We start from the raw sequence: 109,395 nt of genomic DNA, 5'->3' as shown, positions 1-109,395 counted from the left end.
AGAAAAAAGTATGTCAGCCGCCGTCTTCACCACATCTTTCAGCCCTTCAATTGCTCCTCCAACTGATCAACGCGTTCGTCCCCCACGCTGTTCTAAACCACCACGAAATCGGGATACCCAACCACACAAAGACAGTCAAAGCCTTCATCTTGTGGCAGATCGGAGATTCGGCCATCTCACAGCAGGATTTTGTATTAATAGCCAGCGCGATACCATCGCCAAGTACAAGTAACATGTAGACCGGGATGCCATGCCTCGGGAACAAAGAGCAGAGGATACCACACGAGACACAGAGGATACTGTAGAATCTCGTGCCCGATCGAACGCCGTCGTTCTCATTGGGGAGAATCGCGGCGCATAATGCGAGCATTGTCGTGAGGAAAGTACCGTGTATCAGCTGCACTTAGTATATCAGCGGTCAAGTGTCGTCAACTGTTTGAGGTTCAACTTACAGTGGAGGCAAACCGAAACCAAAATCTTCTTTGAGGGGGGATACTCGAATTTCTGGAATAAAGGCCTTGACTCATACGATATCCTGCTGTGCCCGTGCCTCGAAGATGTCGGTCGAGACGAGAGTGGTCGAGCTGATTGAGAGTCTCGCCGAGAGCGCGGTACCTCTAGCGAAGTTCCGGGTTCTGCATACGTGACCGAGGGTGCAGGAGGCATCGGAGTTGATGGTCTCAGGCGTTTCTTCTCCTCCATGACTTTAGGGCTATGCTCGCAGACAGAATCGACCCGATCGCCACATGGCGAGTACCAATGGGCGCAGTCGTATTGTCGCGGATCCTCGATGTGCCCGTTGGCCTGAGCAGCAAGGGCTGCCGCTTCAAGGTCGTCAAACTCACTAGGCGCTCCACTTATAATACTGGCATTTATGGCGATCCAGTGGTTGCTGAACCGACGGATGGGTGAGTTCGGTGGAGTGGTGCCTTGGATATACTTCCATGGCCCGATAGGCGCAAGGGCACAGTTCCTCATGAACACCCTCAAGCAAAAGTCCTCGAACCCTGGTGATTCGAGCACACTGGCAAGCACCCATGCCTCTGCGGCGCGAGAGAGCCAAGGTTCCTTCTGGTACACATCTGAATATGGGTTCGGTGGCAAGTTGCGGACTCGCAGCCAGCCAAGGAACATGCAAAACAGGCCGGGTTCCAGGCCATAAGTCGCATAGCCTTGCTTTTCGTTAGAAGAAAACAATCGTTCAAGGTATCCAGAAACGTCGCTCGCTCGCTTCCTGTCTATTTTAAACGAGCAACTGGAAGATTCGCCCGCAACTCGATCAAGACCTCGTCCGATGCCATGGAGGTCGTATCGGCGGGTAGAGACGTGGTAGGTAGGCAAATTATTCCTCAAGCTGAGACAAAGAGGGATGGAAACGACCGGCCACTTGTTGCACCTATCGCGGAAGGGCTTGCGAGGAGATTTGAATGGGTGCCTCGACGCTGCTGGGACTCGAATCGAGTCAAGTGGACAAGGCCGCTCGAGTCGTCCAGGCAAGGCAATTCTCTCTGTGTTACTATCTGTCCCTAATTGCCACTTCTTTGTTGCATTGTTTGATCAGCGTTGAATCTTTTGTGGCCCTTCTTCCTGCTTGCGGTCTCTGAATGGCCTCGAAGGATCCCTTCTGGGACATCGAGGGAACCGTCGACTCACTGGCAACTGCGAGAAGCCTTTCGAGACTCATATCGCTTATTCAATCAACTAGCATAATTCTTTGACCTTGAACAAACTGCATATAGCCTCGGAAGGCGATATCTCGGAGACAAACAGGCATGAAAGTGTAACCTCGCGCGACAGCGTAGAGAGCACAGCATCTTCGGGGGGGTTTCAGACCTCCAGCTCATGCGACACTACATATCTGCAAGCCTCCCAAACTAGAACCCTCTTGGAATACCTTCGTGGCCACTGTTGAGGGGCAGACTATCGCTCTTGGGGTCAGAGTTCATCTCCTCAAAGAATGAGAGCTATAAGATCGAGTAGGCATTGGTGTAGACTCGCCACATATCACATCAAAAATTGCTTTCCGGGCTATTTTATCCTCAAAAACATACCTTGATTCCATTGCTCGCCATGGACGAACTCTCTCGACCGGCCTTAGGCCAACTCGTCCCTATCGGCACAGTCTACGATGCGAAGTCAGACTCTTTTCAGACACATCCGTTTTACGGGACATACCGCTACCTGATGCATTGATGTGCGCGACATTAAATGAGGCCAAGATTACTCACAATGCGAATGGAAAACACGAGGCTCGACTCGAGCCTCTTGGTGTAAGCCACAACACGGCAGCGAGTATCCTATCCGGTGCCCTTCAGACCAAAGGATCTTCCCAATACCTCGAAGCCATGTTCGACTCCCCGGCGTCTCTACACGCTGCTTATCATCATACATTCACCAAAACAATGGAAGTGCTCAACTTGGCGAGAACCAACGCAAAAGAGCACATGAACGTGATGGCTTTGCAAACCCTTCTCGGCACGCACATTGTGACTGGTATCACCTAGGGCATGCGAAACACGCTTGTGATACAGCACGAGCTTTCTGAGGACTCTCAAGCACCCGAAATCGAGCGTGCTTTCTCTCGGGACTTGAGCCAACTCGAAGCTATCACGCGATCCATCGACAAAGGCCCTTTGTCCGATCCTGATACCAGTGAAATGGAGCTTCAATTCAAGTTCTACCTTTACAGCGATGCTGCCAATGAGGTCCTAGAAATGGCCGAGCTTGACGAGATGCGCTACTTCATTTGCCGTCGCCTGGCCGACTTGCCCGGGACGAACCGTGGAAGAGGATGGCTTCTCACCTATACCATGGTTCCGATTGGCAGGCTACAGGAGTTTGTGCATGGATTCAAATCCATCAGTTCTACTTCTAGACTTTTGTCCATCGAAAATTTCTCCGAGTTTATGAGCCTCTTTGACGAATTTGCCAGCCGCAAAGAGAGACTGGGCAAATACTACAAGATCTTGTTGGAGAAGCGATCCTACGTCGATTGGGAGCACATCACACTTGTTAACATGGCGATCCATGCCTCGGACCGATGGAAAGATCCTGTGCAGCAAAGACTGGCTCCGATACTGGAGAGCATTAGGAGCGGTGCCGTACGCCCCCAGAATCTTCACAAGCTCTACAGCATTGTCGAAGCAGAGACCGGGTCCCCGAGGTCTATCTTGCCCATATCCGACCGGGAGACAAAGAAGCTTCGCTTTCTGGCTAAGGCTATCGCTTCAGGGGCTATTTACGTCGGCCACGGCGGGTCGCCTCTTGAGAAGGTCCAGACTCCTCGCAACGACCCAGGGTGCTGCGCTATCCTTCTCAGCACTGCCGCGACTCAGCAGAATCTAACATGGGGTTCCCAGTCTGGTTCATTGACGCGTCTCCTCCAACTATCAAAACAAGACAAGCCTATATATGTCGTCGACTGCGATGCTCCGTTTTGTCGCCTGGCACTAAAGGTGGCTCGTCTGACAAGATATCAGAGTGGTCGCGAGCTCATTGCTAAGTTAACTGAAGAACCCCCAGCCGCTCCTACAGAGGGCTTTTATGAGGGTACTCAAAGCAGCTTTGGTGCCAAAGGAAGCGGCCAGAGCCATGTCACTCCTGTGGCCAGCCTCAGTTGGCAGTTCCCAGATACTCATGACACCGACGACAATGACGATGAGGAGGATTCTGATGATTCTGAAGAGGCTGCTCCCCTCTCTGAATACTGCTTGGCCCGTTACGGGCCGAACCGCTCAAATACTACGCATCGCTCGGACGCAGAAGAGGGCTTCGAGCCGTTGGATCGCCGCTTCGTCAAAACACCCTGCCCTGGAATGCGCTGCGACCACAATACCCCGCGCGAATGGATCTGCTTCCATTGCTCTGAACCTCTCGAGTTCTGCGTGACAGACGAACACATCGAATGTGATTGTGGCCACCATCCCCATACCGCCTACTACTTCAAGTGCAATGGCGAGCTTCACGGACCAGGCTTCGCCAAGCACCCGTTGGACAGGCTGTTGACCATGCTTCGAAACCTCAAGTCTCTCAAGTCTGACTCGATCAACATCTTGATTCTCGGCGAGACAGGTGTCGGAAAGTCTACGTTCAACAGCTTCGTCAACTACCCAAAATACAACACGCTAGACGAAACCATAAAAGCTGGGAAGTTGACGGCAGTCATCCCCTGCTTGTTCTCAACCCAAATCATGAACAGAGACAACCCCAGCAAAGAGATTGAAGAATACGTCATCCGGGCAGGTGACGACGACTCGAGAGAAGATGAAGGAGACGGCACCACAGGACATTCAGCGACCCAACAGACAAACGTATACCCCCATCATCATCGGCACCACCATGTACCGCCTGTTCTAGACACACCGGGGATTGGAGATACCCGGGGAGCCCAATACGACAAGGAAAACATGGTTGATATGATGAAGAATTTGAGCGACTACGACGTCCTCCACGGGATACTCATCCTCCTCAAGTCAAACAGTCCTCGTCTAAATGTTCTGTTCAAGTTTTGCATCAAGGAGCTTCTGACACACCTCCACCGAAGCGCCGTGTCCAACCTCGTCTTTGGATTCACAAACACTCGCATATCGAACTACGCATCCGGCGATGTATATGGTCCTCTGAAGAAGCTTCTCGAGGAACATCCTGACCTTGGCCTCGCCCTCAAGAGGTCAAACATCTACTGCTTCGACTGGGAGAGCTTCCGATTCCTCGCAGCACACTTCAAGTGGGTCCAGCTACCAAACATAGACGACATGCGCAAGAGCTGGGCGCACTCCAAGGAGGAGTCTGAGAGACTCATTGACCACTTCCGATCAACAACTCCACACAACGTCAACAGCACGCTGAGCATGAACGGTGCCCGCCAACAGGTGATCCGGTTGATGAGACCCATGTCGGAAATATCGCATCGTATCTCAATCAGCTCCGCCATGGTAACGCTGAACATGGAGGAGATCAAAGACGTGAGACTCAAAAAAGACCAACTCCTCGGAAAGCTATATCCCAAGGTCCCCCAAGCCAAGATCAGGAGGCTGGCCAAGCCTCGAACGGTCTACAACGCCCCCAAGTGCTGAGAAACCAGAGAAATGGGTAATGGGAAGAAATTGGGCGCATGATCAAACACAATGCGAGCGATATGGGCATTCGCGAAAAAGCCATCAAAAATGCGCAAAGGCTGGTGGATGAGTACCAATATGAGCTGAGGAAAATGCAAGAGGCGAGGGCATGGTTGTGGTGTTCCTCACGAAAAATGCAATGGCGCCCATCAACGACACCACGGTTGAATACCTCGACATGCTAATCCAAGACGAGTTGACCAAAATTGAGGCTGGGAAGAAGGTGGGCTTTCCTGTCGACAAAAGCAAGGAGACACTTGAGGCTCTTCGCGAAGACCGACAAGCGCATCTCGACCTCGTCGAAGCCTTCCAGCAAAATACCTACGAATTCTAAGACTAACACCTCACCGAAAAGGGTATCTAAGACCTCGTCAAGTCTCTCTACAACCTCAAACATTTCGGTAAGGATCTCAAAAGCCTAGAAAGCATAATCACATCATCTCACAAAGCAACGTGCCGTGAGCGACCGTTTCGCGTATCACGGCCTGGACGAAGACAAATCTCCCGTGTTCCTTTTGAGAAGAGAGGCTGGGCGGGGAGGGGGCTGTGGTTGTACATAGTGACAAACATGAGAGCAGACGCAGGAGGGGAGGACAGGGTGGATTGAGAGGTTGGTTACCGAGCCTTTCTCGGAGGTGATGATACAGGCGATTGGCCAAGAGATGGACACACGGATGCATACATAATGGTCTGTCAAAGGGCTCGAAGACGCAAGGGGGCAGATGTGATGCAAGATGCTGAATCTACTTTTGTATACTCTATCAAACTAAAAAGAAAACGTGTGTGACGACAAACATGCAACAGTCCAGCTGTGACTAAAAGAATCTCCAGATGGAGTCGGCGGGCTTGCTGCCCTTGAACCTGCCGTACCACCTCACCGCAGGCCACATGACAAGCATGGCAAACGCCCAGATGCCAAAGTACGCAAACGCATTGTCGATGCCCCTCGTGGAACCAGGGTCCATTTGCGTCGGGATACCTGTATCGTGACCAAACAAGGCGACCATGATGGGGCCTAAGATAAAGATGAAGAACAGGTGGGTGATGTAAAAGAACAGGGCAGCTCTGCCAAAGTCGAGTAGCAACGTGAAGCGCTTAGCCACACTGGTAGGAATTCCACCGAAGAAAGCCAGCAGAAAGAAGTTGCCGGCAAGAGTAAACGCCCAGAAAGCCACATCCGGGGGATACTTGATGATGTAAAAGAAAGACTGCGCCGACGCGAGATACGGGTTACGATCAGGGTGCTTGTCGTGCTCAGGCGCCTGCAAACACCCTTCAGAAAGGTTTCCAAAGCGCAACACCCTCGTGAGCACAAACAAGACCAAGAAGCCCAAGCCGGCAACCAGATTGCAAAGCGCAGCGACACCAGAGTTCCACGTCCTCGTCACATCGATGCGCCCGTACAGCAAGCCCAACACGGCAAACGAGACCCACGCCATGGGGGGAAAGACAGACATGACGCGCTCCGTCTGCGTGATCCAGAACCAGATGCCAAGCAGGGGATTGTGAGACACGGCGGGGCCGTCTGGTCCTTCGCTCGCAGCCACAGAGAGGGGCTGCATCACGTCTGACGCGTGGTCCCTGATTTCGCAGTGTCCGTTTGTCGGAGAAAGCCAGATGTTCCACCAAATAGTAATCAAGCCCAGGACTGCGAGGAGAGCGTTGTGAACGTGCCACGAAACCAATACACCAAACTCGGAGCCGTCCTGCGCTCTATCACGACGAAGCAGAGGCTCGTCGACCTCGTCTTCCTCTGAAACCTTATCCGGAAACACGCGCGTAACGGCCCGCGCGAGCAACGGTTCTGTAGTGTCGATCACCAGCCACAGCATCCCGGCGAGAAAGTAATCGATGGCCAACGAGAACAAGACAAAGTTCATAAACCAGACTCTTCCTCCCGAAACCGCCAACCCGAGCAATACGCCGATGAGCGTCAGCACAGCTGTCCGGACGGCAAAGTACTTTGCGATGCGCAGCGACGACCAGCCCAGTCTTGTACGCGACCGACCGAGATAGACGACTCCAACACCGAGAAGCATAGTAAAGCCGGAAGCGCATAGGTGGGTAAGGGTGCGGACGACGTATGCGACAGGTCTATTCCACTCCTTGATCACGACACCATCCATCTCCGTCTCCCGTCCAGTACCGTGCTGCCATGTATTCAAAGCGAGTGCCATATGGTCGAGAGCCATGGTGAGCATGAGTAAACCTCGCAGCAAGTCAGGAGCAAGCGCTCTCGTGCTTTGTTTCGCAGGTTTAGGTATATCGCGGTCCGTCGCAGGAAAAGACCCGTATCCCGCATCGGGTCGTCGCTCGTCGGGGGGTACATCGCGGCGTGCAGCCGAAGCCGTGGTTTCCTGTGTCATGTCGCAAGAAGTCGTATCAATCGATTCACATGGACATCCACGGGTCGTCGGTGCTTGTCCTGGGATATGGACCAAGATATCTTCGGGTCGCTCGGGCGATCGGCCAGACTGGGCGCCGAGGAGTCCGGAGGATGCGGAGTTCGGAGCATCACTGATATGTTTGCTGAGTAAGAAAGGAGTTGATGGTAAGAATTGATGGAAGGTGATCCACAGATTGCGGACTTAGAGGAGGAAAGCGGACTTTGGTAGGCGAATCGGCGACTTTAGCTGGGGTTGATTACAGAGACTGGTGTAGGAGAGGCGTCATGCATTTGAAGCAGCATTTCAGTCCTCTAGGCTTCTCTATATATAGATATTCGATCTAATCTAGTTAGTTTCGAGAATAGCTTCAAAGCATTCAGTTGACAATTCTATCTTGGTGTATTTCCAACATAGACTTCATGTGAATACTCTTTCTCTTGTACTGGTTGGCCTGCCCCTTGCCATCACCACTTGGTCCGAGCACGCGACACCATCTCCTTTCCTGCTTCTTGTTTCCTCTCACCATCTTCTGTTCTCTCGCCCCCAAATATCCATCACACCGCTAAAGTCAAAGCAGCTATCCGTTAAAAGCTTCATCAAAACCAAGTCCCATCTAGCGTGCTGGGGAACAGATACCCGCGATTCCGATCTGCCGCTTGCCGGGCTTAACTCAACGCCAGCCAACCCAGTCTCACAGGAACCAGCATACACTCGCATGAGAATTCCCACACACACACACAACAGACACAGACTTCAATTGGACGATAAACTAGACTGTACCTTTTAACCCAAGAAGACGGTGACAACAGAGTGACGCCCGTTTGCTCAACATGACTCACCTCCAAGGGCTTTGGTCCAGAACCCAAACCCCTACCCCCGCCATTGCAAGGGAGCGTTACAGATCTTTTGGTGAAAAAAGCAATGTCGCGAATCACTTCCCCAAATTCCAGCCATGCCACCCTCCATACCAGCCTCCATCACATCGCAGGTTGCATCACTAGATTCTGTCACTATTGTCTGTCAGCAAGCGGTGAAAAGTGCAGCAAACGCAGTAGACGAGAAGCAAGAGTCGCAAACTGCAGCGGCTCGGCTACTACGCTCTTCGCCTATGCAGTCGAATCACACTGTTGAGATGCACTCCGTAGATCATCTATGCCAAACAACTGCACTGCACCACAGAATCATCTGTGAAACCACAAACGAAAAGGAGCCAACAGGCAACAAAAGCAACGGCAACCAACAACCAGAACAAGGAAACCCGCTGCACCGGGCTTGTGTGTCAAAGCCCATCCCGCTGCCCAATCCCCATCCCTAGTGGCGTGTGCCTCATATTGCATTTTGCCCAGTCACTTGAGCGATGGCGCTATCGCGTTCCATGTGGAAATTTTATTTTCTTTCACCTGCTGCTGCTGCCAACTCCTATCCTGCAGTTCGCCTCACTTTCTTGATTTCCTGTTCCCCCCTCTTGTTTGACATCATCTGCAGTTTGCCAGACTGCAGCACTGCATTCTTAGACTCTCTCTGTCTCTCCTAAGCTAACCCCTCCATTCAATTCTTTGTTCGGACGGCACTGGCTGGTTCCAGTGAGCTCTACTTGTACTACGTACTTTGGCACCCGCCATGTCCGTCACGTCTCCAAATCCGGTGGACAGCGCGACCTTGCCTCAGACCCCCTCCATCTCATCATCACGTAGCATGCCACAACCTTTTGTATCTACAACGTCCGGAACCAGCAGAGACGCCGTTGACAGCATCGTCTGCGCAGGCTCAACCAGAATGGCTTCCGAAAGCACCAGGAACACACCTGAGCTGCTCCCCACAAAGCCAGCTCTCTCAAAGTCCATCTTGGCTGAGGTCACCAAGGCCCTCGAGGTTGGACATTCCCTCAAGGCCACACACATGTGCGCCCTCTTGGCCACCTACCCAGCACTCAGCAAGGACACGACGATAGTCCATCCCTCTTATTTTGACATGTCACCTCCCTCCACCGACTCAAGGGTCCCTCTCAAACCGCTCCCCTCCAACAAGGTATTTCTGGCGCCCCTTCAGCACTTTGATCCCAACCATTGGTCCGTGGTGAGGATTCAACGAGACGTGGCACATAAAACCATCATGATCCGCCACTATGACCCAATTCCTTCTCCACAGCGCCTCCAGGACGTGGACCGGGTGATGAAGCTCTGGGTAAAACTCCATTACCCTGGCTGGGATGTGAGATTGTCAGGAGTTGTACGTTTTCTCCAGCATCTCGTTGCAACTTAACTAACCCAGCAAAGAGCGGCCCCAAAGCTGCTACCTCGGCCCTTAGTGGTCTTTACGCCGTGCTAGGGACTGATGAGTTTCCGGCCACATGCAGTTTCGCTCCGACTTGGAAGCCCAAGTCACCACAGAGCGCTGTCGTGGCGGCCCTAGAGCGGTATGAGAGGGCCGCTTCGGCTGATAGCGGAGTGAGTATGGATGAGGAGGACCATTCAAAAGCCTCTTCAAGCAGTCAATCTTCAAAGGGCGGTGCCACGAAGAAGGGTATCGGCATTGGCACTGCAAAGCGCAGCAAGGGCTCTCTGGTTCGCAAGCTGGGCAAGGAGAAGAGCCCTGTTTCTACCCCAAAGAAAGCATCGCCTTTGCTATCGGAAAAGAATCTGCCTCCGAAGCCAAAGGTCCCTGGCACCCCCCAGTCCGAGCAGAAGCCACAACTCCCGGACACACCAAAACCGAAAACCCCCAGCACTCCTCTCACCGAACAGAAGTCAACATTCAACAGCCCGAAGCCGAAACTCCCCGTTACTCCCCAGTCTGGGCTGAAGCAGCAGCCTTCCAACGGCTCAAAACTCAACATTCTCACAACTATCAACGACAGCACCAGCACCCTCCCCCCTACACCGTCAGCCAAGAGACCAAGATCTAGTTCTCTCTCAGAGAATCCCTTAGGGATCTCTGAGGCACCTGTCAAGAAGAGATGTACCCCTGAAAACCGGGATACAGGGGGGACCATACAGAGCATCGGTACATTCCTGCAAGGCCTCTCCTTCCCATCACCCGAACAGGCGGCGGCAGACATGGAGGGAAGCGACACAGCCATGATGGCTGTCAAGTCAAAACTACAGGAGGCACTAGAGGAGCAAAAGGCATGCTCTCTGCAGTACGCGGAAAGGTTCGAGACCTATAACCAGCACAAAAAGGACTGGGAAGTCTTCTCGCAGAAGATCGCACAGGACACCAAGAGCCTAGAGAACTGGTTCAAGGACATGCCGGCCATGAACACCATGACATCCGAGCAGTGCGAGCAGATCCAAAAAGCCTTCGAGTCGAACCTGAACCAGCACCGCAATACCCTAAAGGAGAAGCAGGCGAAGATGCAGAGTTCCCAGATACTGCTCAAGTCAGCTGAGGATGTATGGGACGCCAACAAGGCCAAGGTGGCCAAGCTAGAAATCGCATTTACGGAGAAGGAGGCAGAGTACCGGGAGTTTATGAAGCGAAAGGATGTGGCCAAGTTCATCTCGGAGTTTGGGGAGAAGCTTGGTGCTCTCAAGGCCAAGTGGGAGACTTGAGCTGGATGGACATGAGACTAATGAATGTGAGATGAGAAGGACTTGAATGAATGTAGGATACAAAAGGGAGAGCGGTTGATGTACTTGGTGCCCGTTAAAGCTGGCCTTCGAATATTGTTGGATACCCAGGTAGGTAGTTGAATATCAAGACACATTTTCTCTTGAGTTGAAGTGCAAAGATTCCAAACCTAGTCATGCCGTATCAGAGGTAGCGATTGAGACCAGGTTATCAGAAGGTATCCAATCATAAAGGCTTTCTTTCTCCAGGAACTCTCGGGCTGAGATCCAAGGTTGTCAACCTCGATGGTGAGCAGATTTCAGTTTCGTCCACCCCAGTGGACCCTGGTCAACAAGAGTGTCATGTCTTTACTATCAGACAGATGAACAGAGTAACCAGGATCTGTCAGTTCGAAAATCAAAGCGCAAGCCACGTATTTCAATCAACGCTGTCCATCAACATCAACTCAAACCATCGAGGACACCAACCTCGGCCTAGCAAGAGGCAACGGAGACGCACCCTTCGTCATCGCGCATCAGCTGTTTGCAGTCCGGTAACCGGGCCGCCGGGATAGGAAACAGAATGGGGGTCCTGGTCATTGTTTATGGTGCTTCTGCAGCTGCAAGTGCACGAGTGTGGGATTCATGGTGGGATGAAGATGGAGAGGGGAGGAGGGGTATTTCCTCGGTGGCTGTCAAGTATCTCCGAGGACTCGGTGGGGGGCGCCGAGAAGCACCAACGCTCTCACAATTGCCATTATCAATACATATGAGCATCAATTAAATAGCCGACTAATAATCCACCTCATCCAGGGCCTCAATCTCTCAATCGACCTCATCAACCTCGGACATGTCTCGCCAACTGCCGACGTAACCCCGGCCCAACTCCCCGGGTGGTGATGTAACTGCCCGCGATGGACGGCTACGCACGGGCCGGGCTCCGTATCGCAGATCGCTAATCGGCAGAGCCACCGATAAATGACACCCAACCAAATGAAGCTTGTTGGAAAGCCAGGGAGAGAAAAAACCAAGGCAAAGGACGGGACGCGACGATGGGGGCTCAACAAATTAGTCCAGCTTTTGCCCTGAGTAGAATCTCGGTAACTCTCCGCGCCTACTCCGTGGGATCCCGTCCTTTTTCTGGTTCCATCAAAATCTGCACTCACACCCGCCCACGCCCACACACACCACACACAGTGAGGTTATAGCGACAGACCTGCCGGTATTACCGCTCAACAGCCTGTGGGCGACGCGCTCTTTTTTTCACCCTTTGCCAAGCCAGAAAAAGGAACCCTGCAGGAGTGCCTGTGTTCCCGCCTGCCGTTTTTTTACCCCTGGTCGCACTCGCAAGCACGTAGCTGCAACTCAACCAATCCTTGGATGTCGCCAATGATCTCCTCTCGGTTTTCTTCCTCTTCCCTCCTCTCTTCTTCTTCGTTCTCATCCTCTGTTTCTTCTCGTTCAACTTCTCTTTTCCTCTCATCAGCCAGACGCTCTACCCTCTTCTCCCACCCACGCTTCGCATCATCCAAGTCATCCCCTCCACCATCACAGCTCTCCCGGTCCGACTGGCGCAAGATGGCTGAACAGGACATCACCAAGTACCTCCAGCAGAGCCACGACCGGCTGTTCGACAACAACCGGTCCTGGGCAGAGGCCAAGGCCAAGCACAACCCCGACTTCTTCAAGAACCTCTCGGCCGGCCAGGCCCCCGAGTACCTCTGGATCGGATGCGCCGACTCTCGCATCCCCGCCGAGCAGATCTGCGGCCTCGAGCCCGGCGAGGCATTTATCCACCGCAACATCGCCAACCTCGTCTGCAACACTGACCTCAACGCCATGGGTGTCATCAACTACGCCGTCAAGCACCTCGGCGTCAAGCACATCATTGTCTGCGGCCACTACGGCTGCGGCGGTGTCAAGGCCGCCATGACTCCCAAGGACCTCGGTCTTCTGAACCCCTGGCTGCGAAACATCCGCGACGTCTACCGTCTGCACGAGAAGGAGCTCGACGCCATCGAGGATGAGGCGGCCCGCTACGACCGCCTGGTCGAGCTCAACGTGATTGAGCAGTGCCGCAACGTCATCAAGTCAGCCGACGTCCAGCAGTCGTACGCCCAGAACAAGTACCCCATCGTCCACGGCTGGGTCTTTGGCTTCAAGGACGGTCTGCTCAAGGATCTCAAGATTGACTTTGAGGCGGTGCTACATGATATCCAGAAGATTTACAACCTCGTCGATAACAAGTAATGGAAGCGTGGCCTGGTGCTATGAGAGAGAAGCGAGATTCCCATGACTGCCTGACGTACCTGAGTGACTGTGTGAAGTGTTTGAGTGACGACATGAGTAACCATGAGACCACATTAAGTGGTTGCGCGTAGATGAGTATTGCGCTGATCAAGCGTGAGCAAGTGTAGTGAGCACATGTCGTGAGAGTTGTCAGAACGGTGTAACAAGACTAAGACCCCTTCTGCACAAGATTGAAGCCATCCAAGACGTTCATGAAGCTCCCCAGACACGGACCAGCTGTGAACCGTCGACCATTTAAACATGTCGGTAGCGCTTCCTTAAATGCCTGATATGCAGGGATGATTTCCCTCAGCTCCAGCCCTACGAAGCGACCGTTACAGGGACCACGGCTTGGCCTGGGCCCCTACCCCAGATCCTTTCCGCGGTCTGGGCCTTCAAGGTGTGAGCTGGGAGATGCTAGTGGTGGTGGTGTGTGCGCTGCGGACGATATCTCTGGGAGATTTATAGATGAGATCATGGTTCCACTTCTGAGAAATCACTCATCTCACTCAAGAATCATTCTAGACTCCCAAGAGTCGAATTCTTCCGTCTTTATTCCAGCTTTCTACGATGAAATATGGACGAGAACGATTTGTCACGTGATAACCCCCGAAGAACACATCCCCACACATCGTACGATTTTCGCATGGCGGGTCCCCACGATGGATGGACATCCACTTGGCGTGCCTTGCAGACTTGCAAGCAAGGACCGTTGCTCATTGCGCCAAGCGGTGCTTATTTTGAGTGCCGGCAGCTGATCTTCGGCCTTGGTTGATGGGTTCACTCGTGGTATTGTTCAGGTATCTAAACTGACGTCAGTCTTGGAGATCTCTTGGCTGTTTATTGCATGGTTTTGCTACGGCGCCATGTCCATCATCCGAACGAGTGGATTGTGTAAAAGCGACTTGAACGCAACCTCAACTTCTAACTTCTATCAGATTTACAATTCTCAGTATGCCACTAGCAATCTCAAGTTTGATACAGCAATGTCTATTTTCGCATCATCCTGTGTAGAGTTGCTGGTGTCAAGGTTACCCTGGAATAAGAACCCGCCATGCTGGCACTGCATGATCTTTGCCTGGTCGCTGATCGAGCAGACGGACTCACGCTTCCCTTCGCACGCCACCATCTATAAGCTTATTTACCATGGTGTGAGGGGTCTGGTTAGCAATGCGAGATCATTCCAGATCTTGCTCTCGTGGGTTAGGTGAAGATGAAAGCTGGAGACCAGGATGGGTGCATTCAAGTAACCTTGATGGCTCAACGCAGAGCGTGCCTTTGGGCTCAAGGTAATTAGGACTGATGATAGCGCAATAATGTAATCTGGTTTCATCCTGACCTGTCTCAAACGCATCTGATCCTAAAGAACATGACATAGCCTCTTTTTGATCTTGAACATGAGTGAAGTGGACTGTTGGTATGGTACCAATAGTGCCGACTCGCCACCTCTCACTGCTGCCTTGGTCCAAGTCTTTGGCGACCTGCAGGAATTCCTAGGGTTTAAGCGTCCCTCCATAAAAAGGGCCTCTTTTGATGACCCGGGGCTTTGGAAGACCCGGTATTTGACGTGGCTGTCCACAAGGATAAAGTGGTTCCGTGATTGTCTACTGGTGGCGTTGCCCACCTGAGCTGGCGTACCGGATAAGCTGGCACTTCACAAGACAACGACAGCAGGACCAGACAAAATGAGACAGTGAAGTCAAAAGTAATTGAGATTTAACTTTGTTCACATCTAATTGCAACCAATAGTTTAATGTGTTAAAGTTCTCTTCCGCTTATCCTGTTGACGCTCCTCCGTTATCTCGGGCCGCTTTTACCCTACAGCATCCCATCTAGCTGGCTGCCAGTGATGACCACTGTTTGCAGCTCTCCTTCCAACAACAAGCATCACGTGAAACACACGTGATTCGGTCTGGTGGTCTAGTGGTATGATTCTCGCTTAGGGCAAACCCTACAGCTACAGCTTGCGAGAGGTCCCGGGTTCAATCCCCGGCCAGACCCTTTCTTTTGCCGTGTGAAGTAATTTTTTTTTGCAAGATTGGCTGGGATGTGCTGAAGCAGCTTGCTGTTTGTTGTTGCTACTCGTCTTTGCTCACGTGCCGTGCGTTGAGATTTCAGCCGTTTGTGGATCCACTTTGATTGGTCACGTGTGTCCGTGTCATGACATGAAGCGATGCCCCTCGCGCGTCATCTGCGTGGGGCCCGTATCAAGCTGCCGTCGGGACGTTGCAATGCAAACAAAAACATAAACAGGCGCAAGATTAACGCTCCAGGCCGCCTCGATCTTTCCGTCTCGAAGTTGCTTCTTTCTGTGACATCCCGACGTATCACTCCCCTTCCAATTTCTCTCCCCGCCATATACTCCGCCGCTTCATGATGGATACGATTCTGTCTATTTTCTCCCCGCGCAAACGGGCACCCGAGCCGCCCAAGCCGCTTCCGCATCCACGGGAAAGGACATACTCTAGAAAGGACCGTGTTAGGGCCAAACGCGCGTTAGGTCGGATATCAGACTCGGACACTCGCAGCCCGGTATGTTTCACCAGGGCAGAGCTACCCCGGCGCTTGCCTCTTGTTTTGCAGACACTGACTTATTTAAATCGACAGCGCAACCGAACAAGCAATGCTTCCTCCATCACAGCATCGCACGACACGACCGGAGAAATCACTTACCTTCAAGAACAGGAAACGACTGTCAAGATGAACACCCCCGGCACTGACACTCGTTCGCCCATTGAACCCCAACTCTCGCCATCACTGGGATCGTCCCCGAAGGATGATGGGATGAGCCCGCGCTATAAGCGGCTGGTACGAAAGGGCCCCCCTGTACCCGAGAATGAAGACGAGGAAATGGCCGAACCCGAAGACGAAGCGGAACACGACACCGAGGGGGAAGAGCACGACGAAAACGAAGAAGAGGAGGAGGATGACGAGTCTTACTCTTTCAACAAGATCCTTAACCATCGCTGGGTCAAGAACAAGATCCAGCTTCAAATTGAATGGAGTGAACATCCCCAGACCTGGGAGCCTGAGGAGAATATCCATCGGGATGCCCCCGCCGCCCTCTTCGACTACTGGCGCTCCAAGGGCGGACGACCCGACAACCCTAAGAAACCCGGCGTCTACGACATCTTTGCGATCCGAAAGCACTCGAAGGATAAGAAGAAGGTCCTGGTTGAGTGGGTCGGCTATGACGAGAGCGAGCAGACGTGGGAGGATCGAAAGAAGATCGAGAAGGCGGCAAAGGCTCTGGTTGATGATTATTTTGACGGCTTTAAGAAGGGTAGCAAGTGAAAATTGGGCTCGGCAGGCGTTTTTGGCGAGGGTTTGAACGACACGGAACGAAAAGGGATTGAAAATGTTGCAACGCAATGGATGTAATGATCGACGCTTGACGCTGGACGTTGGCTTGGGTTACGCGACACGGACGACGACGAGGCTGTTCTTGGAGTATCTGGAAGAGTTGATGCACTGTATGGGTTACTTGATGGTAGTTTTAATGTGCATATTGTATGTGGCTTTGTCTGTTTTACTTATGGATGCCTGATCACGAAGCCATGCAGCGGAGCTGAAGAATGCTGACCCGATGCGACCGGGAAATCTTGGCTCGAGGTGGAGGCCACATCGTGACCTTAACTTTCTTTGTTTCCATCTCAACTCTATCAACAACTTCTACCAATACATGACATGAACAATTGATAAGCTTCATCTTGACTGATAATTGATCTTATCAATTCTACACCCGCGATGCCCTCATCTTCTTCATCCGGCCTATCCGGCCGCATCATCCCAATAATCATCACCCTCTCAATCCTCTCAATCTTCGCCTTCGACGCCCTCCTCATCCAACTCGATCGCAACGGTTACTCCGCCCTCCTCAATGAAATCCTCGATGACCCCAACCCGCGCTTCCTCCCAGGCTCCGAGCGGCTTCTGCTCAGACACTACACCGGTGTGCCTTGGCTGGACCGCGGATTCGCCCTGTCCAACCTCATCTGGGCGAATGTCGTGGATGGGTCTAGGCCGGAGCTTTCGCTGTTTGCGTTTTGTTTTGGGGCGCAGTTACTTCCTTTCTTTTTGGTTGTTATGATTGAGAGTCAGAGGGTCGTTGGATGGAGTCGTCTCGTCTTCAAGTGAGTAGTATCCTTCCGAGAGGTGAGCCTTTACTGACGTTTGCAGCCCTATCATCTGGGGAATGCTGATGCAAGCATTCGGCTTTGGCTTCATCATGCCTCTATTTGCGGTAGTCCACCTCCTCTGGACATCAAACGTGACCCGCTCTCAAACCGTCTACCTCCGGGATCACACAAGCTTGCACACGGTAGTCCCGGTGTTTCTTCTGGGATACGTGCTACTCTGTGGACTCCTCGCCTTTCCCTTCCCTGACGATAACTTGCGACAATGGCTCAACGTCATTTGGACTTGGTTCCCGTTGCACGTAGTCGTGCTCCAGACGCTCTTTGCTGGTCTTGTCAAGCGGATGAGTATTGGTCAAGACACGTTCACACCCAAAGTTAAGCTTGATAGAGAGGCTCTTTCGTACGCGTACGGTTTTGCCTGGAACGTGGCTGTCATGGGTCAAATGTGCACATACGCCGTGCTCATCGCTGCCAACATGTTCCCCGGCGTCTTTCCTCAAGGCGTCGCGAGAAGCCTCACACTGGAGAGGGTCTTCATTCCCGACGCACCACACACATACACCCCCATGAAGGATACTGGCTCAGCGATGCACAACTTCTTCAACTACGACCTGTACATCGGATCTATTTCCGGTCTCATCTGGGCCGTTCATCTTCTGTTGCAGGTCCGACCAGAGCTTTCGTCGGGAGAGGAGCGGACGAATCTTGCGAGAGGAGTGGCGACGAGCCTTTTGCTTTCTGGCCCTGGAGGAGCGCTTGTTGCGTTGATGCAGCATCGGGATGATGTAGTGCTTATTGCTGAGGCCAAGGCAGACAAGTCTCAGTAAGGGGATGGTGTTTGTGTTGTTGGCGGTATGTAGCAAAAGAGTAAACACCCCTCCGTCCATCAGGAAACATTGGCGTGAATTGAACATCTTTTTGGCTATCTTGACATATCTCAAACACTCTTGAGTAATTTGATTACTTCTTCTCGCCGAGAGGAACATCCATGCCATGACGTCCAACATAGCCCGACACTTCAGCAGGCTTCCATCCATGCTTCTGCAGCAGAGTCTCATCCTTGAGGCGATACACCTCGACCTTGAGAGGACGGCAGCACTTGATCATCTCATCCTCACTGGCCGCTCCGAAGCCCCAGAGCGAGAGATCACCACCGGGGCATGTGCCTGATGCATCTGTTAGTGGACTATACAAATAAACTTGAAACGGGCAACTCACTCAGAGCCATCAAGAGATCCTGCTCAGCGAGGAACTCAATGTGGTCACCAGGCTCAGCTGGCGAAGGGTTCATGAAATACCGTCCCTTCTCATCCAGACCCGTAACCTGGAAGATGTTGATAACATCATGCACATCCTGCTCGTTCAGACCATAAGGAAGAACAGCCCGGGTGAGGTTGGAGTGGCATTGGAAGTTGTACTGTCCGCCGCTCAGAACAGTGTTGATGTAAGGATCACAGCGCGTGCCAAGCAGATCGTGCACACGACCGCCGTGCTCATCCTCGCCGTACCAGTCCAGGCTGTCGGTGAGGATAGTAGCTAAGGGCCGCATGTAGGGGAGGTTGGACCACAGGCGGTCGTAGGTGGAAACGTGCGAGGCGTGAAGCTGCTTGGTGCGGCTAGCCCAGAAACGCTCACGAGGGTTATGAAGGTTCCAAAGGTTCAAGTCGCCTATTATAGGTCAAGTCATCAGCCAAAGTCCAACACATTCACAAACACACTCTCACATCTCCGCATTCAACCCCACACTCGACTCAACTGCATACCAACCTGGGGACCCTCTGGCGTGCTGATCTTGACAATCGATCCCGCCGGGGCCTTCCACGCCCTCCCGGACCGGATAGGCAGAACAAACTCCTCAATCAACTCCCTCGGCGCCTCCCGGATGGCAGTGTATGCATCCTTATCAACGGTGAGCACCGACCCGGGAGAGGGGAGGTAAGCCGGGACGGGCTTCTTGATGGGCTTGCGGTTCTTGAGGCGTTCGGCACCGTTGGAAGACATTTTGAATGATGATGATTCTGACTGAGAAAGATCAGGCTTTGTCTCGTGGTTATAAAGTCTTGAGGTCCTCCACCCCCCCACTTCACCTTTGGCCGTCTGTATCCGATGGCGGAGATGTACCTCCGACCCCGGGGTGGAGAGGACGCTATCGTGGAGGGGTGATTAGCTAACGTGATGGTATCGCGGGTGGTTGACGTGCTTTGGCGGGGTTGTGAGTGAGGTTATCCCCAGGTTTGGGGGGTCAGTCTTTGAGGATGGGAACACGCACATTAAACACGCATTAATAGTGCACCATGGATTTCCTAGCTTGGTATGTCCTCATAGTAATGGTTTCAGCACCCTAGTATATTTACTACACTCTGTCGCGACTATTGTGGTTGCGCTTGTAGGCCGTGGTTATCACGCAATGGTCTTGATGAGTCCAATCAACGTAGTTGCCTATCGGCCGAGTTATTTAAGCTTAATACGCAGTAAATACCCCCAGGGTATCCATTACATGCCCAGTTGAACCACCCCAGTCGCTGTTGTATCAAGTTGTCGGCCCTGGGATCGACACTCAGTCATCTGGAACCCCTTGAACCTACATGCGACAAGCTGCAGATACCCATTATTTTTTGCAATTGCAATGTATCAAATTTCTCTCATCATGCAGGTCCCGTCAATCAAGAGTCTAGAAGGGATAGAACCTCACGAATGAGCGTCCCTCGTGTCGCAAGGGAGACACCACTGACACCCCTCCACATTGCAACATGCGCCCAGCTGGAATGACATTCTCAATTCCAAGACAGGGGCTCATTCCCGACACGAGAATTGGATATCTGTCGATCCAATGGCTTCGTTTCGTGAGGATTCGTGGCTTGTCAACGGGCGCGATTAAAGTCTCCCTTGCGTCGACTGTCAGACGCTTTATACGGCTGGTTTCGCCCCTCTGCCACGCCCCTCTTGTTCAGCAAGCCAATTTTTCTTCAGGCCATGAAACCGACACAATGGTGGTAGTATCTGGCTCACCATGGGCCAGGAGGCTCATCTTTGTCGCCATTTCTCTCAATCTCCTTATGTGGTTGTTTGTCATGCAATCACAAGTCGCAATTCATCGCGATGACCTCGTACAACCGCTCCCTCAAACAGCCGACGAAGCCGTGATCGCAGCAGCGGAAGCAGCAAATGGTCCGACGGCGACCGTTACCGGATCCAAAACGTTTCCGACATTTCATTCCTGGAGCAACTTTCAGGTCGTGACACCAAAGAACCAAAAGACATATCCCTACCGCAAGTTCAAGAGCTCGCCGCATAGCCCGCCTCACATCAGCTGGTCGACCAACGGCAAGCAGCAATCCAAAGGATACGTCTTTATTACACCGCAGTCCAAGGGAAATGAGAAGGGTCTCAAGCAGGAGGCTTCCTTCATCATGAAGACCAACGCCGAGATGATATACGCCCACGAAGAGTCCATCGCTAGTGAGGGCATGGGGGTTCAGGCCCTCGAAGATCAGCAGTATCTGACCATTTGGCGAGGTGTACACAGGAACGGCTATGGATTCGGCGAAGTGGTTCTCCTCGACCATCAATACAAAGAGACAGTCGTTAACCTGGAAGAGAGCATGTCCGCCATATTTGGTCAAAAGTTCCCCGGCAACCTAGACTTTCACGAAATGGAGCTCACATCGAGAGGAACGATTCTCGTCACGGCTTACAACACCACGGCTGCGGACCTAAGATTGATCGGAGGCCCTGTGGACGGCTATGTCGCCGATTCCATGTTCTTTGAGATCGACATCGAGACCAAGGAGATCCTCTTCAGCTGGAGCTCCCTCGAGCATTTTAGAATTGAAGATTCAATGCTTCCCCGCGTTACAACTATGGGAAATGGAGGTCAGAGGAACCCCTACGACTTTTTCCACCTCAATTCGATCCAGCTCGTGGGCCACGACTCTTTCCTCATCAGTAGCCGCCACTTCTGGTCCGTCTACCTGATTTCGCGATCTGATGGACGAGTACTCTGGGAGTTGAAGGGGAACAGCAAGGGAGGAAGCTTTGGAGCTCTGCCGGCTCATGGACGATTCCGCTGGCAGAACCATGTCAGGGCACACAACGCTACCTCAACGGGCATGATGATTAGCATGTTTGACAACCACAACTCGGAAGAAGACAACGGCAAGACACCATCAAGAGGTCTTCTTCTGAAGTTGAGGCTTCCCCCTGATCCGACGGAAAAGCCCACCGTCCTCCGCGTGCTGCAATCCGATAGGGCTCGCTTCTCAACAGACTATGGAAGCTACCAACTGGACCTCAGCAACAACAACCAATTCGTGAGCTACGGCGAAGGCGGTGTAGTCCAAGAGTTCGGCCCCGGCGACGGTACCGACCTCCGCTGGGAAGGCCACTTTGGACACGACGACTCGGTGCAGTCCTACCGAGCCTTCAAGCAGACGTGGCACGGCACGCCCGCGCAGTGGGACCCAGCCCTCGTGGTGGAGAAACCCAACGATGTGGTGATGGGCTACGTGAGCTGGAACGGAGCGACAGACATCGAAGCGTACAACGTGTACACCGTCGAGCCAGGCGTGGCGATGCGCCCCCTCGGGAAAGCAGTAACCTGGGGTTTCGAGACGGGTTTCGACCTACCTGTTGCTTTCAACAAGACGACCTGTCTCATGGTGGCGGCCGTGAGGGGAGGGCAGGAGATTCGGCAGTCTAATGTCGGATGTATAGAGGGGACAAAGTTCAAGTCGACGTTCAAGGTGGTGGAGGACAAGAAGACGTCAAGGACAGGGGGCATGCTTCAAAAGATCCTGGGAGGTCTAGCTTGATATGGCAAGTGTGTCATTTTTCTAGTTTACAGCGAAATGATGGATATTCAACATTTACAATAATTCGTTTCTTTCAACTCGAGGTCAGTTCGCGAGTGCAACGTTGCCGGATAGTATCATCAAATCAGCCACAAAATAGGTCCGCCTATTGCAACGTGATGAGCTGCCATGGGAGCTCGACAACCTCACGTCAGGCTACGGAATTACCAGGCTCCGAAAGTGCCGCGAGCACCTCGTCACACTCCTTGAGGCAAAGGAACTCCTCGAAGAAAAGGGGGGTATCGAGAAGAGGGCCTGCTACAACGGCCCCAAACAGAGAGGCTGCGATAAGGGATACTGCTGGGGGAAGTGTAACCGAGGTGTCAAGGGTGTTTGGTGCTGGTGGACGTCGGAGGATGGTACTGGTTCTTGGATTCAGTGTAAGAGCGATAAGGATTGCAACACGATTTACAACAAGTTCTCGATGACTTGGGGCTGCAGTGTTGAGAACTGCAAGGCCTGTGGATGCGGCTGCTAATGGACTTTCACGACTACACTTGAATTGTCTTTTGTCCAAGCCAGTCTTTCATGGCAGCTCAAGGCTGCTGAATATGATGATGAATAGCCATGAGTGGGCATGTTTAGGGATTAGGGGTGAGATACGAGAATTCTGAAAAAAGTGATGAATAAATGAGAATTAGAGTGTTTAGCTGCCAGCTGATTATGGTTCCACGAGAGATGCCACTTCACACATGATGCCTTCAGAGACTGAAGGAGGATTCAGCCCTGACGTTTTGAGTACACAGTGCCGATTCATACCTAAAAGGCAAAATATTCGTGCTTTGCCTCAAGATTGGCGACCTCGACTGCAACAAGTTCTCTTGCATTGCCTGGTTTGTCTACCTTGCCAGTATTCAAACCCGAACTCGACATAACCCGACCTATACGAATAGTTTCATCAGCACAGATTGGTAATGATCGACACAATTTTCAACCTTGTCACACAACACCAGTCCAATCACCCAAAACAAATCCCCTACCCGTCAGCAAAGCATATACTCGGATCTCGGGTCAGCCTAGCCCCAAGTAAGACGACTGATCGACGTGTCCCGCGGAAGATTATATCCAAGACAGGATTCAACTGCCGTAGCCAATCAGGTAGTCACACAGTAGTTCAGGATCACCTCGCTGGGCAGGGATCCGCAGACCAGCTTGTGCGATCAGCAGAGACATCGTGAGCTTCATCAAGACATTGATGTTGTGGAATGTAAGCGCGGAGGGCGAGTCTGGCCGAGGGGGAGGATGATCAATTTACCTCAAACTACACCGCTTGGAACGATGATGGATGAAATCTATAAAGGGTTGAAGCTTCTCCCTGGAACTGATATTCTTTCACCAACAACACCAAAAAAAAGAAACTTCTCATAAGCCACACTGAACTAGGTCTTTAATACCTCCACCATGAAGTTCTACACCGAGATCACCCTCATCGCTGCCACTGCGGCCACCCTTGCCCAAGCTGCCACGGTCAACGTCTGCAAGGGCCAGGGCAAGACTGAGTGCATCCCTGTTGACGCCCCGGCCTTTATCTGCACAAACCTAGTCTCTGCAGGTAAGAAACGGCTCCCCAAGCTGCAAGCTATGAACTCTAACATAGATCGGTAGACGGACGTCCCTTTATCTCTGGATACTCTGATGGTGCTGTCTGCGACATCTACAGCTCGCCCAACTGCAATGGTATTGGAAACACGGTTGATGGTGCTGGGTGGTCCAAGTTTCCCTTCAATGTTTGGTCTATTGAGTGTTAAGGGGCGACCTTCAAGAGACTATACCTTGCTTGTAGAGGCAGGTTGTGTTGGAGGGACAAGCTTTACGCCGAGCTCTTACATCTACCACAGTTGTTACTTGGAGTTTAAATGAAATCATGAATATTGGGATCCATTGTGAAGGTCATGTCACCGGTTCTTAACTCGTTTTTTGTGAATGAGAAATCCAGGCATTTCATTTCACCTCTTGGCTCATTGCCAGCCCAAGCTCAGCATGGCCAAATTCACTAGAAAGCGCACCACTATTCAGAGCGATAGTTTTAGATTGGGCATAGTGATTGTATCCTAAATGGCTTCGATAACCACTAAACCATGTTGACTTGTTGAAGAAGGCTGGCACTTGTAAAGAGGTCTGAACCGCTTCAACGATTTGCCAAGGGTATTCTTGATCTTGTTCGGTAACTCAAGTCGAGGCCTATGTAAAAATCGAGAGGAATGATATTAGTGTATGTTCCTAGAACTAAGAGGATCAATGGAGAGCATGAAGCATAACCTCGGGTGGTGTCTGAGTTGCTTTCTAGTTCACTGCTCAAGATCCAAGGCCTGCACTTTGGTTTCATGCCGCAAGCAGAAACTTGGAAAGTCATAGAACTGTAATATTTGCACTTCAATTCGCCTTTACTCCGAATACCGGACGTGACTATGAGCCGCGGGTCGTGCTCCTCCTTGCCCCCAACGCCCCTCATGAGTACGAATATACAACGCAAGCCACAGCATTACTTCTGGCAACTGAAACCGAAACCCTTTACAAGAGTGATTATAACCATATAAGGAATAACGGAAGGGTAAATGCCTGACCCGAGAGAGATAGCCTATTGAAAGTCAAACCACCCACCCAAGAACGGATTTCCCTTCCCGGCAAACCCAAGATGAGGCCATCTCACGCAGAATGATCCGTCATAGACGCAAGCGGGATCAAATCCTCTCAAAACGTGGGGAAATGTTGATATGAAAACGGTCGAGTGCAGTGAGACATGCCGCTCGTGTCACGTCGGCAACAAGGAATGTGGATATCAGTGGCGACGGATGTTGCACATGTGCGGAACGGGGTCAACGAGAGCATCGGCAAATAGGAATGGGGCTTTGAGGGTAAGAGTTATTGGGCAGCTGAAAAAACACGAGAAAACTCAAAGAGAGGGGGTTGCGCATACCTCAATCGAATGATTCTTGGCAGAGGGGAGGAAGTTAGGTTTGGTCAAGTCCGGCTAACTCTACTTAAAGAGGCTTCATGCCAGTGTCAAGCGTTCAGCTCCTCATCCACACTCATCCTAGCCATTCAAAACATCCCCGTATTCATCAAAATGCCGTCGTTTACTCAGAATTTGATGGGCGGTTCTCTTGGGACCAAAGGCTCTGACCTCCCATCCGCAGAAGTCAAAGCTGCCATCGACGCATGTGCTTCAGACCTGAGACACATCAGCAAGACCATCCATGACAACCCTGAGCTCGGCTACAAAGAGTTCACAGCCCACAAGGTCATCACAGCCTTTCTCGAGAAACAGGGCTTTGCCGTGACTCGACATGCCTACGGCCTCGAGACCTCCTTCGAGGCCGAGTACGGATCTGGCGGCCGTCTCGTCGTCTTTTGCGCCGAAATCGATGCTCTCCCCGAGATTGGCCATGCGTGCGGCCACAATCTTATCGCGACCTCGTCCATTGCGGGATTCGTCGGCTTGGTCGGCGCGATCAAGGCGTCTCCCATTAAAGGACGCGTCCGCATCCTCGGCACTCCGGCAGAAGAGGGCGGCGCAGGAAAAGTCAAGCTTTTGGAGGCCGGCGCCTTCAACAATGTCGACAGCGCTATCATGATGCACCCGACAGCTGATCATGCCTTTCCCGAAGGCATTAGAGCGCTGGCGGGCGTCAAGTTCATCGCCAGCTTGAAGCTCAAGGTCGAGTTCCGCGGTCACACGGCACACGCTGGTGGAGAGCCTTGGAAGGGACTCAATGCTTTGGATGCAGCTGTCCAGTCGTACAACAACATTTCCATGTTGCGACAGCAAGTGCGGCCAGATGAGCGTATCCACGGAGTGATTGAGGACGGAGGAACTGTGCCAAACGTGATCCCCGAATATTCGAGGGTGAACTATTACATCCGCAGCCCAACCATCAAGGGTGGAAGGGAGCTGCTGGACCGAGTCAAGAATTGCTTTGAAGCAGCGGCCAAAGCAACAGGATGCGAGCTGAACTACATCGAGTAAGATCCCATGTATACCCATGACGAGTATTCTACTAACTTTGAGAGGGCGCCCGCTTACACAGAGCTCCGCATAAACGACACTCTGAGCTACGAGTTTGCCAAGATCATGGGAACTCTCGGCGAAAAAGTGATCCCCAGAAGTGACGAACCCTTCACCTTTTCCACAGACATGGGCAACGTCTCGTTCGCAGTGCCCTCATTCCACGGAGCCTTCGGAATCCCCGCACCCAAGGACGCGATGCCTCACCAGGCCAAGTTTGCCCAAGCGTCTGGAACAGAGGTCGCTGTTGATATAGCCCTGTCTTGCGCCCACGGCATGGCTTTGCTGGGATGGAGGGTGTTGACCGACGATGAGTTCGCGGCGGGGGCTTGGAAGGACTTTAACACTCCGGATTACCCCGACCAGGAGATAAACACGCGGGCGGAGATGAACGCCATGAGGGTCATGTAATGGATATGAGCGGGCGAGCACATACTGGACATTTGGGCCAGAAAGCATTACTGGCTTGGTACAAGACGGGCCTGTAATTCGGGCATGGGATACACGCGGAAGAATGCTTTGCAGACCATGGCTGCCATTGATAGCAAATTGCTTGTCAAGTCTTTAATAAAGTATACATGTCGGAATCAAGAAGTCTCTTGGGTCGCGTGTGTAGTACAGGCTTGAACTTGCGAGCCACCTTTCATGGCCACTTCATCATCAAAACCGCAGGCTCGCATCGCTACTCGAGCTACCAGGGCATTGATGCAGTTACCATAAAGCTGAGGAATAACCATAAACTAGCTCTTTATTGGCCGTTTATCTTGTTCGGCAGGCTTGTTTTGCCTGGCAGCTGCGAACACCTGGTAGCCAGTGTTCACTCATGGGCGAGACTCTTTATTCGAGGCTCTCCTCTGCCTCAATCAAAAACTCTTCACCTTCTCACCAGGCCACCTGCAATCCGGAGGTACGACTTCAACCACCGCATCATCAACACATCCCTCCGAAACCTCCCAACGACGGTCAATATCCACGATGGCTTCCCTTCACCGCGGAAACACCCTAGCCGCCGAGGGTGATCGACCCGCGGAGCAGCCAGAAGGCTCCTCGAAGAATACGATCCAGAGCACTACCATTGATGCAGCCCGGAACATGGAGCTGGTGCTTTTCAAGAAACCTATACTCGACCTCAGCCCGGTCGTCACTCGCAACACCCTGGAGGATGTAAGTTTCCATCGTCATTGCTTCGGTCGCGCCTTGAACTCTACTAACCAGGGTACCTAGTTCGCTGAGCTCATCCCGGGACTCGACCAAGTCCTTTTGGGCCGTTTGAATGAGAGCGAGTCCGTCTTAACCTCCCATACACTCTCTCTGATCTTCCCATCCTCTGACAAGCTTCTAGGGATGCCCAGCCGAACAACCACATCCTCGAGGCCGATGCTCAACACCGTCAAACGACTTGGGCAGACCTCTTCGCCAGTCCCCTTTCACCCTGGTACAACCCCTTCGCCGGTCCCTATGAATCCCGTGACGCGGGCTGCTTTGGCTACTACCCTCATTTGGCCAGCCCAAGCTGGAGTAGCCGTGTTCGCGAGCAGGAGGTTGAGTTCCTGGGCATCAAGGATCTGGAGGCGGCTGCGATATCTGTTCTGGCTAGAGTGGCGCCCCTGATTCGAAAGATCGAGGCAGCCACTAAGCTTGAGGAGGTCGATTGATCGTTCATGAGGAGAGATGTGGACAAGGGCAGGACACCAGAAATGTGTATTTGCCATTGGGGATCACTCTGAGGTCGGATTACTCGGGCTAGTAGTCAAAGTCACATGGCCATTACAGATTCATCAGGTACGCATGTTCGTGATTGTTGTTCTTGGTGGCCTTTGAAGTTGATGGGAATGACAGCGACGAAGGAACGCCGTTGCTCGCCCTTTCCTTTCGGGTGACGCCCATCGCAAGGAACACCTGCCTCAGGGCGAGCAACGGTGCAACAACGAGGACCCTCAGTTCAACTTGACCCTGTGTGACGGACCCAGATTGTTTTCTCTCGTTCATCGCGCTGGTTTTCTAGAGTCTCCATTCACAACTGCATTCCGTGTGCGCTCATAAGCATCATCTCGCGCTCTCCGTGGCATCGAACTCGCTACAATGGTTGTTCAACAACCATCATCTTCCGTAGTATAGTGGTCAGTATGCAAGCTTGTCACGCTTGAGACCCGGGTTCAATTCCCGGCGGGAGAGATCGCCAGCGTCTTCAAGACGCGATTCCTTTTTTCTTTGTAATTTTTTGCACTTGTTGGATTTTGAAATGCTGGTTGAAGATCATTCTCGTGGTGTTCTTGCATGGGAGGTGGTTGTCTGAGCATCGCGGGGTTAGTGAGCACATGCACTAAACTTTAGTGGGTGCTCCCCTGTATTTTGGAACGTGTACCCACGCCCCTTCCCCGGCCGGTCACCTTTCAAGTCCATGTGTTTACTTGCAATTCACAATTCCCATCCATTGGATGCCCGAGATATCGGATAGGATGAATGGCAATGTAGCATCCGAGTGATCACAAAATATCTTCAATGCCGACCATCGTATACTGGGCGCAAAATGGGTAAGACCTCACGGAGGTTGGTCGCCAAACAGGCCGCTGAAGGTGGCAGTGAATCACCAACAAGCGGTTGCACCAACACCAACAGCACTTCATCGAGTCTGCCTCGCCAGTTGAAACAGTACGGCTGCTCAAAGCTGTCTCTAATGGTGTAAACGGTCTGGAAATATGGCCAACCTCATACGCGAGGCATGCGGGAGGCCGTACCGTACAGCTTACTCCCATATATATGAACCCTCATTCCCCTCGGCCAAGGCAACTCTTCAATCTGCCTACTTCCACCTCCCTTTCTACCGCGATTCATTCATTTGAAAAATCAAGCGACGAACTAAGAGAAATTTCCCTCCTTTTGATCACAATGCACGCGATCGACTCCATCTTTTGTTGCCTCGCTGGCCTCGGCGCCTCCGCGCCCATCGAGCCCACCGAGGCGATTACCAACGAAAAGGCAGTCATCACTCAACAACCGGTTCCCTACTCGGACGATGCGGCAGATCAATTCATCAACATCCTCCAAACCCACAAGGGTTCCCGCGATGAGCTCCACCGACGACTGAACGAGGTCGTGTCTGCCAACGGGTGGACTGAGAGCCTCGCCGAAGCGATCCTACAGAAGATGGAGAAGCTAATTAAGGAGGGAGCAAAGATGGCCCAACCCATGGCAGATGCGATCAAGAAGGCGATCGATACCGCTCTGGAGTTTGCAAAAGAGCACCCCGTCTATACTGCCCTCATTGCGGTGGGCACTATCATCGCCATTGGCGTACTGGTCATCTTCGACTTGGCTTGGGTATTGAATGCCCTCGGTTTCGCGGCGAAGGGGCCCCGTCTCGGCATGTTAATCCGAAGCTTATATTTTATTCCCTTCTGACGTTGCACGCAGGCAGCTTTGCGGCCCGTTGGATGAGCCAGATTGGCAATGTGTCCAAGGGTTCCATCTATGCCTTCCTCCAGAGACTGGGAATGGTGTTGAAGTAGACAGAGGTCTTGCTTGATTGGTGCTCGGTGATGACTGCAGAGCTCCGAGGACGGACTATTCGACTCGGGGGCATGTGGGAAATCTGCATCCTTGATCTTGGTTGCATTTGGCGACGGCATGTCTGATTGGCGCTCGGCTGCTATGAGGGAGCTCCGAGGCGAATTCCGGGCATGCGACAGGCACCTGCCTTGATGGCATTGTTCTGTAGGATATTGCTTGTTCTTTTGAGTGCCAGGTTTAGGCAATAAACACTGCCAAGTCATATCACTGATCTGTATCTCAGCTTGATTGACCATGGCCGCATGAGAGAAGGCGCATAGCGAGTTGATTAGACCACTACGAAACAATTGAACTTTGTGAAGTTGTGACAAAAAGTTGCGGATCACGCATGTCCCACGGCACAGCATTTGCAATCATGGGCTCCGGCGATCGGCAAGTCAAAGTTGCAATCATCACGACATTGCCAACTTTACCCCGCCATCTCCCCCACGGTCTCCATCTCCAACAAGCAACGAATGATTCATTTCTCGGCCTTAATCCGATTGTCCGAGGTCCAGATCAGTTCGATCATTTAAATCTCGCCTAACATCTTGATTCTGCGTCTTCTCCATCCTCTGTCAACTCTTATTTGGTCCACCAGATCCAGTGTCATGCCTCTCCCTACAGCAACCATTTACGAGCCGGCGACGGCTGGCTTCACTGGCTATCCTTCACGGAGGAGCGTCGTTCACAGTACACAGGGCATTGTAGCAGCGCCTCAACCGCTGGCAGCCAACTGTGGTCTTGAGGTTCTGCGAGCCGGAGGAAACGCCGCTGTAAGTCGCCCATGCCATGTCTAACCCTGCAATCATGATGCTGATAAAGCCAGGATGCTGCTGTTGCAGTTGGTACGTCGAGGACGGTCACAGCTGGATAATGACTAACCTCAATAGCCGCCGGTCTCAATGTCACCGAGCCCGTCTCTACCGGCATCGGCGGTGACATGTTCCTCCTCTACTACGATGGCGCCACCAAGCAAGTCAAGGCGCTGAACGGTTCCGGCCGATCAGGAGCCAAATACACGCTCGAGAACATCCGAAAGGACCTCAAGATTGCCGACGGCACCATCGGCCAAATCCCTCTTCATGATGTGCTTGCCGCGACTGTTCCTGGCGCTGCGGCTGGATGGTACGACACGGTTGAGAGATTCGGCAGTGGAAAGCTCAACTTGAGCCAGATCCTTGATCCTGCTATTAGACTGGCAGAAAATGGATTTCCTGTGTCTGAAATCGCTTCGCATGCGGCAAGTTTTCTGTCCCGAATTAAGACTCTGCTAACGAGACTAGTGGCGATCCCAAGAGCAGCTATTGCGAGATTCCTCGCCCAACTATGCCGAAATGCTCAAGAAGGATCCCAAGGCTGAGAATGGCGTGAGAGCACCTGGGCCCGGCGAAGTCTTCAAGAACCCAACCCTTGCACAGACATTCAGAACTTTAGCCACAGAGGGCAAGAAAGGTTTCTATACCGGTCGCATCGCCGAGGAAATCGTCAAGGTTGTCCAAGATCTGGGTGGCCGCCTGGAACTCGACGACTTGAAGCACCACCTGGAAACAGGCACCCAAAATACAGAGCCCATATCAGTCAAGTTCCGCGGCCAAGGCCTTACAAGCAAAGACCCCAACGGAGGTGTCGAGCTGTGGGAGCATCCGCCAAACGGCCAGGGCATCGTCGCACTCATGGCCCTGGGCATAATCGAGCAGCTGGAGAAGCAGGGTAAGATTCCTGTCTTCAAGCCTGAGGATTTTAATACGACACCGTATCTGCATGCCATCATTGAGGCTCTTCGGTTGGGCTTCACGGACGCGAGCTGGTATGTCGCGGATCCCGACGTGACAAAGGTGCCGACAGAGGGCTTGATCTCTCCCGAGTACCTCGCCGAACGCGCCAGGATCTTTGATCCTTCGAAAGCCCATGACGGAGTCCAGCCCGGAAACCCGTCATTCATCTCCCCCGCCCTTCAGAGCTGCGATACCGTCTACTTTACAGTCACCGACTCTGCTGGTAACGCCGCCTCCTTCATTAACTCCAATTACGCCGGCTTCGGTACCGCCATCGTCCCCAAGGGATGTGGTTTCACCCTGCAGAACCGCGGAGCCAACTTCTCTCTTGACCCCAAGCATCCTAACAAGCTCGAGCCTCGCAAGCGACCCTATCACACCATCATCCCCGGCATGGCCACCAACCTTAGCGACGGCTCTCTTCACTCTGCCTTCGGAGTTATGGGTGGATTTAATCAGCCTCAAGGCCAGTTGCAAGTGCTTCTGGGACAAACAGTCGCTCAGTTGAACCCTCAACAAGCCCTGGACGCTCCACGAATCTGCATCGGAGCTGGTATGCCAGATGAGGGTAACGTGCTGGACTGGACTGTCCATGTTGAGGAGGGAATACCCGAGGAGACTATTGAGGGGTTGAAGAAGCTGGGTCATAACGTGGTTGTTCTCAAGAACTGGAAGAGAGCCATGTTTGGTCGTGGGCAGATCATCCGGTATACCGTGGATCCTGACGGAACACCAGTGTGGTCTGCTGGCAGTGACCCAAGAGCTGACGGAGGAGCATATCCCCAGTAGAGGTGTTTATGACGGCATTCGAATGATAAGAATAATAAAACAATCTTTCAATAGTGAAGTCCCGGGCGTGCATGACAAGATGCCAACATACAATCCCAAACAACATCCTCCAACTTCATGCTTGTGCCAGCAACGCACCATAACGAATCACATACTGTACCGCCTTCTCAGGAACCTGCCCGAGAATCCCTCTAAAAGATGGAGATGACTCTTGGTATCGCTCTAGCAAGCGCCTCCCGTTTGTCGGGCACATTTAGGATTTCCTGTTGATTACCGACAAAAGCGCCAACCCGTCGAATGATCCGATAACCGTACGACTCACTCTGTAGGGCAAAAGGCAATTCACCAAGATACCAGACCTCGATATTAGGTGTACCATCTCCGAATAATAGATCGGATTCCCCAAAGGGAGGGTCAGTGATCAATGTGGCAAATATACCAGTCACTTCCATGACAGTGGCTGCTTGGAAAGATTTGGGGAATGTGGTTTCCCTAAAAGACACAATTGCCTGATCCCTGTGAGGGGGAGTGGACTTGACTGCGTCGAAATTCCTACTTGCGTCGACAGGGACCTCTTCACTAGTCCAGTCCACTACCCATGATGGTAGCCCTGGCCTCCGGCTGCGTCGGGAAGTGCCCAGTGCCGACAAGACATTAAGGCGATCCTCGAAGAGTATGATATTTTTGGTTGTCTCGGTGAGAACATGGCACAAGGTGTTGCTAGCTGAGTAGTCGGGAGTTATGGCGTACCCGGGGTGAGCAAGGCCAAGAAGGGCGTAAATTCGGTCCCGATCATCAGACGCCTTGAAACCTTGAGAGCGAGCAAGAAGAAACGGGAGGCTATATGCATCATCCCATTCGGCTTTTGTCTTGAGCATGACCCTGACTATTCCTACTGCCTCCGCGGGATTTCTAAAATGCGTCGTGGAGTTTTGTGGTTTCATTATCCTGATGAGACTTTGAAGTACAGTGCGATCGTATTCATGGCCGAGATATCGCTCGAGTGCGAGCTGGGTCATTATCCAAGGGAGATGATAACGCCCAGAAAGAAAGGTTGCCTCAGCCGACACCATAAACTCCTGAAAGACCCAAGCTCTGGTCCACCAAGGACTTTCAATCACCTCTTCCCAGAAGGTGGTCAGGTTATCGCCGGGATTTGCGGTTGGTTTACCCCGAGATTGCCTTCGTGGTCGCTTGCCGTCTCCGTAAAAGGCTTTAATAAACCATTTCATGCCTTTGCCCTGAGTATCGGACGTTGACAGGCAAATGAGAGTCTGCTGTGCACTGTGATAGATGTCCCTCATAAATCCAACCTGATGAGATCTCTCGGAAAGGTCAGCTTGGTTGATGCAGATCTGATCCGCCCACAGCAGAAAGTCTTCATCGCCGGGCTGCGTCGTCCAAAAGTGCCGAGCGCATGCCAACGCGTGGCAGAGGTTGGCAAATACGTTGCACTTGACACCATTGACGAGGATGATCTCTGTATTTCGTGGATCGCCGGCGCAATAAGAGATGGCCAAGTATTTGCCTCGCACTTCGGCAATAGGTGCGCTGGGCAGTAACTCACACTCCACAAATCCACTGCCGGAGTCTGGAAGCACTTTAAGAAGACGAATCTCTCGTTGAGTGGGATCAAGTGTCTTGTATGGAGTTTCCGATAGGAAGCTGCTGTTCTCTGGGGTGCAAAAAATGTCGTGTCCAGGTAGGCTCTCGTCCTTCTGGCGAGGAACCAGGGACTCGCCGTCTTTGCCATCCATAGCTGTCAAAGGACCAGACGTTTTGGTAGCGCAACCGTTAGATTATCAAGGTATGATCTCGAGATCCGTATTTTCGATGCAGAATTCGTGGATGGAGAGGGAAAGATGATCAGAAGAAGGGGGGAAGCGTCGCCAAGAGAGGGAGCCTTGTTCGAGGCTGAGTTCATGTGCCCTCCCAGTCTGTGTTTCGTGGCGCAGGGCACGCAGAAGCTCAACACCATGAGAGCCTGGTGCCCAGAGCCTGGTTTACAGAACCCGGTTCACCCCACGGGCAAGCGGGCAGATGGGTAGGCGGTGTTCTAATGTCAAGGTCTTGTCTTTGCTTCAACTCCAAACAAAAATTGAAGCAAAGAAAACTTGATGCATACTCGTACTTCCACCGATTCCGTGATTGGCTCGCTGCCCCCAAACACCTGTTGATGCAGTATCCAACGGGGCTGTGTGCCTAGATACGCAATCCTGACCGGGATTGTTATCAAGGCATCTGAATCAAAAACTCAGCTCTCATGCATGATAGCGGCGCTGAATCTTCGATGTCATGATCATCGCAGTGAAATAGAGCAAGAGGACCTCCTAACTTGGCTCAGGGTCATCAACAAACCTCGTATTCCGAGGGAGCTGCCTAGCTGCCTGCCTAATAGCTGAGTCTTCGACCAATAAGAGGAACTTCTGTGGCGGAGTTGCGTGGCATTGAAGCAGCCCGCAAGGCAGATTTGGCACAACGACCAACAGCACCTCCACTTATTGGGCGTTTCTGCTCAAGAGCTGAAGCAACTCAACTTTAAGACTACTCACCTGCCTAGAAGCCACAAAATACATATAGTTTCCACAATTACCGAGTGGCTTGTGTTTGGCTATGTGCCATTGGCAATCAATAACACTATTCCACCACGATGACCTCGGCTAACTGTACTTGCCCTCTGGCAGACTATCAGATGACGGTAGCCGATAATGGAAAGCCTACTGACACAATGACTAACATAGCCGAAGGACTTGGACATAGTATCCGAGGCCGCAAGAACGATCATAGGTTCGCTCACATTGTCAAGGCATATCCGTCGCGTTTCACGTCGAGCGCTGGCATCTTGGGACATCAACTCCTGAAGTGGCACAATCGTCTTCACCTACAGGGTCTAGTTGAGATGACACATGAGTTTCTCTGTACGGGTGGGAATGGACCTCTTTTTTGGCCTGATGAAAATGGGAACGGACATGAAGATCCATTGAGGTATTCAGAAGATCGGAATGAGTAGGTCACACCCTGCTGTAACAGCCATATCCATTGCTAACCTCGCAACTTAGAATCTTTGAAGAAATGGTCCGGTTGTTCTTCAAGATCAATCAGAACCAGAGAACCAAGCAAAAACGCGTTTCACGCTCGCGCAGAGCCTCACAGGATCATGGACGAATCCTCAATGCAGGTTCGGTTAACAGGCGGCCTCCGGTTAGAGAGGCGCCTGTCAGAGGGCGAATTCCGCGTCCGACAAAGAGCCCAGATGACTTTAATGTACCTCCCTATGCGACCGCGCGCCTCACTTCCTCAGACTATTTTTGCTAACTATCATGCAGATAAATCCCCAGGATCAGAATAGGACCACAAACAACCCTCGTCGTAGAGTCAGCCACCGGCGAGATCATCGGGGCAACCCTGTATTCAATGTGTACTCCCCCGGTGGTCAGAGTAGTGGCCCTGCAGGTCCATCTCGTCGGGAACAAGAGATTGCTCATGAGCTCGTTGAGAGACCTAGAGACTCAAGAAACGCTGCCATGACCGATGCTCCAACTCAGCCAAACGTAGATATGGATAACACAACTCACAATGGAACAGGCAATGGACCCCCACAGCCGGTGAACATGGACAAAGCATCAGAGGCTCCGAGAGAACCAGAAGACCAAGAGGGTGCAGACCATGACAATAGAGCCTTCTGGCCATCGTCGGGTCAATCGCGAGAAGTACCACAGAGTCGCCAAGGACTATCGCGAGGCCCCTCCGAGCCAGATGCTCAGCCTGTCGAGGAGCCAGCGTCTCCCAGGTCAGAATCCAAGACCAGCCCCATCTTGGCGCCTGCGACACCTGCAGTTATTCACGGTGTCTATATCATTTTCAGTGTCCAGACCTTCCCGTGGCTGAACCAGATATGGAATCCCGACAGGCACTTTTTCCATTACACACTCAAGACCTTGTTTGAAGAACTACCCTGGCAGGGGCCGTTCCACAAGGTGGTTATGTTGCTGGAGTTCCCAGGCGGTGTGATCATTGAAGATGTGCAAAGAGATGACGAGATGAGGTTTAGGGTCGTCTTGGCGCGATTTGAGCAAAAGATTGAGACGTTAAGAATGTGCTATGCGGCCACAGATAGAGACGTTGTTCTGGAGATTTCATTGGAGCCGATCGGCCGTTACCAGGAACCCAGCGAACGAATCCGGGCTCTGCTAGGGGGGTGCAGGCAGTAGGGAGGGTTGCTTTATTAGACAGTATAAACATGATAGTCATTTTTCATAGATTTTATAGATTTCTATTTTATCAGTTAGCTAATTTGCCCACTGAAAGACATTGCCTGAGATCTGGTGTTGGTGAGTAGGTAGTGAGGCTCCAGCTACCCTTGAGCAGCCACTGGAAATAGAGGGATGGATCTGCCGACAAGCTGGTATTCGAAGGGACTCTGTCCCTTGCAAAAGGATGGTGATAAAAGCTTCTTTTCTTAGAATACGCATGAAATGTAGGACCTTAAGACTTGCTGGTCTTTGTGGTGGTGTAGTTGTCCAGTAACAAATTGACCCGCATGATTGAAGGTCTCTTCACAGCTCCGGGGCATGACGTGTAAAAACATGGGCCGAAAGCGACATTGACGTCCCTAAATATTATTGGCGTACCTATGTAGCACTTCTTCGGACCTGCGCTCCGGGTGTTTAGCTTCATCATAGCCCGAGGACTTGATATTGCAGGTAGGTAGGTGAGTAAGTGGGTGAATTGTGTTGAGGAGATCCCAACCCAGCATTTGTCAGCCATTGAACTCAGGAACACCGAATACCAACAGCAAATCCCTTGATCGATGCAGAGATGAACCAGAAAAATTCTATTCTTTTCGCTGTACTTTATTCATCGCCGTACAGAGGTATCTCATGCCCATGTATCCATTACATCTCGTAGGTATTTGTACACTCGGACCCGGTCCAGCTCGGATGCCCTCTTTCGTCTACTCCTTCTTGTCGCCCTCGCCGAGCTCTCCCTCGAGGATCACCTTCTTCTCCTCAAAGAGCTTGGCCAGGTCGCCGTTCTGGTGCATCGAGACGAGAATATCGCAGCCTCCCACAAAGTCCTTCTCGACGTAGAGCTGGGGGATCGTGGGCCAGTCCGAGTACTCCTTGATTCCCTCTCGGAGCTCGGGGTCCTCGAGAACGTTGAAGGCCGCAAACTTTTCGGGGTTGACGCCCTGAAGGCCGAGGATCTGGATCGCGGCGCGGGAGAAGCCGCACTGGGGCATCTCGGGGGTTCCCTTCATGAACAGCACCACCGGCGCCGATGCGACCGCCTTGTCGATGGCTGCCCGGGTTTGGTCCGAGAGCAGGCGCGCCTGGAAGGGAGTGAGGGGGGAGACGGGGGCGCGGAAGAGGGAGGCCGAGGAGCGGACGGCGGCGGGCCGGGCGGCTTGCCGGAGGAGGGACTGAAGTCAAAGGTTAGTGAACCGGAGCGAGAGCGGGGCGAAGCCGGAGGAGACATACCGAGGCGACCGTTCGTGAGAACATGTTGGCAGCTGTGACGGGAAAGTGGTGAGAGGGGAGGATTGGCGGCGCAAAAGTTGATTAGAGGCCGGATGGCGGAGGAACTGGATTAGGTCATGCAAAGAGGATGTTTCGGTGCCGTCCCCGGAGAACGGTGGCGATTCGCCAATCAGAGGGCACGCAATTGGTGATGCCTGTGGCTGATGAGGTGCTCAACTGTGGCTGGTGCTGTGGCGATCTGGTTACTCCACCCGGCCCCGGTATCAGCTGCAATCCGGGAGAGTAGCCGGTCGAGGCACGAGGCTCATGACCAGACACCAAACAAAGCTGAATCGGCTCATGTTATTCATACTTTTTCAAGAACCGGGAATCTTCAGCTGAAATCAGTCACGTTGTCAGGCCATCGGGAAGGCGGTTCCGGAGGGCCAAGTGCGAGAATCGGCGCTGCCCCCGTGATGCTGTAGAGTTCGTCGGATGACGCGGGGTGATGGCGGGGTTAGATAAAGGATGGCATCCTCTCTCGAGAAGCCGGAATGCATTCATAGCCAAGCTTTGGATTCAATTGAATTCCTCAATCATATCATATTTTCTTTATACAATATAACCGAATTGCCTCGAGTGAGCCGACGCAAGCCCTTGACTTGAATGCACTCCACCACACTGCGGCTTTAACCCGTCACATCTCACATCTATCCGGATAGCTTCATAATCACATTACCACCTTAGCTGAATAATCGTCTGCCAAGAAACCTCATCGACCTCGGAAAAAAAATCTCGGATTTCCCCCACGATGCTTCACATCATTCAAAAGGGCCACGACGCCCACCACGATCACCTCATGCGCAACTCTATCGAAACCCTCGAAAAGGCCCGGAATGATGGCAAGCGCCATATCCTCCTCGCAGCCTCCGGATCTGTCGCGACGATAAAGCTCGTCCAGATCATCAAGGGCCTTAAGCCTCAGACGAATATCTCCATCCGCATCATTCTCACGCAATCTGCGACCCAGTTTCTCTCTGGCTTGTCAGTTGAACAGCCCACGGTGGACGAGCTCGCTCACCTGCCCAACGTCGACGCCCTTTACACTGACGCCTCCGAGTGGGCTCAGCCGTGGAAGCGCAACGCCCCAATCTTGCACATTGAGCTGCGACGATGGGCAGACGTTCTTGTGATTGCACCACTGAGCGCAAACACCCTAGCCAAGGTCGTCAACGGCATGTGCGACAACCTTCTGACGAGCGTGATTCGCGCCTGGGACACCACAGGAGCCGTCGATGGCAAGAAGAAGAAGATCTTGGTGGCTCCAGCCATGAACACGTGCATGTGGAACCATCCCATCACGGCGACGCAGATCCGCGTGCTCGAGAAGGACTGGGGCGGCGAGAACGGTTGGTTCGAGGTGTTGCGTCCAGTCTCTAAGAATCTGGCGTGCGGCGATACTGGCAATGGAGCCATGATTCCTTGGGAGGATGTTGTTGAAGCGATTGCGGAGAAGATCAAGGCATAAGGATAAAAAGAAAGCGAAAGGGATTAAATGAGAATTTGTACGAGAATTGATTCGGTTAAGGGTTGATTCATGTCCGATAGTTACTGGAGGTTGGTTTAGGCGTTTGAGGGACATCAAAATGGACATATTGGGTATGCTCTGTGGAAAAGGCCTGGTAGCGTGCTGAAGGATTTAATACATGACCATGATTGGACTCATCACTCACTCACTCACTGAACTGAATGAATGAATGAAACTGACTTTCTATTAACAGGAATCGGCCGTGAATATTTGTCTTGTCGGGTTCAATGGGTGCTTATGGGTGGCAGGTGCGGCCAGTGACAGGCAGGAGCCGCTCCTTCCCAATGAAGTTGCAATAGCACCTGCATCAATTTCGCACGAGACAGATTCAAATCTTTCCATCGGCATTTTCTCTTCACCCACCACGTTGCCCTTTCATCATCGCAAACATTCCTACTGACTTATCTCTCGCTGTCGCCCATCGCCTCTCGTCATCTCGGAAGGGCGACCATGGACTCGTCGTCTCGCCTTTTTCTCAACTCAACCTCCAGTCTTTGGGGGGGCGAAAATGCATGCTCTTCCAGCCTGCGCGCACGCCTTCGTGATGATCACACCCCGGCGACGAGTTCCTCTACGAAGCCGGCGCCGTACCAGGACGTCTACCAGCAAGTCCAAGCATGCCTAGGGAATCATTTGCTGGCCCCAAAGCCCTACAAGAAGACTACACAGACGTCCGACACCAAAGACCCAGCAATCCAACTTCGAGGCTAGTTGCAACTCCGGCTATGGAAGATTGAGAAGGCTGACATCAAGTAGAGGCGTTTGCTCGGATGGGCATGAACCTTCACTCATCTGCAATTGAGCATCTCGTGCAAGCGCATTCCGAAGTGCAGTCCAGGATCACCCGCTTCTCCAATGAAACTGGCGCGACTTTGTCAGAGTGCAATAATCTCTACTCCAACATTGCCTATCCGCTATCGGCAACTTTGTGCCACTCTGATAACCATCCTCGGGCGACAATTGCTGCCCACTTGGCCAACCTGAAGAATGATATCGCCGCGGCGAAAGACGAGATCCTTCGGCTCAGCGACGAATAGGATGCTTGCTGTCGAAGTGAAGCAGAAGCTTGGAGTGCCTTGGAGAAAGAGCTTGAAGACCAAGGTCCGGGGCTTACGGAACTCGATAAAGAAACAGCAAAGATGGCGTATGTGTTCAAGGCGGAGGCAGAAGAGATTGTCAAGACTAAATGTGGACTGTTGGGTGAGATTGAAAAGGTATTACTTCACTCTTCACAAGGTATTGCGCTTGCTAACTTGTCCAGGAGTTTAAAGCTGATATACAGGCCGAGACGTTGAGAATGATGCAGAACTTCTTTGTTGACGAGTAGTATGGTTGTCATGTAACCCGAGCTGTCTTTTGATCTGCGTGGAGAACTTGGAAGAGATGTCATAGACTCACGTATGTATTGCCATCGCTCAGACAGTCAGCTGTGTCTATTTTATTTTATTTCTCATTACGGTCTGCAGCTATGCCGCCTCCGCCTCTTCGTGTCGATGCAATATGCACAGGACCACCCTTGGTCCCTTTTGTATCAAAATATCCGCTAAACGCCGTCCCATGAACTATTCAATGTAAGAATCCTCTGCTCTACGCAAGCACTCGTCTTTTTGAAGCAGGCTTATTGCTTCTCGGGGATGACAACACCCCAGGGGTGCTGGGTGCGGCCGTACATGATGTCACCCAGCCAGCCCTTGATCTTGCTGGTGACCTCTCCAGGCGCACCCTCAGCACCCATGGGGATGTTGATGTCCTTACCACGGTGGTGGATCTGGGAGACGGGGCAGATGAAGTACTGAAAAGGATGTTAGCGATTGACTGGTAAATCATTCAACTGGGTTCAACTTACGGCAGTACCAGCAGCGAAAGCCTCAATGATGCGGCCTTCCGCGTCGGCCTCGATAACCTCGGCGATGTTGTACTTTCGCTCGGTAATCTCGAACTCATCGCCCAATCGCTCGCGGGCCAGCTCGAGGCAGCTTCGTCGAGTAACACCATCGAGGATCAGCTTATCGTCAAGAGGAGCAGTGATGATCTCCTTCTTGCCGTCCTTGCGCTTCCAGATGACAAAGAAGTTGCTGGCACCGGCCTCGGTACACTCGCCCTGAGCACCGTACAGCCAAAGAATCTGGTGGTAGCCGCGAGTTCTGGCATCGGCGGTGGCCAGCAGGGAAGGACCGTAGTTGGCGCCGACCTTGGCGTAGCCGAAGCCACCGACCCAGGCGCGGACCATGTCGTCGGGAGAGGTGTGAAGTCGCATTCCACCGGCGGGAGCGTCCAGGCGGGGCATGAAGGTGACAATGATGTAGAGGAGGGCGGCCTTGGGAGCAGCAACACCGAGCTGAGGAGCGGTGCCAATGACGGTAGGACGGATGTACAGGAAGTTTCCAGGCTGGTCCTTGGGGAGCCACTTGGGACCATCGACGGAAAGAAGGGCGATCATGAGCTTCTCGATCTCGGAGGGCTCGAAGATGGGGAGGGAGATTCGGCCGGCAGACATTCGGAGACGAGCAGCGTTGCGGTCAGGACGGAAGATGCGGAGCTTGCCATCGTAACCGCGGTAGACCTTGAGACCCTCGAAGCACTCGGTAGCGTAGTGCAGGACCGAGGCGGTGGGCATGAGGCTCAGAGGGCCATAGGGCTTGAGCTCGGGAGCAGCCCAGCCGGTGGACTGGTGCCAGGAAGCGAGGACCATGTGGTCGGTGGCGATGGTCTCGTCGCCGGCGTGGGCAGAGGCCTCATCGGGGACGGCGCGGGGGTTCTGGGTGTAGGTGTAGGTGAGCTTGGAGGCGTCGAGGGGCGCCTGGTTGGATTGGCCGTTGGCGATGGCAGGCTGAGCGGCCTCCTTCTTGTGGATGGCGGCAGCCGTCAGGTTGACGTCCTGGGTCTCGACAGCGGAGGGAGCCATGTTGATGATGGTCAATTGGGTGCAATTGGGTTGAGTCGAGGTGTTGTTGGGGTGAAGAAGAGATGATGTTGATGTGACTCAAGTTTACAGCAACAAAGAGGAGGTGGGAGCTACAACAAGCACGTCAAGCAACACGCACTATTAACAATCAAAGCAACAGATGAGTCTGAAGAAGCAAGAAAGAAGAAAAGAAGCAGAGTCAAAATGGGGACTGTAGAGGCAAACTTTATAGAGGGGGCGTTTGCTCCCCTGGACTCATGACTGTGACTCTATTGTCTTCGCTCTCCACCAAAAACCCTTGACTAACGTTAGAGGGAGCGCCGAGAAGGGGGCCAGGTGACCTGTTGCAAAAAAAAGTCCGTCCCCGCCAGCCCGGATAGCCCGTCTCTGCCCGCACCGCTCTCGGCTCCGGCGTAGTGTTTTTTTCTTCTCGATAACACGGGAGTGGCCATGATGAGGTGGTACCTATCGCCTGCATACCGCGTTGCGCGGCTGCCCATGTACCACCCTCCGGGCCAACGTGGGTCCCCGAGTGGGAGGGTGTGGTGAGAGAGCCGCCTTGTTGGGATGGGGTTAGATTGTTCGTTCGGAGGGGCGAATGAATTATGTTTCCGGACTTTTTCTGAGAGTCATTGGCTTGGAGTTTGACAGAAGTTTCTACTCAAAGGGGCGATCTACGTGCCATAGAAGATTGAAAGCCATGGCATGGAAAATTCTTTCCCATTGAAGACTTCTTTCTGTCTCACCTTACCCAGCAATGGTTACAATGTCACCCACGTCCATCTCGATTTCTACAGGGATTCCATGACCGAGGTCGGTTCGGCTCTTGGTGAAAGGGTGCGGAAACAAAAAGCAAGAAAAAGGCAATTGTCAATTCTACCCTTCCATGGGCGCGTCCCCACCGACAGGGCGCTTGCTGCAAAAACTCCACAGGAACTGATAACGAACAACTGACAAGCATAGGGTGAAAATGACCCGGATTGCGTGTTTCTCGCGAGACGGTCACCTGCTTCTTAATCCTGGCTTATCATTTCTGATATGGGGGTCTTGGTCTGACCTTCCTAATCATGGAATCTGATTGTGTATTTTGCATATTGTTGTTGTTTAGTGTGTCACCCCCCTCTCGGCATTAAAACATTCTTTGTTCAAAAGTCGTAGATATCACGGGGGCGGAATTGGCGGCGCCCACCGCGTCTAACCGCCAATTGCCATTTTTTCCCACTACGGCCCCCCGCGCGTCGGTTATGATGAGGTCATTGGTGAGCCGCAGCAAGGGGAAGACAATGGGACAAGCCCGGGTCACATTACATGAACCTGCAGCGGGCTTATCGACGATCGGGGCTGCCGACTAGAGCCGTGCTACTAACGAGTACGTACTCGGCTTTCTCTGAGGAGGGGTTGGGTTGCATGGCAGACATGATCCATGTTCTTATCGTGAGTTGTCATGATGAAGGTGTCGCCGGCTAAATTACCTATGCAAAAGGTGTTTGTATTTACTAACTTGTTTTCTAGGTATTATGGTTAACTGATTACTTTCCTGTCTCTTAGCCTTACCGGGGGCCTGTTGAAGACCGATTTTATTCCATCGTCACCACACCCTTGTCCTCCATCTCGAGACAAGCCATGCCCAGACCGCCAGACCGCCACGTTCCCGCCACTACACACCATCACGCCCTCTCGGCCTCCTTCTGACGCTGCTCCTCCTCGAGAATCTCACGCTCCCGTGCCGCCGCCTCGACTTCGGCCTTCATGCCCTTGGCCCTCTGTCGCGCTTCGTACATGTCGCGGCTCTTCATGATGCGTTGGACAATCTCGCCGGCGTTGACGTGAGCGAATGTGTGGTCGCCGACTTCGCGGTAGATGCCCATGGCTTTGGGCGCCGTGTAGGGGTCGTAGGTGAGAGGAATGAAGGCCGTGGGACCGTGGTACACGGCGTCTGGGAGGCCGCGCGGTAATGAGCAGAGATAGCTCTCCGTGGGCGTAAACGGGGCGCCAAAGACGACGGCGTTGATGTACTGGGAGTTGTCAGGATGTGTAATTCTACGTGGTAAGAGAACTTCAACTGACCTTGCACTGGAGAACGCAGAGACCGCGCTCGAAAATGTTCATGATGGGATAGTTGACTCCCTTCCACTGGTTGATGACCTCGTCATCATGAACACCCACAACGACGTAGGCAGGAGGATAGTCCTCACCCTTGCCCTTGCGCTCATTGACGGCCTGCTCAGAGTACCAGCCCTCCTCTTGCGCGAGCTCCTCCTCCTGGAGAAGCACCTTTCGGAGAAACTCGATGTGGCCGCTGGAGAAGAGGTCGTATCCGCCATCGACGTAAACGACGCGCTGGCCGGGTTTGGGACCGGGCCCCTCGATCAACTGGCTGAAGACACCCTTCTCCTCCTCACCGTCCTCGGCCTTGGCTTCCCTGGAAGCCTTCCATTGCCAGACGTCCACGCCGGGGGCCTTGCCCGATTCGTCAGTGGCGTAGAGCTGCATGCGCTCCAGCATGGCCTTTCCTTCAGCGATACGTTCCTCTTCGGTGCCGTTGCCCTCTTCACCAGCGAGCTTCTTCTCCAGAGACTTGATGAAATGCGTCCTGGTGCACAGCAGCATGCGACCGACGAGGTCGGTGGTGGAGATGCCAGGAGAGCGCTTAACAACCTTGAACCGACCCGCCTCCTTGACGAAACGGTAGCAGTCGTTGCCATCGCTGTCAGAGGTGATGTCGTCGCCGTGGACGACATACTTGCAGCCGTAGTGACTGATGTAGGGGAGTGAGGTGACGTAAGGCGCATGGCCAACAGAGCGCGTTACCCATCGACAGGCGTCTGTGGCAGCGAGACTATGGCGAGTTAGTAGACGTTGAGTGATGAGTCTGCCGCTCGACAGACCGATAGAACATGTAAAAATCACCGTTCTTCGAGGGTCATGACAGTGGGACCCTTATTGGCGAGGATGGCCTCATCCGAGTGGACGCCAGCGTAAAGCTCAGTGCCGAGCTGACGAGCCTGGACGATGGCACCAGCATGGCCTATTCATGTCAGCTAAAGCCCATAACGCGACTGTAGATAGGACCTACCGTGGTGGAAAAAGTCAAAGCAGCCATCGACCCAGATACGACCCTCAAGCAGCTCAGGCGCAGGGTCACCCTCAAGGTGAAGTTCATCGTTGGTGGGGTCAGTGGAGGCCATGACGATCTAAAGACTGTAGAGAGCTGATAGGGAAACTGTGCAGGTTTCACGTGGGGTGAGACTCGAAGAAAGGGAAGATGAAAAGGGGAGGCGGTGATGAGAAAGGGTCCGTCCCCTTTGGAGGTGTGATTCCAAGAAGGACAAGGTACGTAGCCGTTGGGGCGAGAGCTTGGGGAGCTTGGGCGGGACTAACAATTTCGGGATGTGGGGAGGTTGGTGTCTGATTGGTTGGTGCCTGGCTGGTGCGTCTGCCACTTGAAGAGCTTCCCAAGCTATTTTGCTGTCGATTCATGCACATTCAACGGTGCTTGTTTGTTTAGTTTGGTGTTTTCGTTATATATGGATTGCTTTATATGCTAGATTCATTTGAGACGCAGAAATGGACAATCTGGTAGCAAACAATCGCGTTGAATCGCTCAAATCCTTCTATCACATGCTTTCATGACAGCCCCACCATCAGCCAACACGAGCTTGAGACATACGTACGCCATATCCCAATTCAACAAATCCACCAACGACCTCTCAGTCCAAGTCTCTTCCGCCCCGGCCATGATGTCGATTTCTGTCGTAGCCTCCGAGTACCACCTCCGTCGTCTTCGCTGTCTTCTCTCACCGAAGCCCCAGAGTTGACATCTGCGCCGGAGCTCAAGACCCTGGACCATCTCCACTTTGCCCGGCCCTTGCCCGCCACGTTGCCGATCGATTGGCTCCGCTTCTTGCTTCGGATGGAACGTCTTCGGGCCAAGATGCTCCGGGGGTAAACATTAACGGCGCCGGCCACGAGGTTAAGGAACATGAGGGGCATGGATCAAGGACGCGATGACACCTTGGGAAGATGATCCCGATGGGGTTGGAAATACTTAAGTCCAACGTCAGCACCTCAACGACGATCTTGCTCTTCAGTCTCTGCTACTCAGGACCACATCTCGTTTCAACTGAGCCCTCAAAATGAAGCTGTCCATCGTTTCCACCCTCCTGGCCCTGACGCCTGCTACTCTGGCCGACTGGCACTTTGCCAAGAACAAGGAGATCAAGTACACGGCTGTCCCGGAATTCTTCATGCAGGATGACCCGGCCACCGACCCCAAGACGTTTGACTACGTGTGTATCCCCTCGTTCATGGTCTGAGTGACATACTGACGGCTTTTAGGCTCAATGGAACTTTGGCCTCTTGAACCGCACTTATCCCACTGACCCTAAGAACCCTCGCAAGGGTTACAAGACTCAGTGGGAGCGTTTCGCTCAGTATGTCAAGCACCTCAACCGCAATGCCAGCCGTGACAGGGTCCGTTATAAGGTCCTTGTCATGGGGCGTCACGGTGAGGGTTGGCACAACGCCGCTGAGAGCTTCTATGGCACTCCTGCCTGGAACGTAAGTCATCTTCCTGTAATTATCACTGGGTACTCACGCTGACTGGGTATAGTGTTACTGGGGCGAGCAGTCGGGCAATGGCACTGCCGTCTGGGAAGATCCCCTTCTTACCCCCGCAGGCCTCAGCGAAGCCTACAAGGCCAATGCTTACTTCAAGACCCGATTCGAGCATGAGGGTATGCCCTACTTCGAGTCGTACTACACCTCTCCTCTGGCCCGCTGCGTCATTACTGCCCACGAGACCTTCAAGGGTCTGAAGCTCCCCAAGTCCAACCGTTTTGAGCCCATTGTCAAGGAGTGGCTTCGCGAGGGTGTTAGCATCCGCACCTGTGACCACCGCTCCAGCAAGAGCTACATCAAGACCTTGACCCCCAAGATCAAGTTCGAGAAGGGCTTCTCTGAGAAGGACAAGCTTTGGACTGGAAAGACGGGCGAGACTGGTGAGCATCAGCTGGCTCGCAGTAAGGAGGTTCTCGACGATATCTTTACCAGTGATAATGCCGTTTGGATCAGCATTTCCAGCCACTCTGGCGAGATCACCAAGCTTCTTCAGGCCCTCAACCACCAGCCTTTCCGTCTGGCTACCGGTCAAATCATTCCCGTCCTTGTCAAGGCTGAAGTTGTCTACGAGGAGCCTACCTCGACCTACGTCTCTTGGACCACTGAGGCCACATGCAACGCCCCCCCAGTGACGAGTATCGGGGGACAGGGTTGTGTCTGCTCCAGCACTGCCACCTTGGCTTCTACGCCTGCAAAGGCCACCAGCTAGATGGGGACAGTAATGTTGATGGAAAAAGGAAATAGATCTTGATTATATAGCGAGTGCTGACTTGGGTACATAAGAAACAGTACGGATCGCTTGACTTGAGTACATAAGAAATCTTGGCAGAAAATGCCGAATGTCCCCGCGGCTTCTGTGACAATCTTGCCGCTCCCAATGCTTTCTCCCTTCTCTTATGACGCTGCCCCAATACACCTGGCACCGTCTCCTGTCAACGCCAGGAGAGTTCCACCCTTGGGCAGAGCAACTGGATTGGTGTTGGGGCTGCGGATGTTGAACCTCCAGGTGGTTCCAAGAACAGTCTCTTGAGCGTACAGCATGCCGTCGGAAGTTCCCCATACAATATCCCAGATAAGACCGCCGCCTAGAACGCTGAGTATACCCCATGATTTGTGGAGCTCCCATTTCATCGTATCGAGATTGAACTTAATGACATTGGTGGAAAGAATGCCGGTGAAGAGGAGCGAGAACTGCACCGAGTAGAGGTAGTTTCCGCTTCCCGGTACAAACGCCCAGTCGCCCACGCCAGACAAGATGCCCATGTTCGATAGACCAGATGTGATGGTGCTGCCAAAAGTTGCAGATGCGGGATTGACGTCGATTTGGAAATACTTTCTACCTCCCTCGGAGACCCAGAAGCGGCCGACATCGTCGATGTCACCCAGGGTGATGCTCGTGCTGTCGATACGATACGGGAGCACATCCCAATTTCCGTTCTTTGCGACACGCATGAGCCAGGAACCAGGCTGGCCGCCAAGTAGACTACCGAGAAGGATGTCGAGGAGCGGATCGGTGATGACGGCGTAGATGTAATTGTCGAGCTTGTTGAAGCCGATGGCGTTGATGAACCCGCCGTCCGTGCCGATGTAACCAACCGAGCTTCTTGCTCCATTGGCGAAATTAACCATGACGAGTTGGCGGCCGTCGAGGGCGTAACCCATCTTGTCGCAGTCAAAAGTGGGCATGAGCTTGACGGATGAAGTAGTGGATGTGGTGGACGTGGTGGACGTGGAACTTCTGCTTGTAGTAGTTGGCGGTGCCGTGGTTGAGATGCTTGTGCTGCTGGTGCTTGACAAGCTAGAGCTCGTAGTCGAAGAGGGCCTGGTGGATGAGCTGGAGGAGCTGCTCGACGAACTACTGCTAACTGAAGTGCTTGTGGCGCTACTCAAGGTTGAGATTGAGCTGCTAGAGGTTGCAACGGAGCTGCTAGAGGTGGAAGCAGCGGCGCTGCTTGACGAGCTTGTCGCGGCACTGGAAGAGGTGCTTGCGACGGAGCTGCTAGATGTTGAACCGAGAGCAGAGCTACTAGAGGTTGAAGCTGCGGCTGAGCTACTGCTGGTCGCTGAGCTGGCGGACGATGTGCTCTCTTGCGAGCTTGTCGAGGCACTACTGGAAGTGGTGCTGGCCTGAGCTGAGCTTGTTGAGACACTGCTCGTGCTGACAACCGTAGAGGAGCTACTGGCATGCGAAGAGTCTGAAGCGTGGCTAGATGTTGGCTGAGCGGCAGAGGAGCTGGTGGATGCTCCGGAGCTTCCACTAGAAGTAGTTGACGAGCCAGCGGAGGAAGATGCAGAATATGAATGGCTGGAGGACCCGGGTCCTGAGTCGGCGCCGGACGATGAACTCCTGGAGAGGTTCTCGACATCGACAAGGATACCGGATGTGCTCGAAGCATCTCCTGATTGTGAAGTTCCATGTGAAGAGGTGCGAGATGTATGAGAATCATCTCCAGTATGGGATGTGGCACTGCCTGAATGTCCATCGCTGGCGCCGGTCTCCGAAGATAGGCCTGTAGACGAGGCACCAGCCTGAGGTGTGAGAGAGGTCTGATCCCCAGAGTGACTGGTGACTGATGCTCCAGTGTGATGATCTCCAGTGGGAGTCTCAATGATGACAGTGCCATGCTCACCATCCGCAGTTGGGGGGTCATAGATGGTGTGCGAGGTTGAGCGAGTACCAGCTCTGAAGACCGTGACGTTGTGGCCTGGAGTATCCACCAGCGTCGTTTCACCAGCAGAGTTGGTAGCAAGCACGGCAGTAGGAGTCTCAATGATGACTGTTCCTGGCTGGCCTGAAACTGGAGGGATGTAGATGGTGTGTGTAGTTGTCAATGAACCATCTCTGATGATGGTGACATCGTCGTCTGAGGGTGTCCAAGTGGGCTCGCTGGGAGGATCGGTGATGCCAACAACTGGCAACTCGATGATAACAGTGCCGGGCTCATTTGAGGCAGTCGGGGGGATATAGACGGTATGAGTGGTTGAGAGAGTGCCGCCTCGGACAACAGTCACATTAGCGATGCCAGAAGGAGAGTCAGTCGTGGTCTCAGCAAGTCCATCAGTGATGTGAACGGTGGGCGTCTCAATGATGACGGTTCCAGGTTCGTTGGAAGCCGTCGCCGGAATGAAGATTGTATGTGTCGTTGAGTGAGGGCCACCACGGATGATGGTCGAGTTTGCAATCTCGGGAGATATGGTCTCACCAGCTGAATTGGTGACAGGCACCGTTGGTGTCTCGATGATGACGGTTCCCGGTTCGTTGGACCCAGTAGCGGGTTCGTAAACGGTATGTGAAGTTGAGCGAGTTCCAGCTCTGTAGATGGTAACGTTGCCGCCAGCAGAAGAGGGTGCCATCGTGGTGCCATGATGCGCCCCGGCTGAAGAAGAATGAGGCTCTCCTTGTGGTGTGACGATGAAGACGGTTCCTGGATCATTAGATTCACCGGGGACGTAGCTAGTGTAGCCAGCTGTGCCTGAGCCACCGCTGAAGACAGTCACGGTAGGTCTATCAGAGGTGATGCCATCATCGAGGTCAGAGGTGTCAGCCTCAGGACCCGAGGTTGGTGTGACGATAATAACAGTTCCAGGCTCGTCGTCTTCACCAGGGATGTAAGTCGTATGAGCAACCGATCCAGGACCACCCGTAAAGATGGTAACGTTTGGGCTACCAGTCGGCTCATCATCGAGACCATCAGAAGTCTCAGCGTCGGGGTTTGAGGTAGGGGTGACGATGTAGAGTGTTCCAGGCTCGCCCGAGGCTCCTGTGACATATGTAGAATGAGTGGTAGAGCCTGCCCCTCCACTGAAGACGGTGACAGTAGGGCTCTCATCGTTACCTCTGGTCGGAGTGACAATGAAAACGGTTCCAGGCTCTCCTGAGTCGCCTGTCACGTATGTAGTGTGTCCAACTGTACCTGGCCCACCACTATACACCGTGACGGTAGGGCTGTCTGAAGCACCTCCTGTAGGTGTGACGATGTAAAGAGTGCCTGGATCGTCATCCTCACCGGGAACATAGGTAGTATGTGCAGCGGTTCCAGGGCCACCACTATGGACTGTGACAGTATGGCGACCCGAGGAGCTTGCAGTTGGCGTGACAATGAACAGAGTCCCGGGCTCATCAAATTCACCCGGAACGTAGGTTGTGTATGCCACAGTACCAGGTCCGCCACTGTGGACAGTGACAGTATGGCTTCCTGTCGAGGTGCCAGTTCCTGAATGGCTTCCAGTGGGGGTAACGATGTAGAGGGTTCCGGGTTCATCGTCTTCACCTGGCACGTACGTAGTGTATGCCTCAGAACCAGGCCCGCCGCTATGAACAGTGACAGTTTGACGTCCTGAGGAGGTTCCAGTAGGCGTAACAATGTACAGAGTGCCTGGTTCATCGTCTTCGCCTGGAACATAAGTGGTATGCGCGACATAGCCAGAGCCACCGCTGTGAATAGTAACGGTTTGGCGTCCTGAAGAGCTTCCAGTGGGTGTGATTATGTATAAAGTACCGGGCTCATCATCTTCACCTGGCACATATGTAGTGTGTGGTGTAGAAGCAGGCCCACCACTGTGGATAGTGACAGTATGACGTCCCGAAACACTTGCCGTTGGCGTAACGATAAAGACGGTGCCGACCTCGCCGTCAACTCCAGGCACGTATGTGGTGTGGGCAGCCGTGCCAGGTCCACCACTGTAGACAGTAGCGGTTTGGCCGTCTGAATCGCCCCCGGTTGGAGTGACGATGTAGAGAGTGCCGGGTTCACCAGAAGCACCAGGGACGTACGTGGTGTGCCCAACCGAGCCAGGTCCTCCGCTAAAGACGGTGACAGTGGGACTGTCATCGCCAGTGGTCTCGGCTTCAGGACTTGAAGTAGGCGTAACGATGTAAAGTGTGCCGGGCTCGCCATCTTCGCCAGCGACATACGTACTGTGGGCAGTGGAGGCAGGATCCCCAGTATAGACAGTAACGGTAGGGTTGCCTGCGGTAGGAGTCACGATGAAAAGAGTACCAGGCTCACCAGAGGCCCCTGGGACATACGTGGTGTGTGAAGTTGAAGCAGGGCCTCCGCTGAAGACGGTGACGGTGTGGTGGGCAGAGCCTGTGTGGTGATCAGAAGTCTCAGCTTCTGGGCCTGAAGTTGGCGTAACGATATAGAGGGTTCCTGGCTCATCATCTTCTCCAGGAACGTAGGTAGTATGCGCAGTTGAGCCTGGGCCTCCGCTGTATATAGTAACTGTGGGGCTGCCAGGAGCGCCGGTGGGAGTGACGATATACAAGGTTCCGGGCTCATCGTCTTCTCCTGGAACATACGTGGTATGCGCCGTTGACCCTGAGCCACCACTGTATACAGTAGCAGCAGGGCTTCGTGAAGAACCAGTAGGTGTAAAGATGTAGAGAGTCCCTGGCTCGTCGTCTTCGCCGGGAATGTACGTCGTGTGTGCGATTGAGCCTGAACCACCGCTATACACGGTAGCGGCAGGAACTTGTGATGTGCCAGTGGGTGTGACGATATACAAGGTTCCCGGCTCATCATCCTCTCCTGGGACATATGTGGTGTGTGCAGTTGATCCCGATCCGCCACTATAGACCGTAGTGGCGGGGCTTCGAGAAGCACCGGTTGGTGTGACGATGTAGAGAGTGCCTGGCTCGTCATCCTCTCCTGGTACATATGTGGTATGGGCGGTAGACCCTGGCCCACCGCTGTAAACGGTAGCCGTTGCCCTGCCCGCGCCTGTGGTAGGTGTGACAATAAAGACAGTTCCAGGTTCGCCATCTTCTCCTGCCACGTAGGTAATATGGGCAGTTGAGCCCGGTCCGCCGGTGTAAACTGTGGCAGTAGCACGACCCGGGTCTGAAGTGGGAGTGACGATGTAGAGAGTTCCTGGTTCATTATCCTCGCCTGGGACGTAAGTAGTGTGTGCAACTGAGCCGGGACCACCGTTGTAAATGGTAGCGGCAGGGCCTCTGGTAGACGTGACGATGAAGACGGTTCCAGGCTCACCTGAGTCACCGGGGACGTAGGTTGTGTGGGCCACTAAGCCTGAGCCGCCAGTGTAGACCGTGACAGTTGGCTGACTGTCGTCGTCGGCGTCAGAGCTCTCAGATTGAGGGTTGGATGCGGGCGTGACAATGACCACCTTGCCGGGCTCGCCCGATGTCGGTGGGATGTATGTCGTGTGTGTAGTCGAGCCAGGTCCCTCGGTAAAGATGGTGATATTGTGGGCTCCTGTGTGAGTTGCCGATACCGAGTCGTCGACATCCTCAGAAGCTTCGGGACCTGAGGTTGGAGTGACAATGTAAAGGGTTCCTGGCTCACCATCTTCACCTGGAACATAGGTAGTATGTGCTGAAGAGCCGGGGCCGCCACTGTGAACAGTAACGGTGTGCCTTGCAGTATGGCTACCCGCCTCCGTGGCATGATGAGAAGTGTGAGAGCCGGATGTGGGTGTCACAATGATGAGAGTTCCGGGCTCGCCAGACTCGGCTGGAGGGACGTAGGTCGAGTGAGCAGATGACCCAGAGCCACCAGTGTAAACCGTAACGGTCTGGCCTCCAGTGTGGTGTTCGGTGTGAGTTCCAGTATGGGTTCCAGTCACTTCATCATCTTCATCTTCAACACCAGCAGTAGCGCCGGAGGTGGGGGTAACGATGACAAGAGTACCTGGCTCGCCTGAAGCCGCTGGAGAAAGATAAGTGGTGTGCGAAGTTGATCCAGGACCTCCACTGTAGGTGGTAACAGTCTCATCAACTCCATGATGCCCAGAAGTGTGAGCGTGAGAGCCAGTAGTCGGTGTGACGATGTAAAGAGTTCCAGGTTCCCCGGATTCACCTCGAACATACGTGCTATGAGCTGTCGAGCCTGGACCTCCACTGAAAACAGTGACGGTTGGGCTTCCGGAATCATCATCATCATCCGTTGCAGAGGGGCCAAATGTGGGTGTGACAATGAAAAGGGTTCCAGGCTCATTGTTTTCGCCAGGCACGTAGGTGGTGTGCCCAACTGTGCCCGGCCCACCACTGAAGACAGTGACAGTGGAACTTCCGGAGCCATCGTCGTCGTCCGTCTCAGAGGCGCCGGAAGTCGGAGTGACGATGAACAGAGTCCCGGGTTGACCAGAGATGCCTGGGACATAGGTAGTGTGTCCAGATGAGCCTGAACCCCCGCTAACCACGGTGACGGTTTCGGAATCGTCGTCATCTGTAGTAGAGGGACCGGATGTAGGGGTAACGATGAAGAGTGTTCCAGGTTGCCCTGAAACGCCAGCCACATATGTAGTGTGCCCGACTGAGCCTGGCCCGCCACTGAAGACGGTGACTGTAGGGCTGCCAGAGTCTTCATCATCCGTAGCAGAGGCTCCAGAAGTGGGTGTGACCACATAAAGGGTTCCTGGCTGGCCAGAAGCTCCAGCAACATACGTGGAATGCGCCGTTGAGCCTGGACCTCCGCTGTACACGGTAATGGTGGGAGACCCTGAGTCATCGTCATCTGTGGCTGACGGATGAGAGGTAGGAGTGATGATATAGAGGGTGCCTGGCTCATCGTCCTCACCTGGAACGTAGGTGCTGTGCGCTGTTGAGCCGGGTCCGCCGCTATAGATAGTAACCGTAGGAACATCCGAGTCCTCATCATCTGTGGCAGATGCACCCGTGGGAGTGACAATGTATAGTGTTCCGGGCTGATTAGAGATGCCTGGCACGTATGTAGTATGTCCAGTAGAACCTGGGCCTCCACTGAAGACGGTGACGGTAGGAATTCCAGAATCTCCATCGGTTTCGACAGCACCGGAAGTAGGCGTGATGATATATAGAGTGCCCGGTTCACCATCCTCGCCTGCAACATAGGTCGAGTGTGCTGTTGAACCAGGGCCGCCACTGTACACGGTGACAGTTGGGTTTCCTGAGTCATCATCGGTAGCAGACGCGCTAGCAGTGGGGGTGATGATGACCAGAGTTCCTGGTTCTCCAGGAGCAGTCGGGGGGATATAGTTGGTATACCTGGTTGAATCAGGCCCACCAGCGAAGATAGTAACATTACCAGCTCCCGTTGGGCTGACCTCGCCTGCATCGTCGGTCTCAGTGACACCAGAAGTAGGCGTGACGATATAGAGAGTGCCGGGTTGTCCTGAAACTCCCGGGACGAAGGTTGAGTGCGCAGTTGCGCCAGACCCACCGCTGTAGATAGTAACAGTAGGACCGTCAGTCTCATTGGCATCATCGATATCTGTCCCAGTGGCGCCAGCGGTAGGTGTGACTATGTAAAGAGTACCAGGCTCACCCAAAATGCCCGATACGTAAGTGGAGTGCGCTGTAGAGCCAGGGCCACCACTGTAGATAGTCACGGTAGGCCTGCCAGTCTGAGTTTCGGAATCTTCATTATCATCTGCAGTTGTGCCTGCAGTGGGAGTGACGATGTAAAGTGTGCCAGGTTGGCCTGAGACTCCTGCCACATAAGTGGTGTGTCCAGTCGACCCGGGGCCGCCGCTGAAGATAGTAACAGTGGGCTGACCATCAGAGTCGGTCTCGGCATCACCAGTTGGAGTGACGATGTAGACAGTTCCTGGCTCATCATTGATGCCTGGAACATAGGTGGTGTAGCCACTTGAGCCTGAGCCACCACTGTAGACGGTGACTGTAGGGGCGTCATCATCTCCATCATCAGTCTCAGCCTCGGAGCCAGAGGTAGGTGTGACGATGTAAAGAGTTCCTGGCTCGCCTGAAATGCCCGGCACATACGTCGTATGGCCAGTTGTTCCAGGGCCACCACTGTGAACAGTGACGGTATGGGTTCCGGTATGGCTGCTACCAGAGTGAGCATGGGTGCCAGCAGTCGGCGTGACAATGTAGAGTGTTCCGGGCTCGCCAGATTCAGCGGCCGGGACGTAGGTAGTATAGCCACTTGAGCCTGCGCCGCCGCTGTAGATGGTGATAGTCGGGCTGTCGTCTCCATCCCCGGTCTCGGCTTCAGGGTCAGATGTTGGAGTAACGATATAAAGAGTTCCTGGCTCGCCCGAGACACCGGGCACATAAGTCGTATGACCTGTTGATCCGGGGCCGCCACTGCGTATGGTGACGGTTTCGCCTGAACCGGCAGTTGGCGTAACAATATAGAGCGTTCCAGCTTCCCCTGACTCAGCTGCAGGAACGTAGGTGGTATAGCCGCTCGAGCCAGCGCCTCCACTATACACAGTGATGGTAGGGCTATTGTATCCATCGGTCTCAGCTTCGGGACCAGAAGTGGGGGTGACGATGTAAAGAGTGCCCGGTTCGCCCGATACGCCGGGAACAAAGGTAGTGTGGCCACTGGAACCAGGGCCACCGCTGTACACAGTGACGGTTGGTTCATCATCTGCGTCGCCGGTCTCGGCTTCTGGACCAGATGTGGGAGTGATGATATAGAGAGTCCCGTCTTCATCTGTGCCAGTTGGGGCAACATAGGTCGTGCGAGTAGTTGAACCAGAACCGCCACTGTAAATAGTGACAGTTGACCGATCAGTGTGGCTATCAGTATGCCCGGATGTGTGACTGTGAGAGCCGCCAGTAGGAGTGACGATGTAGAGGGTTCCAGCTTCACCCGAGACACCGCGGACATAGGTGCTATGAGCCGTTGAGCCGGTGCCACCACTGTAAACCGTCGCTGTCGGCATGTCGTCTCCATCACCAGTCTCAGCTTCAGGACCCGAAGTTGGCGTAATGATATAGAGAGTGCCGGCCTCGCCTGAGGCTGCGGGAGGGACATAGGTGGTATGGCCTGTCGCGCCTGGACCTCCACTGTAGATGGTCACAGTAGGACTACCTGCCCCATCGTCGGTCTCAGTGGCATCGCCAGCTGGACGCACAATGATAACTGTGCCTGCCTCGTTGGAGGCAGTGGCTGGCAGGTAAGTCGTGTGACCAACAGATCCAGTGCCAGTGCTGTAGACAGTAACATTGGGCCTGATGCTGAAGGAGTTGCTTCCAGTCCTGCCGTCTTCAGGAGAGCCGTCGGTTCCAGTGGCTTCTGAATTATCATCATCATCCGTAGCTGTAGCGCCATCATCACCGTCACCAGGGTCTGCAGTCGGGGTTACAATGACAACTGTGCCCTGCTCATCCGAATTGGCCGGGGGGTAGTAGGTTGTATAAGCAACAGAGCCTGGGCCGCCGCTAATGATGGTGACATGGTGCCTTGTGCTGGCCGACCCGGTGATAGCTTCACCAATCTCATCGTCAGGGTCTGAAGTAGGCGTCACGATAATAACGGTACCAGCCTCATCAGTTGCCGTGGCGGGGATAAAGGAAGTGTGAGCAACCGATCCTGATCCACCGCTGTAGATAGTAACGTTGGGCTTCGCACCGTCCGAGGCAGAAGCACCGCCGCTGGCCAGAGGACCCATAGTCGGTGTCTCAATGACGACAGTACCTGGCTCGGTAGAAGTAGGCGCGATATAGATGGTGTAGAAGGCGAGACGAGAACCAGGCCTGTAAATGGTGACGTTGCCACCGTTTGTCGCCGGGATAGTTGTAGCGCCATGATGAGCTCCGGTAGCTGCGGCTCCAGAAGTGAAGCTTGTAATGCCTGAACTGGCATCATCGTCATCTTCATCTTCGTCATCAGAGCCAACTCCAGAAGAAGTTGCTGTTGACACAGAGTCTTCGGTTTCGCTTGCAGATCCGTCATCGTCTCCAGTGCCAGTTCCTCCAGCAGCTGCGTCGTCGGTAGCGGACTCGTCAGAGCCTCCATCATCCTGGGTTGCGGAGGCATCATCGTCGTTACCACCATCAATGCTAGTCAAGAATCCACTGGGTACCGGAACTTGGGGCGTGATGAAAGTAGTCTCATCATCAGTCACGGATCCGGCACCAGAATCATCTGTCTCGGTTTGGGTAGCTCCTGAATTATCGTCGTCACCATCATCCGAAGGAACACCAGTCGGAACCGGGACCTCAGGCGTGAGGAAAGCAGTGTCGTCGTTGGTTGCAGTTGTAGAACTGCCGTCATCTCCAGAGTCGTCATCACCATCTCCATCACCAGCACCAGCACCAGCTGTGCCTGTGCCAGAAGCATGAGCAGCACCTGAACTGCCCGAATGAGAGGCCCCATGAGAGTCTCCCGAACCACCAGCAGAAGTCCCGTGAGCTGAGTGAGCAGAGCCTGAGCCTGTGTGAGAAGCTTGGTTTCCACCTTCGCCGTCATCATCACCACCATCTTCGTCGCCGTCGCCGTCGCCGCCAGCACCAGTCGCAGAAGCGCCAGCGCCTGCTGCCTGTGTTCCGGACGCGTTGTTGACGTGAGCCGAAACAGTGTGAGATGCGCTATGGGCAGAGCCATAAACACCAGTTCCTGAAGCATGAGCAGAACCAGAGCCACCCGAGCCGGGGTCATTGTTCTCTTCCTCCTCGTCATCATTTCCAGGCTGTTGGCCTTGGCCGCTGGAGGGAGACACTGAGTTGCCACCAGTGTGGGTGCCATGGCCGGCCGATGCGCTGTGAGCTGATCCACCAGCACCTTGAGGAGCACCAGTAGCATTGGCTCCATCAACAGAACCTGACTGATGGCCGGAACCAGTATGCGAAGGTCCAGAAGAGTGATGAGCCGAACCTGAGTGTGCTGCTGCACCAGTGGAAGAGGCGTTGGAGCCATTCCCTCCTTGCTGGGCTCCATCGTCATCGCCCGAACCATCATCAGGGCCGGAGCCACCAGATGGGGAGGCCTGGCTGCCACCCTGTGCTGTGTTTGAAGAGCCATGGGCAGAACCAGAGTAGTGAGCCGAGTTGGAACCACCTGTAGCTGAAGCGCCACCTGCGGATCCTGAGCTCACGGCACCTCCAGCCACTCCGCCCGAGACAGTAGAACTGTGCGAGCCATGCGAGCTGGAGTGAGAGCCGGAAGATCGACCGCCAGCCGATCCAGCGGTGTTCGAAGCATTGGATCCACCTCCAGAGCCAGAGTCATCGTCGCCATCTGAACCATTGTTCTGATTAGGCGTGCCTGTACCAGAAGATCCAGCCCCGGATCTCGATGCCTGAACTCCATCACTTCCTTGGCCTGAAGCAGTGGCAGCAGAACCACTTGCAAATCTAGTGTTAGCCGGAAGTGAAGATGAGAAGCTAGATCCATTAGCAGCTCCTCCATTGCCGGCTGAGGCGGAATTGGAACCACCGGCTCCGCTGTTGCCGTTAGACGCTGCAGTGTTGGGTGAAGATCCAGAGCTAGAAGCAGCTCGGGAACCAGAACTGGATGCAGCACCATTATTGGCCGAGTTTCCAGCAGAGTTGGAGGCTTGGCTGTTTCCTCCAGCGGATGGCTGACTGACACTGGATCCAGCTCTCGAGTTGGTTGAAGCCGATCCGCCTGAAACGGTGGTTACAGCTGAAGGAACGATCTGCTCCACAGGTGTCAAGGTGGCCGAAGGAGCCTGCCCGTTGCCGGGAGTAGACTCTTCATCATCATCAGAGCCGCCACCAGAACCGGATCCGCCGTTAGAACCTTGAGAAGGTCTTGGGGTTCCAGCGACAGAGGCAGCTGTATGAGGCCTAGAGGAATGACTGGAAGCTGAGCCGTGATGCGATGATAAGGTGCCTCCACGAACTGACGCAGAACGATGACTGGATGTACCAGCTCCATCGCCCGAGTCGCTAATTGTCTCGACGATGACTGAAGTACGCGTGACAACTTGACCACCTGACGTGACGGTGTAGCGGGAAGTTGTAGTCTGGAGATGAGGCTGGGGTCGTGTAGCGCCACCATTAGGGGCACGAGTCGAGCTCCTGGATGCTGAAGAGCCGTTGCCAGAGCCGGCCCCAGAACCATTACCTCCAGAAGATCCGTCTCCGTCTCCGTCGCCCCCAGAGTTTCCACCAGAGCTGCCGTTACCACCAGAATTGTTGTTGTTGCCCCCAGATCCGTTGTTTGAGCCATTTCCGCCAGAAGATCCATCGTCGTCACCTCCGGAGTTGCCTCCAGAGTTTCCGTTTCCTCCGGAGTTGTTATTATTGTTGTTACCTCCTGAGTTGCCATTACCGCCCGAGGATCCGTCTCCATCACCTCCAGAGTTGTCGCCGCCGCTCGAGCTACCGTTTCCACCGGAGTTGTTATTGCCCGAGTTGCCGTTGCCTCCGGATGAGTTGCCTCCGGATCCGTTGCTTCCAGAGTTGTGACCACCGGAGTTATTATTGTTGCCTGAATTGTTGCCTGACCCGTTGTTTGAGGGGACTCGAGTTGTAGGGGCAGCACCTCCAGAGCTATTATCGTCATCGGGGTTGAACTTGCCGCCAGGGCTCGGAGATGCAGATACCGAGCTCGATGCATTACCAGACCCGGATCCGGATCCATCACCCCCGGAGGACCCCGAGCCAGAGCCACCATTGTTGTTGGTGCCTCCGGACTGGTTGCCGTTGCCTCCAGATGAACCACTTCCACTGCCGTTGGATGCCGATCCTGAATTGTTGCCACCAGAGGAGCTATTGCCGTTTCCTCCGTTACCAGAAGATCCGTTGTTGCCAGATCCCGAGCCGTTGCCGTTGTTGGATCCGGATCCGCTTCCTCCGGAATTATTGCCGTTCCCTCCGGATGAGCCGTTGTTTCCGGATCCCGATCCACTACCTCCCGATGAACCACCGTTGTCGCTGCCATTGTTTGATCCGGATCCACTGCCACCTGAAGAACCATTGTTTCCCGACCCTGATCCAGAACCTCCCGAAGAGGTGTTACCGTTACCCACGGAGGCGCCGTTGTTGCCGGACCCTGATCCCGATCCATTGCCATCACCCCCAGAGGATCCATTGCCGTTATTATTGGACCCAGAGCCACTCCCACCAGAGGAACCGCTTCCGTTTCCACTAGATCCAGACCCTGATGAGCCCGATCCCGATCCACCTTGCGAGCCACTGCCGCTGTTGTTGGATCCAGACCCACTGCCTCCTGAAGAGCCTGGGCTGGAGTTGTCTCCGCCCTGAGGGGTTCCCGATTGGCCACCACCTGAGGAGCCATTGTTGCCAGAACCAGACCCATTGTTTCCAGATGAACCTGACCCAGAACCATTGCCGTTGTTATCAGATCCAGATCCGTTTCCACCTGATGATCCATTTCCTCCAGAGTCGTTGCCAGATCCACTGCCGCCGGAAGAGCCGCCATTGTTTCCACCGGTGCCACTTCCGTTGTTATTGGACCCCGAACTGTTGCCTCCGGAGTTGTTGTTACCTCCTCCAGATCCGCTATTGCCTGATCCAGATCCTGAGTCATTGCCACCAGAAGAGTTGTTACCTCCTGATGGCCCGGACCCAGACCCAGGCCCGTTGTTTCCGGAGCCGCTGCCTCCATTGTTGCTGCCAGACCCTCCAGATCCTGAACCAGAGTTGGTTTCTTCAGGTCCATCGGGGTTGTGTTTGCCACCTGGCCCGTCGTGACCATAGGTCGAGGAGGGCCTGTTTCCACTTGATCCAGATCCGTTGCCCCCAGAGTTGGAGTTACCTCCTTGTCCAGAGCCAGAGTTGTTATTGCCTGAGCCAGAACTGGAGTTGTTATTCCCTGATCCCGATCCACTATCAGAGTTCCCTGGCCCGCTCGTGTTTCCATTGGTGCCATCTCCAGAGTCATCGTCTTTGGACCCTGAGCCGGAGCCACCATTGTTGGAGCCAGATCCACTACCTCCAGAGTTGCTGTTTCCAGAAGACTGGCCACCAGAGTTGTCTTGTCCAGAGCCACCATTGTTGTTGCTGTTCCCTGACCCAGACTCTCCGGAACCACTGCCATTGTTGGAGTTGGAGCCAGACCCAGATCCAGAACCGGAGCCGGAGTCATCGCCATCCCCAGAGCTACCTCCAGAGTTGCCCCTTGAAGAGCCATCTCCGGAGTCATTGCTCTCAACCTCTTCAGTCGAAGGAGAACCGGAGCCATCCGAGTTATTTGATGAGTCTCCGCCATTCCCTGAGCCGCCGCCAGACTGGTTGCCGCTACCGGAGTGACCATTTCCAGAGTTGTTTTGACCATTGTCGCCTCCAGAACCTCCGTTTCCTCCGGATCCCTGGCTACCTCCATCACTGGAGCTACCATCTCCAGATCCGCTTCCTCCAGAGTTATTAGTTGAAGAGCCACCCCTCTGGCCATCGGAGTCGTCGTAGTTTCCATTGTGCTTGCCGTGGCCATCGCGGAAGTTGGGATCGTCGGGATCATTGCTTCCAGAGCCGCTGCCAGAGTTCGATCCGGAACCTGAACCAGAGCCAGAAGATCCATCGCCGTTGTCGCCGTCTGAGCCATCGGCGCCTGCATTGGCACCAGGATAATTTAAATCGCCAGACTGACCATCTGAATCTTCCTCGCCGTTATATTCTATTCTCCCAGACTCTGAATCTTCGTCATCAGAATCTCCATTGGCGGTGTCAGACTGCTGAGCATCTCCAGACAAGCTTTCCACGGCGCTGTCTTGACCGTCTTGCCCAGTGGCAGAATCGCCTGAGCGTCCTGGCCTGAGAATGAGAACGGTTCCTGGGTTGCCGTTTTCGGGAGGAATCGTGACTGTTTGTCGTGGTCCGTTATCGTCGTTGCTGTCGCCTCCAGCTGCAGCATCGCCGTTTCCGTCGTCGCTAGAGTCGTCGTCCGATCCATCATTGGAACCGTTACCAGACCCATCGCCTGAACTGCCATCACCAAGATCGAGGTCCGTGACAACTCTTGTGATGGTAGTATAAGATACTGATCCATCAGAATCTGAGCCACCTGGTGGAACCGTGGCACCTGGCGGTAGAGTAGCCTTTGGTCCTCCCTGATCGGCGTTGTTAACTCCAGGAGGTGTTTGAATCAAAACAGTGCCGAGCTTGGTACCAGTCGGAGGAATAGTAATTCGAATAGGAGCTGTGGGTGTGACGTCTCCCTCAGCTGGTTCGATAATAGTGACATAACCAGTCGCGTCTTCAGGTTGTAGAGTGATCGTCTGGGCCTCGATGCGTCCCAGAGCTTGGAGAGAAGCCAAAGCTGGTGTTTGAATAAGAACCGTACCGGGACTTTTGCCGCTCGGTTCGATAGTCACGCGGATGACTGTTGAAACTGTTTCATGCGCCTCGATGACGGTGACATAACCACCGATCTTAGCAGGCTCGAGTGTGAGAGGCTCGAGCTTGCCTCTAGTGAGTGTGTTGGAAGGGACGTGGATAATGACTGAACCACGTTGTCCTCCACTGGGTGAGAGAGTAATCCATTGAATGGATGAGAGTTCCGCGTTAGCAAGTGGCTGGAGAACTGTGACATAGCCAGATGTGCCGTGAGGTTCGAGAGTAAGTGGTTGAAGGGTTTCGTAAGCGCCATCGCCTGGGGTTTCGATAATAACCTCGCCAGGGTTACCATCCGTTGGTGGAATAACCCTTGTGATGGCCGATGTAATCGGAACTGATCCCTTATGTGGGCGAAGTGTAATCACGTAAGAACCCCCATCAGATGCTGAAATGACTGTGTTCTCCGGTGATGAAGCACCGCCCGGCTCCTGGACGATGACAATACCTGGTTCATCGCCCTGTGGAGGAACGGTTTGTAGAGTCTTGACTGAGCCCTTGTATGATCGTGTGACGGTGATGTAGTCGGGAATATCGGCAAGGACTGGATAGACAGATACGTACGTATAACAAACACCTGAATACTCATTGTTAATACCAAGAACTAACCTATCATCTTGAACACCAAGGAAAGCGCGGGATGTGCCCGCGAGAGTCGCGAAGAGTAGGTGCCGTAGCACCGTCGTCAAAGAGGACCGCATTGTTGCTGCGGCGTATGCACAACGTGCACACAAAAAGGAGGGATAGAATATTAAACGCGCAAAAATGTAGTGAAGGAGCGATATGAGGCTTCAGGAACGAAGGAGATACCACCAAAGAATTATAAAGCCTGTCGATCCTTTCTCGACCCGCCTCATATCCGGACTCGGGTACCTCAGGGCCCGCAGCGTCCAGGCCTGGGAGAGGGAAGCTGTTCTCGACGATGAACAGTATGCGGAAACTTCACCCGAGGCTACAAAGCCATTGTGCACAAAAAGCACCTGGATTTGGGTTGCTAAGGTGGAAGCCATCATGCCAAAGCGGACGTACCCGTTGTGGATCGATGCCGTTTCCTCTCTGTAAGTGTTGTTTCCACGTTCCTGCATGGAATGAGACAATTTAAACCCCAAAGCGTTTGGCACAAGGTTGGGGAGAGGCGGCCCGGCTGGCCTAGACTCTGGCGCTGGAATGTGGGAGCGCGGGAGAGCTGCCCGTTGACGCGACGACTTGTGCCTTGTTCATATGAATGTACACACAGCAAATGAAAGAGTATAGAGTAACGGGATCTGGAACAGACAGCACAACGCTATGTCGCGGCATGTATGTGTGACAGGGCAACGACGGCACGCACGCTTCGGATAGGGGGCTGCAAGGTCCCGTGGGTGCTTCTGCATAGACGTTGGCAGTGATGTAGTTATGCAGATGATGTGCATAATGTGGCGAGGGTCTGACGGACATGGCAATCATGTATAGCCACTACAAGCCAAGTTTCTGGGGAGCAGCAGATCGTCCAATGGCGGAAATACAGCTCTGGATGCGGAAACAAGAAGACGCCACAGGGGTCTGGACATATTTCTCCAATTATTTCCCTGGATATCGGGAATATTAACAGCCATGGAAGCCTAGTCGAGTCCACCAGCTTGGCCTGTCACTCCGGGCTAGCGGACAGGTCTCACTTGTTGTCTCGACATGGCCATGACTCCCTGGAGCACATAAAAGCACCACATAGTCTGACGTTACACTAGCGGGGATAGCCCACTCCGAACACCAACTCCTTCGTCTACGGATGACATCGCCTAGTAGAAGCTTATCCCAGCTAGCAGGCGTTGCACTACTGGGTTAATGTAGATCACATATCCTCCCAGGCTTGTGATTGGCGCGGACTAGCTCCGTTCAGAGAATACTTGATACTTTGGCAAGACATTCCGGTGTGTGATATCACACAGTCAGGTCCACTGCCTCACTAGATCAGGACCCTGCTCGATGTGATCCGGGGTTACACATGGCAAGCCCCAAGCTCCACTATGGTCCCCGACGAAGATCTGTATGGTCGGGGAGTCAGAAGACTTTGTGGTTGACTGCATTCGTACGCTGGTTACGGTTTTGGCTCATGGAGAGCAAGAGATCGAAACCCTGACGTTGGTGGAGCTGGAGATCCGGCTATCGCATGGAAATATTGAATGATCGCTATAAGCATGGCATGACGGGTTGTATACGTTCTAATGACATCTTTGTGAGACTATCGACGGAGCGAGGTAGTCATAATTTATCTCGTGGCAACAGCGCATGATCTGACCCCCTGAACGAGACACGATGATATCTGTGGCGACCAAAAACGGTCAAGATCACTCATGAAGCCCATGAGTACCGGGTAGTTGTCTCTCGGCTCCGAGGCCGACTGTCGATATGACAGCTCATAAGTGACCATCTCAAAACCTCAGTCCTGAGCTGTCCAGCCAGGAACTCTAGAAAAAAAGACCCCGAGACTCGAAAAGCAAAAAAAAGATCCATTTCCCCTACCGTTTGTGAAAACTGGATTTTCTTTCATCTCCTCCGGCAGGCAACCGAAGCACTGCCAACCAAGTCAATCACTGACGGCATTTTGAAAAAGTCCAAGACATTTCATCTTCAACACAAGCCATTCGCCACCACAGAGTCATATTGATAAGCAAGCCCGTATCCCCTGTTTCAAGAATGCTTCCGGCGCATCACCAGCAACCAGGAGCGTCAAGAAGCCACAGTCTCATTCATCTCTGTGCAACGAGGCTTTTCGGGTCTCTTCTTACACAGCCACTGTACCTTGTTTCATGAATCACTGGCGGTAGCCAGGTCTTCGCTTAATACCAAGGTCGAGACCGCATCTGACACTGGGAGCCAAGACAGATCCGCCACCGCCGCTTTTGAGTTCCGAGACTACCGGATCGGCGCAACTCTTGCCGTATTTACAGTCCTCTTTTCTCAAAAAGGATCAGATACGAGGTCGAGCTGTCTCACCACCCAGCTGCTCAAGGTTCCGCAGCAATGGCCGTTGGTAGGGCCTCTGTCAAATGGTTGAAGCTATCCTTGATTAGAGTAGCGCATTGAGAGCTGTAGAGACGTGACTTCAAAGCTTGTTCAGGAATGCTTGCGTGCTATTATTGGTTACACAAAGTGGTCATGCTGAAGGTGCAAGCAGGCAACGATGAGGAATAGTACGCAAGCGCTGAGCTGAAGACCACTCTCATGATTCCTTGCAAAGTTTTACCTCCGGATCGGCCCTTATCCTTATACGAATCAGAAAAGGAGGCCAGGTTAAAAATCAATGACCATGAGGCGGTTCGGGTACTTGACCTCGTATCTGAACATCAATTGTGTTCCTTGCCCCTTGTACCTGCATATGTCAGGGCACTCCAGATCTGGGCTGTGGACTGTCTCAGCCGCAGCAACAAGACAAATCGTTTGCACGGCGAAAACGGAGTTGACTAGACCTCGGCAATGAGCCAACCCTACAGGCCAACAACATGGCAATGAGACGGCTCTCTCGGTTCACAGGACCAATGGATAAGCCGACGTCGAAAAGAAAAGCTGGCCAAGGCGCAGTGGGATCTCACGCCATCCGCGCCACGACGCGACGTAGATCAAAGCGGCCGACAGGGCCCAAGATAAAGTTCTGCCACGCGCTTGGCCTTGTATGCGGGTGAAGCGGAATCGGGGACGGGAAAGAAAGTTTGGACTAGGGTCTTGCCCCTGAGAGAAGTCATTGATACGCATGTGCCTGAGTGGTCAAGCAAGGGAAGGGCTTAACTCAATCTTGAGGAGGTCAGACTCAGGCTCCCCGGCTGGCAGTGATACCGTTTAATAGCAGCGGCCCTAGTTCAGGGTCAGGTATTGGTGCGTGAGGTTAGGATCCGCATAAGTGGTGGCTTTCGTGCGGTGATCCCATGATGGAATTACAAATCATGTCAACGTTTCCAGGTAACCGAGCTCCCAAAAACATGGCTGGGGAAGAATCCTTGTATGCCATTTTTGCAAAAGGTATCCCTTGGCAATCGACCACGAGAGCCTGTACAGGTAGGTAGGTAAAGAAGAGCAGTGGATCTGTGAATGTGTAGGGTAGCTGGATGTTCACAACTGACCAATGGGGGTATAAGATAAGGCTGTTTGTGACAGGAAGTTTAGTTTAATAATGCGATGGGTCTTAAAGTCTCATCGGATACCTTATATGTAGGTGTCTATGAGTAATCAATGATGTTTTTGGTGAAGAAATAAAGGCCGTCATGTTTGCTGACACTCAAGCCCAAGGGCATTTCACAAGTTGGGGGGTTTTGAAGCCGCAAAGCTTGAGAATGCTATCGATCTACCCTGGTTATAATAATGAAGAAATTATCAGGTTATTAATGCCTCAAACTTCAAGTTGTAAACCACGTTCGATGCTGGGGTGCTGTGGCGATGCCGAAGCATCATGGCAGCCCAGGTGCATGGTGTCCAACTGCGACACTTTTCTCAACCAATCAGAGCCACGCCCGGTTAGCTCAATCGGTAGAGCGTGAGACTCTTAGATACCCTCAGGGTGATGAGTACGCGATCTCAAGGTTGCGGGTTCGACCCCCGCATCGGGCTGTTCCTATAAAAACGATTGATTACGAGCATTGCATGGCTTCTCTTTTTGCTTTTTGGTTCATAGAGGGAGGAGGGCATGGCTTATTTTTAACTCCGATTTTTCTCGCAGTAACTAGTTTGGTCTTCACTTGAAGAGCAGCTGTCACCAAGTAATGAAACGCCTTTTCAGTTCTGTCTGATCGAATTCCTCGTATCTCATTATGGCCCTACTCTGGAAACAATCGCTCAACTTCAGAAATGACCGACCACAAAAACACGCCCGGTCAACTCCTGATTGCGCCTCCATAATCCCAATAAAGCAGAACGATGCCCTGTCCGAATTGCGCTTATCATCAGATTCACGCCCCCAGCCCAGCCGTTTCCCCCGAGACTTTGGGAACCAGCAAGGTCGGACCAAAATCCTGCTCCAGGCCTGTGTCGATGTTCACGCCAAGCCGTTTCTTATCCACTTCCTCCCCCGAAGCCAACTGATACGAACGACGTTCTTGTAAAACTACTGTTAGTGAGAATTCTTTGATTCCTTGATGGACTCGTACCGCAAACACTAAACCTTGGGCCTTGAACCAAAAAAGCGACGAGGCCACGATGAGTGACCAAAAAGATGTTCTTGTATTTGCCAGACGAAGCAAGGGCACTCAGGCGCCGTCGGATTCTCTCAGCTCGGGCTGTCGCTCTTTCAGGACTGTGCGCTGAGTAGTCCCATTGCCTGTGACATGCTGAAAAGTCGAGATGAGGAAATTTCGCGGCAAGTTCTGCTCGTGATATTCCTTTGTTGCAGATTGCGTCATGCGCTTCACGCAGCTCAGGCCAGACTTGAACCTCGACTTTCTTGCCCCCAGAAGAGTCGTTGAAGAGGTGACCAAACACGATATTCATAGTCTGAATGGTTCTGGTCATAGGAGATACCAGGATAAGATCGGGCTTCACGGTCAAGGTTCGTCGCACGGCTTTGGCTTGTTCGCACCCAACCTCTGTCAAAGGAGGATCTCTGTATGGATAGCCTCTCTGGACACTACACAGATTAGCTGCCACGCTTGGTCATGACCGAAAACTGTAACATACTTGTGGCGGCCCTGCCCATGGCGTAGGATGTGAATCGTCGCCATCGCCTTGGTGGTGATGGTGTAGGCAGAAATGAACGCGGCGGCGGCCGAAGGTGTGCAACCTTTGTCTGACGCTCTCCAAGAACTGACACGTGATGGCGCCGCCGCCGTACTACAGATGAACCTTCCGAGTTAGTAAGAAATGGCGCCTTCTTGAGATGGAATTCGTGATTAAAATGCAGCGCATAATTCAACATCAATTTCCAGGGTGATCTGAATCCGTCATCTCAGTAAAAACGCTCCACGAATACGGCCTTGGCCCCTGCATTGTAGATCCCGACAACCCAGAATACATCCCAAGACTTTCTTTGTTTGAACCCAATCTTGGGCCGCAAACGTCAATGCTGTTTGAACTGATGTTGCGATGCTCCTCTCGATCTAGAGACTCGGGAATGGAAAAAACTAATAAGAATGAGGCATAGAAAAGCAGACTGTGCGTTGGAGTTGGCTAACAAAGCGTAATCTGCTTGAGATACGTGTGCCGTCCGGTGATAAGCTAGAGGGCTCACGCCTAGCTTGAGTTTGAATTGTCCGCACATGACCAGGCAGCAGATCCTCCTTCGGCACGATACGAATCAATAATGCCCTGGATCGCGCCGTATGTGCCTGCTACCATGAGGAAGGTGCCCGAGACGATAACGAATACACTCCAGCCCACCATCAGACACCATCGAATAGTAGGCCACTGCTTGCCCTTACTCCAATTATCATAGAGCCACATGCATCCCATGGGCTGGAACGAAAGGAGGGTACCGAAGAGGGCACCAGCCAGTGACACGATACCGCCGAATACTGGGATGGCACTGGCGAGAATGTAGGCGATGAGACTGATCCCTACGGTACAGCCAAGCCATGAAGCCCAATGGATGGCTGAGTTGGATGCAAGGTGTTTGGTTCCTCGAAGCGCTCTAACGAAGATGTATTTTGATGAGACCTGGTGCGATCCAACAGTTAGCTAGGGGTTCCACAAAGGAGTATCAATTCCGTCAAAGTATAACATACGTGTGTGAGGAGACCACCGCTCACAAGCAGACCAGGCAGAGCAATACCATAAGCGACCTTTTTGATCACTGGCCCTGCTGAGCCAAGGGCTGGCGAGGCGATGTAAGACCCGCAATAGTAGTAAACAACGACGGCCACCACCACATACACAATGGTGACAAGAGTCTGACAGACCATCAAGGCACGTGTATACTTCCGTGGATCCTTCATCTCGGCGATGATGGGGAAAAACGCACCGGTGCCGGCGTAGGCGAAGACGATGGCTGCAATAGCCGACACGGCTTCCAAAAAGGTTGGATCGCCGATGAGCTTGTAATCCGACTCCCACACGACGTCGGTTGGGGCATCAGGGGGTTGACCCTGGACACTGACGCTAATGGTGACGATCAAGACTGCATGAACCATGAGAAACGGGCGGGGAACATGCTTTCAGGACTGAAGACCTACCGCCGGTTATGATGCTGAAAACACCAGTGATGGCTACCCATGTGATATTGCCAAGCGTACGGAGGCTGGCGCAAGCGAGGACGAGGACGAAGGTGACGGCGACAAAGACGGCTGTGCAGGCACCGTGATTCGACAAGGCGTTAAATCCAATAGAAAGACTGAGCATGGCCGAGCCGGCAGTCATCACATATTCTGCGTCACTCATCAGCAAAAGTATCCATAAACCAGGTGCGTTGGCATACGGCCCATGAAGGCGGCAGCGAACAACTCCTTGCCGATACGACCAAACAACAGTTGTCCAACATCGTCGACCCCATAGACATCAGGATGGTTGCGCTTAAACACGCCAACCATGTAGTCGGACCAGGTGGTGATGCCGGCAATGACGCAGAGGATGATGACACCGGGGATTAAACCCAGAGTGTCGAGCACTGAAGGTAGAGACAAGACACCCAGGCCGACCTGCGTCTTCATCATCAAACCGACTGTGCCTATCCAACCGACCTGTGGTTTGTCAGACGACCAACAATACAGAGAGTGTCTTCATAGAGTGTGCGCGCACATTTCGATAATTTGGACCTTCATCAGTGATTTCGCCAAACACCGCATCATGCTGGACATTGTTGCTCACGTTGCCAACTTCATGGTCAACGGGCATTGGGGGCTTCTCCTCGGTTGCAGTTATGTCGTCTTGAACGAACGTCATGATGGCTGGTATCTAAGTGTTGTAGGATAGAATGAAAGGCACTGCGGGGAGAAGGCAAGACATCTCATACTTTTATACTACTCTCCTTATATCGTACGTACCCTCGTAGCTTTATCTAGCACGGCGATGCCTTCCCCGTTAGTTACAGGCTAGACGTACCCCAGCTCTAGTCCCTGACCTCCGCTTATCGCTTCTACAAGATCATCGTGACGGCTTCTCCGCAAGACAACATTTAACCCACTGACCTTCTCAAACAAACGATAAGAGGTCCAGTATCACCCGATGTTAAGCATAATCGGTTACTGATAGGGGCCCGAGAAAGGGATATGACCAAAAGGAGGTGGCTGATTTGCCACTCAGATGGTGCGTTCCGGGACTTTGTCACGGATTGAGACGGCATTGATCAAAATAACAGCGATTTATTCACCGTATTTCTACTCTCATGCCATGCCGGGGCCAACAGATGGACCGAGTCATGTTCGGTGCGCGATAAGCAGGGACGGAATTGGCTGCTTATTCAGGTTGACAAGGACAGTTGGGGATAGTTGATCTGCTAACGGCGGAACTACCTTACGCATTCGAATGCCACGGTTGATCAACACGGAATTCATAACTCGAATATCTCCATCTCAACCACTGCCTCGCACTTTGAGAATGTGACTTCCGTTCATGGCCTTCCTTGGACCGGGACACTGTTCCGATGCGTCTGATCAACCCGCAATAAACTTGCAGGCAACCTTCTTGGCTTGGAATGTGAGTAATGGCCAATTCAACATCAACTGGGGTAGAACATCCGAGCCCATGTGTACCATTTTCGTGTAGAATAGTAATATTGGTTCCTTGGAATTACCTATTTCAAATGCCCTAACTGCTGCGTTCTTCCTCACGCCTACCACCGCAACACACAGACTTGCCACTTGTGCTTCCTTCGTTGCCCAGCCATCCAACAGTCATGCGATCAGAAATCGTCCCTCTCCGCCGTTTACAAGCCTTCTTGGACGAAAGCACCGTCCGGCCACCCGCTGGCCGCTTCCTCGTACCCGGAACAGCTGATGCAGACGTCGTCTTCTCCGACACACCCATTAGCTTCATGATGGGCGTGAACGCTGAGGCGGGTGTTGTTATGGACGAGCATCATCCCCTACTCGGAGTTCCTCTTCAGGGAAAGGCGTTTGCGCTGCGCAAGGGACGCGGCTCTTGTGCTTCGAGTGCCGTAATTCTGGAGCTGCTTTACCTGGGAAAGGCCCCAAGTGCCTTGATCTTTCGAGAGATGGACCCTATACTTGTTCTGGGTGTCTTGCTGGCGGGTGCTCTCTACTCTAAGTCCATCCCCGTGGTTCAGATCGAGGACGACGCTGCATGGGAAAAACTATCCAAGACTGAATCTTGCAGAATTACATCCAAGGGCCTGATGATTGGCAACGAGCTAATATCACTCGATCGGCCATACTCTCAGAGTGTGAAGACGAGTCCCGAAGATGAGCGCATGCTACGGGGCGAGGGCTACGACCTAGCAACGCATATGGCTATGGAGTTAATAGTCGAGTTCGCGTCGATCCAGGGCGCGAAGGACCTGACCACTATTTCCCAAGTCCACATCGACGCCTGCTGTCTCGTGGGCCAAACGAGTCTCCTAGTTCCGCAGCGCCTTCTCAAGCTTGGAGGCCGTGTCCGCGTGCCAGCCACCTGCAACTCCCTCGATGTCGACCGGCAGAGATGGAGGGCCCTAGGCACCGATCCTGATATCTCAAAGTTCGCCTCCAAGATTGGAGATGCGTATCTGGCCATGGGCGCTTCCATGAGCTTCACCTGCGCGCCGTACCTACTCGATAGCAAGCCGCAACAGGGCGACCAGATCGCCTGGGGAGAGTCCAACGCCGTTGTTTTCGCCAACAGCGTTCTCGGCGCCCGAGCACAGAAATACCCCGACTATCTAGATGTTTTGATCGCCCTCACAGGACGGGCTCTAGTGATGGGTTGCCACCTAGACAAGGGCCGCCGACCGACCATGTCCTTTCACATCAACACGGATGAGCTCGCTGGCTTTGACGATTCGCTATTTCCTCTTCTCGGCTACCACATAGGGGCGCTGGTGGGCGGCGACATCCCCATCATTTCTGGCCTCGAGAGCAGCAATCCTGGTGTCCCAGACTTGAAGGCATTCAGTGCCGGCTTCGCCACAACTTCGTCAGCGGCTATGTTCCATATCCGAGGCGTGACACCAGAGGCAGACACAGTGGCTGTGCCAAGGGGCATTCCTGAGATGGCTATAGGGAGGAGAGAGCTGGCCAAGACATGGCTACAGCTCCAATCAGCCAAAAACGACACGATCGACATCATCTCATTAGGAAACCCCCATTTCGCACTCGAGGAGTTCCCCCGCATGATCTATCTCATCAAGAACAAGACGAAATTGCCCAACGTGGCCATGGTCATCACCACGAGCCGCTTTGTCTACGAAAAGGCTGAAGAGGCCGGCTACCTGGACATGGTGGCCAAGTTCGGTGCGCAATTCATCACCGATACGTGTTGGTGTATGCTGAAAGAACCCGTGATCCCTCCTAGAGCGCGGAACATCATGACAATTTCGGCGAAATACGCTCATTATGGGCCGGGAGTGTCGGGAAGGGGTGTCGCTTTTGGCAGCTTGGCTGATGCGGTAGAGGCTGCTTGCACCGGGACACGGCCAGTTGCTCCTGCGTGGCTGTTTGGGCTGTGAGGAGTAGGTATTCAGATGTAAACGAATAAAAGAGAGTATAAACGCGGGACTAGCCATCGGCCTCTGTCTCAGCATGTCCAGCCATGCCGGTGAGTCGCTTCCCGATACAGCACGCCTCTTCTAGACCTCCATCATTAAGCGACACCGCATAGCCCCTCGAATGCAGTCTTGGCCCCTGCATCGTAGATCCGATCAACCCATAGAACACTCTCTAAGAATTTCTTTGCCTGAGCCCAGCCTCCAACGTCAAGTGCCGATGTAGTCTTTAGAAGGGCTGTACGATGCCATTCTTGGTCGAACGACTCAAAGATAGACAACCCAGAGATGAACAACGCCCAAAATACAAAACGTACATACTCTGGAGGTGGCGGATACTGCTGAGCCTGCAGTGAGAGACTTAACTTATCCGACAGGTATCGCATATTGCTGCCGATACCAGGTATTTGAAAGAGAAGACCCTTGATGTATGCCAGCATCGACAGCCTCATGAGTTCAGCTAGTGACGTGCTGTCATACTCGAGGTGAAGTAGCCGATTTGGAACAGAAGTGCTCAACGATAAGAAGAGGTCTGGCTTTATCTCGAGCCCAGATTGAGCGCGATTCGCTATTTTGGAGTAGCACTTTAAATCAGCCCAGACGGCGAGCAGCCTTGGATCAAGTGATGGATGGATCGCCTCGAGTTCCTTGTACCATGTGGCACACCCTGCCGGGGCAATTTGTGGTTCCCAAGAGATGTCTTGGGAGAAGAGCCGCGGCTTGCGGTTGGTTCCCATGGCGAGGGCGAGGTCTAGTCTGCCACAAGTTAGTTGGAAGAACCGATGGGTGATTAGCCATGACTTGCCGCTGGGCCTTGTGTTGTACAAGGCTTCCGCGTTGAAGAGATTCGACTCCTCCTCGCAGCTCAAATATCCGGTACAGCCCATCCATGTGCTTCTCGACAGTCTGTAAATCTCCAAACACAGCAGCAGCTGACGCCAGCATTGCCACAATCGCGATGGTGGCCATAGCTACTGCGCCATGTCTGTCATTGAGGCTTTGCTGTAGATGATGAAGAGTCTTGCCAAGGTGAAACTGCGCAATTTTGCCACAGGGTTGCGCCAGAGAAAGGTCCTGAAATGCTTGGGCAGTGAACAGTATTGAATGAATTGTGGCTCGGTGGGTGTGGATATCGGACAGGTCAAAGACCCGGGTTTCAGTCTCGTTGACAAGCTTCATGTCGACAGCATAGATACATGGCTTTGCAGTGGTAAAAGCTTTGGGGTGTCAAAATTTTTTAATACAATCCGAGGAAAGGGCACTCTATACCTCGATGCATGAGATCTAGCATATAAGGCTTCATCTCAAACCCGTACCGGTCCAAAGCAAGCTCTGGTGCAATCTTTCGGGGGATGTGGATGCGATCTCGGTCTGGAATCAACCGCCGGCAGCGCACATCACCAGAAACCTCAGCGGGTCTCGGTTGAGACTGGGCTTCTGCCCTCGCACGTCTATCAGCACGTGTATTTCTACCACGCATCACATGGCTCCTAATGTGTCTGCGCGTACGTGGATCCGGCTTGTCGAGAGAAGTGCTGATGATCCATGGGCCGGGGTTTGGGGCTAGAACAAGGTCAACTTCACTGGCATGCGGAGAAGGGTTTGATACTGACTTGCTTGAGCTCCAACATTGGTAATACCAAGCATTTTGCATGCAATGAGTCTCCAGGGAGGCCAGCTTTGCCGTCTTACTGTTTTCCAAAAAGAGTTTGATCCAACTTCATGGCGCTCTGGCTTTATAGCGACAACACAAGCGTCAGCTCAGATCCGCGCCAAGACCGTACTGATTACTATAATAGGAAATGATCGTCACTTGCCACTTGCGCCCCAGACACGAATAAGCGACTGGCCTGCTGCAATAATTGGCGTGCTACCTGATGGTCTATTTTGTATGCCTCTCCTCCTTCATAACTTGTCATCTGCTCTGCCAGTAGTGCCGCTGATCCAAGACAAAAATGGCAAATTGTAAGAAATCGAAATCGGGGCCATGGTGAACTTGGGTCGCAAGACGCATTTACAAGCTCGAAGTTTTCGGAAAGAAGGAGAATACAGGTAAGAAGGCGAGCCATGGCCACCATTCTGGCTATTATAAGATCGAATTGCTCCTCGACTGGATTTTCTGCCGTTTCATGCTTGTATCTATCAAGTCAACTTTCTTCTCTTCAACCCTGCCACAATGTGTTTCACCAGCAGTTCCATATCGTTCAACCCCGAGAGAGACATTCCATCACTCCATGGAAAAGTCATCCTAGTTACAGGAGGCAACACCGGCCTTGGGAAGCAAGCCGTCGTCGAATTTGCTCGTCACAAACCTCTCCAGATCTGGCTCGCGGCTCGTAACCTTCAGAAGGCCGAAGCCGCGGCCGCCGAGATCAAGCAGCAAGTTCCAGATGCGCCGATTAAGCTCCTAGAGTTGGATCTTGCCAGTTTCGACTCTACCCGCCAAGCGGCACGTTCCTTTCTTGAGCAATCGGATCGCCTCGATATACTCATGCTAAATGCTGGCATCATGGCAGTTCCGCCTGCACTCACCAAGGACGGCTATGAGATTCAGTTTGGTACCAACCACATGGGACATGCATACCTCACGAAGCTCCTACTGTCGGTCTTGGAGAAGACCTCTCTAGCAGAAGTAGAGGCAAGGCCCCGAGTTGTTTGTCTCGCCTCTCATGGTCATGTCTACCTACACAGGGGTGGCTTTGACTTTAGCACGCTTCGCACAACGGGCGAGTCTACGGGGCCACTTCGATGCTACTACCAGAGCAAACTGGCAAACATGCTTTGGGTTCGACAGCTCTCCAAGCGGTACCCTCAACTCACTGTGTCTGCTGTAGACCCTGGTCTTGTGCAGACTGAACTGGCGGTAAAGGCAATAGGCATCAGCTGGATCCTCCGGGTGATCATCAAGATGATGTTGTTGACGCCTGTTGAGAAAGGAGTCAAGAACCAACTTTGGGCTTCAGTGTCAAAGGATGTCAAAAGCGGGGAGTACTATGAGCCCATTGGAAGAGGAGGTTTAGCAACGGATGATGGGAAAGATGATGAACTGGCTGCAAAGCTTTGGACCTGGACTGAGAATGAGCTGGACAGTGTGGGGATGTGAGCTGGATATCTCTGTGTACCTACCTTGATACTGCAGCGAGATTGGCATTGCAAATACTGCCGTTTCTCGCGTGTCTGGCGGCTGTTGTTTACCAAAGGCGGCGCACTCATAAAGTTATTGGGTAGTTGACGATGGTATGATACACGTATTGTCAGGTGACCAGACATACATCATCTAGCACTAGCTAGCCCCACAAGGGGAGAACCAAGCAATTACACACTCACATACGTGCACCGACAATTGGTAGCAGTTGTCGGCAACGCATCCATATAACACCAGTCGGACTAGATTTTTCCTTTGTCTACAAGTCAAACCATCGCCTTTATCATTGCTCGTCCTTTTTCTTCTTTTTTGTTCCTTCATTCCAACGCGCCGTCTCACAGGCGCGCGCGGAGGCCATACAAGCCAGACGCCAATGCCCCCTCGCTTGTCTCGACAGCAGACAATCGAGAGAGCAGCAGAACTCATTGCCTTCCGAGCGACAGACACCAACACGTATAATTGAATAAATAGTTTTAAAATTTTTATTATTCGTATCTCATTAGGCATTACACTAATCCTGTCGTGATCTGTCCTATTACGTGGCAGATTCTCAAAAAAGAAGAAATAGATAATTCAACGCAAATGACGACAAATACAATCGTACATCTCAACAATAACATACTCGTACAAACCCCATAACAGAAAAACATGCTAGATCTTACCCTTGCGCTTTGCAGCTGTCCCTAACCTCTATGTTTGTGCCCTGTATCATTCCCTCGTCTAGTTCGCAGCTGGAGTGACACCAGTTTCAGGATCATCATTCTTCTTGTCTCTCCTGGAAAAGACACCCTTGACCTTGCTCCATTGTTCAAGCAAGAACCTGTAGACAAACACGAATGGCATGCCAACGAAGCCAGCAACGGCAGCAAACCATTCATCAGGGAAGATTCGAATGAGAATAGCCCAGGGAAGACAGAACATGGCAGTGATGACGGAAACACCCCACTGCGTAGCATCAAGTCCATCCGGGATAATCTGGAAAGCCCTTGAGCCCTTGAAGATGATGATAACCTGGAGACCAATCATGAGGAGTGTGATGAGGACAAAGAACTGGTTGCGCTGGACGCCCTGGAAGATGTTGAACTTGTTGTCGAGGCGGCGGTTGTTGAACATGTTGAAGATTTGCATCCAGACAAAGGTGTTGAAGATGACGGTGTCAAGTTCAGTCTTTTGCCTCTCGATGGAGGTGTCGTAGCCAAGGATCTTATCGCCGGCAAAGTAGAGGACAAAGGTGATGGCGAGTTGGTAGATGGCCTGGCCGATGATCATCTTCCACATCTGCACATTGCATGTTAGCATACTGGTACGAGATATTTAGAGGTGTAAACTTACAGTGACGGTTATCAATGGCTTGTCCTTGCCCTGAGGGGGACGATCAAGAATCTCTTCAGTGGGAGGGTCAGTGGCAAGGGCCAAGGCGGCAAAGGTATCCATAATGAGGTTGACCCAAAGGAGTTGAACCGCCTTGAGGACAGACTCCATGTCGGGGTCATAGACGGCGGTAACAAAGGCCAAGAGAACAGCTGTGATGTTGACAGTGATTTGGAACTGCTGCTGTTAGTGCATGTTCCATGGTCAGATGTGAATGACTTACCTGGAGGAACTTCTGGACGGCATCGTTGACAGCTCGTCCCCACTTGAGAGCGGTGATGATTGACGTAAAGTTATCATCCATGAGAATAATTGACGAAGCCTCCTTTGCAACTTCAGTACCAGAAATGCCCATAGAGAAACCGATGTCAGCAGCCTTGAGAGCAGGAGCATCATTGGTGCCATCTCCAGTGACGGCCACGGTCTCACCAAGGTGCTTGAGTCTCATGACAAGAATTCTCTTGTCTTCAGGCGAAGATCGAGCAAGGACTTGAAGATTTGGCAAGATTTTATCCATCTCTTCCTCAGAGAGTCTTCGGAAGTCAGGGCCTTCAATTACCAGTCCGTCAGTATAAATACCACACTCCTTAGCGATGGCCTTGGCAGTCGTGGCGTTATCACCAGTGACCATGCGGACGGTGACTTTAGCAAGTTGAGCCTTGCGCACTGCTTCGGGCACACCGGGACGGACGGGATCTTGAATGCCAACGACACCGAGGAAGACAAGCTCGCTGAGAACAGATGCAAAGTCAACGTGGTTGTTGTCAGTGACTTCGGCGGATGAAGGGGGCCAGCTGGGGTAGTCCTTGTACACGAGACCGATTGTCCGGAGGGACCTCCTCGCATAGATATCGATGGTATCATTCAAGGTCTGACGATCTTCATCGGCGAGAGGCTCTTCTTCGAGGGTGTCAATGTCGGCCTTGGCAGTGCAGTAGGCAAGAAGAATCTCGGAAGCACCCTTGACGAGAAGACGATAACCTCCAGACCGAAGCTTGATAACGGCACCCATACACTTCTTGCTCGAGTCAAAAGGCATCATCTGAACAACCTCCTCATTGGCACGAATATGTGCCAAAGACTCAAGACCGAGATGTTCCTTTGCCAGATCGAGAAGGGCAGTCTCCGTCTTGGATCCGAGGAATACAGTCTGGCCATTCTCTTGACCTTCAAAGGCAGTGGAGTTAATGGCGACACTTTGGATGATGATGTCCTTGGCATCAGACGTGAGCTTCTTTGCCCAGGTGGTGATTGGCGTGTCTTGCTTCTCAGTGTTGGAGAAGTTGGTGTCACCAAATGTACCGGCGACAACAGTCATTCTGTTAGTTGTCTATAATAATGGTTAGCATCAATCCGTATGTCTGTTATCCCTTAAGTACGACTTACCAGAGTACCCGTCTTGTCCGAACAGATAGCAGTCGCATTACCCATAGTCTCACACGCCCGAAGAACTCTCACGAGGTTATTCTCCTTCAACATCTTCGTCGTAGCAAAAGCGAGAGCAAGCGTAACAGCAAGAGGCAGACCCTCCGGCACAGCAACAACAATGATGGTGACAGCAACGATGAGGATATCCATAAACGACGAAGCCTTATCCGTCGCGAGACGGTTATCGCCGGGAAGGTTGGCAACGAAGCGGAACAGGAGGACAAAGAAGAGAAGACCGGCTGCAGTACCTCCGAGGTACGCTATGGAGCTGGCGAGTTTGGAGAGCTTCTTCTGGAGAGGGGTTTCTTCGGTTTCGGTGCGGACCGACATCATGATCTTGCCGTAGCTGCTGTTGACGCCGACCGAGGTGCAAAGGAATGTGCCGACACCTATATTTACTATTAGCAACATAGTGTGTAAGCTACGAGATCGAAACATACCTTCAAGAACCTTAGAACCAGAGATGATGAAAGGATCAAGACCCTTCGATGACCGTCCAGTTTCAAGTGCCTGCATAACAGCCACACCTCCAGTCTTCTTAATAGCATCTGACTCGCCAGTAGCAGAAGACTCATCACACTTAAGATCATGCCCATCAACAAAGACGCCATCCACCGGCACAAGGTCACCAGGTTCAAGGTGAAGGATATCACCAACGAGCACATCGTGGACGTTGATCATAACCACCTTGCCCGAACGAGTAACTTTTACCTCCCTATCCTCCTTCTTAGCATTCAACTTGACAAAGGCTCTCTCCTTTTGCCAATCATTGCCAGCACTAACAAAGGAAACAACAATGATGGCAATGCAGATGGCCACGCCCTCGACCCAATCAACTGGAGTAGGAGCACCCGGTTCATGCTCGACGCCAAATGTTTCGTAAAGTCCCAGCGCAAGAGAGATGACGGCCGCTGCCGTGAGGAGGATGAGAACCTTATCGTTATATGCGTTCCATAATAACCTCCAAAACGGCGTTGCTTTCTTTGCGGGGAGTACGTTGCGATTGTAAACTCGTATACGGTCTCCGAAAGGCTCTTTCGTGGGCTCTTTTGCGGGTGTCGACGGGGATTGCTTCGTAGGGGTGGTTTCTGTGGTTGTTTGCCACCCGGTGGCCTCTTCGAAGGTAACATTCTCCCCCACAGCCGTTTCCTCCGCACTTAATCCAGAAGCAACATCCGTCTGCAGGCCAGCGACTATGCCCCTCAAACCTCCTAACGCGCGAAAGGCATCAAGAGACTTTGGGTTGAGCAGCTTGTTGAGTTGACCGGGCGAAAAGGCAAAGGGGCTGTTGTCGACCATAAAGTCATTTTCGGTTCCTGGATCCGGCCGTAGGGAAACTTCAAAGTGTTCTAGTTCCGCTGTAGAACCACCGGAAGACGACGCTGTAACAAATGGGTCGGAAAGGCTCGACTGGTCCCCTGAGCCTAACCGTGAACGTTTTGCGGTAAGACCAGGGGTGCATGGTTGGATTTTGTCTGTTTGATGAGCCATGGTGATTAAATTTTCGACATGTAAATCGAGCAGAAAGACAGGAATAAGCTTAAAGGGGACAGAGCCAAGAAGGGGAACTGTGCTCGATTTTAAGCTTGGCGAAGTGTGTAGTGAGGCTTAGCCAGAAGCCGCGTGAGTAGTACAAAACGATTGGAATATACGAAACTCCCGAGCAATGAGGCTATGCTGAGAGGAAGTGTATCAAGTCAAACCCCAGCCTGCCTCGTAGGCAGAGAGACGCCTGGGTGTACTCCGTATTTCAAGGCTAACTACACGGACGAGGCAGTAATAGGCTCGGCGAGGTGCATGGTCTTGGGGTGTGTGGCAACCAATCCGCATGCGCCTCTGACAGTCACCTAGACTAGGCGTTTTGCTTGTCGCCCTGACAGGTGTCGATCCAATGCGGGATATATTACTCTGGGTCAAACTCGTCTAGCTGTGCCAAGTTTCCTCCTACTTTAGTCTTGAATTTCTTGACCTGGTTCTGGTCAACTGCCGCGTCTTATACTGCCCAAGACAAGATGCCCTGATGCCTCACTACTAAGCACAGACCTAGATCAAGCATGGGTGCCGTACAGCCAAAACGTCTTAAACGACCTTGTTTCTCAGTTGAGCTTCAACTGATGAATCATGTGAATATCGCGGCACAGCTCCGCGTTTCCCTGAAAGAGCCGACGCGAGTTCGTGAAGAGAAATTTGATGAGGTATTTGATCAGGTCCAATAATCAAAAATCAACTCAAATGCGACGCGTGCGTCGCGCCAAAGGTGGCAGTGCAGCGCCCCTCCAACCCCTTCGAGCAAGTCCATCACCACGAAGAACAAGTACTCTACTAACCTCAAACACGTGAAAGGTCTCAGAAACACAGCCATCCCGCTAAACACATCTTTTCTACAACAGGACATCATCTCCGTATCTGCGGAGGCATCTAGATCTTGAAGTCGCCGAGACGCGCACTCTTGGGATGCCTCCCCGCTGGAAAATTGCCTCCTTGAAGGCGTCACCTTCCTAGATGACGAAAGCCTCAAGGGGGCTGTGTATCTCTAGGTAGTCGTGTCATCGACTCGGTGGCCCAGCGGAGGGCTTCGGCTAGGTGGAACTTGGGCAGGGGATGGTCCTTTCTAAGCTTCGGGGGGAGGCCGCTCGCGTGAGGCAGTGCAAAGCAAAATCAAAGGCCGAAGGGTTTTTGAGCCCGAAGACTGGCTCGGTTCCTGTACTCCAATGTCCCATGGCGGCGAGGCATCGAGATGATGCGCCGAGTTGACAAAAGTGCTGAGAAGGACATGTCAAGGAATGGACTTGGCCTTTGATCCATGGACAAAACATCAAAAGATCCGTCGGAGTTCTCCTTGAAATCCACTCGATGGAGTTTTCATCTCGGTATGACACTCGAATGATCAGATTGGTTGATCCAAGGCCAAGAACCAGGGAAGGTCAGTCTTGGCGACCCACCATGTAATTAAGCTTGTTGGGAATAAGCTTCGCCTTAGTTTTGGTGAGGTCATCAGCGGTCAACATTCCATGTTTTTGTACTCAAGACAATTATCTGCAAGTTCCTTTAGAATTGTGGCAGTGTTGATTTTCGTCGATGCTTCATTTCTCCAAAATGGAAGGTCGTGTTGCTTGGTGGAGTTGGGATTTCCTGCAACACAGCTGCTGTGCCGCCTCCAGCCACCCCGGGATGTCACTGTCTCTGAATCCCATGGGGATTATGTATTGCAAGTACCACTATAAGGCACAATGCCCCGGGGGCTTGTCAAACTGCAGGCGATGATCAATCCATCTGTGCTGATGCATGCGATGTCACGGGAGGTAGATCTGGGTAATGCTTGGAGCTCCTTGCGGTCACGGATCGGGCAAGCAGCAAGATCCGATCTGCTATACTTCGGCATTCTCTGCGTTCAAATTGTTGACAGAACTGCATCTTGATTTGTTTGTCAAATTGCATTTTAGACGGCGGCCTTCGGCTACTCTATTACACCGTTGTATTGGGTTAATCGAGCCGTCAGCCAGCTGTTTATCGAATGCATGTGTCAAAATACCCCAAAGGATTGAACTCCGACTTTAAATGCATCAAGGAACTTGAAAAGGGTAAAAACAGACTTGACGTTCGATTAATTGTGACCAGGGCTCACCTGTGGATGCGTATGGTTGGTGGTTTGGAATTGCCACTTGAAATGGCGAGCTTAAAGTAGGGAACCAAGAGAGCCTCCCTGTAGTAGTTAAGTCCAAAACCACAAAGTTTCATACTATTTATTAATACCTGCATAATAAATAATTAAGATTCGATATATTTTATATGCTTAAATATGGCACCTTTTCGTTTTTGGCTGACCCTCACTGTCGCTATGAGGACGCAAATAAATAACCTTAAGTAATGAATAGCGTTGCCCGAAAATTGGTATTAGGTTTGCCTACTTTGTATAAGTTGATAACTTGCATCCATACTCTTCCTATGCTAAATAGGTAGTAACACGTCAAATTCGTCAGAGCTTTTGACCCTTGGGTTCAGTCGCATACCAGTGTACCTTGAATGACAGTCTTTCAGTCCAATAGCTATAGAAATCTTCATTCGAGCCCAAACTTGACTCATTAGTATTAAGAGTCACAGCAGGTTAAAAGAGGGCAACAACCATACTACCAAATAACACATTGTTAACACGTCGTGGCACATTAGACTACACTGTAAACTGGAAAGCCCAACTTGCTGTCCCGTTGTCGGTTATTAAACAAATGCAGTCACTTTGGAGGTGAGGCCTCACGTGAGATTTATATGGTGGCTGCTGACTGCATCTGTTGCCCACGGCTCAGGTCTTGGATCTCCAACGACATTAGCCATTGTGAGGTCAGGCGGACATGCAGTTGGCTGCCTTAAAATGCATTGGAATTTGTCGCCAGCCTGATTGCAAAACTGAGCCGACCCCTCTCTTGCCCGCTGTCACTACGCCACAACTGAAACAGCCAAGGCGAAATAGAAAGAATCAGTTCACCAAATTCGCATTCAGAAGCTTCGTAGCAAGTTAAGCATGAGATAAATGTCTTATCAGCCCCGATGGGACCACCTGGGTAGCCTAGATGTCTCTATTAGTAGGCAGGTATGGAAATCGTTCGCCCAGCCATCTTTTCCTCACTTCCGGTGCTTGATCGAAGCCGAGCCTGGTCCACGTAGCCGCTGCGAGTCGGAAACCAGGTGTGGTGTTGGCCCAGCCCCTGTCGATGCCAGCTCTGCTATTGGTCCCTGCAGCCAAGAACGAGTTCGCCTTCAAATGTCTCCCTCGAATCTCACCCGTTCTTTGCAATCTTCTCCTTTCATCATAATTTCTCCAACTTGGCCGACCTTATTAAACCGCTTGATCTCTCAGTGAGCTCCCGCTCTTTGCTTTTACTGTGGCAAAGTCCTAGCAAGCAACGCGATGCGTCGAATGCTCTGCTGCGGCATTTCTCGCTCAGGTGGCGAAAGCGACGATAACAACGACCAGCCTGGGCGACCAGTAGGACCCAACCCGGCTGCTTCTCAACAACGACCCAGCGGTAGGCCTGCTCCACCACAAGTCAAACTTTATTTTCGCTCACGCTTAAGGATAGTGTCGAAACCAGTTGACCCCGTGGTATCAAATGCTGCAGCATCGCCTTCCTCTGTTGGCACAAGTCCCACGAACAAGCCCTCAATCGAGAGGCAAGTCAAGTCTAACTTGTGGGACGAAGCGATGGGAAGGCTCTCAGAAGCCGACAAAGCATGGATCAACGGCAACTCCAAACAGTTTCTACACTCATCTGGCCCCGGAGTCCGTATCATCATTGATCTAGTTGATCAAAAGCGTCAACAATGCGAAGCCAGGAGATGGACAGCCGTCAAAGTATTCAGCACTACCATTAATCTCTCTGATCTGGCCAGCACCGCCATCACGTGGCTCAACAAGTTTAAAGAAGTTGGCGACACGATGGTTCAGTACGACCCTGGACATGCAGCCTTGCCATGGGCCGCGACGAGGTTTATCCTTCAATCTGCGGTTTCATACCAAGAGCACATGGCGTTCTCGCTAATCAGCGTTGAGAAAACAACAAGGATCGTTCACAGATGCCAGATCTATGAGCTGCTCTACAACTGCGACACAATCAACGCCCAGGTTGCTGGTGGCCTCGAGAAGGCCTTAGTTGACCTATATGCCTCGCTCCTTCATCTCCTCGCACGAGTGGGAAACTTCCTGTCCAAAGGCACGCCACGGCGCTCCCTACACGCTGTCTTCAGGCCAACTGAGGGATCAGACCTTCTCTCAGATCTCGAAAAGTTCGAGAACGAGGTCACTAAGGAAGTCGCCGTCTGCGAGAACAGGCGAAGCGCCGAGTCGGATTCCAAGACTCGAGAGCAGCTTCAAAAACTGCTATCCTTACTGAAGCTTGAAGAGCCCACTCTCAGAGTCGATGAAAATGTCCAGAAAGTCCTCGAAAGAATGGAACTCAAGGAATTGATAAAAGTGCTGAATTGGATCTCCCCCAGTGAGTACAATCTACACCATGACCTGGTAAGGCAGGCGAGGACCAAGGGCACATGTGACTGGCTTGTCCAGCAATCGAAATTCTACGAGTGGCAGAGCGAGACCTCTTCCATCACATTTTGGCTTCAGGGGTTTGGTAAGTCCTAGCATTTTCGTGCAAGTGAGCTATTCTAACTCTTTTGCAGCGGGCTCAGGCAAGACTTTCATAACGTCGAGAGTCATCGATCTGGTTGCAAAGAATCTTGAAAGCAAGCTGAATCATGAAGGCTTTGCATTCTTCTACTGTAGCCAAACCGAGCCAGGGCGCCGACAAGCCCTCTCGGTCCTCCGGAGCTTCATCAGGCAACTCTCATCACCCAAGTGCATGTCCAGCCACCTCCATCCCAGGCTGAGGCAGCTTTACGTCGACTCTCAGCTGAAGGGTGCGGGATGGACATTCGATCTATGCAAGCAACACCTGATCGATCTTTTTAACTTTTATCCTCATACTACCGTCATTCTGGATGCGCTGGATGAATGCGAGGTTGAGGAGCGAAGATTGTTGCTCAATATCTTCGACTGGGCAACAAAGTCTTCATCTCGACCTGTCAAGATCTTCATCTCTAGCCGCCCAGAAGCCGACATTCGACAACGGCTCATCAGCCTACCCAATCTCGAGATCTCTGCCAAGAACAACAACCACGACATTTCCAGGTTTATCAAAGAGAGCGCCGATAGCCCGGGCCCATGGAGTCCAGTCTTGGAGAAAAATAAGGCCTTGAAGGACGAGATTGTCCAGACGTTGATCAAAAAGAGTGACGGTATGTTCCAGTGGGCGAGGCTTCAGGTCGATCAACTCAGGGTCTTTGAACATGAAAAGGATCTTCGAGACAGGTTAGGAAGACTTCCCAAAGATCTCAAGTCATCATATGACGAGATTTATCAGAGGATCCAAGATCGTCCCGAATACTCGAGAGTTCGGACTCTCAGGGCTCTCAAGTGGGTGACGGCATCAGTCCGCCCTCTCTCTACCGAGGAACTCCTGGCTGCGATACGTTTGGACCCAGACAAGGAGGAGATCGATAAGGCTGGCGAAGTTACAGAAGAGCAACTTCTTGGCTGGTGCGCAAACTTGCTGATTCAGGACCACCGAGAGGATTTTTTTCTCGAAAATTCCACTATCTGGCGGCCTTGCCACCTGTCAGTAGTCGAATATCTCGAGGACCGCTTCACGATGCCCACTGCGCATTTATTTGTTACACTGGCCAATTTGTTTTTTCTGGCTGCCCAACCGGATAGAAGAGATTCTTCGTCCACCCTACAAGATTACACTAACCAGAACTGGATGCGACATGTTCAATTATACGACAAGGACAGCCTTGACTTTACATGCGCCCCACATGACAGAGTCGCTGCCATGTTGAAGAAGTTTCTCGGTTCACCAACGCAAAGCTCTGATGCGTACGTCCGATGGGCCCAGTTCGTTCGGTTTCCTTCCGACATTAATCCTCTATTTACTGTTTGCTCTTTCCCAGTTTTCTACCCCCTACGAGACTGGTGGGAGTCGGGCGACGTGAAATTCGATCACTTGGCATTGAATAATTACGGAGAGAGTCTTTTGACAGTAGCGGCTATGTCAGGCTGTATGCCAATCTGTGATAGTCTCATCAGACGAGGTACCCCGTTGGACCCTAAAAAACACGGCAAACGCTATGGGAGTCCTCTTGTAGCAGCAGCAGCAAAGGGACACGCCCATATTATTAAACTTCTCCTCAAACGAGGTGCCCATGTGGACTTGCTTCTGCAGGACGGCCAATATGGAAGCGCTCTTGCTGCAGCACGCGATGTCAACATATCCCAAATGTTGGTCGACAACGGGGCAGACATTAATCTCATGCTAGAAGCTGGAGGCGACGGCAGCGCTCTTGCTGCAGCCAAGGATAAGGCCATTGCCCAGCTGCTGGTCAACAGAGGAGCAGACGTGAACATGATCCTCAAGGCTGGAAGGTTTGGCAGTGCCCTAGTTTCCGCGGCAGCCTGGCACACTACAGACATGGTTGAATTCCTCATTGACAAGGGTGCAGAGATCAATTTACCATTGTCGCACGGGGAGTCTGGGAGTGCTTTGATTGCCGCCTCATACGAGGAGGAAATGGACAATGCCCAGCTTCTCGTCAAGCATGGAGCGGATGTCAATTACCTCCCGCCCGTTTGTTCTTACGGAAGTGCTCTCATTGCTGCTTCACTCAACTTCGGAAACGACAACCTTCGGTTGCTTCAGTTTCTGATTGACGAAGGAGCAGAAGTGGATTCCATCCCCAAATCGGGCCAGTTCGGAAGCGCTCTTGCTGCTGCTGCTCAATCTCTCAGCGGGGATGAGGAGGGCATAGATTTTTTAATAGAAAACGGGGCAAATGTAAACCTGCTCCTCCCTACTGGACTGTATGGCAGTGCTCTTATAGCAGCGGCCGCGGGAAGCTTCGACACATGCCGGCATCTAGTCAAGAAGGGGGCAAATGTCCACCTTCGTGTCCCGCATGGGTGCTATGGAAGCCCTCTCATTGCGGCCATGCGATCAATGTCGGAAGAACTGGTTGAATTCCTGCTCGGGGAGGGGGTAGAAGTTGACCAGATACCCGACGGGGAGAAGGTTGTCTTTGGAACTGCCCTGATAGCAGGAGCCTACTGGGGATTCGCATCGGGTGTCCAGATGTTGCTGAAAGCTGGAGCTCAAGTGAATCTGCGGTCCGAAGTTGGGAGATTTGGGACTGCTCTCATAGCTGCTCGCGCGGACTTGACACACGAGGGAGGGGTTTTTGAGGATCCCCTGTGGGGGTCGGTGTCGGTGCGGGAGTTGGAGCCAGACCATAGTGAGGAACTACGAGATATAATCAAGCTCTCGGTAGAGGAGCTATTGATAAAGCACGGGGCAACCGAATGAAAAGAGCAAGTACTTCTAATGAACATCGAGGAATTGGTTTGAAGCATCTGTATTCCTCGGCTCTTGTTGAATGCTAGTAAACATACCTTGCTATGCGTAACTTGCCAAAGGGCCTCGCCCCCCTCATACACCAGCTTCCGGAATCCAATCCTTCCCCACATCAACTTTGTTTTCAAACGAGCATCGTAGGACATATGCCCTCGGGAACACGGAGTAATTAATAAAAAGTCTCCGGCGGTCGGCTGAATTCATGCCGACCCTGGCGATGGTCCTAACTTTAAAAGCAATACGGCGCGTACGGCTCGTATCCTTCGCTCACGCCCAACTCAACAATAATCATGGCTACCAGATCTTTAGTAGTCGGTGGAACAGGCAGTATCGGCTACGCTATAGCCTGCCAGCTTGCTACTGCCTCGGCATCCTTAACTGTCATCATCAGCGGCCATACAGAACCAAAGAGTCTACCTCACCTCAACGTCGAGCTCCAGCCGCTAGACGCATCATCCGTGCGCTCAACAAAGCACTATACCGACAATTACAAGTAAGCACAGGAGCAGTAACCTAACTTGCTCAATGACGGGGCGGGCTGAGACGCCTAAGGAATCAATTGCAAGACGGCCCGTCACTACTACGGGAGGCAGTTATTCATCCGAGAATTGAGTCTTGTTTTGAAAGACAATGCAAAAGTTCTCTTTGTGCTGGATAATACGCGTGTGAATCCAAATCAGCTCAAGTGGGACGACTTGACCTCAAATCCAGCTTTACCTTGGCAGCTGTAACCAAACATTGTGTCACCATGACTGATGCCATGGTCCAGGCACATGCCCCTGAACAAAGACAACAAGGTCAAAAACGAAGCCGGTTCACTCACGCCCATCCCGGAATCGTCCAGACCGACACCTACAAAGCACTCTCGTGGTATATACACGGCGTTCCAAAGGCTCTCAGTCAAACTTTTTGGTGTGTCGCTCGAAACGTGTGCCAAGGACCTGCTCAAAGGGGCACAGGGGTGTGTGCAGACGCCGACAAAGCGGACAAGTTCTGGAGCTACATCAACCAAAAGGGCGATGTTGTTCTGAACAAGTCTGTTTGGGGCGAGGAGCAGACTCAGATGGTCAGTGATCACACACGGAAGATTAGCTATAATGCACCAGATGCAAGTAATTAAGAGGATAGTAGTTACTGGAACTAATAGTTGTAAATATTGGTCCGGCCTGTGAGCCAGACTAAGGTGTTTCACAGCCGGCAAGCCTTCTTCGTTGGGAAAATGGTTGGCATTGACTTGCGTGGTATCAAAAGAGACTGGGTGTTCTGTCAACTTTAAAGATTCAAGGATGTTATGAAGAAAATAGGTAAGAGATCACGAACCTAATAACTGAGGTGTCTCATAGAAGCGTAGACTCAAGAATTTCGAAAAATAAGAAAGCAATGACGAGAAAACCAGGCGGAATCAAGCAATGAATATTTGTATCTAGAAAAGTCACGACCACCAGTGCCAGCCTATGCCCATTTCTCAGCTAGCCGTCCAATCGGCCAGCCACTTGCATCCGCCTATACTGAAGAATAGAAATACCCAAAAAAGAAATGACGGTAGATATTTAGGCAAAGACTGGCACATGTGACGACCCGCGGGGAATCCCATGGCAGAAGGGTGACGTCCTATCACGACTATATAGGTATCATCACCACAGAGTCAGTGCACATGTTTCTCTACACAATCAAGGCGACGAAAGATGTCGTTTTCCCAAGAGATAAGGTCTCTTTCACCCTAGATCTCAAGCATGGCAAGCGAAAAGTACTCTTTCATCTCTTCAATCGTCCAGTTTCGCCTTGGGCCTTCGTGGCCTGGGTTTGCCAACCCAAGTAAGAAAGGGCCCCATCCCTCTCTCAACTCACAGGGACCGAGAAGAGTGTTTTTCATAATCTTGCAGAATACCACGAGGGCCTCAGTCCTGTTATCTCCGATGCGAGAGAGACGGAGGAATTGCTCCTCAGGAGCTGTACTCTCCTCAAGCAGGGGCTCACGACCGTAGAAAAAGGTATTGCGGTAGCCATGGAAACTGAAATATGCCTCCAGTCCCTCTCTTTCCCACATTTCGCTGTATCCTCGAATCCTTGAAGCATTGATATTATAAAGTATGATATATGAAATTGCGTAGGAAGCGGCGTAGGAAGCGGCATCGATGGGATCTATGAGCCGGTCTGCGATATGAATTCTTTGCCGCTGTGGAAGAGGGCGGTAAGCTGGCAAAGAGTGATCAAGTTGCTATCCCATCCTTCCAATTCAATCTCTTCTTTGAGGACCTGCTGTATCTTGCTCTTTAGAACATCTGTCGAGGATTCTTGGTACTTCTCGCGAAGGTGCCGAAGTCGGCCAGCCAGCAAAGCCAGCGGAAGCACTGAGTCTGATTGAATCTGGTATTTGAGCCTCTCTGCCACGCCTTGTAGACAACGGGGTCGGTTTCCTCTCAGGCAAGCTAGCATGGTGGGCGAGGCTAAGATGAGGGCTTTGATGTCGATGGCGGAATTGCATCAGTGCATGATTGCGATGCGGAGTTCTGTGGGGAGGCTCTGGAAGTAGTCGTCTCTCGAGATGGTGCCTATTTGTGCCAGTAGTGGTGGAGGTCTCCCAGGGGAAGAGGGCAAGCTCCTTGGTGCAGATATGGCGGCGATAGTAGAGCTCTTGGCGGTGATGTGAAGATGATTGATGGTAGAACGGCGGTTGGTGTTTCAAAGATGGCGTTTACTTTGAGAATTGAAATTTGTATGCGGATGAGGTAAAGATTGTGCTGAGTATCACTTTCAAGAGTTGCGACTCTCGGGACCGAGCTCTGGGAGGAACGCAGACGAGACGAAAAAGAGAAGTAATAGAAACGTGTGTTGATAGACTGATCTTAGAAAAGCCCTTGAGCGGCATGCATTCAATCGGTTGAAAGCCAAAATTCAGGCGACGTGTCTTGATGTTGGGGCAAATAAACTCTGTCATTGTAATCTTCTATGATACGTCAAGTGCAGAGTGATATAATCCGTGGCGTTCTTTGTTGGATGAAACGGGGAGTTGACGCAAACTAGACATGGTCGTGCTGCATACAGTTGGCGTTCAGTTGTGGGTAAGGAAGCCCTCGTTGATAGAATGGGTTGATGCCTAATTTAATGATCTAAGGATCAAATTTTCCACACCTGATTCTTCCGAAAAATCATACAATATCCACAGTTCATCACAATGATACAACCACGCGTTGAGAATTGTGATTCTGCATCCGCTTTGTGGCGCCTCCTAACCTGTAGCTCAGTGTCTGCAACCGGAGGTGGGTACATCTAGTGGGACAAACAAGACAAAATGGTGCCTTGTGACAAGATCACTAATAGGTAACAGCTCATTTATGGCCGACAGGATGAAATATCGACATCGAATAGGATCAAAATACGAGTAATGACAACCTGGAGTTCATGTAGAATGCACATGTCGTCGAATGGCTTGCAGTAGCGCGGCCAAGTCCCCTAACCCATCATCCCTGTCTGCCCCTCGCCTCCACTCTGGATCTTCTATTTTTCCCTTCTTACCCCTTGCCGAATGCAATCACCGCTTTGATATCCACTTTTCTGTCCAAACAAGGGGCGGCGGGCCAGAAGAAACATCAACAACTGCCAGCTAAAGAATCCCTCACAGCATCATTCATCACGATCGACCCTCGAACCCGCCACCGATACAACCTCCCAGCCAGGGGCTCAAGCTGGGAAAGTCGCCAAACAGGCGCAATCCTCAGCGCCACTTCACCTACGCTCCCCTTCCATACCACCCCCTCCACCCACCCCCTTGCTTGGCTGCAACGCTACCACCGTCTGCGGCTCTGACTTTTGCTCGAAAGCAGCTGCGCTGTCTCATCCTTTACCTGCCGATCCTACCGACAGAGTGTGCCATCCCTTACGCGCGGCTGCCGCACAGCCTCTCAAACGACTCGCACAGCACACTACCTACCACACACTCCATAGTCTCTAATTAATAACCACAAGCCCACCGACCGCCCAAAATGCCGCCCAAGACACCCAATTCCACCGGCACGCCCATCTTCTCGACCTCCATCTTCTCCTCCTCCTCCAACGCCGCCGCCTCCCGCCCAACGACCCGCGACGGCCACGGCGTCGACCCCCCTCAACACCAACCACCCGAACCTCCTGATCAAGGACCGCAAGCCATCGTTCTCGCGCAAGTCATCGCTGTCCGGATCGCGCCGCCGCGGGAGTTCATTCGGAAACGGTCCAAATGCCTACGTGACGGACGCAACAGCGCCCCCCGCTCTCCCTGAATACGCGCTGGCTGCCGCTGCCAAAATATCACCCCGACCCGACCTCGCCGAGGGTCATCATCTCCCGCAGGCTCCCGACTTGGGCATTCAGATGCTGAACCGAACTGCGACTGGATCAACAATTCACTTGGGCGGCGGTATGACGTCTCATGGGACTTCAAACGGTGCGCCTGGCACGACTGGTGTGTGGCAGCAGAGCGAGGCCAGCATTATGCACCATCATGTCACTGAGCTCGCCAACAAGCGCATTTCGACGCTTGACTATTTGCGCAAAGCGTGCGTCGTCCAACAGCGTATTTCTATGACCGCACACTAACAATATGTAGCCATGAAGGCCGTGTCCATTGGTTCAAGACCTACCTCTTCGAGAAACAAGATCTCCACCGCATGCCCTCGTTCGACGCTCGAAAGCTCGGTCGCAAAGCAACAAACCATCTCCTCCTCGGCCTCTCCCTCCCCACTGTCGTCGATCTCTACTCCTCCACTCCTCTCGAGTTTCTCCGAAGTCTCAATACCCTCCTCTCCGAATACGACTCTTTCCAGCAACTTCACGGCGACTCCTCAACAGCCGCCTCCTTGACCCGCGCACGTCTTCCTAGCATGTTCCGCCGACCGGGCGGCAAGTCGCGACGATCAACATCTGCCGCTGATATGCATCCCATGGTGGACGAGATGGCTCCTGTGCCAGCAGCCGGTGGACCCGCGCCGGCAGTTATGAACTTTGCGGCGTCGGAAACGGATCTACTTCCTGGCGAAGAGTATACGCATCTTCTGACACCATCACTACCGTTCGATCCCGATTACTTTGAGACGTTTGCGACATTGTGCGATGTCTTGATCGATTGTTATACCCGATTCTTGGCTCTTGTGCCTTCACCCCGCGAATGCTCCGCCCCCGTCGCCGAGCTCTTTACCAAAGCCGACTCGCGGGTGCGCAAGATCATCGTGCAAGGCATTGTACGAGAGTTTGAAGATCAGAGCCGTCACCATATCAAGACGGAAGTAGCTAGTATCGGCAAGGTGGTTCTAGGAGGTCTCATGTAAGACTCTTCAGAATCTGGGTTCATGCGTTTGACGGAGTTCTTGAACGTTGCATGGAGTTGATGGCTGGGAGCGCAAGACATGGATATCCTGGTTGTGATCTTGCCAGGAGTTTGGTGTCTTGAAAATGGGTATAATCTGGTGTCTAATTCAGTTGCATGCCGAGATGAAGACTATGAAAGGGTATTATGAGAGGATATGTCGTCTTGTATTCATGCCGTCAGCAGAGACCATCTCATCCATCTTACAGCAGGTCCTGTATAATACATCCAATACTATTCTACACTTTTATACACTTTGTCTATTTCTTGTTCTTGCTTTCCTTCTCTTTTGCTTCTTCCTCTGTGACGAGAAGCTCAATGTCCCTGCCGACGAGCCAATCCCTCGCACCATCCATGATCCTATCCAGCTTCTCACCACCCTCCAGCACATTGGGCAAATCGTGCACATCTATCCCCGCGCGATGATCGGTACATCGGTCCTGGTTATAGTTGTAGGTTCTGATCTTGTCACCACGGGTGATCTGCGTCTTGGACAGCACGCTGTTCCTCAACTTTGCAGCCTCCTCTTCCCTCGCCTCCCGTCTTTGATCTGCAATCCTCGCACGCATCATCTTCCACGCCTCTTCTCTGTTCCTCTGCTGCGATCTATGATCCTGCATTGACACCGTCGTCCCCGTGGGCAAATGCGTCATTCGAATCGCCGACTCTGTCTTGTTAACGTGCTGTCCACCCGCACCACGAGCACGCATTGTCTCAATCTTGACTTCTTGCGGGTTCACGTAAAAGTCGCTCTCCGGATCTTCAAAGTCGACACTGCTGGTGCCATTCTCAGGGAACGAGGGGAGAACCCATACTGCGACCGCGCTGGTATGGACGCGGCCTTTGCTTTCGGTGCTGGGGATGCGCTGGACTCGATGCATGCCCGCCTCGCTGCGGAAGAGCTCAAAGGCGCCTTGGTCTTGGATCTCGAGGACGGCTTCTTGGAGGGGATTCTCGCCGGCTGAGGAGGATGAGTCGCCTGCTGTGTCGGCGAATTCGTACTTCATCACGCTGTGGCGATAACCCTTTCGCATGCAGAGGGCCTTGTACATCTTGAACAGGGTATCGGTAAAGTATCGGCCTTCTAGACCACCGGGGCCGGGTCGGAACTCGATCATGCAGGGGAAATCGGCGAAGGGATGGCGGGGGGTGAGACTGGCAGAGAGGTTCCTGGCGAGGGACTCAAGCTTGCCAGTCTCGCTCTCTAGCTCATCTCGAGCAATAGAAACAAGGTCGGCGTCTTGCTCTGGGTCGTTGAGCATGGCCGTTAGCTCAGCGACAGAAGCCTGCGACTTTTCCCATGCTTTCAGAGCCTCGGCAACCCGAGAAAGCTCGCCCACGCGCTTAGCCTTTGTAGAATCGAACGAAGCATTGAGAGTCTTTTGAAGTTCGTCGTATTCGGATGTCATGGACTGGGCGCGGTGAAGAAGGGCGGGAGCAAGAAGCGACGAGGCATCTACAGTCAATCGTTAGCTAGAGCTGTCGCCTTGAAGCATGGCGTTGTACGAACCATTGGAGGCGAAGCGCACGAATTGGCGCACGTGAGAGCGAGCCAGCGCTCGAGTGCAGCTCCTGCATATCCATGGCGCCGGGGACATGGCTTGTGAGAGGAGATTGGGGGGTTGGACGTCAAATTGTTGTTGGAGGGGGATCTGTGGTTGAATTTTTAGAAGCCTCATGCACCACGAAAATCCGGGGATACAGTTGGCGCGGGGCCGAGATTCTCAGTCGAGTCTCACAGCAGCCAATTGCAACCCGAAAAGATGCTGTGGAATGTCGTATATATGTAGGTATTCTATACAGTCTATGTCTATTCAATATTATATCCAATTCATGACTTTTGTCTCTCCTCAGCCTTTTTCGCCGCAAACAACAACGCCGCCCCGAGCATCATACTCGACCCTCCCCACATCTGTGCAGCCAGATAATCACCACCCGTCATCTGCATAAACTTGCCAGCAAGGGGTGACCCGGTGAGAGCAGCAAAACTGATAATCGTGAAAACCATGCCGATTCTTGTTCCTGCTTTGCTCAGGTCCTTTGTTAAACTCGCACACGTCGAGGGAAAGAGGCTTTGGATGCCGGCGCCAAAGTAGCCAAACACGGACACCCAGACGAAGCCGCCGGGGAGGGTGTGGACTTGTGACCATACGTAGATGCAGATGCCGGCCGAGAGGATTGTTGGGATGAAGACGTTGACGGCGCCGAAATACCGGTCTGCAAGCCAAGCTGCCACCATCCGTCCCGGTATGCCCACAGCATTAATGACAATAAGTATGGTGAAAGAGTCCGAAACCGTTCCGTCAAGTTTGTCAGTCGCGTATTGGCGAGCCTATTAAACATGAGCAACCAGCCAAACAAACAGTCTCATTAAGCGAACTTACATAGTTGTACGAAATCCACGTCGGCCAAAGAGTAAAGAACATGGCTACGGCAAACAACACGTAGCTCAGCTCCTTGAACGCCGCAAGTTCCACAAGCGGTCCAGCCTTTCGGGGAGGCAATCTCGTCCTCGCCAGAAGCATGATGAGGATGGATGCCACGAGAACGACTAGGCCCATCACTCGGACCGTCCAGCGGAACCCGATCTTGGGCATGAGTTGTTGGGCGATCAGTGGGAACACCATGCCTCCGGTGGCTGCACCGCAGGCCCCAGCGGAAATGGCGATGGTCTTTTTCTTTGTAAAGTATGTCGACATGTTGGCTATTGTCGGGGCAAAGACGATACCGTTGCCAAGTCCTTGAGCTATGCCTTGAGCTAGCAAGACTTGCCAGTACTCCGACGCGATGCTGGTCATGAAGACACCAAGCGTCTGAAGGAACAGACCGATGAGGAGTGCAGTACGGTAGTAACCCGCATCAAAAGCGCGACCAGAAAAGGTACCAACAAGGAAAATGAGGCAAACCTCTAAACTACCAATCCACGATATGGTCGACGGTGGGAGCTGGAACTTGTCCTCGTAGTAGGGCTGGAAGATGCCAAAGCTGATGAGGTAGCCCCAAGAGTTGAAGGCGACGAGGTGACCAGTGACGACTTGTAGCCAGGCTCGTAGACCGCCATCGGGAGGTTCTCCAGGGTCAATTGGGCGTGTTTGATCGGATTCGTCGCCGTTGAGGGTAGAGGAGATGTCGTCATCAGAGGAACGATGCTTCTTCTCAAGTGAAGACTCTGGGTCAGTGTCAATGGGGGTAGGGCAGACACTGTCCCTCATCTCGGAGGCCGCCATTTCGAACAGGATATGAACAAAGAGATACTGGAACAAAAAAGATCATTGCTGGAGAGAGGTGCCCGGGGTTTATGTAAAAGTAATACTCGTCCGCATGTCCGGCGCGCCCTTGACGGAACCCACCTTGACTCTTCGCGGGGTTCCGCCTCCGACCCCGGCATCGGTCATCCGGCCGAGAATCACGAAATATGCATTAACAAAACTCAGCATTACGACGATCAAACTGTTCAATTGGCCAGAGTCGCCCTGCGCCGTGACGCCGAAGAGACGAAAGGGTTGAGCAGCAGTGGGGATGGCAACCTTGAAGCTGGTCATTAGCACATTTTTAGGCGGTAGGGACGGGAAAAACGGGAATAACGGGAGTGAAGCTAGTTTTTGGGAGGCTGAGATGCCATCGTCAATGGGCGATTGAGTTCCTCGCGTCGCAGCCATAAAACGTGGGTGGGCTTGGGTCTCACCGTAAACTCAGCATGTGGAATTCCAACGGTAGAAAAGGCCAATCGCTCCCTTAAAGCTACAATCCATAATTCCCAAGATTTGGAAGAACAATTCTGGTGTTGTAATTGTCAAAGTTGGGCCTGTATAAAATGACCATCTCCAGAGCCAAGCTTTCCCCAGATTGCAAACCACAACCCATGCTGCGGCGACGGTGCGGCAAGTTAGCGGCCAAAACGTCGGCATTTGCGGCCCACGGCCGAAAGGCATGTGACGGACACAACCAACTGCCACTTTCAATACCATGACTTCTTTTATTCTTTTTATTGTGTCAAGCTCGCTCATATCTCTCCCTAGAAATCACATGAATCGTACCCCCTCAATTCATCGCTGAAGAGCAAAGATTTGCATGCGCCAGTCTCTTCTAAGTCTCAACTACTTTTAGGATGTGCTTTTGAATAACCGTAGACATGCATCTTTCAATGGTTAGAACCGCCCGCTAACAACATGATATTATTTTCGTTGAGTGTATGTAGTTCATTCTAGCCAAATCAGTTGATTATCCCGCTGGTACATATCACGTAGGTACGTAGCGATAAGAAGAGGTCGCAACATAGGTCGTGGTGCTTGTCTCTATGTACCCAGTGGTAGATCTCCGAACTGCCTGGACATAAGCTTGGGATATGGCGGGTTGACTAATGGGATTAAGCGTCGGCTATATTGAACGTTTCTGCGTCTTCTTCCTCAAGGATGTGTAACCGTTCGAGTTCAACACCGTAGTGCAAGAGGAGGACATCATCAGGGAAGAATGTATCGCTGCTAACATTGATCGAGAGGGTGCCATCTCCCTTAGGCCGCTTTCCTGCAACATTTCGGGGGCGCGACCGAACAAGTTTAAGGTCAGTCAAGTGGATGAGGTTGGACTTGGCGGTCCAGATCTCATCCCAGTGCCACAACACACAGGGTCAGTCTTGCAGGTACTTAGGTATTAACCCCAAGACAGGCTGGTATAAGTTTTCTTATCCGATCCTAGCACTATATATGCTTCTGATGCCGTCATGTTCGTTCTTCCGTTCAAAATAGTGAAACCGGGTTACACCGACAGACGTGAACATGATGAAGACTTGATAAGCCCTCTTAACTCCCATGCAAATACGACAGACACGGTGATAGTTCGCTTTAAGGGTTATGCATTAAAACTTTTTTCTCTCCCATGTGTTGATGGAGTGAGTATTGTCTTCAGGAAATCGCCAAGTGTAAACGAGGCTGGGTAGCTGAACTACTTGATTCGCTGTTAGAGATGCTTGTTGGTTGGAGCATGTTGGTCGCCCTGAGACACAGCTGGGGGCTGAATTGAGAGCAGGGGTTTCTAGGCAGCTTAGCACAGGCCGCTCACCCTGTGGCACCGTGAATTCCCCCCTTTCATCTAGCGACGCAGAGCATTGACCCTCACACTGCCGTCTTCCAGGGATAATCAAATACCGCCCCAGTGGCACAAAATGCATGATGAAGATGAATCTCAGCCGAAAGACTTTTTGGGTCGCAAGCTGTCGAAGATGAGAACAGTCGTATGTCGAAGTCCCCCCTGTTCATAGGAGTGACCAACTCACTCGCTTAGTACTTTCGCTTTGGGACTCGCATCATCGGAGCCACCGGCCGTGCCTCAGATCACTGCCATCCTAACATTCTACGCCTTCAAATCCACAAAACATTCCTCGGGCTCGCCACCCAAGTCTTGATCTCGCTTTTTCCCATGGTACTGACTTCTCGGGTACAAAACAAGTTCCCAGAATGGTGTTTGCCAGAGAAAATCGTGCTCAAGATCGAGAAAGATCACTGGGAGGAGGAATTCGAGACGGAAAAGGCAGCCTACGATAAACTTGTACGTCTGCAGGGAGACGTCATTCCACGATGCTACGGTCAGATTGAGTACGATGGAAAACGCGCTCTGATACTTTCAGACATTGGAGGCGCTTTTCTCGCGACGCCAGATGGCGTAGTTCTTGACGAGAATGATCTTCGTCTCCTACTAGACAAGGCCCTCACCTCTCTCACCGACTACCAGGTCTCGCATTACGACACCAAGTTGGACAACTTTCACCTGGTCACCAAAAACGGGAAGGATAGGATTATGGTGATTGACTTGGAGATGGTGGATATGGACCTAACTGAAGGCTATGCCTTCGCTGCCAAATCGAGTGCGAGTTTCCTGATACAGCAGTATCGGCTGCACTTGTGCACGATGGAGTATGACGAGGTACTTCTTCCCAAGCGGCCACTAAAGGCGTAGCTATCTTCTCTTATGCCATAGGAGACACGAATCACATTGTAATTCCATTTCGTTAAGATTAGCACAATATTGCAAAATTCCATAACCTAGTTGAGATTCAGTTCTTGAAAGCCATGTCTTATTCTTTCCTGATGTGGGAACTTGAAGCTTGGCTGAGATGGTTGGGCAATCACAACTAAACCAACCTCATAGAACGATCAATTGAGATTGACCAACCAGAAGAAAGCCGACGCGGCTCGGAGCTATCAATGTGATTGGTGTTTTTCGGCCGTCATGTGAGGTTGGTCCGAGCATCTTGCGTTTCACTTGTCGTCATCTTGAAACAAGTAACTCTCTCATGTCACCATTTCCTGGGAAGACGCCTAGATTTAAACCTGACTATACATCACTACGCCCTAGATCCAATTTCAAGTAGTCATGTCAACATCGTTATTCACTCCTCCTCCACCTGGTATCTACGAGTTCACCGAGGTTCTTACGTTTCACTTTTCAGATATCGCAGTTCCCCCAGTGCTTTCCGACGAGAACACGACTGTGGGAAAAGTATGGGCATCTACACTAAAGACATATCTTGAGCTAGAGCAAACCGGTATAGTCTACTGGACTCTTGTCCACGGATGTCCCCAACGAGCCAAGTTATTCATCGGTACTTGAACTCCACCTTTTCCTTGGGCATTGGGTATTCTAACTTGCTGTCAAAGACTGGAAAACAGGCCTTGGGAGAGAACAGTTCGAGTCTAGTACTGAGTTGGAAAACCTTCAAACGGCCTGGAACTCTGTCATATCTGTGCCCGTTCATTCAATCATTTACTGTCTTCCATGGGGCGGCCACAGAGGGCATCCGGGGTTGCACAGCTCATATGACACCGTGTCCACCTTCTTCACCTTCAACTTCTCCATTACCGTCACAGAAGAGGACAAAGGAAAATTGGGAAACCTTCTTTCACAATTTGCCAGGTCTGTGCTGCAGAGTCCCGGCGGTGTGGTGTCCTCATACTGCACCACCGGATGGGATGTGAACAACACTTCGTGTTGCGGAATATTTCGCTATATCGGCATTCAAGAAATGCAATCTTTTCTTCAACAGAGCCAATTGTTTGAGGAACTGCGGCCACTTGCTACGAACGGCACCGAGGTAGAGTTCATGGAGGTGCGATGTTACGATCATGGATGGCAGGGCTCAGTCGACAAAACTTATCCTGAGAATCCAGGAACAGGTGCATTCTTTGCGAGCATTAGAGAACTGGGTCAAGCAATTGGACAACGCGAGCCAGGACATCCAATGTTTGGCTAGGTCAGTGTACCACTGAGTCGACAGCACTGAAGGGCGTTATCAATATAATGGCATGTCACAGAAGGCTGAGCTATTAGAAGTCTCATGTATCCAATGAAGAGATCTGTTATTGAGTTCGTGTTGCCATAATGACTTGCTGACTACCTGCCCTGAGAAAGGCTTTCATAATGCATGCTATGCTGTCATTCAAGATGTCATCCTCTATAGTCGGAACTCCGGCCCAGTGGCTGCCAATCTTGATGTATTAAGGAAATCTAGGTAAATGAGCGGAAATTGTCGAATCAAAATATCTTGTCCTTGTCTCATTGACAGTTGATCTATAAGGTACCCAGTCTATAATAAAAAGTTGATGTTTTCCCAAAATGCTTCACCAAAAAGAAAAAGAAAAAATCCCGTGAGGAATCAAACCCGGCCACAGTCCTCTACGACTGCTTCTGCTTCTTCCCCTTGGGCATGCGGACGAGCCAGTACAGGGCCAGCGACGCCACAATGTTGACGACGATGTACACCATGCCGATACCCCAGTCTCTCCATCGGTTGTCGTAGCTGGAGCTCAGGGCCTTGAGGAAGACGTTGGTGTCCTTCATGGGGCAGTACTGGCAGTCGGAGGTGGCACTCTCGTTGAGGACGTAGCCGCCGGCCGCACCGATGTAGTCCGCAAGGTAAGTAGCGCAGTCCTGGCCCTTGGGAGCGTCGAAGACTACGTATTCGTTGGCTGCGCAGGTGACCTCGGTGTTGGCCAGACCAGTTGCCATGATGGCTGAGACCAGGTATGTGAAGGGGGAGACACGATACATGAAGATCCAGAAGCCGGGCATCTGTTCAGGAGAGGCCAACACACCGCAGAAGAACAGGCAGAGCATGAAGAGGACGTTGGCAAGGTTACCACCAGCCTCGGCAGTGTCGGTGATGGCGATACAGGCGTGAGCAAAGGTGCAGGTGAAGATGAGGAACTGCCAGAACAGAAGCCACATGAGAGCACCACGCTCAGCAGTCTGACCAGCCGCGGCGGCGTTCTTATCGAAACCAACGGGATAGTAGACGCAGACAAACATCAGGACCGACATGAGAGTGTTCCAGGGGATCTCGGCAATGATCTGAGACAGCATAAAGACCTTCCAGCTGTAAGCCTTGGATGGGCGCTCGCGAACCTCGTACAGGGATCGTTGGGTGACGAAGTGAGGCATCTGCTGTTGGACGAGCTGGCCAAAGATGGTCAAGATGTTGAAGACGGCGAACATCTGGTTCTGCAGGCCCTGCATGGTCAGGGGAGCGTTGAGGAAGACCAGACCGATGAAGAGAGCAACCGAGATACACAGAGCAGCCTTGGAGTAGATGTACGAGGGAGTTCGCCAGTACTGCTCAAAGACTCGCTGGGTGGCAATTTTAAGCTGCTCCCAGAAAGGGGCGGCAAACTCGTTGTAGGCACCGTGATCGTTGTCGTGGTGGGCAGCAGAGTTGGCAGGGCCTTCAGCCTTGAGACGCTGAAGCTCGGTCTGCACGGCCTGGTACTCGGGGCTGTCCTTCCAGGTCTGGTGCCAGTCGATGTCGCTGTGAGAACCAGGGGCGGCGCCAATGACCTCGAGCATCCATTCGGCAGGGTTCTCACCCTTGGGGCAGGCGCTGGATCCGTTCTTCTCGAAATACGAGGTCAGAGTCTCAGAGTTCTCACCGATATCGCCAAAGTAGATGGTGCGTCCACCCTTGGCGAGGAACAGAAGACGATCGAAACGTTGGAAGAGCATAGCAGAGGGCTGATGGATGGTGCAAAGAATAGACTGCCCAGCCTTGGAGAGCTTCTCGAGGAGATCAAGGATAGCCCAAGAGGTCTGCGAGTCAAGTCCAGAAGTAGGTTCATCAACGAATAGCAGCAGAGGAGGCTTAGCAGCGAGCTCAACACCAATAGTAAGACGCTTGCGCTGCTCAACGTTGAGACCCTCACCAAGGATACCGACGACGGCGTCAGCATACTCTTCCATGTCCAACAGCTTGATGACCTCATCAACATAGGCAATCTTTTCGGCGCGGGGAGTGGTGGCAGGCTGTCGAAGAAGGGCGCTGAAAGTCAGGGCCTCGCGAACGGTGCTGGTTTCCAAGTGAAGATCCTGTTGCTGCACATAACCGGTCTTACGCTGGAACGAGGAATCACGGATCTTGCCATCGACAAGCATTTCACCAGTGATGACACCCATGGAGATACGATCAGCGAGACAGTCAAGAAGAGTGGTTTTACCAGCACCAGACACACCCATAAGAGCAGTCAGAGTGCCGGGCTTGACCCAACCGTCGACATGGTCCAGAATGCGTCTCGGTTCTCCTTTGATCTTGATGTCGTAGCAAACGTTGTTCCAGTGGAAGACGCTGGTGGAACCCTGAATGTTGGCATTGTCGTTCTCATTTTGGACTTTGTCGGCAGCCTTGATGGGACCAGAATAAGCGGCCTCGGCATCACCCTTGCCCTGAGAGACAGCAGGCATGTTTCCACGTCGGAAGACGAGGACCTCGCCCTTGGACTTCTTGGCCGCGATGAGCTCGGTGGCAGCGATGTAGGTGAGATGGAAGAAGAGGACGAAAGCGATGATGATGCCGACGTTGCGCCACTTGTGGCTGTGGTAGTACTTATACTTGGAGTTCATGAAGGCATCACCGTTGACATAATCCTGACCAGGCAGAGCGCCCACAGCGGAACAAGCACGCATGGTGCCTGTGATGTCGGCGTATGTGGGGATAGCCGCACTGGGGACGAACTGGTTGCAGGTAAAGTTGCGGTTGTGGAATTCGTTAATCATGAGAGCCTCATAAGCGTAAGCGACAGGGTCGAGATAGTTGATCCAGCGGCACCAGCCAAGCATGTAGTCGACAGGAATGACGAAGCCGGCAAAGATGACGAGGGCGAGAATCAGGATCGAAGCCGGAACCATGGCCTGCGAGAGTGTTCGAGAGACGGAGGCGCTGAAAGAGTCAGAAAGTGATCAACTAGGAATGACGGGGGACTTACATGGTACGGAAGATACCAGACATGGCCAGGACCATGAGGAAAGAGACGAAGAGGAAGAAGAAGAAAGCGCCAGGTGTGCGGTTCAGGTTGGTCATGAAGTACAGCGTGAGATTGTAAAAGATACTGTTGAGAATCTTGTACGGCATGTCGACCAAGATAGATGAGAAGGCTTCCGCAGAGGCATGGTAAAAAGCGTAACGAGTGTGTTTCTCCACGATGGGACGTTGGGCGTATTGAGTCAGAATTTCCAGAGCACTAGCAAAAGCGTTGGCGAGAACACCGATGAACAGAACAATTCCTCTGTTTTGGAAGGATCCTGTCGTCTCGGGGAGGTTGTACAGTAGTGAAGAGGCGATAAGAGCGGTGGACGTGTTGGCGATGAGAGAGAAGATTGTGACCTCTGGTGAACCCTTGAGACGTTTGAATCCTCGCCACAGGCAGAGTTGGATCTGCTGCACGTAGGAGAGGGTGAAGGGGGACTTGAGGCGCTGACCCTTGGCCTGGGTCTGCTGCTTGTTCTCTCGGAAGGCGTCGGCGCTGCTACCGTTGAGGGGGTACAGGCTCTTGTAGGTGTCGATCTCGTTCTGCAGGAGCTGATACTCTCGGCTCTCCTTCCATCGGGCGGCGAATTCGTCAGGCGTACGAGGGGCTCGGTTCTCCCAACCGGGACGGACGATGCGCTCAGAGGGCGCAGTCATCGAGGTCAGGAAATCAGGGGTCGTCTGTCGGTCGGGGCACTCGAAGCCAAGGTTGACGAAGTAGGCCTTGGCGTCCTCAGCGCGACCAAAGAAGATCTGTCGGCCTTCGTAGAGGACCAGGGCCTTGTCGAACAGGTCGTACGCGCTCTGGGGAGCCTGATAGATGGAGACGGCGCAGGTCTGACCGAAAAGCTCGGATTGCAGTCTCAACGTCTTGCAGAATTCGATGGCGTTGGCCGAGTCGAGACCACGGGTCGAGTTATCCCAGCATTGGAAGGGGGCGTTAGAAAGGGTGGCCTCGGCGATGGTGACCCGCTTCCTCTCTCCACCAGAAACACCTCGGATGTAGTTGTCGCCGACTCGGGTGTTGATGGTGTGGCTGATACCGTACATAGCCATGACGACATCCCTGAAGTGGTCGCAGTACTCATTGTGGGCGACGCCAGGGGGCAGGTTCCGAGGGCATCTCGCGCGCGACGCAAAGGTGAGGGTATCGCCGACTGAGAGCATGGGGAAGTGGACATCGACCTCGGCGGTGTAGATGGCTTCTCCCGAGTGATGGCTATGCATCTCATCGGCCGGAACACCCTGGTAGTTGAAGTAGGTCTTGTCGTCAACATAGATACCATTCGTCTCTCCAGAAATCGTCTTCAAGAAAGTCGAGCAACCAGAACCAGGAGGACCGAGAACGACGACCATCTCACCAGCCTTGACGACACCGTCAAAGCCTCGAAGAATGTCGATCCGTCGCTTGCCGCGGTTGGGAGAGGCGAGGTTGGTGACCATGCTGGGAATGCCGAGCCAGACGTTACCAACATCCTTCTGATAATCGGTCTCTGCGCCGTAGCCAAACACGTTCATGTCCTGGAAGCAGAGGCCGCTCTGACGGAAACCGCTGCCGTGCTCCGACATGGTCTTAGCAACGGCCTTAGCCCAGGCTCTAGCGTTGAACTTTTCACTCTGAGGGTTCAGAGGAGAGTCCTTGTCGTCGGCAGCGAAGAGTGCAGCGCCATCACCCTGAAAGTTCTGCATAGAAGTCTGGGTGTACTGCCTCGCAAGGTCGCGAACGATGGAGTGGCGACGCTCCATCTCGTTGATGCCCTCCTCATCCTCATCGTCGTCGCTGGAGCTGGAGCTGGACTTTTCGTTGGGGGACGCATTCTTGGGCTTCTCGGAGAAGTGGGCGGTAGAGGCGATGCCCTCCATGTCGACGACGGTCTCGTGGCTGCCGTGGATAGAGCCGGGAGCGCCCATGGGTGCCTCGCCCGGGGCAGGGCTGGGGTTTGGGGAGGCAGGCATGTTTTTGAGCAAGACAGATGCTGTCCAGTCAAGCGCTTGGTCGTGCCGTACCGGTGTCTGTGAGCGTTCTATCTGGCAATTGAGTCAGATTTGAGTGAAGGAAAGGGGGTGGTGGTGACTTACAAGCAAGTTCTAAGGAATTAAGAAAGCAACAAATATTAAGTATGTATGTAGTAAAATAAAACAAAAGGATAGATCTGAATTGTCCAAATTGACACCGACCACAACGAGGCTCCTCCCCAGGTCTAATAATGGCCCTCCCGCAAACTTGATCGAGCCCGTATCTTCCGAGATGTTGGTGGGTACCGACGCGGGATCCGCAGACGAGACGCACACGGGGACGGTCGACTCCCCGTCCCCGACAAGACCTTCGGGGCCCGTCTAGTGTCCGTCACCGACAAAGCGTCAAAGTGTGGGTGGCAATTATTAATGTGCAAATACACAGCCCTGGTTAACATGTACGAAGAGCACCAACACCCCTTGCAAAAAGAGCTGCATCTCGTTATCTGCCCGCAGCAAGAAATATCCTAGTTCGCCCGCCGGCTTGACTCTCTTACCGAACTCCAAGAAACGAAAAAAAGAAGTTTCTGCTGCTTGCTTACGTTTTACCTGCTCCTTCCCATATTGCCACATTTGGTCATTATACGACACCATGGCAGCCCTGCCTACAGAACAACCGCAAAGGCCAACAGAGTCCAAGAGAATCTTGGCCTGTGTGCTCTGCCAGCAACGCAAGAAGAAGTGTGATCGCAAGAGTCCATGTTCCTTTTGCGTCAAGGTATGTTTTTACACATCTTCAACATGTCAAGCAAGATATTAACAGTGCTTGATAGGCCAAAGTCACTTGCATACCGAGTACACCAGCTCCCAAGCGTAAGCGACGGAAGCCCACAAAGGAGCTCCTCGAACGCTTGGAAAGATGCGAGCAGCTCCTCAAGAGATGCACATGCGTGCAAAAGTCTCAGATGTATGACTTGCCAGGACATTATAGCGAGTCCAGCAGTCCCACGGATAGCCATTCGAGTCCACCTCCAGAGTACGAAAAGGTGACGCCTTCGAGCTATGAGCAACACCAAACCTTTTCACCACAATAATCAATGCTTTTTGAAAGTACACAACTCTTCTCAGTCACTTGACTTTTTTTTTTTTTTTTTTTTTTTTGGTATGGCGTTGATTTGGGGACACAGCTCGTAAAAGGTGGGAAAGAAGGGGCGTATACTCTATCTTGATGCCCGCAAGCATTTGAATGCGTTTTGTATACCTGGGGGTGTTTGGCGTCAGGTAACAGTACAGAATCTTTGATGGTTAGCGAGCATTAGAGAGATAGAGGGCGGTATACTTGGGCAACACGGCAATGGGTGGCGTTGATACAGATACCATAATAAACTCGAAATTGTAAAGAATCCTTTAGTATATATTTTGATCATATCAAGTCACGCCATATGAGTAACATGATGCTCAAAAGTGTTGGTCTCGTGGTGTGCTCAGTCTTGGTGGTGAGAGGAGAGTCGAGAGGAATGGGGAACCATCGAATGTCGTTGAAAAAACCTGGGGGGTAAGAGGTCTCGGTAAATTCTGAACCCCTGCTCCAATTGCCCTGTGGATCCTCCCCTGCCAGGATCATCCACTAGTCTCCGCCGTGCCAAGAGTTGTCGGACCCGACGAGGACCCCGGGAACGCGCTTGTTAGAGTTTGAGCGTTTATTCAGCTGGTGTCAGACTTGATGCCTCGGAATCTGACAGCTTGGCTTCATGGTAATGATTGGATCAAAGCCCCTGTTTGAGAAATCAAGATCCGAATCGAACAAGGGCACCGGTGACACGGTATGACTCCAACATTCGTCACTCCTGAATCAACGCATTGAGAGCCATAATGACGTCCATTTCTCGACGTGGGGCTACACGGATAAGATTCTGACTCTCTTGAACTCTACCCCGGGCTCCGTTACGGGGCCGTCTCCGGACACCGCCCGGACGAAAGCTGACAATCTCCATGGAGTTGGGGGCAAAAACGTGGCAATGCGTTCTTTTTTCTCTCTTGAAACTCTATTTTCCCCTCATCAGGGGCGTTATCATCTAATCATCCCGAGAGCGAAAATGTCCGCCATCCCTGCGTGCCAAGCTGGTAGTTGTCAATGTCGTCATGGTTGAAAATTGTCAATATTTTGATTCATGCCTGTCACACACGAGCCCCCGGTAATGAAACGGGAGGAATCACGCCACGTTTTTCGAGTCCGTGACACCTTTCCTTTCGTGTTCTTTTTCTTTTCTCTAGATGGCGCTTGGACGTACTTGATGTGGTCATGTCCCCCTCCATATTGCCGGGTGCCGTTGGAATTTGCATCATTCTTGGCCAACATTGCCGGAAGCGCAGTCATTCCTAAACCCGACGCATTCTATTGGAGAATGCTAGAAGTTTCCTTTACTTGTGATAACATGCTCCCGGGCCAACATGTGTGTGTCTCTTGATAATGCCTGCCCAGTGGACAGGACGGGAGTTACCATCTGTCCGTCGTACTCGTATTCTTGTTGCGCACCAGTATCACAACATACAAAGATAACAGTCTTCTAATCCGTAGAAAACATTACAGGTGATCACCGCGTTGTCTAGAATAACAAAAGCGAGACCGAGAAAAAGAAAAGACAAATGATCGGATAGGGGAGTTCAGAAACTCAATGTCCGCGCGATGCGCGGGCTCTACTACGGCACTACGGCCCCGTCATCATCAAGAAGTTAGATTAGTTTTGGGTGAGATTATCGATCCAGCGTATCCGCTTTCAGGGAGGGTAACTCGGAGTTGCATCAGGAGCAGCCTAGCCAATCTTCACCCGAGTTCAGGCGCTCCACCAAAGTGTGTGATACACCGTGAAGCGAGTGTGGCAATCATGTTGGTTCCCAGGGGATGAACCTGTTAGAAAGTGCTAGACGTCGTCTTAAACAATAAGGTACAAGTCACATCTGGTAATATGCTTGAGGGTATCAAGTGTAACTCAGCTATATCGATAGCAAAAGTAGTTTCTACACAAAAAAGTGCAAATGAGCGTGTTCTGTATACTACCAAGAGGTTTGTCCTTCAATTTAGGGTAGGGTCAAAATAGGAGCATCAGCACTCTTGGTCCTACCCCGATCTGCAGGGGCTCTACCTGTCTGGCCTCTATCTCGGCACCTTGCTCGAGGCCGAGTGGCCCTTCACGTTCGCTATCGCCCCCAGCGGGCCGAGGCTCCCCATTCGTTGAGATTTGCAGAAAGTAAGCAATTATTGGTCTAATCTCAGGGGAAAGGGAA

At 52.5% G+C, this 109,395-nt stretch overlaps 32 protein-coding genes and 3 non-coding genes across 35 annotated transcripts; 22 read left to right on the top strand and 13 right to left on the bottom strand.

The window, feature by feature from the left end:
• Window positions 1–2,507: 2,507 nt before the first annotated feature.
• Window positions 2,508–5,075, top strand: LRP88_07290 (uncharacterized protein; the record flags this gene model as incomplete). The annotated part of the gene is made up of 1 exon (XM_083243821.1): window positions 2,508–5,075. The coding sequence occupies one exon, from the start codon at window positions 2,508–2,510 to the stop codon at window positions 5,073–5,075; it is 2,568 nt and encodes an 855-aa protein (XP_083101045.1).
• Window positions 5,076–5,932: 857 nt separating this feature from the next.
• LRP88_07289 (uncharacterized protein) lies at window positions 5,933–7,483 on the bottom strand (the record flags this gene model as incomplete). Its single annotated transcript, XM_083243820.1, has 1 exon — window positions 5,933–7,483. The coding sequence occupies one exon, from the start codon at window positions 7,481–7,483 to the stop codon at window positions 5,933–5,935; it is 1,551 nt and encodes a 516-aa protein (XP_083101044.1).
• A 1,716-nt stretch (window positions 7,484–9,199) lies between these two features.
• LRP88_07288 (uncharacterized protein) lies at window positions 9,200–11,055 on the top strand (the record flags this gene model as incomplete). Its single annotated transcript, XM_083243819.1, has 2 exons — window positions 9,200–9,733; window positions 9,781–11,055. 2 exons carry the CDS (start codon window positions 9,200–9,202, stop codon window positions 11,053–11,055), a joined length of 1,809 nt encoding a protein of 602 aa, XP_083101043.1.
• Window positions 11,056–12,630: 1,575 nt separating this feature from the next.
• Window positions 12,631–13,302, top strand: LRP88_07287 (carbonate dehydratase NCE103; the record flags this gene model as incomplete). Its single annotated transcript, XM_083243818.1, has 1 exon — window positions 12,631–13,302. One exon carries the CDS (start codon window positions 12,631–12,633, stop codon window positions 13,300–13,302), a length of 672 nt encoding a protein of 223 aa, XP_083101042.1.
• A 1,948-nt stretch (window positions 13,303–15,250) lies between these two features.
• LRP88_07286 lies at window positions 15,251–15,342 on the top strand. The gene has a single exon. It is a non-coding gene; the product is annotated as a tRNA-Pro (tRNA).
• Window positions 15,343–16,041: 699 nt separating this feature from the next.
• Window positions 16,042–16,635, top strand: LRP88_07285 (chromo domain-containing protein; the record flags this gene model as incomplete). The annotated part of the gene is made up of 1 exon (XM_083243817.1): window positions 16,042–16,635. The coding sequence occupies one exon, from the start codon at window positions 16,042–16,044 to the stop codon at window positions 16,633–16,635; it is 594 nt and encodes a 197-aa protein (XP_083101041.1).
• Window positions 16,636–17,088: 453 nt separating this feature from the next.
• On the top strand, window positions 17,089–18,307 carry LRP88_07284 (uncharacterized protein; the record flags this gene model as incomplete). The annotated part of the gene is made up of 2 exons (XM_083243816.1): window positions 17,089–17,402; window positions 17,521–18,307. 2 exons carry the CDS (start codon window positions 17,089–17,091, stop codon window positions 18,305–18,307), a joined length of 1,101 nt encoding a protein of 366 aa, XP_083101040.1.
• A 133-nt stretch (window positions 18,308–18,440) lies between these two features.
• Window positions 18,441–19,481, bottom strand: LRP88_07283 (urea carboxylase-associated family protein; the record flags this gene model as incomplete). Its single annotated transcript, XM_083243815.1, has 3 exons — window positions 18,441–18,646; window positions 18,699–19,148; window positions 19,244–19,481. 3 exons carry the CDS (start codon window positions 19,479–19,481, stop codon window positions 18,441–18,443), a joined length of 894 nt encoding a protein of 297 aa, XP_083101039.1.
• A 986-nt stretch (window positions 19,482–20,467) lies between these two features.
• LRP88_07282 (ASST-domain-containing protein) lies at window positions 20,468–22,291 on the top strand (the record flags this gene model as incomplete). Its single annotated transcript, XM_083243814.1, has 1 exon — window positions 20,468–22,291. The coding sequence occupies one exon, from the start codon at window positions 20,468–20,470 to the stop codon at window positions 22,289–22,291; it is 1,824 nt and encodes a 607-aa protein (XP_083101038.1).
• A 1,440-nt stretch (window positions 22,292–23,731) lies between these two features.
• LRP88_07281 (uncharacterized protein) lies at window positions 23,732–24,078 on the top strand (the record flags this gene model as incomplete). Its single annotated transcript, XM_083243813.1, has 2 exons — window positions 23,732–23,882; window positions 23,936–24,078. 2 exons carry the CDS (start codon window positions 23,732–23,734, stop codon window positions 24,076–24,078), a joined length of 294 nt encoding a protein of 97 aa, XP_083101037.1.
• A 1,319-nt stretch (window positions 24,079–25,397) lies between these two features.
• Window positions 25,398–26,747, top strand: LRP88_07280 (M20 family metallopeptidase; the record flags this gene model as incomplete). The annotated part of the gene is made up of 2 exons (XM_083243812.1): window positions 25,398–26,293; window positions 26,342–26,747. 2 exons carry the CDS (start codon window positions 25,398–25,400, stop codon window positions 26,745–26,747), a joined length of 1,302 nt encoding a protein of 433 aa, XP_083101036.1.
• Window positions 26,748–27,311: 564 nt separating this feature from the next.
• On the top strand, window positions 27,312–27,991 carry LRP88_07279 (uncharacterized protein; the record flags this gene model as incomplete). The annotated part of the gene is made up of 3 exons (XM_083243811.1): window positions 27,312–27,500; window positions 27,561–27,619; window positions 27,679–27,991. 3 exons carry the CDS (start codon window positions 27,312–27,314, stop codon window positions 27,989–27,991), a joined length of 561 nt encoding a protein of 186 aa, XP_083101035.1.
• Window positions 27,992–28,439: 448 nt separating this feature from the next.
• Window positions 28,440–28,511, top strand: LRP88_07278. Its single transcript has one exon. It is a non-coding gene; the product is annotated as a tRNA-Asp (tRNA).
• Window positions 28,512–29,225: 714 nt separating this feature from the next.
• Window positions 29,226–29,738, top strand: LRP88_07277 (uncharacterized protein; the record flags this gene model as incomplete). Its single annotated transcript, XM_083243810.1, has 1 exon — window positions 29,226–29,738. One exon carries the CDS (start codon window positions 29,226–29,228, stop codon window positions 29,736–29,738), a length of 513 nt encoding a protein of 170 aa, XP_083101034.1.
• Window positions 29,739–30,496: 758 nt separating this feature from the next.
• On the top strand, window positions 30,497–32,452 carry LRP88_07276 (nucleophile aminohydrolase; the record flags this gene model as incomplete). The annotated part of the gene is made up of 3 exons (XM_083243809.1): window positions 30,497–30,665; window positions 30,779–31,104; window positions 31,172–32,452. The coding sequence occupies 3 exons, from the start codon at window positions 30,497–30,499 to the stop codon at window positions 32,450–32,452; spliced, it is 1,776 nt and encodes a 591-aa protein (XP_083101033.1).
• Window positions 32,453–37,406: 4,954 nt separating this feature from the next.
• On the bottom strand, window positions 37,407–37,956 carry LRP88_07275 (monothiol glutaredoxin GRX5; the record flags this gene model as incomplete). The annotated part of the gene is made up of 2 exons (XM_083243808.1): window positions 37,407–37,874; window positions 37,933–37,956. 2 exons carry the CDS (start codon window positions 37,954–37,956, stop codon window positions 37,407–37,409), a joined length of 492 nt encoding a protein of 163 aa, XP_083101032.1.
• Window positions 37,957–38,770: 814 nt separating this feature from the next.
• LRP88_07274 (flavoprotein) lies at window positions 38,771–39,439 on the top strand (the record flags this gene model as incomplete). Its single annotated transcript, XM_083243807.1, has 1 exon — window positions 38,771–39,439. The coding sequence occupies one exon, from the start codon at window positions 38,771–38,773 to the stop codon at window positions 39,437–39,439; it is 669 nt and encodes a 222-aa protein (XP_083101031.1).
• A 1,678-nt stretch (window positions 39,440–41,117) lies between these two features.
• LRP88_07273 (aminotransferase) lies at window positions 41,118–42,404 on the bottom strand (the record flags this gene model as incomplete). Its single annotated transcript, XM_083243806.1, has 2 exons — window positions 41,118–41,291; window positions 41,346–42,404. The coding sequence occupies 2 exons, from the start codon at window positions 42,402–42,404 to the stop codon at window positions 41,118–41,120; spliced, it is 1,233 nt and encodes a 410-aa protein (XP_083101030.1).
• Window positions 42,405–44,071: 1,667 nt separating this feature from the next.
• Window positions 44,072–45,592, bottom strand: LRP88_07272 (ethanolamine-phosphate cytidylyltransferase; the record flags this gene model as incomplete). Its single annotated transcript, XM_083243805.1, has 4 exons — window positions 44,072–44,419; window positions 44,472–45,243; window positions 45,315–45,432; window positions 45,481–45,592. The coding sequence occupies 4 exons, from the start codon at window positions 45,590–45,592 to the stop codon at window positions 44,072–44,074; spliced, it is 1,350 nt and encodes a 449-aa protein (XP_083101029.1).
• A 948-nt stretch (window positions 45,593–46,540) lies between these two features.
• Window positions 46,541–47,733, top strand: LRP88_07271 (histidine phosphatase superfamily; the record flags this gene model as incomplete). The annotated part of the gene is made up of 3 exons (XM_083243804.1): window positions 46,541–46,693; window positions 46,743–46,964; window positions 47,017–47,733. The coding sequence occupies 3 exons, from the start codon at window positions 46,541–46,543 to the stop codon at window positions 47,731–47,733; spliced, it is 1,092 nt and encodes a 363-aa protein (XP_083101028.1).
• A 185-nt stretch (window positions 47,734–47,918) lies between these two features.
• LRP88_07270 (uncharacterized protein) lies at window positions 47,919–63,655 on the bottom strand (the record flags this gene model as incomplete). The annotated part of the gene is made up of 3 exons (XM_083243803.1): window positions 47,919–49,281; window positions 49,339–63,583; window positions 63,649–63,655. 3 exons carry the CDS (start codon window positions 63,653–63,655, stop codon window positions 47,919–47,921), a joined length of 15,615 nt encoding a protein of 5,204 aa, XP_083101027.1.
• Window positions 63,656–67,518: 3,863 nt separating this feature from the next.
• LRP88_07269 lies at window positions 67,519–67,617 on the top strand. Its single transcript has one exon. It is a non-coding gene; the product is annotated as a tRNA-Lys (tRNA).
• Window positions 67,618–68,041: 424 nt separating this feature from the next.
• LRP88_07268 (uncharacterized protein) lies at window positions 68,042–68,723 on the bottom strand (the record flags this gene model as incomplete). Its single annotated transcript, XM_083243802.1, has 3 exons — window positions 68,042–68,110; window positions 68,161–68,629; window positions 68,680–68,723. 3 exons carry the CDS (start codon window positions 68,721–68,723, stop codon window positions 68,042–68,044), a joined length of 582 nt encoding a protein of 193 aa, XP_083101026.1.
• A 508-nt stretch (window positions 68,724–69,231) lies between these two features.
• On the bottom strand, window positions 69,232–70,875 carry LRP88_07267 (uncharacterized protein; the record flags this gene model as incomplete). The annotated part of the gene is made up of 5 exons (XM_083243801.1): window positions 69,232–69,654; window positions 69,723–70,114; window positions 70,170–70,361; window positions 70,412–70,673; window positions 70,732–70,875. The coding sequence occupies 5 exons, from the start codon at window positions 70,873–70,875 to the stop codon at window positions 69,232–69,234; spliced, it is 1,413 nt and encodes a 470-aa protein (XP_083101025.1).
• A 952-nt stretch (window positions 70,876–71,827) lies between these two features.
• LRP88_07266 (aconitase family protein) lies at window positions 71,828–73,594 on the top strand (the record flags this gene model as incomplete). The annotated part of the gene is made up of 1 exon (XM_083243800.1): window positions 71,828–73,594. One exon carries the CDS (start codon window positions 71,828–71,830, stop codon window positions 73,592–73,594), a length of 1,767 nt encoding a protein of 588 aa, XP_083101024.1.
• Window positions 73,595–75,806: 2,212 nt separating this feature from the next.
• Window positions 75,807–76,733, top strand: LRP88_07265 (uncharacterized protein; the record flags this gene model as incomplete). Its single annotated transcript, XM_083243799.1, has 1 exon — window positions 75,807–76,733. The coding sequence occupies one exon, from the start codon at window positions 75,807–75,809 to the stop codon at window positions 76,731–76,733; it is 927 nt and encodes a 308-aa protein (XP_083101023.1).
• Window positions 76,734–77,495: 762 nt separating this feature from the next.
• On the bottom strand, window positions 77,496–80,873 carry LRP88_07264 (uncharacterized protein; the record flags this gene model as incomplete). The annotated part of the gene is made up of 7 exons (XM_083243798.1): window positions 77,496–78,053; window positions 78,108–78,329; window positions 78,380–78,411; window positions 78,489–79,476; window positions 79,533–79,963; window positions 80,015–80,618; window positions 80,715–80,873. 7 exons carry the CDS (start codon window positions 80,871–80,873, stop codon window positions 77,496–77,498), a joined length of 2,994 nt encoding a protein of 997 aa, XP_083101022.1.
• Window positions 80,874–84,280: 3,407 nt separating this feature from the next.
• LRP88_07263 (uncharacterized protein) lies at window positions 84,281–88,040 on the top strand (the record flags this gene model as incomplete). The annotated part of the gene is made up of 3 exons (XM_083243797.1): window positions 84,281–84,332; window positions 85,746–87,022; window positions 88,005–88,040. 3 exons carry the CDS (start codon window positions 84,281–84,283, stop codon window positions 88,038–88,040), a joined length of 1,365 nt encoding a protein of 454 aa, XP_083101021.1.
• A 4,257-nt stretch (window positions 88,041–92,297) lies between these two features.
• Window positions 92,298–93,831, top strand: LRP88_07262 (uncharacterized protein; the record flags this gene model as incomplete). Its single annotated transcript, XM_083243796.1, has 3 exons — window positions 92,298–92,393; window positions 92,495–93,063; window positions 93,114–93,831. The coding sequence occupies 3 exons, from the start codon at window positions 92,298–92,300 to the stop codon at window positions 93,829–93,831; spliced, it is 1,383 nt and encodes a 460-aa protein (XP_083101020.1).
• A 298-nt stretch (window positions 93,832–94,129) lies between these two features.
• Window positions 94,130–95,453, bottom strand: LRP88_07261 (uncharacterized protein; the record flags this gene model as incomplete). The annotated part of the gene is made up of 2 exons (XM_083243795.1): window positions 94,130–95,325; window positions 95,411–95,453. 2 exons carry the CDS (start codon window positions 95,451–95,453, stop codon window positions 94,130–94,132), a joined length of 1,239 nt encoding a protein of 412 aa, XP_083101019.1.
• Window positions 95,454–95,900: 447 nt separating this feature from the next.
• On the bottom strand, window positions 95,901–97,096 carry LRP88_07260 (uncharacterized protein; the record flags this gene model as incomplete). The annotated part of the gene is made up of 3 exons (XM_083243794.1): window positions 95,901–95,907; window positions 95,972–96,201; window positions 96,254–97,096. 3 exons carry the CDS (start codon window positions 97,094–97,096, stop codon window positions 95,901–95,903), a joined length of 1,080 nt encoding a protein of 359 aa, XP_083101018.1.
• A 1,934-nt stretch (window positions 97,097–99,030) lies between these two features.
• LRP88_07259 (uncharacterized protein) lies at window positions 99,031–99,821 on the top strand (the record flags this gene model as incomplete). The annotated part of the gene is made up of 2 exons (XM_083243793.1): window positions 99,031–99,099; window positions 99,150–99,821. The coding sequence occupies 2 exons, from the start codon at window positions 99,031–99,033 to the stop codon at window positions 99,819–99,821; spliced, it is 741 nt and encodes a 246-aa protein (XP_083101017.1).
• Window positions 99,822–101,537: 1,716 nt separating this feature from the next.
• Window positions 101,538–104,036, bottom strand: LRP88_07258 (uncharacterized protein; the record flags this gene model as incomplete). The annotated part of the gene is made up of 1 exon (XM_083243792.1): window positions 101,538–104,036. The coding sequence occupies one exon, from the start codon at window positions 104,034–104,036 to the stop codon at window positions 101,538–101,540; it is 2,499 nt and encodes an 832-aa protein (XP_083101016.1).
• A 73-nt stretch (window positions 104,037–104,109) lies between these two features.
• On the bottom strand, window positions 104,110–106,110 carry LRP88_07257 (uncharacterized protein; the record flags this gene model as incomplete). Its single annotated transcript, XM_083243791.1, has 1 exon — window positions 104,110–106,110. The coding sequence occupies one exon, from the start codon at window positions 106,108–106,110 to the stop codon at window positions 104,110–104,112; it is 2,001 nt and encodes a 666-aa protein (XP_083101015.1).
• A 652-nt stretch (window positions 106,111–106,762) lies between these two features.
• Window positions 106,763–107,204, top strand: LRP88_07256 (Zn(II)2Cys6 transcription factor domain-containing protein; the record flags this gene model as incomplete). The annotated part of the gene is made up of 2 exons (XM_083243790.1): window positions 106,763–106,888; window positions 106,944–107,204. The coding sequence occupies 2 exons, from the start codon at window positions 106,763–106,765 to the stop codon at window positions 107,202–107,204; spliced, it is 387 nt and encodes a 128-aa protein (XP_083101014.1).
• Between the last annotated feature and the right edge of the window lie 2,191 nt (window positions 107,205–109,395).

Source organism: Fusarium phalaenopsidis, assembly GCF_050370095.1.
Source record: "Fusarium phalaenopsidis strain FUZ10S chromosome Unknown contig_32298, whole genome shotgun sequence".
In the NCBI taxonomy this organism is placed as follows: Eukaryota; Fungi; Ascomycota; class Sordariomycetes; order Hypocreales; family Nectriaceae; genus Fusarium; species Fusarium phalaenopsidis.
This window is presented reverse-complemented; position numbering and strand designations above follow the sequence as displayed.